General features: G+C 45.8%; 4 protein-coding genes across 7 annotated transcripts; 3 read left to right on the top strand and 1 right to left on the bottom strand.

The window, feature by feature from the left end:
• The first annotated feature begins 33,547 nt into the window (after positions 1–33,547).
• LOC111153940 lies at positions 33,548–59,018 on the top strand. 4 transcript variants are annotated; one of them, XM_022513277.1, is made up of 17 exons: positions 33,548–34,222; positions 34,895–35,130; positions 35,427–35,762; positions 37,344–37,514; positions 37,919–38,076; positions 39,382–39,522; positions 39,785–39,902; positions 40,114–40,298; positions 40,491–40,616; positions 40,746–40,938; positions 41,671–41,793; positions 44,518–44,670; positions 52,121–52,207; positions 53,783–53,929; positions 54,341–54,538; positions 57,300–57,422; positions 58,086–59,018. In XM_022513277.1, exons 1-13 carry the CDS (start codon positions 34,044–34,046, stop codon positions 52,126–52,128), a joined length of 2,127 nt encoding a protein of 708 aa, XP_022368985.1. In that variant the 5' UTR covers positions 33,548–34,043; the 3' UTR covers positions 52,129–52,207; positions 53,783–53,929; positions 54,341–54,538; positions 57,300–57,422; positions 58,086–59,018. The 4 variants fall into 4 exon arrangements, with proteins under 4 accessions (XP_022368985.1, XP_022368989.1, XP_022368986.1 ...); XM_022513281.1 differs by lacking the exon at positions 44,518–44,670; XM_022513278.1 differs by lacking the exons at positions 53,783–53,929; positions 54,341–54,538; positions 57,300–57,422; positions 58,086–59,018 and having other exon boundaries at positions 52,121–52,258.
• A 7,923-nt stretch (positions 59,019–66,941) lies between these two features.
• On the bottom strand, positions 66,942–70,954 carry LOC111153668 (BTG anti-proliferation factor 4). The gene is made up of 4 exons (XM_022512816.1): positions 70,615–70,954; positions 69,979–70,116; positions 68,962–69,160; positions 66,942–67,124 (listed from the first exon to the last, which is right to left on the bottom strand). Exons 1-4 carry the CDS (start codon positions 70,785–70,787, stop codon positions 66,942–66,944), a joined length of 693 nt encoding a protein of 230 aa, XP_022368524.1. The 5' UTR covers positions 70,788–70,954.
• Positions 70,955–88,653: 17,699 nt separating this feature from the next.
• On the top strand, positions 88,654–109,901 carry LOC111153677 (chromosome unknown C11orf88 homolog). The gene is made up of 5 exons (XM_022512831.1): positions 88,654–88,879; positions 89,968–90,038; positions 106,844–106,906; positions 107,529–107,581; positions 109,844–109,901. The coding sequence occupies exons 1-5, from the start codon at positions 88,654–88,656 to the stop codon at positions 109,899–109,901; spliced, it is 471 nt and encodes a 156-aa protein (XP_022368539.1).
• A 3,144-nt stretch (positions 109,902–113,045) lies between these two features.
• Positions 113,046–132,536, top strand: LOC111153840 (layilin). The gene is given in 9 exon segments (XM_022513105.1): positions 113,046–113,267; positions 113,270–113,585; positions 114,217–114,240; positions 116,536–116,833; positions 122,159–122,316; positions 125,859–125,891; positions 126,505–126,588; positions 128,770–128,866; positions 131,112–132,536. Coding segments are annotated over 9 exon segments (1,596 nt in total). The 3' UTR covers positions 131,476–132,536.
• Positions 132,537–142,901: the final 10,365 nt, after the last annotated feature.

The raw sequence follows: 142,901 nt of genomic DNA, 5'->3' as shown, positions 1-142,901 counted from the left end.
ACTTTAGGTCCCAGAGATCAGGCCAGGGAGGGTACAAAGAGATGGGGGCGTGGAGGGAGGAAGGGAGAGGAAGACAGAGAAGGAAAGAAAGGAGGGAGAGTGGGAGATTGGAAGAGAGAGAGAAGTGGGGGGGGGGATCAGGGTTCTCATGTGTCTCCTGGTGTTCAAAATAGAAGGTGTTCAAAAAGGAAGCAAGTATGGCTTGAGGTCCCATGTGATTTAGAAATGGCCTGAGTGGCCAGCCCAAGACGCATTCACATTAAACAAGGAAGACGATCTGGCCTCCAGCATGAGGTCCACCTGGTGGCAGAGCTGGAAGGGGTGCATGTGACAATCCTGGGGGCTGAGGGTAGGGGTGGGGGTAGAAGACATAGAGATGAGCCAGAGGCCCAAAGGTTCAACATGCAGTGGCATATAGCAGCTCCTAGTCGCTAAGTTTCAGGATATTTTTCATTCTGGGCAACCTAGAATGTCCAGCTGTTAAGAGGGCTTGGAGCATGTGGGGAAGGGTTAGCTGGGGCGTTACCGATCGTGTAGCCTCGTTGCGGGAATGGGCTTGTATAGTCTGGGCCTACAGAGTCTTCATCGGTTCCTTTCTTGGAACCTGGAGGGAAAGACCTGTGCACTCTTCTTGGATATATTATTACATTTAATCCCAGATAACATGTGCCCCTCACTTGCGGATTCCATGCAAACACACCCCAGGCCTCAGAGGACTCTGCCTTCCCAAGGTCAGGTCAGAAGAACAGATTTGAGAAGCCATCAACCACGCCAATGGGATGGAATAAGTTGGGACCCTTGAGGTCCTCAGGTAAATCCAGAGCATGCCCTAGTTCTAACTGAATATTCACGCCCCCTTCCAAGACAGCCTGGAACCCCCAGAAGGCATAGAAGGTACCTGCCCAGGGCAGGACAGGATGGCCCTTAAGAGCACAGGCTTTGGGCTCAGAGCTCCTGGATTTGCATTCTGGCCCCACCATGAACTTTGTGACTTTGAGAAAGCCATTGACTTCTCTGGGTCTCATTTTCTCAAATGTGGGAAGGGATTAATAATGATCCTTGATAGGACTAAAGGAAACATCGTCTATGCCTAGCACAACATCTATCTGAGCTGCTTAAAGGCTCAATAAATAATAGTCATTCTTATTATTTTTATCATCCTTACGATTATTTTTTCCCCAGATCAGTAGCCTCACTGGGCCTCTCAGAGTAGGCTTTTGGGGAAGCCAGTGCCAGTGCCCCAACCCTTCCCAAGCCCCCTTGAGGGGACCCAAGCCCAGTGCAGCTGGAGTGTGGGCCTACGTTTTGGACAGAGTTTGGTAACCCCAACTCTGCCTTATGTCCTTGAGTGCGAACCAGTTTTTTGGTTTTGGGAGGGGTGTTATTTTGTTTTGTTTTGGCTTTTTTACAGATGGAGAGATTAACGACAAGGACTGGCCCTTGTCAGAGCTTTCCTGACTCTGACTGAGGGTTAAAAATGATGCTCACCAGCCGTTCTGCCTCAGTTTCGGCCAGTCACCGCTTCGCATGGCTGCCTCTGCTTCTCTTCCTCTTCCTCTTCCTGTCCTCTCTTTGCTGATCTGGACTCAGCCTGGTATTCTTGTCACAAGGTCATCTCCCAGGTGAGCTCAGCTCTGCGTGAAACAAAACAGCTCATCGGAAGGCACCACACTGCAGAGGGTGGGAGGACGGTCCTCCATGCTCTCCGGTCCCCTTACCCACGGGGTCTTCCGGTTCCATATTGCAAAGCGAGGTAGGAAGGGTTTTAATCTAAGCTCTTGGAACCCTTGGGCCGGGAGCAGGAGCAGCCCCAGATCTGGGTGGCTGGGTGGTCTGAGCTGGCTAGGGGTCAACCACTCAGCCTTAAAAGATGTCTGGGCACAATTTGTTTTCAAAGGGCTTGTATGTTTGTTATTTTCCCAGCTTCGGTTTTAGATCCGTTTGGGTGTTCTCCAAAGGAGAGAGCCACGCGGACCTGGCGTGGGAGCCGCCTCTTTCCCACGCTCTCCTCCCTGTGCGCCAGCATCAGGGCTCCCAGCCGCACCAGCTGCCGCTCCGTGCGTGCGTCTGGGGCGTTTTCGTGTTCTTGGGCCACGGCACGTATTTTATAAACACACGGTCAGTTTACACTGCCTGGGAACTTAGGGGCTTTCCTCTCTCTGGGAAACAGCTGTGAGGAGCTTGACCAACCTTGGCTTTGTGCAGAGTGAGACGTCACCTCTGATCATGCACGTGGGGCAGGTGTACTGGCTGGGTTCCTGTTGTTATGCCTGAGGATGCGCCTAGAAATGCTAAGGAGGGAAGCTCATTACGCTCTCCTCCCCCACTTGCAGTTTAATTGCTCATAAATGACTTTGCATACTACAAAACCCCGTATCTGCTCATCTGCCTGTTGTACCTTCTCCTCCCTAACGGCCGTGGGCCTCTGAGGTCACAGAATCATGGAGTCAGAAAGCTGGAGGGAACTTGGAGAGTGTCATTCACCCAACTAACTAGATAAGCACTTACTATGTGCAAAGCATGGGCTGACTCCATGAATGAAGGAAGGTGAACAAGACCTAGTCTCTGCCTTTCTAGAGCAACAGACTTTCTGCTCTGCCATCACCTCCATGAAGCCTTCTGTGACCTCCTGAGGCAACCTCAGGTTGTCTTCCTTGGTGGCCCCGTGTCCCTCTGCTGACCACTATCATGGCACCGGCCAGGCTGCAGTGAAATGGTCGTCATGACTTTCTTCCCCAGGGAACGTGAGCTTCCACAGGGCAGGACCAGCCATGCTAGGTGACACTCAGATTCTGCAGTTCGTCTCACAAGGTGAAACAACAGAAGAAGAGAAATGCTTTATGTATTAGCCGCCACTGACGATAGTTATTTGGTTAACCCCCCAAACAAGATGAGGTTGGCGGCTGCCTAAGGAAGAAAGAACTGGAGAAGGCAGAGGGATACCAGCCCTCCTGAGAGCCCAAGGAAAAATGGTCAAAATGGGATCGTCTAATCAATCTACTCTCCCTTGGCCCTTCTGGAAACCTCTGTTGTTGCTGGAGGAGGTCCAATTAATAGGAGTTTGCTTGGGCTGCCATAACAAAGTACCACAGACTGGATGGTTTAGACAACAGAAGCTCGTCTTCCCACAATGGTGGATGCTAGAGTCTCAGACCAAGATGTTGGTAAGATTGGTTTCTTCTGAGGGCTACTCTCTTGGCCTGTAGATGACCGCCTTCTCCTCTTTGTCTTCACACGGCCTTTTCTCCACGGCTATCTGTGTCCTATTATCCTCTTCTGTTATGGACACCAGTCATAATGGATTAGGACTCACCTAGATGACCTCATTTTACCTTAATTACCTTTTTAAAGTTTCTATTTCCAAATACATATTCTGAGGTGACTGTGACCTCACTGTATGAACTGGTATTGGTAGGGGGGAACAATTCAGCCCATAACAGACAGCAACACTGATGCTCAAAGATGTCCCAGAGAGTTCCTAACAAAGGCCACAGCCAGTTGATCTAGGGGCCAAGAAATGGGCCTGTGACTACCTCTCTCCTTGGATGCCCTACAACCCTGGACATTCAAGGCTTCATCTATCACTGATAAGCTAACGTAAACAATTGGCTACCCCCCCCATATGTGCCCCCTCGGCCCTTCCCCTCCTCATTGGTGCTACCCACATTTCTGTATTTGAGCCAAGGGCAAGAGCAGTGTCAATGTGGAGGAAATAGAGAGACGGACTCCCCTTGGGACTAGGATGGGAAATGACAGCGACAGAGACAATTTGCAAGGAAGCCGACTGGATCGCTTTCCGAGCTCATAAGCAGACCTGGAAAAAAGGTCCAGACACCCCGGCTAGATGGAGGAGAGCCAAGCCAGGAAAAAGCAGCAGCGGCGGCTTGCTGACTGCCGGCCAGAGCCGTGCGCTTCTGCACAGGAACCAAGACGGAGCAGAGAGAAAGTCCTGGTGGCAGGTCGACCGTCCGCTCCTCAACACGGCCCTCGCTGTTGGCTTGTGCAAGGTCCTAAGTCCTCAGCAGCCTCGGTTCCCAGGGCTGTTCCTTACTACTGGTTGCCGTTGCCTAAACATCGTGCTGGAGAGGAGTGAGTACAGGATACGAGCCTCCTGGTGAACGGACGCATTGTAACCAGATTTGGCCTAGCGGGGCTGCGTAATGCCAAGACAGCGGGGTTGGGGAGGGTGGATGCTGATTCAGCACGGGCAAGTGAGGGCGGGCCGGGGCTGGAGCATGCCCCTACACACAGTGAGTGTGGTCTCGAGGCTCTCAGAGCTCCGCAGAGCCACAGTCCAGTTCTCTGGAGGAAGGGAAGTCCACAGGCAGGCTTCCCAGCCACCCCTGGGCCAGGTCTCAAGGTGCAGAGTTCTGGAGGACTTGCAGACGTGGAGTTCTTCAGGAGACATTAAACTTCTTCCAAAACCATCCCACTGCTCCAGACGACCTGCTCCTGTCTCATCCCGAAATTGCATCGAGCACAGGGTCGACCAAGCTACAAAGCCCCAGCTCGGACGCTGTCAGGAGATAGCGGCCAGCAATCTTCCCAGGGCCGTGTAGCATTCTGGGGATCGGCTGGAGAAAGCCACATTTTTCACGCCAAAGCTAAGAATCAGGAGAAAGAAGGCAGTGGGCGTGGCAGGGAGTGGACACTAACTTAGCAGAGACTTTAGGGGAGATGCAACAGGAGGGGACGTGACCAGTGACCATCTCACAAGAACCAAGCCTCAAAGCTCACAGGAGCTTCAGGTAGAACTACTTAGCCCCTCTTGGGCTCTCCCCTTCAGCAGACTAGAACAGGAAACAGCAGCCACCCAACCTGAGACCGGAGTCTGTCTGCCAGGAGGTGGGAGACATTGCACTGGTGACCTGTGAGCCCATTTATTCACTCATTCAGCCCTTCTTTGTTGCGTATCCGACTTCTGCCAGCCGCTCTGATGGGTGGTAAACCCCCAGGCACTGCCCTCCTGAAGCTCACATCCTACAAGAGGGAAAAGAAGAGACTCAGTCGCACAACTCAAAGTACTGTGGCAAATTGTGACAAATGTGACCAAGAGCTTTGAGGATGATGCCAGAGCCCAGACCGGGCAGTCCGGGAAGGCTTCCTTGGAAGTGACAGCTTGTCTGAGCTCTGAAGGGCGTGTGGGGATTGCCTAGATAAAAGGATGGGGTCTAGGTAGGGCAGAGTAGGCCGGGAGAATAAGGAGCAGCATATGTGAAGGCCTTGAGGTTGGAAAGAGCACTCAGGCCTGCTCTCTCATAATGACTTGACCTTGTGGTGGGTCCCTCACGATCTGAAAACTCTAATCTGGACCATTCAGGTATTACTCTGCTTCCAGTGAGCAGAACCAGCCAAGTGATTCTGCAAAGCTGAAGTTTAGGTTCACACTTGTGTGTGCAGAAAGCCAGGACGTCCTCCCACGGTGGCCGTGCATTAAATGGCTCCAGAACACTCGGCTTGCAGGACAGAGAAAGTGCGCTGCCTTCTCCACAGTGCTACACACTAAGGCTTGCCGAGGTGGGCAGGTGTGGCAGGTCATAGCTGCTTTTCTATTATGGCACCACGGAGGCTAAGCTCACAGGACTGACAGAGTGTAGAAGCTGCTGGGGGTCAGCCTCTTTCCGTCTCTGTAACTTGGTGGTTCACTGTAAATTTCATCACAAATAGGAAGATGCCCCTCTTCCACTCACCCAAAGGGAATCTCTAATCCCTCCATCCGGTAGGATTCCCCCTAAACTGTCCCAAGCTAGCCTTGTCTCTGACCCCAAGGAGGAGGGATACAGAGACAATACTTCCAAGCCCAGAGACCGTCAGAGAAAAAGTCCAACAAAACTCTTCCCTACCTCTGAGCCCACTATCGTCCCTGGCACCCCTGTCTCAGTCTCGATCAATGTCCAAGGCTCCGAGACTGTCTCAGAGTCACCTGGAAGTGCAGAGCGATTCTGGGTGAGTCCACACTGCCTCACTTCTGAGTGGCTTCCTCCCCATTTGCCCAGGAGGAATGGTTCCCGGGGACAGCCCCTCGCATCTCCCAGCCCCCCTCCCCCGCTCCAAAGCCTGGATTCACACCACACAGTCTCCGCTCACACACATGCAGGACGGATGGCAAACCCAACCTCCCACCCTCGGGCTTCCCAGGACCCCCTCTAGCGTGGAACAGAGATGGAGAAATGGCTGCGGCCTCCTGCAAGAGGGAAAAGGCAAGTCCCAACCGAGGTTCAGACCTGCAGGAGGTGGACGTCCACGCTGCCCACCCCCACCGCTTGGAGCCCCTCAGGCACACACGTGCACACAAGCATCTGTCCCTCTAAATGCTCGTGACCACCGGGGGCGGGGGGAGGCACTGGAAGGAAGGACACCTACCTTCTCTACTCTTCTTCCTAGTCTGAGGCTGGGGCCCAGGAAGACAGCCAGCCTGAGTCAAGGGCTTGTTACCACTTGGAAAGATTCTCATTTGGAGCCTTCCTGCCTTTGGGCGCAGTGATCACCCAGGACCAGCTCTGCGAGGGCCACTCAGGGAGCACCAACACAGGCACCCACACAGGGTGTGCTCAGGAACTCCAGACCCTGCGTTGGGTCCCCCGCAGCCGGTCCCCACAGGCGGCCCTGCGCGAGGGAGCGAGGGCAGTGCTAGCAGGTAGGTGCAGGGTAGCGTCTGTCATGGGGAAGCCACAACCTCCGTCTCTTCCTCACTGACTAAGACACTGTAAGTTGGGATATTTGTGCATTTTCTTTGTGTGTTTAACCCAAAGCACGTTTCCAACCCCTGGGCACTAGGCACAGCGGATTTCCGTTTCTTTCCCAGCTGAGGATCCTGCAGCCCACAGTTCTTGACCTCACTCCTCCTCAGCAGGTGTCTACAGAAGAGAGCGCCCCCCTCAGACCCCTGGACAGACCCTCACCCCGGGTGCCACAAGTGGAGGCAGCACAGTGACAGAGCTCCCCCTACTGACAGCTGGCCACGCTGACCCACCCAGGAAGGCCTGTGCGATGTCTCTCCCCCAGTCACCATTTTGTGAATTAGGCTCCAGGAATATCTTCCAGCGCCCCCTCAATCCTCCGCCCCCAAATTACGGGGGCTTTATCCGACAGATCCACAGGGGCAGGCCCTTGTGTCACCACCCAGGTCCCGCAGACAACACGGAGCTTCGAGAGGAACCTGAAATGACACCCAGGACAGGCCCTTAACCCAGCACAGGGCCAGACTGGTGGGATGTATTCCAGAGACCTCAACGGTGCCAACCTCAAAGAGTCACTTGTGCCAGGCGACTCCATTCAGTGCCCACACTGACTGTGCCCCGGGGGGCTGGTCAAGCCCTTCCCAAAGGAATTCTTAGACTCTGCTCACGTCTCCCAGCACCGGCAGCTAAACGGAAGCCCTACCCCTTCTAAGGGACTGTGGATGTCCACGGAGTGAGTGAGAGTATAACACACTTGGTTCTCGGAGAGCCTGGACGTTCATTCTGTCATTTAACCCTCACAGTGTCTCCGCCACCTTCCCAGCATAGAGTGGATGCCGGCTGGACACTGAGGCCTAGAGAGATGAGGTGACCCGCCAGGATAAAAGCTCAGCTCCTCCCCTAGGCTGTCACTTTCATGAGGGGCTAAGGGCTGAGAACCCTGAGGAGGAGGGACACCGGAACCACAAACCTCGGAGGCAGGGGCTCCTCTCCCGCCCCTCACCGGACACTGAGGTCACCAGAGTGACCCTCCCCAGATCTTCACAATCTAGAACCACAATCTAGAGACGGAGGCTTACTGGAGAAGCAAAGCAGGTGAAGGGAATGAGCCCAGGCTCAGGGACTAGATGGGTGTCTGCTGCCTGACCGCCACTACGAAGTGCCTCTTGGAAGGGATCAGGAGCCCAGCCAGCGGAGGGAAGGCGGAGGTCCCCATGGGTGCAGCTTCGAAAATCGCCCTTCCATGGCCCCAGTTTCCGTAGCCCAGTGCCTCACAACTTGGCGTGGGATTCACCTTGATGTACTTGTTGCTGTAAGACAACAAATGCTAATTTGTTTGCATTTATTAGAGTTAATCAACACCCAGCGGTGGTTGCATAAATGAATGCTAACTGGCTCCAGAGTCATTCATCATCATTAAAGCTGTAAGACTGGGTGGTTATTAATCAAATAGGCTTGCAGATAAGATATACGTATTCACGTATTAATTCAGTTCATTTCACTTCATACGTCCAGAGGAAGACACTGTATAAGGGGCCTGAAAAGATGAATAAGAAAGATCCTTGCCCTCAAGTAGCTCAAACCTTAGTAAAGAAAGACACAAGAAGACCTCAAATAAAGGCATTTCAGAGAGGGGTTGATTGTGTCTCTCTGGGGAATCACAGAGGGCTTCATAAGGAGGTGAGTTTTGAGCTGGACCTTGGAAAGTGTATAGGAGTAGAACAAACAGAGACTGTACGGCATTCTTTCCAGGGAGCATACGAGCCATGGCAAAGGTGGGGAAAGTGAAGGGTATTCTTGAAAGCAGTGAGGGTTCCTGGTGGGCAGCAGCCTTTGTGTGCAGGGAAGAAGTTTACAAGCATTGCTGAGGTCTTGCTGCATGCCAGGGCCTACGTGCTACCTGGAGGCTCTGTGCCGAGCACACGGAACCACCAGTAGACAAAGCACATCTCGTTCCTGACCTCACCGCTTACAGTCTCTCCAAGAATAAGGCCCAGAAGGAGACTAGAGAACCCCCAGTGTTGCCCTTCTAAATCGTTGGGGGATTTTCAGGTTGCAACTGGGGAGTTAGTGACAGTTTGTAATGCTGCAAGTTTATGATCAGAGCCTTTGGGAAGATGAATCTAGCCCCAGAGTTTAAAGCAAATTTAAGAAGAAAGAGAAAAAAAATTGAAAGTCCAGCCTAGATAAGAAATGATCAACACCAGGGCAACAGGTAGGAAGGAGAATAAGGGCATGAGTGGAAAAGATACTATCCAGGTAGACCACACTCAATTTGGGAACTGAGTGGCTATACAATTGGGGCAAGAAAAGCCCCGAATTCACCTGGGATGGGCAAGCCCGGGTGACATAGAGAATGGTGGGGCCATCATCCAATACCAGGGAGTCAACAGAGGAATGTTGGGATGGGAAAGAAATGACGAGTGGGTGTGAGTTATGCCCCAAATACTGCCCACCGAAGAGGCAAAGAGTGTTCCGTGCAAAAAGAGATGAGAGGAGCCAAGAAACCATGAAGGAAGGGCCCATGGGAAGGACAGGTAAATGAAAAATAGTGGTGGTGGGGGGAGTCTAGCTCATGAGCAGTCATGTCTCCTCAAGTCTTAGCACCTCCTCTTCTCCCTTGAGGTCACCAAAGCTCTTTGGAAAAACACTTTCTCCTCTAAAAGCTATAGTCTCTCTCCCAGGAGATCGTGTATTAGAGAATGCACCAGAAATACGGGTGACATATGTGGTGGGACCATCAAAGGGGGCTTGAATTCTAGTGGTGATGGGTGAACAGTGTCTCCATCTTCAGTGTCCCTTGTGGGCTCTAATATGTTATCGTGGTTTCTCCTCTGACAGGGACTCTCCTCCATGCTCAAGAGACCCCAGTTCCTGGTCTAGAGATCCTGATTCATTAATTTTCCCACAACCCTAAGAGCCTGGGCTGGCCTGAATTCCAGATGATGACCACCACCGACATCAGAAGGACCAGGTCAGAAGTCACCTCGCTGGCCAGCACCCAGGGCTTCTTACCTGCCTCCCCTGTATCACACTATGGCAGAGGCAGGCAGGCCCAGGCAGGTCTGGCACAGGAGCTCCCAGGTTGGGGTAAGAAAGCTGACCTCTTCTCCGAGTTTGCTCAGAGTGCACGTGCTCTAACGGAGCATGTCCTCTGGGACCTCACAAGGACTCTGAGTGGCACGATCAGGACATTTCTTGGGCTTGCAGCAGTCAAAGGAAAACATCTTCAATTTGCAATCCTACCACCAAAGTCTCAAAAGCAGAATGAAAATCAATTTCCTGCAAAGGAGTTGATTTCCTTGGCAACCTAGAATTTCCTCAGTGGTGGAGTTTCTCCATCAATGCCTAAGGAAAGCCACTGCTGCTTCGATTTTTTCCACTGGAACATCCCTTTTCTCTCGTAATGCCATTAGATAAACCCCAGCAAGTGGAGGTATAAAATTGGAAAAGAATTATCAAATGATCAGTTCTCTACTCCTCTCTAGCCCTGGAGTTTAGAAGAAAAGTGAGATCCAAGCACAGAAAGGTGATCCTCTTTCTGGAGAAAGCCAGACACATCGTAGAGCTCTACAAGCTATGAAACTCAGCAGAATCCTCCAAGAGAGGCCAAGAGAGAGATGGTCCACGGCGGACAAGAAGGATCATCACCGCTCACCTTGGCATTGCCAATGCCGCAGATGCCGGACCTCTGCTCCTAGCTCACAAAGGGCTGCTCTTATCTCACCCAGGCAATATATGGCTAATTCCACAAAAAGGACAGAAGAATAAAAAGGATTTTTTTTCTAATAAATATTCTCTTCGGCTAATCCACCCTTTGTAACTGTCAGGCTCCACGGGGCTGGCAGCCAGCCCATCAGACAAGAAATGCAGCTGTGCCCTGGGAAACATGAGAAGAGGAGCAGATTAATAAAGAGGAAAAACATGTTTGGTAACTGTGTCTGAGGGAGTCCTCAGAGGGAGACCCTGGCAGCTCGGGGACCCCAAAACCAATGCCACCCAGAAGCCATGGCTATGCTACGGGGATGGAGCCAGATATGTGAGCCCTGAGAGCAGCCTGCGGAGCCTGCTTTCCTGAGCCTCCCTGAGTCAGCTCAATGGGAAATGACAACAGAGTGACAGAGGTGTCACGTCAGGAGGCACGTGCTTTTTGTGTCCCCCACCACCCAGCATGAGGCTGAGGACACACGAGCTCGGCAGGGAGGCAGCCCCATAGCTGCAGCGGGCTTCCCTCCTGCTCTGTGACAGTTCCCTGGCAGGCAGCCCTGTGTGATGATGACTCTGTAGGGGGAGGGGTTTCACAGCACCTGTGGCCCCACAAGTGTGTGGGTAAGATGGGGATATCAGGACAGAAGACATCCTGGTTAGGCTGTCCTGGAAACCGTGGGTTTGGATAAATGACACAGTACATAATGGAAACACCAGTGTTCCGGGCTCAGCCATCCAGCGAGGACTGTTACACAGACAGAAGAGGAAGGAGGTGAAGGACACTTCCCCACCTTTCTCCAGTTTCCCTGCATCATCACCTACAATTATATTCTACAGAGAGATCGCCCCCAAACCAGCCCCCAGGATTTTTTTCAAACCTTCCCACGTGCTTCCTGCTGCTTCTCTCTGCACGCCTGTCCTATGAGCCTCAGCTTTCCAGAGCCCCCAACCAGAGGAGAAGGGGCTGGGGACTGCATGCTCAGGCTCCACTGTCACCACACAGGGGACAGCAGACCAGAGTGGGGGCCTGGGGGGGATAGTCAGGCAAGATTAATCTTTGGCTCCAGGGCCCAGAGCCCTGGGACACAAAGTCTAACATTACATCCTTCCTTTTGACCCCCCTCAGCGATCTGGCCACTCTGGCCTATGGGGCTACACCTGGCCCCCAGCCATCAGCTGTCTGGAGAGATTCAGGAGAAGGGGGAGTGCAGGCATACACCCTGCTCCCGAGCCAGTGTGAGGGACACCAGCCTGAGAGACAGCATCAGCTCTGTGACAGACCCCTACATCACTAAGCAAAATCAGAGTCACTGAATCAGACCACTCGCTGTGTTCCAAGGACCATTCTCAACTCTGCCCATCACAAATAATCCCATCTTCACGTCAACCTCCTTTTTATTGAGGTACAAGTCACGTCACGTGAAAGTCACCATTTTAACCACATTAAAGTGTACCATTATGTGACTTCACATTCCTAGTGTTGTGTCATCATCACCCCATTTGATCCAGAAAACTTTTATCACCCAGAAAGAAACCCTATACCCTTGAAGCCATTACAAGAGCAGACTTCTGAGGGAGCCGCCCTCCACTGACGACGTCTGACATCATGCTTTTGAGGGAGACATGCCTACAGTCTAGCCAGTGTTGGAGAGCAGGTCCCAGGAGATGCACTTGTTGCAAACAGGTACATTCCTGAAAGTTTGTACATGAGGAAACAGAGCACGGAGACTGGGGAACGTGCTCCAGCTCCGGCGGTAACTGGTGAAGTCCAGCTCTCTGGCTCCAAAAGAAAGCAGACACCTCTGTCTGGAACATAGAGCCTGAGAAGAAAGACACTCATGGATTTTTTTTAAAGATTTTATTTATCTATTTGACAAACAGAGATCACAAGTAGGCAGAGAAGCAGGCGGGGGTGGGGTGGAGGCAGGCTCCCCGCTGAGCAGAGAGCCCGATGTGGGGCTCAATCCCAGGACCCCAGGACCATGACCTGAGCCGAAGGCAGAGGCTTCAACCCACTGAGCCACCCAGGTGCCCCAACTTCGTGGATTTTTGATGATAATAGTACAGATAAGGTTCCCCTGAAATTGCTGACCAAATGTGAAGATATTAGGAAAAAGGTACATTGATGCAGCTTTGACCCAGGAAATTCAGCGGAAGCGCTCCAGGAGGCTGTAAGCCCATGAAGTGGGTTTACTGGGAGAGACACAAGCCCACCTGCTTAGAGCAAGGATTTCAGTAGCAAACAATAAGCATTTGCTGAACCAAGTGCCATGAGAGGCACAGTGGAGGATACAAAGAAGCGACTGTCCAACTTCAAGTGTCCTTCAGCTGGTCCCACTTACTGTCTCAGCTCTTCCCTGATTACTCTCTCGGTTCCAGTCCTGACGGACATCCCATAGTCCTTACACATGAGTCTTTCCTGGCTCTGGGCCATTGTTGTTTTGCGAGTTTTTGTTAATGTGTTGTTTGTCACTGTGCATTGTTGTTTGTTTTCTGTCTACAGAGTACTCTCCCCTCCCCCTAACCGTCTAAATTTTGACGCTTCAGATTAGCAGAGGCCTCGATGTGCTCTCTTCTTCCCCAGATGCAGAATACATCGTTACAACAGTCCCACTTAGGGAGCCGTGCTGTGCCGTGCTGAGCACGGGTCAATGCACGCCTTCATTCCGTCCTTCCCAGAAAACCCAGAGGAGGAGGAGGTCCAGAAAGGTCACGTAACTCACTCCAGGCCCCACAGAACCGAGATTAGAGTCCTGGTCCTTGTGATTCCAGAACCTAATCTCTTAACTGCCATATTTACTAATGGACCTCTCAGGTGAGTCTGCCCCTCACAAAGTAGCCCTTCATCCTATGAAGCGGGTGTTGTTCCTACTTATTCCACACGTACTGGCCTTTCCTTCCCACCAGATTACAAGCACCCTGAAGGCAGACACCTTGAGGTAAGAAGCCGCTCTCCCCGGGGCCTCTCACCTACAGACCAGCTTCCTTCTTCTCCTCCGTGCTCCCACAGCATCCGCGTCAGCCATGAAATCGTTCCATCTCCAGAAGCAGAAATTAATGGACTTATCTGGAAGGAGAACTGATCCTGGTGCCTTCACCGGGGAGCAGAGGACTGCGGTTTCAGTATAGTCTTCAGAGGTGAGCCAGGGATGGAAAAGTACAGGGCAAGAACCGCATATGTCTTGGTGGCCAGGTTTGGCGTCCCAAGTTCAGTATTAATGTCAGCCTGCTCATGATGACAAAGAAAAACCATTTTTAGAGCCCCTGAAACATGTCAGTCCCTGCACTGAACACTGAATTTATAGTATCTCACGAGTCCTGAGCCTATAAGGTAAGGACTGGTATTATCACGGCTTTATCGAGGGAATCAAGACTCGGAGTGGTAACTTTCCTAAAGGTTCCTAGACGCTAAATGATAGAGTTGGAATCTGAACCCACAGCTTTCTGATTCCAAAACCAGTGGGGAGGGGAGAACCCCCAAAGTCTATTTAGGGAAGAACACCTCTCACCTAAGTGACCTATTCAAACCTTTCATATTATCCAATATACATGATTTATAAACACATGTTAATTGATTTGCAAAAGATATGGCCCCTGCTATCCAGAGGCTAACAATTTATACAGGGTGACAGATGAAAGGAAAGAAGTGGGATGAAGGACAGCCACCAGGGCTGGCCAACAATGAAACGGGCTGTCTCTTGACGGGAGTAGAGAAGAATCATTGGGGAGCTGGGTGAAGGTGACTGCCAAGGTTAGGTTAGGGGACTGCCAAGTTTCCTTCTAACATGATACTCTGTGATTCCATTCATTAGCCCACAGTCACCTGGAGGGGGAAGCGTCTGAAACTTAGCGAAGTTCAGAGCTGAGGACACATCGTTGGTGCATCAGCACGAGGGGCCGGGATTCCCAGTGGAAGACACACAGAGGGAACAGAGCACAAGCCGGAGGACAGAGCAAAAAGGAACACAGAGCTAGAAGGAGACTGTGTCAGAGAGGTTAAGAAGGAACATGTTTCATCACGTCAGTTAGAGGGTTGCCGCAAGACAGAGCGGCTCAGAGTAAACCACTTACGAGTCCCTACTCTTCATCCCTCTGATGTTCTGTTCATTCAACAAATATTCATTGAGTATTACTGGAGCCAAGCACCGGTCCTGCAGGGAGAGGGAGGATAGTGAACACCCAGCTAAATCCTGGCGCCCCACGTGCTGAGGGTCTTGGAGAATGCTTGAGTAAGACATTTCCTTGTGGGGTGATGTGAAAGGATGTATAGATCGTGCCTCCTCTGTCCGGATCACTTGAAGCTGGGCTACGGATGCTGAGCAAACACACGGCAGTCTGCACTGCAGTCCAGTACTTAAGTAAGATACAAGGAGAATAACAGACAGGAGAGAAACTGGCAAGTCAAATTCAGTTTTGTTCCACCAGGCATTAGAGATGCAACCATGCTTGGAGGCAGGGAGATGTCTTAGCCAAATTTAATGATATTTAAGGATCACACTATTTAAAAACTTAAACTTTCATAATCTTCAGAAATGGAATCTGATTGCCACTGCTTCTCAAGCAAGATATCTGTCCCTCTGAGAAGTAGTTCTAGAAGCCCTTGTCATCACAGCTGGACCAGGCCAGGCAGACTCTGCCCAGGACGGGAGACAGGAAGGAGAGGATGCCTCAAATGCGTTCATAAATGAGCCCTTATTATTGGCAGTGGGCCACAGATATAAAATGATCCTAAAATGTACATCCCACTGTTCCAGAGAATCCCCTGGAAGGCATTCCATCAGCCATTCCAACTCTGGGGGCAGAAGAAGAGGACCTCACCTGGCAGATCTCTCAAGTTCAGACCTCACTGGTCCTGGGACTCTCCAGCGAGATGCCATTCAGAAGGTCTGGTGCGGTTCCCCCAGGCCTGCCTGGTTCTGACCAGAACTCTGAAGTAGAGCAGCACAAGCCTTGGAGTTTCCAAAACCCCTCTCAGGTTCTCAAAGCACAGACAAGGGCAGCCAGCCACAAGCGATAGCAAAAGACCTCTTTGGTTGTTCTCTGCTGGAACATTCCAGCGCCGGCACCAGCACCACCCAGTGCTGCGCTAGAAAGCCAGCCACCCAGCCCCAGCCTCCAGTGGGTACAAGAAAACTCCAAGCCCTACTCTGCTCCTAAGAGCTCCAGACCTAGAATGAGAAAAACATTCAAGGGTCATGTTGGAGAACACAGGGCCTCCTCAGGGGTGGTGGGGAAGGCCCACTACCACCCCGGTGTGAATGGGAAGAAGGACTCGTATTTCCCTGGAGGCTGCACCCTGCCCTGGGGAGAGCAGCTCCCCAGAAATGACACTTGAGGACCTGGCTTGGGGCCACAAGAGCAGACAGCTCGGGGTTTATTTCCCCTTTATAATGGAGGCAGGCGAGGAAAGGAATTCTTTGACTAAGTAACATAATACTTCTGGGTCCAGCCCACCAGGCTGAGCCCTGGGAAGAGCAAACAAGCCGCCTGCCCTGTCCCAACAGGTTTGTGGACACTGGCCGCAGCTGCCATTCACTGTGCTCAGGCATGGATGCTGGGGGAAGGGGAGGGACGCTGATGCCCAGGACAGCAAGGATGTTGGGAAAGATCTCTAATCCAGTCTCAACCCTGCCAAGGCCCGAGTCCAACACTTAGTGCCCCCAAGCCATCAGATTTAACTCTGTACCCCAGCCCCCACCTCATGCCACCTTGGTTCCCACTTCCCCACCTGCCCAAGCCCCTGAACCCAGATGAAAGTCCAGGCTTCGTCCCCGTAAGCTGAGGGACATCCTAGATGCCATCTGCCTAGGCTGGAGGTCTACCCTCTTGATGCATACGTGCTCCACATGACACAAGGGCAAGCACTCGTGATCTGGTGGGTCAACCACACAAGTAACACATCAGTAACAATCAGCATCTGTGCAGTATTCTGCAGGTCACAAAGTTTCAACCTCGAAACAACTCTTCTCAGTTAGGCTTTACCATCTACCCATTTTACAGATAGGAAAGCAGGAGGCTCAGAGAGGTATTCCGCAGAGGGGCAAAGCCAGGCCCTGAACCCAAACTGTTTAACTCTGTATCTCCTGCTGTAAACCCCAGGGCGGGACCACGGGTACTGGCGATCTGCAGAATGGGTTCTATCTAACACCCTGCTTTGCAACCCCCAGCTCTTCGAACCTGACTGCTGCATGACGGAGACACCGTCACCCGATTGCCCAACCCCTGCCCTGCTGGGCAGCCGGCCCAGGACGCAGAGCGCGGCAGAGTCCCCGGGGCCACCCTGCCCCTGGCAGGTGCCCTCTCACCTCGCCCGCCCGCCCGCCCTCCCCACCGCACTCCAGGCCGGGGCCCTCCTCGAGCTGTTTGTTTTGCTGCGGGTTTCCGTTGGCTGGCATGTGGGTGTTTGTTGTATTCCTCCTGCAGATGGCAGACAGCGTGCCCTCCCCACCATCACCCCACCCCACGGACAGTGGGGAGAGCCGTCGCAGCAGAGCAGAACAAAAGCCTAGCAGGTGAACAGCCCCGTCTGCCGGTGTCTTTTATCCAACCCAGGTCCAGACAATATCTTCACAAAATTCTTTTCAACTCCCCTATCATCTGGGGCTCTTCCTGCCTGGCTTCCTGCCTGGACCCCCCCAGTGCCTCCCCCCCCTCCCAGAAACATCTGCTCCTCTGATGGGGCAAAGGACCCACAGTTCCGAAGAGCAGTTTGGTTTGAGTTTGGGTTTCTTTTTCGAGGGTGAGGTGGAGGGATTCTTCCATCCTTTACACCCGCTCAGAACCCAGGGACCCCACGGTCCCAGAAACTTCTGGCAAAAGGAAAGGACCATATGTTGTGGATGGTAGATGGAAACTCCCATCCTCCAAGCTTAGATCTCCCCTCAGCAGGGGGGGCCCAGTGACCCTCAGCTTCTTACTGGCCCTGAGAGGCCTCTCAGGAGGCATCTGCTCTGATGGGGATGGAGTGGAGGGTTCTGAAAAGGAATGGTTATCTGTTTTCAAAGCTAATGTTGCTCGTTCCCAAATCTCAATGCTTCCATCTGGCCCCAGGAGCTGTGCTCGACCAAGGACTGGTGCCTTTCCCTCTGGAAATACCACTAGAGGCTGGCTAAAATGCACATCAAGCCTCCGAGTGTCTTCGCTGCCCGTGATGAGGTTGGAGTTCTGATGGTGTGTGCCTGCCACCATGCCTTGCTCCCCTTACCACCGTCCAGCAACTCGGGAAGGTAGGCTGGGCATCCCAGTTCTCACCCTGTGGTCTCCTACTGCTTCTACCATGCTGTCCAGGTTTTCGATTGGTGGCTTGGCCACCCACCCTTCTTGGGTTTTCTTTTCAGCCTTGTTCATGTTCTCAGGAGATCTTCATTGGCAACACCTCTATGAGGAGCCCAGGGCTTATCTCAGTCTATCCTCATGCTCGGCTCAGACCTGCAGGACCCCAGCCAGGCCCATAGCCTCGCAGAGGGTGGGAACTAATGACTCTAACCCCTGACCCTAGCTGGGAAGCATTTTATGACCACCTGGAAGACAGCCCCAGAGATGTCCAAGCTCACTGTGCTATTGAGGACCTAGAAGCAGCTGAAGATGCCGCTTAGGGGGAAAGTCAAAAGAGGAGGATGCTGGGGCACCCACAGAACCGTCAACAGGTAGAACACAGAAGTCTCTGGGACATCTGTTCCAAAGATGCTGACACAGAGTCCTGACTCCCTGCACAGGTTTGTGGGTTTGACTGCTGGCTCCAATTTGTTTAGGCCAAATTCTAGCACAAAAAGCTGGGGCCCAGTATGCAGAAGCTGCTTGGGCCAGTTCTAGGAACACAGTGTAACTCCATGTACGCTGGCAGTGTGCACCCCATGCTTTCCAACACGAGTTGGCTTGTGCGGCCCCTCGCCCCTTACCCGCCCTGGCCTCCAGACCTCCAAGGGCTTGGCTCTTGGAAGCCTTCCCTGATTACTTCCTAACTGAAGTCAAGCACTCTCTCAGGGCCTTTTTTCCAGCACTTACCTTTCCAGCATTTACCAAATTCCTCCAGGTATTTTAGTTATCTGGGTACACATCTTATCTGTAAACTCCTGAACAACAGAGCTATCTTATTCATCTCTGTTCTTACCAACCGCTCACCACCCCCCCACCCTCTACACCTCACCATGTAGCTTGCACAGAGCAAACACTACACATTTTCTGCATCAATAAATCCAGGATAATCCCAAGTCCTTCTGTTTGGCCACTAGGGATTCTGGGTAGGGACGGACAGAGAAAAGAAGGAAAGAAAGAAAACCAAAATATGTCCCCATCTTCTCGGCAACCATATATATGACTCTAAGTTTCAAAAGAGAGAATGCTAGAGGATGCCCCCAGGTATGATGGTCAGCGACCCTGACAACAAGAACATCCCCCAACCTCACGGGACGGTGCCCTGAATTTCCGGTGATACCTCCCCAGTCGCACTTCTGTCCCTACACATCTATCCAACCATCAGAAACCTCTGTATGACACATGAAACAAAACCCCAATTTCCTGAACTTGAGGGAAAACAGGCTTCCCTGTACGGAGTGCTGGGTGCGCCCACCAGAGCACGTGACCACCCCCTCTCCTGCCCACTCCTGCCCTGGGAGGGCAGCTAAGCCTCTGTGGTCGGGACCCCAGGGAGGCCTCCCGGTGATTTGCATGTAATCACACACAATACCAGGCACAACAAAGCCACTCCGCACAGCAGAGCCCGCTCAGCTGAGTTTAAGGCTTAATCTCCTTAATACAAAAGGTTCTGCTTTGCTTCGGACAAGTTCTGGGACTCTTGCTAATGATGCTAAACAAATAATCAGCCTTTATCCTCCTCTGGACACTTGGCCCCCTGTGCATTGTGGCAGCACGGGCCCCTGTTGTGGTTTACGGACCGGGCGCGCACCTGCAGCGTCCGCGTGAGATCACCAGCGCCCAGCAGTGCTCTTTGCTGGGACCGGAACACCGCCGCGGGCAGAGCCGGGGGAAGGCGCCGGCCCTGGAGCTGCCTAAACGCCCCGGGCCAGACACCAGCTCAGGGCTTCCCAGACTCCCAGAGGCCCTGCTCTCCACCTCAGCGAGCACTCAGCCCCACAGCCCCCTACCAAAACCCAGTCCCTTCTTTGCCAGTCCTCCGAGTCGGTCCTCCCCCAGCAATGCTCAGCCCTCTCGTGCTTCCCCTCCCGGGCTCACCCAGCCTCTCCGGTTAGGCACCCTTTGCCCCCACCACCAGGTCCTTCTAGATCCGTCTTCCTATTTACTTCAACGCTTGTCCCCTAGGCCTCACAGGGCTAGCCCAAGCGAAGTGCCTCCGGGACGCCATTTCGCAGAGAGGCTCAGTACCTGTAGCTCTGCCTTTAGCCCCTGCCATTCTGAGAATGAACGGTGAGCTCTCGTCTCTTAGAGTAATGCGGGATTTGGAAGTTGATAAGAAGACAGGTGGCCTTGATGCAGGCACCCTGGCTGTCTCGGTCATCTGTGGCTGTGTAACAAACACTGCAAAGCCGAGAAGCACAAAACAGACATCGTTTTTATTCCATCTCACCATGCTGTAGTGTAGAAGTGCGTGGAGGCTCAGCCGGGCAACTCTTCTGTTCTGTGCGTGTCCGTGGGGGTTACTCTCTGGTATTCAGCTGACGGATAGGCGGGTCTGCGAGAATAATGAGACTTCACTCTCAGGTCTTAGCCGAAGTAGGTGTGGCTGGAAGCCATGGCTGGGCTGGGACTATTGACCACAGGGCCTCCACGTGGCCTCTCCGGATGGCAGTCTCAGGGCAGTGGGACTCTTTACAGAGAAGATCGAGGCTCCCAGATAGAATATTCCCAAAAAACTGCACTGAAGCCGCAAGGCTCAGAAATCCCAGAACCTCACTTCCGCCACGTTTCGTGGGTCACGCAAATTCAAGAGGAGGACATCTGCAGACACCTCTAATGCCTCCGCCAGGAGCCTCCAGCCCCACCAGGAACAGTGTCCTAGGCCCGAAGGCTGCGCTAGGTGCTGGCATCATTCTCGTTCTTTCCCCCAGAGACTCAGACACACTTCCTACTCCGGGCCCAGGGCAGCGTCCCCAGCTGACCCCCTGCTTAGTCCGCCTTCCACCTGTTTCGGCCGCTGGCAGGACCTTTGGTTTTTCTTGGCTGCTGCCGGATCTAGAGCTGCTCTTTTCAGGTTTTTGTTCACAGATGGCTTAGATGGGAGATAAGGAAGTGTGAGTCCATTTTTGCAGAGGCGAAGATGCTGCCGTCTGGTGCCGGGGGAAGGGGCAATAATTCTCCAGACCTCAAGTCCTCCCTGGTTCTTTTAGACTGGCTCCGGCAACAGGTCCCTGCTGCGGGAAGGGGTTGTCTCTATGCCATGGCTCTAAGGCTCTTGGGGAGTCCGAGGTGGGCCTCAGCCACGAGATGGACAAGGGCGATGGGAGGAAGAGTCCGTTCTCTATCTGCCGCACCACCTAGATGCTGAGTCACATCAACACCAAGCAACACCTGGTCAGACAGGCTCCCACACTCCCATCTGGCCCAAACCAGATGCTCCTTCCATGGCTCTGGGCTGGGAGTGGCAGGTGTTTGGCGGGCCAGTCTCTGCTCTAGGAGCCAGGGTGCAAGGTCACATAGATGAAGGCCATGTGCACGTCTTTCCCCTTTTCTTCAGTAATGGGTTTCAAATGGGATTATGAAATGTTTAAGCCGCACAAAAAGGAATGAGGAATACAAAAACAACCCCCCCACACACAAGCAAGCAAGTTTGGTTCTCATTCCAAACTATTTGTATTTTTGTTAAGAAAAAAAATGTGACCAATATTGCTGAAGTTCTCTGTGCCACATATATTCTCAGGACTCTGGAGAGTTGGGCAGAGCAGAGGGTCTGCTCGTTCTCTCTGTGGGCTTTGGGAAGCAGCCATGCAGACCCTCCCGCTCCTGACAAAGCCTACTAAGGCATCTGGATGGGTTTTAAACAGAATGAGTGTGTAACAGTTGACAGACATACTCTTCCTTCTTTTTAAACTGGCATTAAATGAGAAAGCAAAAATCACACGCACACACACACACACACACACACACACACATCAAACAAGCAAGGGGAGAAGCATTGATGAAGAAGAGGGAAGTTCAGTATCAGAAATTGCTGCTCCGTCCAGAGAAGGACCACTTCCTGGGGCCCCAGTCAGGGTAGGTTGGGTCAGAGTCTTCAAATAGGCCATAGAGAACGTTGACCCTTCTTTCTTCTTTCCACTCTGAGCTCAGAGACTTCCCAGATCCCATAGTCTGCACGGGTCACTAGGCCCTTAGAAATTGGCTTCATATCTCTATGGGCATCTATCTCCCACACTTGACTGTAAACCCCACGACTGTACATTATTCCTTGTCGATCTCCCACGAAGTTCTCGTGCAGAGACAGGATTCTATTAACGCCTAGAATGTATGATTCATTTTTAGGAAAGCCCCATGATCACTGAGCAGGAAACAGGAGACCTGACAGAAAGGGAAAGGGAGAGTGGCTGAAACGTAAGAGACCAGAGCACGCGGAGCTCCCAGACATTGGTTCCTAATTCCACTCTTTCCCAACAGGATCCAGAGCTCCTGGGAGAGATGGCTGATGCTGAGACTGGGGCAGGAGATGTACAAGATGAGCCCAGGGCATCCGCTCGTGCCAGAGAGTAAGGAAATGCTTTTTAAAGAATAAAACCCACAATGATCAGTTATGTCAAAGGACTCGGGAGCCAACTGAAACAGCTCCCTATGACTAACATTGGGTCATTTGAAGGAAAAAAAAAAAAACTTTCGATATCCATGAGTCTATTCTGATAAGTAAGTAATTGAATAAATAAATGGGGGAGAAAAGACAAATCTCTCGTGCAGAAGAATCTCATATACTTTCTGTAGATGCTCCACCATTAGGGGGTTGGAGCATAGGACTTTCTTTCCCCACAAGAAGCACACTAGGGAAAGGAGAAAAATAGGAACAACTTTTCCATGGAGAAAACCTGACAAACATGACCTCAGCCAGGTGGCTAAGGTCAACAATGAAACATCATGGTGATAGTACACACTCTTGATGTGAGGTGGCATACACAATGCTTTATCTCTGTGGTCTTCCTCCTCCAAACCCATGGTTCCAGTCTAACTATTAGAAAAACATCAGACAAATCCCAGTGGAGGGACACACTATGATAGACCTGACACGTCCTCCTCGAAACTGCCAGGATCATCAGAAAGCAGGGAAAGTTTGAGAAACCATCACAACAGAGAGGAGTTTAAGGAGATGTGACAATTAAATGTACTATGGGATGCTGGAACAGAAAAGGGCATCTGGTAAAAACTAAAGACATACACACAAAGTATGGACTTTAGTTAATAATGGTACATTGGTATCTTAATTCTGACAAATACATCAACTTAATGTAGGATGTTAATAATAGCGGAAACCGGGTGTGAGGTGTATGAGAATTCTTTGTAGTGTCTTTGCAATTTTTCTGTAAGTCTAAAACCATTCTTAAAAAATTATCAAGAAAAAAATCAACCATGTTCGGGGCGGTGGCGGGGGGGACTTATGTAGAATTAGAAAAATAAAGGAAAAAAAAATAAGAGACTGAAAGGGATTCAGAATCATGGAAGTTAAGAAGTCCCTAACCTGTCAGAAGCAGTGAAGAATCAGGGAAGATCAGAAGTAAAATCTAGGAAGATCTAGACCAGCCCAGGGGACACTGCCCTTGGAGAGGACAGTTTTTAAGAGACAGTGAATAGGGAAGTCAGAGTTCAGGGACATAGTATAAGAACCTGGAAGCAACAAATGTAGACAAACTATCAGGGAGTGTGGTCTTTAGGGGTACGCAAAACCCCTAAGATGGGTCATGAGCCTCAAGGATTGTGCTCATCAGAGCTCCTCACAAAACTTGGCTACTTAAAGCATGGTAACCACAGACTTACTTTAGCTGGTTAGAAATGCAGAATCCCAGGCCACACACCAGATCACCTATAGTACTGAATGATAATCTCCCTTTCAGGAGCACAAATGTTCAATACCAAGACAATAAATCACCTAATTTTAAAATGGGCAAAGAACCTGAATGATCATTTCCCAAAAAGAAAACAGATTAGTAAAAAGATGCTCCACATCACCCATCATCAGGGAAATGCAAATCAAAACCACAATGAGATATCCCCTCACACCTGTTACAATGGCCATCATCAAAAAGACAAAAGATAAGTGTTATCAAGGATGTGGAGAAAAGAGAACCTTTGTGCACGGTTGGTGGGAATGTAAATTGATCAGGCATTATGGAAAACAGAATGGCATTTTCTCAAAGAACTAAGGATAGAACTACCATAGGAGTAGTCCTGGGTCCTGCTCCTGGGTATCTATCCAAAGAAAATGTAATCAGTATGTTGAAGGGACATCCACAGTCCTGTGTTCGCTGTAGCATTGGTCATAGTAGCCAAGACGTGGAAACAACCCAAGTGTCCCTCAATGGATGAATGGATAAAGAAGACATGGTAAGTACATATAATGGAAGATTACTCAGTCATGAATAAGAAGGGAAATCCTGATGTTTGTGACAACACAGATGAATCTGGAGGACATTTAGCTAAGTGAAAGGAGCTAGACAGAGAAAGACAAATACCATTATTATCTAATTTATATGTGGGATCTAAAAAACAGTTGAACTCAGAAGCAGAGAACAGAAGTGTGGTGATGGGGCAGGAAGGTGGGGGAGAATGGTAGGTTTGGGCAACAGGGGTACAAAGTTGCAGTTACATAAGATGAAGAAGCATAGGGATCTATCTTACAGCCTAGTGACTACATCAGGAACACTGTATTCCATATTGGAAACAGAGGCTAACAGAGCTGATTTCAGGTGCTCTCATCACACACAAAGAAACAGTAACGATGTGAGGAAATGATATGCTAACTAGCCTGACAATAGTAATCATGTCACAAGTCACACGTATCAAATCATCACATTGTACACATCAAATACATACAATTTAGATATATATATATGCAAAAAATGAATTGAATTAAAATTTAAAGACCCCCGAGCAATTGGCAAAAATACTAAAATGTTTGGAGAATTATAACATGACCAAGATGTTCATCTTCATCTCCACCAAAATAATTAAGGTACTGATACTGCTTTGCACGCACGCACGCACACACACACACACACACACATTCTCCTTTACAACTGCCATTTCCTCTTAACACCAACGGCCACCACCAGCACCATTTCCTGCAAGATCACAGTGCCATCTTCTGGAAAGCCGAGGGCAGGATGACTGAGCCCCTCAGGAGAACAAAGCAGGTGACAGAGGTGAGAAGTGGCTTCACCAGGTGACGGCACCCTGTGCTATCCAGCCCAGCAATCGGCAGCCACGTAGGGCCACTGAGCACCTGACCTGTGGCCAGTCCTCCCTGAGATCTGCCGTAAGTATAAAATGGATTTCAAAGACAGTATTAAAAAAACAATGTAAAATACCATGTTACTAATTTTTATATCGACCAGGTGTCGAGGTACTACATTAGGTTAAATAAAATATGTAATTAAGACTAATTTCTTTTCAGTTTTATAACACCTAGAAAATTTGACGTTCCATCTGTGATCGCATCATGTTTTTATTAGACAGCTCGGATGTAAGCTATGTTTCACAGAATATAGATTCCCAGGGATCTGAATGTTTTCCCCTCAAGTATGTCTCGGCAAGGCGTCTCTAATTCTGCAGCTCAGCGATTCCCCTCCCGACCTCAGCAACACAATCCGCCTCCAGTTCTGCAGGCACCAGCAGCTCCAGCTGGTACGTCGTAAGCACACTGTGAGTCCCTGTGGAACGGGCCACTAACTGAATGAGCAAGTGAAGTCCCGTCAGGTAGAGGGGACACCTTGTCCTGAACAGGGGGATCTCTTTTTAGAAGCAACCCGGTCACCAGTCATTCGGGGAGAGATGCGGTGAATTAGATACAACAAACCAAGTCAGAGCTACATTCACTGTTCTCAAAAAAAAGCCTGATTACAACATCATGAAACAGACTTTCTTAAGGCCCTCCTGACCCAGGACTATTCAAACTGGGAGGCAGAGATCTTATTTACAGGTCGTAAGTGGGGCTTGTAAGCCGGGTGGCCTTGAAAGTCCCCGAGTCCCACTTCCGCGTCTTGGGCAGCCACACCTCCCCCGTGAGACCTTGCCTCTGCGGGCACCTGATGGCCCCGCAGGCACTTCCTCACCTGTTAGCTGGATCGATTTTCACATCTGCTCTTGAGGAAAGCCAAGCAGTATTATTTATTATCACCTCTTTATGAGTGATAAATTAACTGATTATCTAATCTCGCAGGATAGTCACCAGCGAGGCCAGGTCTCCGCCCTTGCTCTCCACCACCTGCCTCGAGCTCCTGCGTTGCCACACATGGGCATTTCAAGCGCTCCCTGGCGGCTGGATGGTTTCCGGATCTCGTGGATGCATGTTCTTGAAGAGCGTTTGACCCGTTGTGTGACTCTGTTAAAAATCTCTGTCTTATTGGCCTCGGTCTTCTCATCTGTAAATTGGGAGGAGAGAATGAAATCATCTCTGAAGTCCTTCCTGATGCTAAAATCGTGCGCATCTCTGAAACTTGGCTGATCGTGCACCAAGGATGGAAGCCTGTGTCTCATTCCCCTCATTCCCCTCGTGTCTCTGCTGCAGGATTTTGGACACAGAGATAGGCTTTGCCTGGCACAAGGCAGAAGCTAGAATGTCCCATGGTCTCACTGAGCCCAGTTCTACACACACACGCGCGCGTGCACCCCGCCAGCTGCTCTAGGAAGGAAACGGTGTAGGGCCCTATCCGAGTTGTCTGGGCCAAGGTCGCCTGGAGGATACGTCTCTCGGATGTCACCTTCATGAAGTATTCAGCGCATGCTCCCGGGAGCTTCTGTGAGTGACAGTTTCTCTCTGCGTGCAGATCCCCGTGCCCAGATCTCTCTGTACCTCTCCCATCCCCATCTCGTCCTCTCCAGGGGCTGCTGTCACTGGGTCTCTGCCTTTTGCTCTTCCCTCTCCATCGACGACCCCAGAGGTCTTGTCCATCCTCTTCCAACTTGCATGTGGACCCCTCTCCCTGCCGCTGTCGCCCCCGCCCAGGAAGCGAGGGCTCTACCCTTCGGAGGCATCCCCGGAACATGGGCCTGTCTAGCCCTCTTCTGCTCTACCTTGCAGAGAGCTGTGTGCCTGGGCAGAGACACTCCTCAGGACTGCGGGAGCCAGACACCTTGTGCGGAAGAGCTGCACCTACCAGGGTGCCCAGAGGGTAGGACCTGGGGCTGAATTTGCACAGAGGAGTTGGGGATAAAACGAAGGGGTGGGCAAGACAAACAGCTCAGGGGACAAACACCTGGGCTGGAGGGGTCAGAAGCCCCTGAGCTGGTGGAGGGAATAGTCTGGGGTGTACTAGGGCCTCGTGGGGGAATCACCTGGGGACCGGCAGCTCCCGGAAGCTAAGTCTCAGTCCTAACTGCTGTGCACCCGTCATTCTACAGGTAGGCTCTGCTCTCGCTCACCACCTCCTCCCTGTCCTCCCGGAACCTTCCTCACCAGAGCGGGTCCCCATGACACCCCCCTCTGCCTCCTCTGCCCTCGAGGATTCTTCAACCACTGGCCTGGCCAGGATGCCTGTTTTCCCTGTGGTTCCAGGGCCACCCAGCCAGAGGAGGGCAAGGACACTTGTGTCTGCCTGGGGCCTGGCCGAGTGTTCCAGGTATGTCCTCTGGCAGTGGGACCCAAGGACAAGCTGCCTTTCCAGGACTGTTTTTGGTCAAGTTCGGCTCAGGTGTAACCTGACCGGGCTTAGCTCAGGTTTCCAAGTGACACAGGGATAGGATTGCCAGATAAAATACAGGGTGCCCAGTTAAACCTGAACTTCAGATCAGTTACAGATCATTGTTTAGCATAAGTATGTCTCAAGTACTGAATGAGACAGACTTATGCTGAAAACATTCCTTGTTTATCTGACATTCAAATTTAACATTTTTACTTGCTAAATCAAGCAACCCTACTCAGAAGAAAAGGCAGTCTGCTGTTCTCCACCATGACCACTCCCAAAATAGACCCTGCCCCAAACCCTTCCAATTCGAACTTTCTCTGTAAGCCAACAATTAGGCATGTGAACCCTTCCTTTCCTGAAATTCCCGGGTCTTGTTGGCTAAAAGGCTAGCACCGCCTCGACCCTAACCAGCATGTACTGGTTGCCTTCCCCTCTCTTCGGACCCCTCTCCAGACCTGTTGAACCTTGACCTCCCCTACCCCACCTCTCTCTTCTGGCCCATCTCGGGCAGGGTCACAGCCAAAGCTGTGGTTCCTCATCAACCAGCGAATCTTCAACTGAGCTTCTTCCCTCCCCACCCCGCAGCCCAGTGATGGGCAGTGCCCCTGCCTCCCAGGCTACCAAGATGTTGGAGAGCCATGGGGCTGTGGCCAGCGGGAACACAGGAGCTGCAAGGATGGGGCCACCTGGAACCAGGAGGGGCTGTGTTTGACCAAGGATCAGTGGAGTGACCACTGTGCCCGGGAGGTAGGAGGCGTCTCCATAGTGCATCCCTGGCCCTCTGCCCAATACCCACCCCCTCGCCCTTGTTGGAAACAAGGAGACCTGTGCTCTATACTCTGAAGCTGGAGAGAGTCAGGGGCAGCCTCCCCCGGAGAGGTGTCCCTAAGACGTTTGAGTCTCCATGCAGGTGTGTGCCACCCCGGGGGATGCCCATGGCTATGACCCAGGCCTGGGGCTCTGTCTGTGCTGGGGACAAGGCTCAAGTGGAACGTGTGGTCCCCTGTGCCCCGAGGGACAGAGACACTTCCTGCAGCTCAGCTGCTCTGAGGGCATCCCACAGATCTCCGTCCCTGAAGGCAATGGGAGCCAGGTACAGTGTCCGAGCTTCAACCCCTGGCTGGGCTGGGGCCCCCTGCACCTGGGGACTCTGCCTCCTGAGAAGGAGAAGGCATGACATGCCTGTGCGTGGGGTTTGGGCCCCAACTCGCCGACCCACATCAGAGGCACAAGCTCTAGGACCAGAGGAAAGGCCCGCCTGTTGATTTAAATTCATCCTGTAAAACTCCTTGAAGAAGTGATTTGCTCATTAAAGAGGCAGAAATTGTCTTGGAAAACTTTCCACATGAGCAAAGCATGGCGCCCGGAGTTATGACTCCTGGTTACCCCTCCCTGTGAAGTTCTTAGACGACAGGTACCACCACTCCCCTGAATCCTTACCAGGACACTCAGACAGGGCTCAAGGGAAGCCCCATGCTCTCTCCACCTCCCTGCGGGGCAGATGTGTTACTCACCATGTCTTAAGGGAAAGAGCTGACCCTGGACCTCTTCTTTCCCAGGAATTCTACCTTCTGGACAGGCCTTCCTCACCACGTGCCGTAGGCCATCCCTGCAACTCAGACCAAGGGCATAAGCCTGTCCCTCTGTATGTGGTCAGGATGGATGGTAAGACAGCGGGACAGAGGGAAGCCACAGGTGGACCCACCGCTCAGGACCACACATGGGAAAGCCTGGACCTTTCCGTGGCATGAGCGTGGCCTCTTCAGGCAGAAGCTAGATGGTGATGGGCGGAGCCCCATGAAGGGACCCGTCGATTTTTAGAAAGTTGAATCCCATCATGTGCAAATCAGAAACGGACAGCTTCTGCTGCGTCCATGCACTAGGGAAATCTCTCTCCCAGGCCCCTGCCGGTTGAGGGAGATCCCTGTCTTGTTCCAGGCTTTGGGTTCCTGGGCCTGATCAGACCAGGTCACAAGCTGCTGCACGCCCTTGGCCTGCTCTTCAGGGACCCCAGGGCCCCAGGCCACGACGCCGGTGAGCATGGGGGACAGCTGTTGTCTCTCCTCTCCCACCGCCACCAGCAAGAATCTGTCTAAAGGTCTCTGTTCCTCATGTTCTGTATCTCGCTTGCCCAGGAAAGTCGAGCGAAGGACATCTGACCTCCCCTTGGTCAGTGAGCCCCAACTCCACGCGCCGTGGGCATCTGTTGCCCCCAGAGCCTGGCATCCGCAACCCCACAGTCTGCCTCCAAGTCAATGATACGCTTGCCTTCCTGGTGACCCATGAGCATTACCCAGAGTATGACCTGTGAGTGGCCAGAGGACATGGCCTGCCACCATCGAGACACTGGACAAAAGACACCCCGGTGCCTGTGGGCACCCACAGGAGACAACACACCCCTCCTTTCTCTGTCCCCAGGGGCCACTTCTATAACACACTGCCGGGATTTGACTGGGGACGCTTCCGGGCCCTCCCTGAGGAGTCCCAGCTCCACGATCGAGAGCCCTACCTTTTCCTGCAGCAGTTTCAGCAGCCTGGGGTGTATGTCTTCCGTCTGAGCAGCAACAAGCATCGGAAGATGGTTTGTCTGTGACGGTTGGCCTCATTCAACACACCCGCCCATCATGTCCCCTCGCCTTAGACAACACTGCCTCATAACCATCCCAGACAGAACCCCAGGGAGGGAGACACTCAGGGCATCCCTATCAAAGTTTCGGGCTCCCACACTCCTAACAGATAGTTCTGGGGGTTTCTAGGGTTCCCTCCAACATGTGGTGTATAGAGAAGGGAAGATCGTGGGGGTAAAAATAGCAGGTGTGTCTAAGGACCTCATGGTGTCTGGACATCGCTCATGGTCCTCTGCTTCATTACCCGCTTTTGCCCCACCCCCTCTCTCACCTTGAAGGCTCACACCCGAAGGTCATCTGCACAGGCTTGTATCCATTCGACCTGCTTGTGATGCCTCCACTGACCCAGGTGCAGTGTCTGGGTCACACACAGAATTTAGCTCCTCACCCCACCTGCACAGCTTCGAGGATGCTGTGCCGACCTCGCCCCAGAACAGGCATACAGCTGCTCTGTTACTCGATGTGAATTTGTTTCCCTGGGGAAAACCCAGATTCTGCTCCCCCAAGGTGTGCACAAAGGTCTGGGCTATTTGGTTCGTGCCGACAGGCCTAGGGTCCCACTCTGTCCCTTTGCCAGTCTGTGGCGGACCGTGGGAGAAAGGCTGAACAGATTTCTTTCCCCCCAGTACCTCCGCACCCTGCCGCCCGGGGGCCGGTGCTTTGGAGAAGGGCCCTTTGCCTCCACGACTCCCAGGTATCTCATCCAAACTGGCATCGCCAAGATCCCCAGGCCCCCGAAGAGGTCTGACTGGCCAGAAGTCCTGGGGGAGATGGTCCTGCTGCTGGGGTTCTGCCTGCTTCTGTTGGTGAGTAAAGCCAGATAAGGGACATCTTAACCTCCATGCAAGACCGCCTCTCCAAACCCGTGTGAATGGGCTGTCCCGTACCCGTCTGCAGCAGGTATTACAATAGTTGCTAAGATGCGAAAGTGACAAAGGTACAGCCTCAGGCCTCCAGTGATCAAAGCTCAGCAGGCAGAATATAGACAAGGAAACAAACAAACATCCGGCAACATTAGGGAACTCTGGCAAAAGCTTGTCCAGGGTGTCCGGCTGCACCAGGAAGGAGCTGACTGCCCCTCCTGGGTGAGTCAGGACAGACTTCTGTGAAGAGGTGATCCCGAAAGAGGTCTGAGATATGAGCCGTGGGGGCATGTGTCCCCTGTACTAACGAAGGGGTTGGCGAGTTGGGGGCTGGGAGGTACTGGGCTTGGGAGGAGGGTGCGGATGAGATGGGGGTACTATGTGTAAGGGTACGGAGGCATGAAACAGCATTCACCTGCTCAGGGAACCAAATATGGGGGTGCAGACACAGAGCTGAGAGACAAAATCACTATGATCCCATGGGCCCCGCTTTATCCTCTATGCAGTGAGGGATCCATTAAAACCTTTGAGCAAGGGCACCTGGGTGGCACAGTCGTTAAGCGTCTGCCTTCAGCTCAGGTCATGATCCCAGAGTTCTGGGATCGAGCCACACAAGGGGCTCCCTGCTCAGCAAGGAGCCTGATTCTCCCTCTCCCACTCCCCCTGCTTGTGTTCCCTCTCTCACTGTCTCTCTGCCAAATAAATAAACAAAATCTTAAAAAACAAATAAATAAAACCTTTGAGCAAAACAAAACAAAAAACTTTCAAGCAAGAGAGAGAAACCCTGGTAAGAATTTTATTTTTACTCTAGAAATAGGGTAGAAGAAATGATGGATGGAGGGTGGGGGCACAAATAGATAGGCAGTGGGAATGGTCCAAACAAGAAGACAAGGTTCTCCCTCTCTTCAGCTGAGCAGGGCTCTTCCTCCGGTTGGTCTTCAGAGAAGATGCTTCCCCCTGTCCCTCACATCGCCACATTATGTACTGTGTAGATTCAGTGTCACAGCCTGAGCTGGGCCCGGAAGGCCACTCCCAACCCAACCTTCCGGAAGCATCAGCAAGGATACAACCTGGATGCCTACACCTCCCCAAGACCTGGGATGACGTCAGTGAGGAGAGGTCAATCACACCAAGATTCTGATACCCCCAGGGTTGAGGGAGATCACGGTGAGTGACAGACTCAGGTTAGAATCCCAGAGGGGTCCCCAAATCCAACTGGCCACCCCCCGCTTCCCTTTCTCATGTTCCCAGATTACTCATGGTTCTATTCTCCCACATTCATTTATTCATTTGTTCAGTAAATATTTATTGGACGGCCACTGTATGCCAGACACTGCCTGGTTCTAGAAGTACATGCTGAGGGGGATAGAGACATCTAAATAAAAACTTTTCAAGGGGCACCTGGGTGGTTCAGTCAGTTAAGCTCAGGTTTGGCTCAGGTCGTGATCCCAGGGTCTTAAGATCAAGCCCCGAATCGGGCTCCCTACTCAGTGGGGAAGTCTGCCTCTCCCTCTCCATCTACCTCTCCCCCTGCTCATGCTCTCTTTCAAATAAATAAGTAAAATCTTAAAAAAAAAAAAAAAAAAAGAACTTTCCAAAAGAAAAGTAATATAACCATGTACAAAGTGCCCGAGTCAGGAGATGTCCAGCACTAGCTAGAGGAGCAGCTCCCAGAAGGCACTCCTGTGTCACACCAAGTATTTCAGCTTCTACCCTTGCCACTCAAAGTACACTCCTCAGATAAGAGCACCCCAACTTAAATGTGATGGTGAATTACGTGGGGACCTTCTGCAATGGGTCAGAGGTAGAATCTAGAATTCTGTGTTTCTAATGAGGTCCTCATCAGGGCTGTTACAAGCAAGACTGTGTCTTGACCATTGATCCGCAGGAAGAAGGATCAGGGAAGATCAGCAGGGAGGCTTATCTTTGCATTTCGGGAGGCTAATCCTGCTTCCCTCCCCTTTACAGGTGGGCACTGGGAGGCGGAGGAGCAGGTAGACCTGGAGTGGTTTGACCCAGAATGCTTCTTTGCAGCCCTGCTCAGACAGTCTCTGTCAGTGACAACAAAACTCAGCCAGACTAAGGAAGAGGTAAGTGGAGAAGCTGGAGAAGTGAACGGGGTTGGAAACGGGTTCATCGCAAAACGCAGCTGGTTACAGGATAGAGAACCTAAAGAAATCCTTCATCTATTCATGAGAATCAGGGGGAAAGGAAAGTATATGGGAGGGGGGATAGAAGATTTCAGATTAAATTTAGGGCTAATTTTCAGAACTTTGGACCTCACATCGGTGATAGGAAATCTGGAGTCTTCAGATCCCCATTCCTGCTCCTCAGTAGCCCCACTGGAATGTATAAATTCAGGCCAGTAGGTGACAGGCGTTGGGGGCGGGGGGCGGGGGGCGGGGGGCGGGGGGGGGGGAACCACACACACACACTAGAAGTCCAAGTACGGAAGCTGGGTCAGGGGGCTGGGGCGCTGGGGCGTCCCTCCACCGACGGGCAGCAGAGGGCGCTGTGATCAAAGCAACGAGTGGGGCCGCGAGGCCGCGGCGCGCGGTCACAGGTGCACGCCGCGCTCTCCCGCAGCTCAAACTCCTCTGGCTCAGACTCGTGAGTGAAGCCCGTTCTCTGCGGCAGCTGTGGGGGGCTGAGCGTCGCACCCCGGCCTCTGCGGGCCAGCGTCTGGGGAGTCCCCCGAGGGAGCTGCAACAGGTCGGGCTGAGTTCACACCTTCCGACCTGGTCCCTGTGCCTAAATGGGGCTCCCGGGGGCCCCCGAGCCCGGCACCCCCACCCCGCCCCCCGTGGCCCCTCTCCCACCGTCCCATCTCCCAGGCCCCAGGGCTCCTGGGCACTGCCCCCACCCCCGGGGATTTCTCATCCCCTTGCCGCTGCTGCCGGGCCTGCGCAGAATGTTCTGGAGCTCCCTGCCGGGGCTCGCGGGGTGCCCGGCCCCTGGGCTGCTGCTGGCGGTCGGGCGTCTGCAGCCCCGCGGGCGGGCGGGCAGGCAGCGCTGTCTCTGACCCCAGGCTGCTGAGGCCGCTGCCAGCGCCGCGGAGGAGGAGGCCGGGCGCAGGGGGCGTCTGGCGGGCCAGTACGCGGCCAGCCTCAGTCACCAGCTGAGGCTCCTCCGCCAAGACCTCGGGGCCCGGCAGGAGCAGTGGGCGTCTTTCTGCTCCGAGCTGATGGCGGCGCGGCGGCTGCTGAAGGTCCAGGAGGGCTCCGGGCCCGCGAAGTCCTCCCGGACCCGGCCGAACCCAGAAGGGTGTGTAGCCGGTGCCTCTGAGTCAGGCTTGCTGACCTGTGGCCTAGGGGAGGAGCGAGTGTGGCTTCCCCAGGTCCAGAACGGGCCACAGCAGAGGGTCCTTTCCCCATGCCTCACCGCATGGCCCTGATCCCGCCTCCTCCGTGCCCCCCCGGCCCCGCGCAGGGAAGCGCCCCCGCTGGATGCGGCGCTGAGCCGCCTGTCCCAGGCTGTGCTGCAGGAGAGCCACCGCCTGAAGGCCTGGGGGGTCCTGGGTTCCGGCACTGGGGCGGAGCTGCTGCGGCCAGGTGGGTTCTGCTCCCCCTCGCCGCCCCCCCCAAACCTGGCCCTGCAGAGTTCAGGTCCACTGGGGCCCGCAGAAACTTGGCCCCTCCCCTAGGACACCCTGCAGGGGAGGAGAAGGACAGAGCAAAGTGGAAACCCCCAAAGCTGGGAGGGCCTTCCTGGGCAGTGTGTGGGCCAACAGCTGTGTTGCTGAAGAGGGAGCCTGCGAAATGGAAAGAACGGGGGAGGACCCAAGCCAAACTGCCCCGAAGCATGGCTTTATACCTAAGGGAACATTTTCTGAGAGTAAAAGCCCAACGGATGAGTGCAAAATTTGGAGAATGCTGGACTTGCCTGGAAATGAAGAGTGAGAGAAGGATCCCCTTGGGTTCTCTGTGGGAATTCTGAGTACACGGAGCCCCCAGCCCCATCAGGTGACTGATAGGCTGTCACCACTTTTTCCCAAAGTCTTTCCAGTCCCTCCCAGCCTGTAGTATCATGATATCACAATGTCATGTCTTGCAGGGGGATCAAGCCCTTCGCTCAGCAAAAGACAAGATGCTCTGCCCTCAGGGAGCACTTGCTACTGGGGTTGGGCTGGGGTTCTTCCAGCTCCTTCCAGGCACCAGCCCAGGGAGCCCCTAACCTGGCCCGTCCACCTCACATGCAGAACTGAGCCATCATTTGCTTTCCAGCAGCCTCAGCAGACTCTCGGGGGGGGGGGGCACCCCGGACATCAGCGTGAATCCCTTCACCAAGCTGATGGTCCCCGGCCCCAACTGTGCAATGCTTCCAGCCAGTGGCCATGCAGGATCTGTACCCCCTGGCTACTTCATCCACCCCGACACTGGGAAGGTGCTGCCTGAGGCTGGAAATCTGGGGTACGATCTGCAGGGAGCTACCCTGGTGCCCACCACTGACTTCAGTTCCGGTGAGACCCTGACCACGAAGGAGCTCCCGCCCTGCCCGGGTCTGCTGGGATCCTCTGGGAGGATCTCCCCGGGAGCACAAGGCAGGGAGCAGGGCTCTGTCCTTGCACTGTGGGGTATGATGACGAGCAGAGCAGCAAACACCTCCTCCCCCTCCTCACTTTAACATTCTTGCTGCAGAGGGTGAGGCCTGGGAGAGCCGCTGGGTACAAGAAGGCTCTGCGGGGCCAGGTGGGAGGCTGACGGACCAACAGTGCTAACACTCCCTGTCCCCGTCTCCTTGTCTCTCCCCATCCAGGCGGCATCCGAACGTCAGAAGCTGCCGTCCTCCCCTATGTGCCCTACCCAACCTGCCCCGCCACAGGCTCCCCTCCCGCCACCCACCTGCCCATCCTGCAGCCCAGACGGACGTCACAGCTAGGGGCACTCATGACAGACCCCACAACCGGCATCGAGGTGCCCGTGCTGGCTGTGACTCTTCATCCTCAAACCAGGCAGTGGCTCACTCTTGGGGGCACATACTGCAATCCTCTCACCAAGACCCTGGCCCCCCTCGAGTTGGGGGGCCCCATGGAGGACCCAGTCACGGGAAGCATCTCGCCAATCCTGGGAGTCGGGTTGGATGAAAACACAGGTATCCACCGTCCCAGTGCTGGGCTCCCCCGCCCTCCTCTCTGCCCAGCCTGGCTTTTCCATCCCCCCAGTCCCTTACACCCCCCATATTTTGGTCCAGGCTGCAAATCACCCCAAAGCCACCTTTCCATTCTTTATCCCCACTCTGCTCTTACCCCACCTGCGTCCTCGGTCCTGGCTTCCCTGTCCCCTTCCCCTCACTTCCGGTCCCCCACCCCTGCGCTCACCCGGTCCGCAGGCCCTCCTCCTCCTTTATGCGTCATCTCCCTGCATCTCTGTTCAGCCCCTTCCTACCTCACCCTCTTGGGTTCCGCTGCCAGGTCAGGTGCTTGCCCTGGGGGGGCTGCAAGACGCCTCGGGGAGCCTTATGCTGCCTGGTGACTGCTTCGAGGAGCCTCTGAGCAGGAAGACGGTCCGGCTGCAGGGAGCTTCTGGGCGGGAGGGCCAGACAGTGCCCCACATGGGAGGATCACAGGCCCTGCTGGACGCCAACGTGTTGGTGGCCCAGAGATGAGTGGTTGCCATGCTCCAGAGCTTCCGGGAGAGGCCGGGGTCAAGGACACAGGGGCTTCTGGAGGCTGCCATCAAGGACATGAGACAGGCACTGGGCTTGAGTCTGCACCATGCCCTGCAGCAGGCTCGGAGACTGGAGCGGCAGCTGGGGACAGCAGAGGCCATCATGGCCAGCGGCGGGAGGATAGGTACCTACTGACTGAGACCTGGGCTCTTGGGCCCCTGGCATCCCAAGCCCTGAATGACCTGGTGCCTCTGTACCCTCAGCTCATAAGCTCAGGGACAGGACTGCAGCCCCACTGGTCACACACACGCGCGCACACACACGGAACAGAGGGAAGAGAGGAGGAGTGTGGTGGCTTCATGCCCAACCCCGTGAATGCTCGGCTTGAACTCTGTTCTCTTGCCAATCCTGCTGGGTCTTACACGTCACGATCGTGAAGTATATGTTCTCCTGTTATTTCAGAGCGTCCCCAACATCGTAACGTGTTATGAAACCCGTTTTACACCTCCACTAATACAAGGACGGGCGAGGAGAGGAAGTAGGAGGGGCACCTTCCTGGAGCTTACCTCAGTCATTCTCTCTAGAAGCTTCTGCCCATAATGTGACAAAAAAGAACCAGGGTTTGGGGTCAGAACTGATTCGAGTTTGAAGCCCTGTCCCACTATTTAATGACTCTTAGACGTTGGGCAAGTTACTAGACTTCATTCTGTTTTAACATCTTTAAAATGAGGATAAAAACAGTATATACTTTAGGTTCCATTGTAGGGCCAAATAAAATGTAATTTGTAAGGAGTTCCCAAGCTCGGACTTTTGGTACATGGTGGGTGCTCGAATATTTGATACTTTTCTTTTTACCTTTTTAGTGTGGCCTAGAAATTGTTCTCAGTCTCCCAGAGGTCCCAAGGCCACTCAGTACCTTCCTCCTGAATTCAAAAGGCCAAGCGAGGCCCCAGAGGAAACAAATGCAGTCTTTGCAGGGAAGCCTCTCAGGTCAGGGATTAGCCCTTTGAGCCTGGCACTTAGCCTTCAACCACCCTTCTCTCTGCTAACTCCCCCTTGTATTAGGGATGATGTGCTACCCTGGGACAGAGCTGTGGGTTCCGGTCCTATACGGGATGGAGATCCCAGACCCTGAGGGCTCAGGGCTCATGGTGCCCATCCTGGGCATGGAGACTGATGGGAATTCAGGTGATGCCACACCCCTGGCAGGTTCAATGGAAGATGCTGATGGTAAAGGTAGGAGGGAACTGGGGACCTGTGAAAGCCCCAGGGGGATCAGGGATGTGACTTACCCCTGGGTGAGAAAGCCCTGGAAAGTGCTTTCCAGGAGGGTTATCCCCAGTCCATTTACTCATGAGCCATAGGATGGGGTCCTTCTGACACCTCCACTAGGGCTGCTGAGATTCCAGAATCCGAGGACCACAGGTCATTTATCCCCCATTGAGAAAAGTGGGTCCTTTCAAAAACCAGCACTTCAGAACCTCACCCTCAGGGTCAGTGGCCTCCGAGAAGCCCTCCAATCCAGCTCAGAACCCCTCAAAGAGCAAAAGGGGTTCTCAGGGGTCCTTTGGCTCCCTTCCTACCATGTTTACATCTTTCCATGACCACCCCTTTCTTCTTTCCCTCTTGCTTTCCCACAGGTCTTATCCCAATCTCAATTGGGGCTCAGGCCACAGACCCCTTCACCGGGGAACCTGGTCCTGTCATTGGTGCTCAGACAGACCCTTCTACAGGACTGGTGGTGCCCATCGTCCAAGGGCTGGAGGCCCTGCCTCGGGGAGTGAGAGACCCTGGTCTGGTTCGTAGAAGCCATTCATTCTGTTCCTTTTCCCAATTCATCCAGCAGCTGTGCACTGAGTACCCTCTAGGTTCCGGGCACTGTGTTAGGTGTTGAGATGCAGAAGAACTAGACGGGGCTCCTGTCGGCCATGGATTCCAACCGGGATCATGGTTTATAAGGGTGTTAAGGGAGCACAGGGGAGGGACGTCCAAATCACATGCAGGAGAGCTCAAGGAAGGCTTCCCTAAAGAGGTAACACCTGGGCTGAGTCAGAAGACGCCTCGGGGGGCCAGCAAGCCCAAAGGTGGGGAGCGTGAGACCACGGCGTTCTGGAAGGGTGAAGGGTGGCCAACAAGGAAGGCAGGAAACCAGTCACGAACAGCTTCGGGTGCCTGGCTGAGGCCCGGAAATGTGGCTTACCATGAAAGCCATGGGGAGCCACTGAAGGATTCTAAGTAGACATGTGATATGATCAGATACGAATATTTTAAAGACTCTTAAATTTGGAAAACTTGGCACAATACAAAAAGAAAATAAGTTACTTATAATCCTACATGTTTTAACGTATGTAAATGAAGAAGCACAAGGTCCCTCCTTCCCATCGCTCTCACCCATCTGCCGTCAGCAGCCCCCCATCCAGACACCACTCACCTCGCCCCCAGTCTCCCACCAAATGCAGCCACTATTAACAGGTTGGCACATCTCCTTCCAGACATTTTTGTGTGTGCGCATGTGAATATGTCGTCAGCATTCTAGAAAGTTCTCTCTGGCAGCCGTGCAGAGGATGGATGGGAGCAGGGCCAGCCTGGAGAAGGAAGGCCTGTCAGAAGGTTATTGCAATAATTCAGCCCTTGGCAGGTCTCCATGGAAATGGAAATGACTTCGGGTCCTCCCATACATTCTCGGCCGGGTTCATTTCAGGAACAAAGATGGATGTGTTGTAAGAGATTCTCGTTAGGAGCCAAGACACTTTAATTCTAGCCCTGACTCACAGTTTCACAGAGGCGTCTGAAGGGGTGAGATGAGGGGATGAGAACAGCTTCCCGCTGCCGCACGCCCCCCTGCCCTGGCCTCCCAAGAGGAAGGTGGGGGCAGGGGGCCAGGTGGCTCCACAGAGGCCGGGCTTTAGAGGGAGGGAGAAGGGGGCTGCGGTCTGGAGGCTGGGGTACGGTTATTACGATCAAGCCAACAGTCTCACCAGCGTAGTCCCGGACGCCCAAGGGTGAGGGAGGCCCCTGTCTAGAGGAGAGGCCCTGGGGACCTTTGATGAGTCCCCAGGCTGTGAGAGAAGTGTAGGAGCCGCAAACCAGCTGGCCGTTGCAGCTGGACACCCTGGAGAAGGAGCTGAGAGCCCGGGAGCAGTACTGGCGGCGCCAGGAGCAGGAAGAGCTGCGTCTAGCCGAACGCCTGGGGCAGCTGAGTGTCGAGCTGCTCTCCGCTCCAGGCAAAGACGCCCAGCGGCAGGTGAGGCCCAGAGGCCCCACCTCACCGCCCCCCCCACTCCCCCCACCACCCCCCCCGCCAGGCCGCACAGGCGTCTCCTGTAAGTGCAGACCCTTGGTCTCCCCCGCTGACTGCAGAAGTGGGACCTGTCTCAGGGCAGACACCTGGCTCCAGGCCCTAGACTCTGGTCATCCCAGAGTGTCTCAGGGTGGAGGAGGAAGGATTGCCCTGAGGCGGCCCAGCCCAAGGCTCCTGCCTTCCTTTGTGTTTTCGTCCTGTGCAGCTGGGGGCTGCTGAGGAGGCTCTGGCAGCGCTGGAGGCCAGGCGCCTGCAGGAGACTGAGAGGCGAGCCAGGGCCCTGAGCACCCCGCGCGGCCCGGAGCGGGGCCTGCTCTCTCAAGGTGGGGCCCAGATCCCCAGAGCAGAAATCTCCCGGGAGTGGGGACGCCTCCCACAGCTGCCTGGTGGGGAGTCCATCCGTCCCTCTGAACGCTCCCCAGCCAGGCTCGCCCGCCCCACCGGGCTCCGTCCCCAATAAACCGTGTCTTTTCTTCTTCTCCCTCTCCCCCAGGGTGGCTGCTCTCACATGGCCCTTTTCTCTGCCCCTTGCAGCAGACAGAGAGGAGTGGGAGCAGGAGGCACAGATGATGCTAGGCGTGCAGAAAGTCCTGCAGACTTTAGCACAGACAGCAGAGAAGCTCAGGCAGGCAGGCGGCCGGCTGCGGGGCCGGGAGCAGGAGATGTGGCTGCAGCAGCATCGGAGTCCGAGCCCGCACGTCTGGAACCGTCCCTGGAAGGTGAGGTGTGGAGGCTGATAAGCAGACCCACGCGGGAGGAGCATGTGCTCCCATGTTGTCAGTGTGGTTCTTCAGGGCAGCGTGACAGTAGGGAATAAATGGGCCCAAGGGGCAGCGCATAGGCTGGGAGGGGAGCAGGAAGAGAGACAGAAGCTCCCTTTTCATATGGGCCTTTCACTTCCTGTGCTCTAGGTGGCTGAGCATCTCTCTGAGGAGTGTCAGGAGGTGGTAAGGCACAGACAGAACTTTCTGGATAGGGCCCTCGGCCTCCTGCAGTACCAGCGGGAGCTGAGCCGCCTCCACCTCTTTCACACCCAGGTACGGCCTTGGACGTGGCCACGGAGATCTGCATGTCCAGTTCAGTGGGGGCTTCGGAGGGAAGCTCCCAAAGCAGCCATGTGGGAGAGATGGGAGCCACATGTGGAACCAAGTTCTATTTTGTCCTAGATCGTTGCCTCAGGCTCCCCTGCATGTTTGGAGAATTACCCTGGAGACAGATTCTATGGAATGATCACCCCTTCTCTCAGGGACCCGGCTGCTGCTTGCCCGCTCCTGATCCCCTTCCTGAAGAGCGTCACTGCAGTGCTAGAGGGAGCTCAAGGCCGTGGCCCAGGCCTGGAGGATCAGGGACCAGCAACAGGTAAGGCTGGTCACCAGCCCGGCATTCTCTGATGCCGCCAATGCTGATCATGTTTGATAAGTTCTAAGACTATGATCAGGGCTGCCAGCTCTATAGAGTGTGGCCATGGAAGCTTCTTCAGGTAGAACATAGAGAAACTCATCGTACTCATTTTCTATTGCTATGTAACAAACTACCTGAAAATTCTGTGGCTTAAACCAACAAACTGATTATCTCAGTTTGTGCAGGTCAGGAATGTGGTACTGCTTGGTGGAGCGGGGTGCCTGTGGCTCAGGGTGCCTGTGGCTCAGGGTCTCCTACAGGCTCCACCGAGGTATTGGGCTAAGGCTGCTGTCACTTCAAGGTTTGCCTGGGGAATCAAAGTCCTGTCCTGTGGTTGTTGGCCAGAGACCTCAGTTCTTGCTGACTGTGGACTTCACGGAGGAGCTCAAAACATGGCAGCCGGTTCCTTCAGAGCAAGTGAGAAGGGACGAAGAAAAATGGAAGGAACAGTCTTGTTGTATCCTTATCTCATTACCTGTACCATATGCTGTTCATTAGAAATCAGTTACTAGATGCAACCCACTCTCAAGGAGAGGGGACGATACAGGGCGTGGATACACATCAGAGGACCCTGGGGCTGTCTTACCAGCCCCTTGTGACATCTGACAGTACCTCTGGCTCTTCTTACTTTAGCCACAGCCCTGGGCCCAAGGGGCCCTTACTCCAACAACTATCTTCTTCTCTGTTCAGATGCAGATAAAGCTGACATCATGTGGACCTCACCACTCCTTTCTACCCTGAAGAAAGTAGACATCTGGTCCCAAGCCCGCAAGGAGGAAGCTGAACTACAGGGACAGATGCATCACCAGCTAGGTAACCTCCTTTCCCTGCAGCCCCTTTTGGAGCTATCATGGCGCACTGAAGGCATTTGATGGTGTGACCGATGGGCACTGGGAATGTCAGAATCTGGATCTACCAGTCATTCCTTTCTGCCCACCCCCAGCCTAAGATTCCCAAGGGCCCTTTCCATTAAGGAATAAGAAATAGGAATCAAAGTCTCACTGCAAAAATAACTTAGCCAATTTCAAAGGGGAAGTCCTAAAGACCTCCGTCTTCTCACTGAACACTGAATCTAAATCTCGGGATTTTACTCCGTACTGGCCAGCCACGTGTTACAAGGACTTAATAGAAGAGGGTGAGACAGAAGGAGATAGGCTGAGGAGATAAAGAATAGGAAGCCCGCGCCCCAAAAAGGGACTCCAGATCACTTTCCCAATACCACCCCTTGACAGTAGAACTCAAGCAAGGATGTGGCTGGCCTTGCCCTGAAGATTCACATCTGTTTCAACCCACTTACCTGCCAAGTGGAAGAGGATGAAAAGGAAACAATGTGTGCCTTTCAGTTGACCGCAGTGCAGGCCACTAGCAGTACAATTCCATAATCATCCTTGAATTTGACCAAAGGTCAGCCAACTGTGGCCCACAGTCCACCTCCAGTGAGCTGTTTCTATGTGGCCCACAAGCTAAGCAGAGTTTTCCATTTGTAAGTTATTGGTTGGGGGGAGGGGATTCAAAAGAAGAGTGACATTCTTGCAGAGCGCTTTGCACTCTGCCGTGTGCTATTCTCAGACGTTGGACACATCAGCTCTTCAATCTTTATAACAACACAGTAAAGTAGGTACTTTTACTCATAGAGAAACTGAAGCATCTGACTAGGTCAAACAAGTAGTCAGAAATCATGCTGATAGCAAGGAGTTCAGCTGGAATCCAGTCCCAGAGTCTGTGCCCTTAACCTGCTCACCCATATGAAAAATGACCCAGCACCGTAAGGGCAGTCCCTAAAGGGGGATGCAGGCTCTTGTGGTGAGTTCCCAGGAGGAACCCAGATCACTGTGTTTCAGAGAAGCAAGAAGGGAAGGCCCTGAGGGGGAGTGAGACCACGCTTCTACTGTGAAGGTGGGACAGCTGAATTTGAACCCCAATTTTGCCTCTCAGCTGGCAAAGCCTCAAATATTTACTTTCTGATCCTTTACAGACAAAGTTTTGCTGACCCCAGAACTTAACCAATTGTAGTATTAATTGGGCGTCCCTTTGGGGGAAACTAGGAAGAGTATGGGCAGAAAGTGGGTTCTCACCACCACTTCAACCTCCATCGTCTTACAACGGTATTGACTTTATAATGTTGAAAGTAATTTTGGGGCACCTGGGTGGATTAGTCGGTTAAGCATCTGCCTTTGACTCATGTCATGATCCGGTGGTCCTGGGATCAAGCCCCACATCAGGCTCCCTGCTTCGCAGGGAGTCTGTTTCTCTCTCCCTCTGTCCCTCCCCTTGCTTGTGCACACGTGCTCGCTCTCAAATAAATAAATAAAAATCTTTAAAACAGAAAAAGAAAGCAATTTTATATACACTGCCATGTTTATGCCTGGTCACCCAAACTCTAACTCTGTAAGATTGCAAAAGATTATTCACTTCCTTTTTTTTTTTTAAAGATTTTATTTGTTTATTTGACGGAGAGAGAGAGATCACAAGTAGGCAGAGAGGTAGGCAGAGAGAGAGGGGGAAGTAGGCTCCCCGCAGAGCAGAGAACCCAAGGTGGGGCTCGATCCCAAGACCCCGAGGTCACGACCTGAGCTGAAGGCAGAGGCCCAACCCACCGAGCCACCCAGGCGCCCCTCACTTACTTTTTTATAGGTGAGAGAGCTGATGCTCAAAGAAGTTTAGTATCTTTCCTGGAGTGTCCCAGGACCTGGACCAGAACCCAGGTCTCTGGCTGCAAGTTCAGCATTGTTTCCCACACCATGCTACCCAAGCTTTTCTCATTGTCTTCTCAAGAATAAAAAGACAAATACAGTATGTTTAAAGACCTAAGGCCCATTAGAGAGAATTCTGTGAGGAAGGAAGATTGTGATGTTAATCCAGATAATGTTTACTGAGTGCTTACCCTGGGCCAGACACAGTTCTGAGGACATTACATTTAGTGCTCCAAACAACCCTATGAAATAGTAGAAGAAAATTGTTGCCATCTTTTCCAGATCCTTGGTGGTTTTTTTGTTTTGTTTTGTTTTGTTTTTGGTTCAGGCACTTTTGTTCCTATTTACTGAGTTGCTTTTTCATGAAAATGGATGGGAGGATCTGAGGCACAGTGCATATAGATAGCATGGATGGATGGGTGGATGGATGGGTGGATGGGTGGGTGGATGAGTGCGTGGATGGTTGGGTGGATGGAGGTGGGTGGATGGTTGGGTGGATGGATGGATGGGTGGGTGGGTGGATGGGTGGGTGGATGGTTGGGTGGATGGTTGGGTGGACAGATGGATGGATGGGTGGATGGGTGGGTGGTTGGGTGGGTGGACGGGTGGATGGGTGGGTGGGTGGATGGAGATGGGTGGATGGGTGGGTGGTTGGGTGGGTGGGTGGATGGGTGGGTGGGTGGGTGGGTGGATGTTTGTTTGGATGGGTGGGTGGATGAATGGATGATCAAAGCAATTACACCTTTTCTAAGTTGAATAGTGTTGTTCTTGTTGCTTTTATTAAGAATCGTTACTGGACAGAAAAGTCAGTGAAATCGTTGCTGTTTTCTCTTGATTTCTATAGCCCCCAAAAGCCCCCAAAAAGGATGTCCCAAAACCTCAGATAATGCAGAAGGAAGAGCTTATCACTGTGCAACCCACAGACCTTTCTGCCAGAGAGTTTGTGGTTTACCAGTATGGCCTCTCTGTCCTGCACCTCCTCATCCCCCAGCTGCATGTAAGTCTGGGTTCTGGCCTCTCTGTGGAGCAGTCGTCTTGCAGCCAAGAAGGTTAAGGTGACCAGGAGGGAGGCTTTCAGGTGGTGATATGTGTTGGGATTAAGCAGCTGGAATTGGGAATTTACTAGTCTCTCTTATAAAGGGACTGACAGAAATCACTTTACCAGGGGCACCTGGGTGGCTCAGTGGGTTAAGCCTCTGCCTTCAGCTCAGGTCATGATCCCAGGGTCCTGGGATCGAGCTCCACATCGTGCTCTCTGCTCAGCAGGGAGGCTGCTTCCCCCGCTCTCTCTGCCTGCCTCTCTGCCTACTTGTGATCTCTCTCTCTCTGTCAAATAAATAAATAAAATCTTAAAAAAAAAAAGAAGTCACTTTACCAATCTACAGTCTAATCTCTCAACTGACAGTAAGTAGAATCAATTTAGTACTTTATACATGCCATAAAATGTTCTAAACAACTTGCATGAATTAATTCATTTAATCTTCACAAAAACCCTATGCCATAGATACTATTATTTTTCTCATTTTTTATTCAAGTATAATCAACACAGCATTCTATTAGTTTCAGGTGTACAATCTGATTCAACAATTCTATACATTACTCAGTGCTCATCATGACAAGTGTACTGTCAGTCCCCTTCACCTGTTTCTCCCTCTCTCCTTCCCTCTGACAATTGTGTTTGTTCTTTGTTTTGTTTGTCTCTCCTTTGTTCATTTTGTTTCTTAAATTCCACATATGAGTGAAATCATGGTATTTGTCCTTCTTTGCCTGAGTTATTTCACTTAGCCTAATACCCTCTAGGTCCTTTCATGTTATCACAGATGGCAAGATTTCATTCTTCTTTTTATGACTGATTAATATTCCATTGTGTATATCTATGTATATATGTATGCCATGTCTCTTTCATCCAGTCGTCTGTCTCTCCCTCTGACTTCTCCCCTCTCACGCTCTCTCTCTTTCTCATTCTCTCTCTCTCAAGTAAATAAATAATCTTTAAAAAAAAATACTATTGGTATTCTCACAGGGATTACACTAAATCTGTATATTGCTTTGGGAAATATGAACATTTTAACAATATTGGTTCTTCCAGTCCATGAGCATGGAATATCCTTCCATTTGTTTGTCATCTTCAATTTCATTCATCAGTGTAGTGAAGACTTTATTTATTTATTTTTCAGGGTGAGAGAGAGAGAGAGAGCACAAGCAGTGGGAGTGGCAGGCTGAGGGAGAAGCAGGCTCCTGGATGAGCAGGGAGCCTGATGCGGGACTCAATCCCAGGATCCTGGAATCATGACCCGAGCCAAAGGCAGATGCTTAACCAACTGAGCCACCCAGGCATCCCTTCTTTCATCAGTGTTTTATAGTTTTAAGAGTTCAGGTCTTTCACCTCCACAGTTAAATTTATTCCTGGGCATTTTACTATTTTTGGTGCAATTATAAATGGGACTGTTTCCTTAATTTCTCTTTCTGCTACTTCATTATTCATTATAGAAGTGCAACACTGTATGTTAACTTTGCATCCTGTGACTTTACTGAATTCATTTATCAGTTCTAGTAGTTTTTTGGTGGAGTCTTTAGGGTTTTCCATATATAGCATCTTGGCATCTACAAATAGTGAAAGTTTTACAAAATTCTTCTCTACAAAATGGGATTATACATCTTTTTCTTGTCTGATTGCTGTGGCTAGTGTTTCCAGTGCTATGTTGAATAAAAGCGGTGAGAGTGGACATCCGTGTCTAATTCCCTATCTTACAGGAAAAGCTCCCAGTTTTAACACCATATAACAGTGTTAGCTGTGGGTTTTTCATGTATGGTCTCTACTATTTTGTTAAAGATTTTTATCATGAATGGATGTTGTATTTTGCCAAGTGCTTTTTCTGCATCTGTTGAGATGATCGTATGGTTTTATTCTTTCCCTTGTTAATATGAGGTATCATGTTGATTGATTTGTGAATATTGAACGACATTTGCACCCCTGGAATAAATCCCACTTGATCATGATGAGTGATTTTTTTTTAATGTATTGTTGGATTCAGTTTGCTAATATTTTGTTGAGGATTTTTGCATCTATGTTCATCAGAGATATTGGCATAGAGTTAAATGGGGGGTTGGTTGTTGTAGTGTCTTTATCTGGTATAAGAATCAGGATAATGCTGGCCTCATAGAATGAATGTGGAAGCTTTCCTTCCTCTTCTGTCTTTTGGGGTAGCTTGAGAATAGGTATTAACAGTTCTTTAAATGTTTGTTAGAATTCACCTGGGAAGCCATCTGGTCCTGGATTTTTGTTTTTTGGGAGATTTGTTGTTGTTTTTTTTTTCAATTACTGATTCAGTTTTATTGCTAGTAATTTGTCTGTCAAAATTTTCTAATTCTTCCTAATTGCAGTTTTAGAAGGTTATATGTTTCTAGGAATTTACCCATTTCTTTTAGGTTGTCCAATTTGTGGGCATATAATTTTTCATAATATTCTCTTATAATGTTTTATATTTCTATGGTGTTAGTTGTTATTTCTTCTCATTTATTTCTGATTTTATTTATTCGAGTCCTCTCCCTCTCTCTCTGTCTTTATGAGTGTGGCTGAAGGTTTATCAATTTTGAAAATTTTCTAATTTGTTCTAATTTTAAGTCCTTATTTTATTTACTTCTACTCTAATATTATTTCTTTACTTTTACTGGCTTTGGGCTTTGTATGTTCTTCTTTTTCAGGCTCCTTTTGTTGTAAGGTTAGGTTGTTTATTTGAGATTCTTCTTGCTTCTTGGATTAGGCCTATATTGCTGTAATTCTCCATCTTACAACTACTATTGCAGCATCCCAAAGATTTGGGCCTATTGTGTTTTCATTTTCATTTGTCTCCATATGTATTTTTTTATTTCTTTTTTGATGTGTTGGTTGACCCATTTATTGTTTAGCAACATGTTATTTAACCTTCATGTATTTGTGTTCTTTCTGGATTTTTTCTTGAGATTGATTTCTAGTTTCATACCCTTGTAGTTAGAAAATATTCATGATATGATTTCTGTCTTTTTTAATTTGTTGAGACTTGTTTTGTGTCTTAACATGTGATCTGTTCTGGAGAATGTTCCATTTGCATGTGAAAAGAATGGGTACTCTGTTTGTGGATAAAATGTTCTGAATGTATCTGTTCGATCTATCTGGTCCAATGTGTCGTTCAAAGCTACCGTTTCCTTATTGATATTTTGGCTAGATGATCTACTCACTGATGTAAGTGGGGTGGTAAAGTCCCTACTATTATTGATTTCTTCCTTTATGTCTGTTAATTGTTGCTTTATATATGTGGGTCCTCCCATGTTGGGTGCATAAATATTTACAATTGTTACATCTCCTTGTTGAATTGTTCCTTCTATCATTAGGTAGTACTCTTCTTCGTCTCTTGTTACAGTTTTTGTTTTAAAGTCTATTTTGCCAATGATTGATACTTCAGTTTTCTTTTCACTTCCATTTGCATGAAAAATGTTTTTCCATACCTTCACTTTCAATCTGTATTTTTAGGTCAAAATGAATCTCTCATAGGCAGCATATAGCTGGGTCTCGCTTTTTTATCCATTCAGTCAGCCCATGTCTTGACTGGTGCAGTTAGTCCATTTATATTCAAAGTAATTATTGTGGGTGTACAAGTAGCTGCATTCCCCTGCTAGGACCTCTAAACAAAGTGATTATTGATAAGTATGTACTTTTGCCATTTTGTTATGTGTCTTTATGATTGTTTTGTAGTTCTCCATTCCTTTCTTCTTTTACTCTCTTCCCTTTGGTTTGATGGTTTTCCTTAGTGATATGCTTGGATTTCTTTCTCTTTGTTTTTTGCCTATTATAGGTTTGTGATTTGTGGTTACCATTAGGTTGATATATAATGTCCTATCTGTATAGCAATCTATGTTAAGTTGATGGTCACTTAAGTTTGAACCCATTCAAAAAGACCTAAAATTGGGGGTGCTTGGGTGGCTCCATCAGTTAAGCATCTGCCTTCAGCTCAGGTCATGATCTCAGGGTCCTGGATCCAGCTGCATCAGGCTCCCTGCTCAGTGGGACCCTGCTTCTCCATCTCCCTCTGCCTGCTGATCTACTTACTTTTGATCTCTCTCTTTCTCTGTGTCAAATATATAAATAAAATCCTTAAAAATTAAAATAAAAGCACTAAAATTTTAATCCCCTCCACAACATTTTATTTATATTATGCCATACTTTACATCCTTTTATTTTGTGAATTCCTTGACTGGTTTTTATAGATATAATTGATTTTAGTCCCTTTGTGATTTAACTTCTGTACCTGGTTTATAAATGATTAATCTACTTTTATTATGTTTCTATTTACCTGTGAAATTTTTTCCTTTCCTAATTCTATTACACCTAAATACAGCCTTTTCTTTACACTTAAAGGATTACCTTTAATGTTTCCCATAAGGCTGGTTTAGTGGTGATGAACTCCTTTTACTTTTTTCTGGGAAACTCTTTATCTCTCCTATTCTGAATTATAGCCTTGCTGGATAAAGTATTCTTGGTTGCAGTTTTTTTCTTTCCTTTCAGCACTTTGAATATATCATGCCACTGTCTTCTGGCCTGCAAAGTTGTGCTGAAAAATAAGTTGGTAGCTTTATGAGGTTTCCCTTGTGCATAACTATTTTCTTTTCTCTTGCTGCTTTTATTTTTATTTTTTTAAGATTTTATTTATTTATTGGACAGAGAGATCACAAGTAGGCAAAGAGGCAGGCAGAGAGAGAGGAGGAAGCAGGCTCCCCACTGAGCAGAGAGCCTGACGCGGGGCTCGATCCCAGGACCCTGAGATCATGACCCGAGCCAAAGGGAGAGGCTTAATCCACTGAGCCACCCAGGCACCCCTCTCTTGCTGCTTTTAAAATTCCCTTTATCACTACTTCCTACCACTTCAATTATTATATGTCTTAGTGTGGACCTCCCTAGATTGATTTTGTTGGGGCTTTCTGTACCTCCTGAATCTGGACATCTGTTTCCTTCCCCAGATTAGGGAAGTTTTCAGCTGTTATTTCTTCTAATAAGTTTTCTGCTCCCTGCTTTCTCTTTTCCTTCTGGGATCCAGGTAATAGGAATGTTACTACACTTGATAGTGTTGCTGAGTTCCTTTAACCTACTCTCATTTATTATTATTCTTTTTTGTCCTATTCAGCTTGGTTATTTTCCATTATTCTCTCTCTTCAAGCTCACTGCTCTGTTCGCCTGTATCCTCTAATCTGCTGTTAATTCCCTCCAGTGTGTTTTTAATTTTAGCTATTGAGCTCTTCATCTCTGATTAGTTCTTTTTTTATATATTTTCTATCTCTTTGTTGAAGATCTTGCTGAGATCATCCCCTTCTTTCTCAAGACCAGTAAGTATCTTTATGATCATTACTTTAAATTCTTTATCAGGGATATTGCTTATCTTCATTTCACTGAGCTCTTTGCTGTGACTTTGTCCTATTCTTTCATTTGGGACATATTCCTCTGTCTCCTCATTTTGTCCAACTCTTTGTTTCTATGTATTAAGAAAGTCAGCTAAGTCTCCTGTTCTTGAAAGTAGTGGCCATCAATTAAAGCGATCCCTATCATAATACCACCAGCATTTTTCACAGAGCTAGAACAAGCAATCCTAAAATTTGTATGGGACCAAAAAAGCCAAAGCAACCTTGAAAAAGAAAAGCAAAGCTGGAGATATCACAATTCCAGACTTCAAGTTGTATTACAAAGCTTAGTGATCAAGACAGGATGGTACCAGCACAAAAAAAGATGCATAGATCAATAGAACAGAAAAGAAAACTGAGAAATTAATCCACAACTATATAGCCAATTAACCTTTGACAAACCAGGAAAGAATATCCAGTGAAAAAAGGACAGTCTCTTCAACAAATGGTGTTGGAAAAACTGGGCAGCATTATGCAAAAGAATGAAGCTGGACCACTTTCTTACACCATTCACAGAAACAAATTCAAAATGAATGAAAGACCTAAATATGAGACAGGAAACCATCAAAATCCTAGAGGAGAACACAGGCAGTAACCTCTCTGACATCAGCCATAGCAGCATCTTACTAGATATGTCTTCAGCAGCAAGGGGAACAAAAGCAAAAATAAACTATTGGGATTTCATCAAAATAAAAAGCTTCTTCACAGTGAAGGAACCATCAACAAAGCTAAAAGGCAACCTATGGAATAGGAGAAATTATTTGCAAATGACATATCTGGTAAAGGTTTAGTATCTAAAATATATAGAGAACTTATTTAAAACTCAATACCGAAAAAACAAATAACCCAGTTAAAAATGGGCAGAAGACATGAACAGTCATTTCTCCAAAGATAACATCCAGATGGCCAACAGACACATGAAAAGATGCTCCACATCACTCATCAAATGAAATGCAAATCAAAATCACAATGAGATATGGTCTCATGCCTGAAAGAATGGTTAATATTAACAACACAGGAAACAACAGGTGTTGGTGAGGATGTGGAGAAAGGGGAACCCTTGTGTAGTGTTGGAGGGAACACAAACTGGAGCAGCCATTCTAGAAAACAGTATGGAGGGTCCTTAAAAAGTTAAAAATAGAACTAACCTAGGATCCAGCAATTGCACCACTAGGTATTTACCCAAAGTATGCAAACATACTAATTTGAAGAGATACCAACACACCAGTGTTTATAGCAGCACTATCAACAAGAGCCAAATTATGGAAAGAGCCCATCTGTCCATCAACTGATGAATCAATACATATATAGATATGTGTGTATACATATACACACACACCATATACACATAAACACACACACACACACACACACACACACACACACACACACAATGGAATATTACTAAGCCATGAAAAAGGATGAAATCTTGCCATTTGCAATGATGTGATAGAGCTAGAGAGTATTATGCTGAGCAGAATAAGTTAGAGAAAGACAAATACATAAGATTTCACTCACATGTAGAACTTAAGAAACAAAACAAATGAACATGGGGGAAAAAGAGAGGCAAACCAAGAAACAGAGTCTTAACTATGGAGAACAAACTGACGGTTTTTGGAGGGGAGATGGGCAGGGGACGGGTGAAATAGGTGATGGGCATTAAGGAGGGCACTTATGATGGGCACCGGGTGTTGTATGTAAATGATGAATCACTAAATTATACACCGGAAACTAATATTACACTGTACATTAACTAACTGGAATTTAAATAAACACTTGGGGAAAAAAAAAGAAATTATATCTTAAGATATTACTGGGGAAAAAAAAAAAAGAAGTGGCAGCCATATGAAGAAGAGGCCCAGTAGGGCCCTGCAGTACATTGTCCCTGTTTACCAGACCAGATGTGCCAGTGGTGTCTCCTATGTATGTTGTGTGTATCTACAGCTGAGCCACATGAAAACTGTTGAGCAAGACAATGGGTTTCATTTTGGGTTTTATTTGTTTCTTATTCTTTTCAGGCTCCTGAAATCACCCTGCAGATTGCCTCTCATCTTCCAGCGATGGATGCCTCAGAGAATGCCTTCCAAGGCTCCTTCTTCTATCAGGTGCTGCAAATTTGGTCCCAGAGGAGGGTTTGCAAAATTCTAGGATCTAAAAATAAGCAAAAACACCAAATGTTATAAAACATTTTTCTCTCTCAAGTCCTGACATTCTTTATCCCCCTCGGTAATAATTTAGTAAGACATAATAAATGTCACCATGTAAAAGCTTTCTCCAATTAGTGAAATGAATACGTCCTGGCCCAGAGAATCATGATGGCTTTGTGCCCGTTAATGAATCTCTGTCATCAGAGTCGATGGTTCCAGACTGGTGTTTCCCATAAAAGAGTCTTGGTCCCAGCGTCAGCAAATCCTACACCATCAGCATCTTTCTGCAGAAAGGGATTGGAATTGTTCCTATTCTTGCAGTTCCTCGAATAGGTAGGATTAGCAGGGCCTTGGTGGCAGCCCAAAGCCGGTGGACACAGACCTTAAACTCTGTGAACAGTTCATTGGTAAACTGTGATTTGAGAGGGGCATGGCTAACCAATGCTGGAGGGCTAGGAAACAGTTCACACTTGACGAGTTGGTTATTAAGGGATTTCATAACACCAAAAATTACTCATATGTTCTACCCTCCAGGCATCCTTTCACTTGATCCTCAAAGCAATCTATGAAGTAGGCAGGAATTTACTCCCATTTTACCTACAGGAATACCAACTCAGGATCCATTGAGTACTGTGTGTCAGGCACTTGGCCGTGTGCCACGCCTTATGTCATTCACAGCTTACAGCACCCCAACCCTAGGGGTGGGTGCTCTTAGGAGATGGAGTCCCATTGAGGTCAAGTGACTTTCCCAAGATCACAGCGTTAGCAAGAGTTTAAACTCAAGTTAAGATGTATTTGAACACCAACCTCATTTTTTAACCACTGTCCTGTGTCGCCACCCAGAGTTCATTCCAGGGACAGATCTCAGACGACCTGACTCCAAATTAACTAATATTTTCCATTCCAACCTATTACCTGAACAAGGGAGTTATTTCAAATCCATTAGACAAGACAATATTGGAGAACATGATTCCAATAAAGACATGAAAGACAAAGAAAGTCAGAGAGCCCTATAAGGCACTGATTCTCAAACTGTGGTCCTCGGACCTCATGGGTCAACCACCTGGGAAGATTGGTAAAAGTGGAAATACCAAGGACTCCCCTAAACCAGCCCATAGAACTGGACATTCTGGGATGGCCCCCAGGAACAGAATCACTCCCTTGTGATGTTTATCCACAGATACAGTTTGAGAACCACTAATTAAGGAAAGAGTGATCGGAGGACATCGATTAAAAAACAGTTGCATGAGTAACTTCGCTCTGAATTTCTAGTAGTTTATTTTCTGTACCACGGGGGTAGCAAAAGCTGGAGAGACAGTGGGGAACATGATTTATTCAGGGAGTTGAACTAAAGCAATAGTTTTTCCCTCTACATCTGAATCTTTCCTTCAGTAAATTTCCATTAGCCCCGGGGAGTCTCTGACTTTATGATTCCAAAATTATTTTAGACCACATAAAACTAGGAAGAGAAAGAGGTAGTGGAAACTTTCCCTGAGGTTGCCATCTCTGTGTTTGGGTACCTCCTCTACCTAGAGCACTGGAAACACACTGTTTGTTGGGAGAGAGTCTCTGGCGTCTGTGGGAAGTTTCATTCTGCTGCTGATCCATTGCTTGGCCCACGTCGCCACTGAGGACTTCCGCCAGGACACAAACCCTGCCTTTCTGAGGTCATTTTACAAGGTATTTATAAAATGCACAGGGCTCTTAGCTTCTTTCCCAGAATAACCAATTCTTTAAGCCGTGCAACATTTCAAACCTCCTTAGGTCCCATTGTTGGCCTCTGGTTCCTACTCCCTGGCCAGGAAGAAGGTTTTCCTGATCGAATTTCCTGTGGCAGCATATAACAAAATGCACGCAGCACTCTGTAGGAATTCAGAGAGAAGTGGTCTTCCTAGGAGAATGGCATCCCAATACTTCCTTGTCGTTGCATAAGGCTCACCAGAATTGGGAATGACTGTCCTAACCCGTGCTAAGGGCAAGGAAAGAGGATCCATACCGAGCCCCATTTTTCTTTCAACTGTAATTTTGAAGCTTTAATAGCAGTTACCTAGAACGGAACTGATGTGGCCCCCTCACCGTTTCTTTGACCAGGGCCTACGGGCTTATTTCAGGGAAGCATTCTCTACCACACTGCGAATGTCCGCTGTCTCCTGGGACAGTAAGCTTGGCCAAAGCATGAGCGCTGCTCTGTTAGACGAGCAGCCCATCTCTGAAAGAGGAAGAGATCTGCTCTCTACGCTCCTTGAAAGGAAGTGTGAGTCTCACTTGGAGCCAGAGTCATCAGAAGAGGTAACTAATCTTAACGGTGTAGCGTGTGTCAGTTAAAAATTGACGTCTTCACAGATATTCCTGGCCTCCCCAGGAGGTACGCTGCCCTGACACTCAGCCTGCTTCTCAAACTGCACATGACAATATGTTCTTCAATCCTGTATTCTACAAGGCAGACAGTGGGGACCCAGCTCTCTGAGTTATGGGGATTACAAATGGGGCTCCCTAGTTTTTTTAACTCATGCCCCACTAACATATTATCAACATGCAGAATGCCATCTATAAAATTCACGGTGACTCAGTAATTAAATTTAGATGCCCTGGTAGCAGCCTGTTTACTGAACTGCAGTGTGTTGTTTCCTGTGCAAGCCTGACAAGGATATTCTTAATATTGTGTTATTTAAAGCGCCTTTATGAGAATACTATCATCCAGCTTTTTAACTATTAAAAGTGTCTGTGATCTTAAAATTGTCCTCGTCCATTAAAGATCAATTCATTCCTGAGTTACAAACAAGAACACCTTCTCTCCCATGAGTTATATAAGACTTTATACATTTCAAAGCACTTTTATGTTTATATGGTCTCATTCGTTCCAACCAGGGATCCTGGAGAATGGGGAGGATGCATCTTTTTTTTGGTAGCGTACATATTTTTTGTCACATTTTGTATTTAAGGAGAAAATAAGCTATCTGCCCCAAATCATGAAGCTATTTGTCATGGCAGATCTGAGATCAGATTCTAGATCTCCCAAGGAAATGTCTGTAAACACCTGTCTGTGACCACATCTCCGCTAGTTACCGAGTGGGAAGTTTATTTCACAGTCGCTGACAGTGATGGCTATGGTGGTCATCCAGATTCCAGAATCAGTCGTACCCCAGCTCCCATGGACCCCAGAGGACGCACAGTCCCTTCTTCTCCTCTGACAGCAGCATTGGACACATCCGCTCACTTCCTCCTGCTCGGTTCAGTCTTTACTTGGCTCCCAGGACACCAGCGTCCTCGGGTTCCCTCCTACCTGTGTGGCTGTTCCTTCTCAGTTTCCTGTGCTGATCTGTCTTTTCTCCCGGGCCTCTTCATGTAGGAGGGCCAGGGTTCAGTCTTGTCCTCGTCTCTTCTCTGGCTATATCTGCTCCCCTTGGGCATCTCGTCCCATCTTCTAGCTTAAACCCTATCCGTACGTCAGGGACCCTCAAATTTTTATCTCCAGCCCCACCCAGCCCTCTAACTGAACCCATGTCCTCACGTGCTTACCAGCCACCTCCACTCGTAGGTATAAGAAGCATCACAAACTCAACACACCCCAAACCCATCTGTCCAAACCTCCTCTGCTCGAAAACTTTCCCATTTCAATGGATGGCAACTGTACTCTTCTGGTCTTTTAAGCCAAAGTCATCTTTGAAGCCTGTTGCAAACACCCCATAACCAGCCCATCGGGAAGCCCTGCTGCTCTCCTTTCAGAGAAGTTCCATAATACAACCACGTCTCATGGCTGACCGTGCCAGCAGCCTGGTGCGAGCACACATCGCCTCGCCTGGTTCCTGCAACACTTACTAACTGGCTCCCGATTCCGACCTTGCCTCTCCTCGGTCTGTTCTCTGCACGCTGGTCACAGTGATCCTCTTCCAGTGAAAAACTCAAAATCATGCTGTGGCTCCTCATGTCCCTTAGGGTCAAAGCCAAGGAAGCCAAGGCCCCTTGTCTCCTACCCCCTCACGAGCCACTCTTCCCCTCGGTCACTCGCCCCCAACCACGTTTTCCTCCTTGCTGGTCTTCAGACACACTCGGAGCTCTCCCCTCTGCCTGCAATGGCAATGGTTCTCAACCAGGAGCAATTTTCACTCCCACAGGACACGAGGCAATGTCTGCAGACATTTTTGACCGTCCTGCTCCAAGGAGGGGGCTGCTGCTGTTAACCAATGGTTAGAAGCCAGATGGCACTGCACAGCCTACAATGCCTGGGCGGCCCCCACAACAAAATACTCTCCACCCCAGAATGTCAGTGGTGCTGAGGTTGAGAAACCCTAGTCTAACAAGTTTAGAGTATGTCCAGCTCCCTTACCTCCTCCATGTCTTTGTCCAAGTGTCACCTCCTCCCTGAGGCCTGCCCGGACTAGGCCATCTCATTCGCAACCCTCTTTTCTCCTGTTCATCAGCTTTTCCTTACTCTGCATTACTTTTCTGTCTCCCGTAGGACTTTCTAACCTACTGTGTAACTCACTCACGCTTGTGTGTTACTTTCCCTCCCCTAATAGAACATCAGCTCCATGAGGACAGAGATGTTTGTCTGTTCTGTTTCCTCTGGTAGCCCCCAGGCCAGGCTCATCAGTAGGCTCTCAGTGCATTTACCACATTAATGAACCGGTGTGTGTGGACCCAGACGTTATTATATACTGAAATATTCCAGTCTCCCAGAGGGAACTACAAAGCAGGTCAGAGCAAACGTTTATCACGTGCTTGCCATGTGCCAGCCATCCTGCTGAGACTTTTACATGCATCATCTCATTTAATCTTCTCTAGGCACTTATAAGCTAGATGCTACTTTTATTCCTAACTTACAGATGAAAAAACTGACGCTTGGAAGTTTTAAAAGCTTGTGTAAGACAGAGGCAACTGTGGAGCTGGAATGCTGGTCCTCTGTCAGCCACCATCTGTGGAGAGGTCTTGCTTTGATTTTAAAGACAGAATTCTATGTACTATGCTCAGGTCCAGTCTAGGAAGATCCAGGAATACTTAAAAGAAATGGGAGCAAAGGTATTAACTGTTTCCTCCATGCTCTCCACAGTATATTAAGAGAAACACGGATCTTCTCCTCTTCACCAATATGGAACATTTTCTAAAATCCCTCCTCACTGCAGAACAACCGATCCCAAGAAAACCAAGAGAACAGCGTAGAGACGAAGAGAAGGTGAGATGCTTTTATGATCTAGGGCATGAAGACTGTACTGTGCCATACACCTTGAAACACTCATGAGTTTGGAGCCCCGTTGGCAATTGAACATGCCAGCAGAACAAACACTGGAAATCAATGGTAGCAAGGATAGCTACGTCATCTGTCACTTTAAGAGTTCTTCCTGGAGGGGAGATAGCAGATCTTGAATCTCAGAGTTAGAGAGGAAGAGATCACAGAGTTTACCTCTCTGCCTTCAGGCAGGTAAAGCATTAACCCAAAGAATAGGAACTGAGACTCCAACAAGCCCCCAGTCACCCAACTGGGAGAGGGCAAGTAGTAACTAGAACTGGGTCCCTTGCCTTCTCCTTCAGGGTTTCTTTCATTATGATACCTCCTGCTGTTGTATAAAACGTTGTTTGTTTTTTATCATAGCATATAAAATGTTATATCTTTAGGGACGCCTGGCTGACTCTGTCGGTAGAACATGTAACTCTTGATCTCAGGGTAGGGAGTTCAAGCCCCACATTGGTCATGTAGCCTACTAAAAAAAACCAAACAAATTGTATCTTTAAAAGCCAACAAATAGTTTGGCTCCAAATGACCAACACTGATATTTTGTAAAGTATATGGATAATTAGCAAAGAGAAAAACCCAAATACCTTCATTTTTCTCATGCAGAGTGGTGACCTTGCATGCCAAGATCAAGATTAACAACTAGCACCCGGGAGAAACAACTGAACACTGACTTCAGCCTGGGCCCCAGTCCACTTTATGTAATGTTATCACCCAGGTCCGGGCCTGAAACTACCTTTAAAACTTTATTAAAATACAACACAGCTTTTAAAAGCGCACATATCATAAATGCACTCTCCATGAATCGTCCAAAGTGAACGTTTCCATGTAAGCAACATCAAGAAAGACAACGTTACCAGCTTCCCAGACGCCCCCCATGGCCCGTCCCTCCAGTCGTCAGCCTCCCGAGAATAACCACTGACCTGACTTCAGACATCATGAGCTGTTTCTGTGTATTCACAAACTCCACATGAATAGAATCACACATTTTTAATTTCTTTTTTTTTTTGCTTTTGCTCAGCATCCTTTGTGACGTATGCCCATATTGTCACATGTAGTTGTGATTTGCTGATGGTCTTTGCTATAAAACATTCCATCGTGTGGAAATACCCACATGCATTCTTTCACTACTGATGTGCCAGTGGGTATTTTCCAGTTTGGGGTTCTTACGAGTAGCCTTGTGCACCTTTTGGTCACTGTATGTGACTGCACCCGACAGGCATTACCTAGAACTGGAAATTCTGGGTCTTAAGGGCTGGACATTTCCCTCCTTAGCAGATAGTACCAACGGGACTTCCAAAGTGGCTTATGCATATGGACTGCCGCCGGAAGTGGGTAAGCGTTCTCTGGTCACTCTCTGCTTTTATCAGCACTTAGTATGTTCCCTCTTTTTTATTTTGTGCACTCTTCTGGGTACGTGGTTTTAACTTGCACTTTCCTGATGGCCCTGAAACTGGGCACCATCCATACATTTGTACACCGTTTCAGTGTCTTCTCTTGAGAAGTGCCCGTCAAGTGTTTTGCCCATTTTCCACTGGATTCCCTATTTAATTGCTTTGTAGGAATTCTTTATTCTGTAACTATTTTTCCTCATTTGTGGATTGTTTTTTCATGAAAATAACTACACGTAATATTTCTTTTTCTGCTTTATTTTTTGATCTAGAAAAAATATGGTGATCGTATTTCAGTCTGTATGTTTAAAAGATGTTAAATGTGGAAATATGATACCTAATAAGTCTAATAAGAGAATTTTTAAAATTCTGTAACATTGATGTGCCCATCACATAAATGTATACTCTCACTTCGGGTGCGTATGTAACATAACAGGCGTTAATATTTGGCACAGAGGATAACATGCATGCAATGGGACTAAAAAATGATTAGACCACTCATTTTATTAAAACATTCATTATTTAGAGATATTGACTGAACCTCTTTCTAGAAATGTAAATCTGTATACAATGTCCTTCATCAGGCTGATTAACTTATCTGAAATTGTCTGCCACTGACTCACACAAAGTAGTTAGATGTTTTTGCACAATATTTGGTGATCTGGAATGAGACTTTAGAGATGTGGCAATAAGACACGGGCCATGGGCCTACACAGAATTCACTGTGGAAGCTCTGGTTGGAACACCTCCGACAGATACACAGCCATCTGAAACAAGTTTGAGTGCTGGTCAGGAGAGACCCATGAATTCAGTGGAAGCCAAAACATTTTTCTTCAAATACAAACTTCAAATCAGAAGCCGGCTCAAGTGACAAACCCAATGCCAGCAAGTCAGGCTGCTTCTTATATGGATAATTTTCTGTATTATACTCCAAAATGAGTAACAGAAGGGATTTTTCTTTGTTACATAACGATTTTTATTGAGTCTTTCAAGCAAACAAAGACAGGCGAGGCAAGGAAACCTGACAAACCCTACGTGTATGGGTGATGAATGACAACTAGTTCGTGAATTCTGTATCCCCCTCATATGCAAAAGTTTCAGCTCCAGGCGTATTTGGTCATAATGATGAAGTGTCCATACTCAACTGAGGATTCCATTTGAAATCTAACCAAAATACTGATGCTCAATTACATTAGGGAAGTTAAATTATAACTAAAAACACTGGATGACTGTGAAGATCAAAAGATTTACAATTCAGATTTAAAAACGAGCTTTAAACCCAGCCATGAGGAGATCTTCTCAGATTCGGTTCACTACACCTGGCATCTTACACGGGCACTCGGTCCTCATTTCTTTGCTGTTAGAAGTGGATCTTCCCGTTGTCTTAATCACTCAGTTTATTTTTTTAAAGATTTTATTTATTTATTTGACAGAGAGAGAGCACAAGTAGGCAGAGAGACAGGCAGCGAAGGGGGGGAAGCAGGCTCCCCACCTAGCAGAGAACCGGGTATGGGGCTCCATCACAGGACCCTGAGATCATGACCTGAGCCAAAGGCAGAGGCTTAACCCACTGAGTCACCTAAGCATCCCTTAATCACTCCGTTTAAGATACTAGCCATCAGGCAAAATAAATACCAAATTTGTCAGCTTTAAAACTGTTTCATTAGTTACTAGTTCAATTAAATTAAATTAAAACTCTCTGCTCCCTTCCTAGCACATGTAGTTGCCCTAAGAATGGACTGTGAGATACCCGTTCTCTTGTCTCTTCCATGAACTGGGAACTCATAAACGAAAAACACCCCCCAGATCAAAGCAGAGTAACTTCATAAGATCAAAGACTTCTCCAGTGCTTTGAGAAGAAGGTAAATCTTAGTTAGGTACGATGTATGCCGAGTGTGTATCCTCAAGAACTTAAGCTATTCACATAGATTATGAGACGAGTTTCCCAAAGAGCAGAGTGAAATTAATTAAGCCAGACACACAAGACTATTTAGAGTCATTAGATCAAGAATCCACCTCTGAGAGAGGTGGCAAAGAAAAAGTCATGCAGAAATGAAACATCTTTCTTCTGTATCCCTCATTCTGAGTGAGGCACCTGCCAAAACATGATCCTATTAGCTTCCTGGCTGACTTCTTGAGCCTTCCTCCTGACCTTATTATTAATATACTAACAGCTGAAGGCTTTTGGTAATGGCAATGCCACAGAATACAAGGCAGAGATCATGATCTCTTTTTTGTTGCATTTTGTGCTGTTATAGCTGTTTCTGTTTAAAAGTATTCAGATTCTAGTTTTCCCCCAGGAATTAACTTGTGTGCACACACTATACATGCACAGCCCATGGGTCAGAAAAAGAATAAGAAAACTTCAGTAGACATAGAAACCATATTTCACCAACAATTCACAAAAGAGCCCTTTCCAAAAAATGCAATACTTAATTGTTTTAAAATTATTCTTTTATTTCAAAAGTGGTACACAGATTTCTGTTTCCAGGAAAACGGAGTAGGCATACACTTCCCTACTTCTTCCACCAAGTAGAACTAAAATTCTTGGACATTATGTGCAAAGACAAGGAGATTCTGAAAGGAATAGAGAAGAGAAAAGACCAGCCAAGGACCTCAAAACCCGAGGCAGGACAAGGTGGTAACTCCACAGATCACCTCTCATGCCCTCTTCATGTATTCCAGACCTGGAAGCGAAAAACCAACAATCCATAAACACCGATGGGCACAGAACCAAAAAGCTCCCCCAAAGCAGTCTCTCTAACTAAAGGACTGAGAGAAGGGCAGCTTGGGGGCACTTGGGGGGCTCAGTCGGTTCAGCAACCAGCTCTTGATTTCAGCCCAGGTCATGACCTCAGGGTCATGAGATTGAGCCCAGCATAGGGCTCTGTGCTCAGCAGGGAGATATGTCCATGCAGAGAGCTGGGAATCTTCCTCTTTTCATCCCTGCAAGGCAGTTACCAATCCCCCTCCTCTCCACAGTGTTAGGGAAGACCACACAGGGAATCCGGACATCTACCAATAGACAGTGGTCCCCACAATACCACCTCCCTGCTCGAGAGGTATCAGCGAAGGCCAACTGGAGAGTCAGGACTTCTACAGCCCATCGGTAAGGAGGCCACCCTCAGCAAAGTGTTCCAGCAAGCCAATGAGGGCTTGAACTCCCATACCCGCCCAGCAAGTGCGAGCAACCCCTTCCTTAGGTAGCGGTGGGGAGCACATGGGGAATGTGGACTTTTAGGTCCCACCAGGCAGAAACAAAGCAGTGCCCCTCCCCACTTTCTCCCCCACCACCACTGGAATGGTGTCAAAGGAAATCAGCTAAAACAAAATTTAAATAGGATCCCAAGTCTTAGAGTGTCACAAAATGTACAGGTTTCAGGCAAAAATCATTTCTTATTTTAAGAACCAGAATTAAAAAAAAAAAAAACTGAATGAAAAAAGACAATAAACAGATGCCAATACCAAGATGACAAAGATATTAGAATTATAGGAAAAATTAAAAGAAGCCATCACAAAAATGCTTCAAAAATTATGAACATTCTTGAAATAAATGAAAAAAATGGGAAATCTCAACAAAAAAAAACAAAAAAAATTTATAAAGTCACACAAGAAGAATAAACAGAAGACAAAAAAATCTAATGAAAATTTTAGAACTGAAAAAATATAAAAGCCAAAATAAAAAGCTCCCTTGATGAGCTCAGCAGTAAAATAGAAGGGCCAGAGATAGGGAGAGTCAGAGGATTTTTAGATAGAATGATAGGATTTACCAAATCTGAATAGCAGAGTGGGAAAAGATGGAAGAAATGAACGTGTTGAGCCATAGGAGCCTATGACACTCTAACAAATGACACAGCATTCAAGTCATCAAACTCTCAGGAGAAGACAAAGAGGGAAGGCTATAAAAGTAGTCAAAGAAGGAATGGCTGAAAACTCTCCAAATTTGTAAAGAAGCAAACTGACAGATGCAAGGAGCTGAATGAATCCCAAGCAATATAAATAAATTTAAAAGAAAAAAAAATCTACAGCAAGACACATCATAATTAAACTACCAAAAACTAAAAGCAAAGAAAAAAATACTTGAAAGCAGCCAACAACAACAACAAAAAAAAGACAGCTATAGAGTTAAAAAATGAATCACAATAGATTTCTCATTAGAAGCCATAAAAACTAGGAGAAGGGGCAATACATTTTTCTAGTGTGAGAGAAAAAACAAACGATAAATCCAGAACCCCCAAATCTGGCACACACATGGGGAAAGGAGATCACCTGTGCATTGCTTGTGATAATATAAAACGGTACAGCCACTCTGTAAAACAGTTTGGAAGTTTTTTTTTTTTTTTAAGATTTTATTTATTCATTGGACAGACAGAGATCACAAGCAGGCAGAGAGGCAGGCAGAGAGAGAGGAGGAAGCAGGCTCCCCGCTGACCAGAAAGCCCGATACAGGGCTCCATCCCAGGACCCTGGGATCATGACCCGAGCTCAAGGCAGAGGCTTTAACCCTCTGAGCCACCCAGGCGCCCCTGGCAGTTTCTTAAAAGACGAAACATGCAACTACCATACTACCTAGCAATTACTCTCTTAGGCATTTATCCCAGAGAAATACAAATTTATTCTCACACATTACGTACATGCATGTCTGTAGCAGTTTTATTCATAATCCAACTAGAAACAACCCCGCTGTCCTTCTTCAACACATAAAGGGTTAAACAAACTGTGGTATGTCCTGTCACGGATTACTACTACTCAGCAGTGATAAGGAACAAACTACTGCTTCTTGTAACAATCGGGGCGAATCTCCGGAGAACTAGGCTTTAGGGAAGAAAGCCAATCCCTAAAGGTGGCCCTCAGTAGGATTCCATTTATAACGTTCTGGAGATGGCAAAATTACAGAAATGGGGGGGTAATAGTTCAGTGGTTGCCAGGGGATTGAGGAAGGGCTGGAAGTGGTGGGAAGTGGGTGTGGCCATGAAAGGGAACAATGGAAATGTTCTGTATCCAACTGTGTCGTGTCAATATCTGCTTGTAATATTATAGTGTCGTTTTGCAAAATGTTACCAGTGGTAAAAACAAGGTAAAGGGCACACAGGGCCTCTCTACCTCTTAAAAGCATGTGAATCCATAGCTCTCTCAAAAAGTTTGATTTTTTGAGAAAGGAAAAAAGTGGTACATACTCATGGGAAATTTCAAAATGCAGATTAGGAAGATCTAAGTTGGTTATTATACTTATATTCTAGTATACACGGTATTCATTTATTTGGGGGTTTTTCAACTGTATTGATCACTTTTAATCACAGCAAAAAAAATATATAGTTCATTAAATTTTCCCCTATACCCTTGTCTGAGTGCGTGGGAAGCTTTAAGGAATGACACAGGCCTCTAGAGCTCATGGATGGCTCCCTCTGGGCCAGTCCTTGATCATGGTGGAATTGATTTCTTATTGAGTACAAACTTGGAAAAACTCATTTTAATGGCTATCTCTGGTACTGTGTGCACAGAATTTTGAGGTCATCCGTGCAACCAAATAAGAATATGGTGATTCATTAGCGATGTCCATCATGGCGTGGGTCTCAGGAGTGGTATTATACCGGCCACAGATTTATCCTCTCTGCTGGCCAGAAGTTTTTTTGTTTGTTTGGTTGGTTTTTTTAAAAACAACCTTACACACTTCATGAGACAATTGTTAATAAAATCCTCTGTGCAAAGGTTCTTAGAAAACCATTCTGTGACATCTAAGTATTTTGTTTTCACATATAGTAACGATTTTATACAGTTTTCATTTTCTAGTCACTCTGTACATGGGAATAACTCCTACAGAAATCCACTGATCCAATATAACACCATTTTGGCACTAAAAAACAGGTAAGAAACAAAGAGTAAACAGGACTGAGAAACTGGCAGAAAACTTAAGATGATGGTTTAAAAAAATGAAAGATATGAAAGCAATCAGATGAACAGTAATGACAGAAAAAAAGAAATGATCCAGCATCAGGAGAGTTGGTATCCCTAAAATGGATGGACAGATAAAAATATTAAAGTAGTGTAGAAGATTGTTCTAGAAAAATCAAATCTGCAGATCAGAAAGGAACACAGTCTTTTGGGGAAAACTGTGGTGGAATGACTGACATATGGACATAGACTTCCAGTATGAAGGAAAAGCTTTTCAGACTGGCCAGCAAAGGAAGTCACCTAAGAAAGTAAAAACTTGGGGCGCCTGGGTGGCTCAGTGGGTTAAGCCTCTGCCTTCAGCTCAGGTCATGATTTCAGGGTCCTGGGATTGAGCCCCGCATCGGGCTCTCTGCTCAGCGGGGAGCCTGCTTCCCTGTCTCTCTCTCTCTGCCTGCCTCTCTGCCTACTTGTGATCTCTGTCTGTCAAATAAATAAATAAAATCTTTAAAAATATATATTAAAAAAAGAAAGTAAAAGCTCATGTTGGTATGAGTGACAGGGGTTTGGGGAAATCAAACTGGTTTCCAGTTTCTCCAGAGCATTGTGCCAAAAACTTTAAGTTTCATGTGAGGTCTGTGAAATTGTAAGAGAAAGAAACCACGACCTAAGATTTTAATACTCACTTAACCTGTCCTTGGGGGAAAAAAACTTAAGAACGCTTTTTTCTGCAGCTTGCATAGCAATGAATACTACTGTACAAAATTCAAAAACAAAGTTTTAAAGGTAAAAGTTTCCAGCTTCCTGGTGTCTAACTCCAGGAAAGTCTTTCAGGGAATCAAATACTTTGTGGTAGAAAAGTTTATGAATATTTCACCTTTAGGTATCTTTGTTTTGCTACGATACTTTAATTTTTAATTTTAGTTGCTTCTTAAATAGCTCTTATCATATGTTTTTTCTTTTTCTTTTTTTTTTCGTATGTTTTTTCTTAAGTTGTGTATCCGTTCTTACATCTGTATACAGATATAGCAGGACTCTAAAGATGGTCACCATTTATTGTTCATAATGGTAGTTTTTTTTTTCTTTCAACAAATATTTATTGAATGCCTACCATGTGCACAGCAGTAATCAAAACCCTTAACAGCCCTTGATCTCAGATATTCCATTCTAGCGGATTGGATCTAAATACAAGGATCAAAATATCTCAATCTCAGGCAATTATATGTAATGAATGAATGAAGGTATTTTTAAATTTTTTTTTATTTTTTCAGTGTTCCAAGATTCATTGTTTATGCACCACACCTAGGGCTCCATGCAATACATACCCTCTGTAATACCCGCCACCAGGCTCACCCAGCCCCCCACCCCACTCCCCTGTACCCCAATGTTCACAGCAACAATGGCCACAATCACCAAACTGTGGAAAGAGCCAAGATGCCCTTTAATAGTGGTAGTTTCTGGCTGAATGGTAGGGATTTTTTTTTTCTTGGTGGTATACTTTTTTGCCTAGCTAAATTTTTTTATTAAGTTTTTTATTTTAACTCCATTAGCTTGAGTCCTTATAATGAACAGGTGTCACAGATATAAAACAAGTCATAATTAAGTCTATTAAGAGGTAGAGAAATAGATCAAAAATTTTAAAAGACATACCAACAAGGGAATTTTGTATCTGAAAGAGTAATTTTAAAACAAGCTCCCAGTGGCCTTGTAAAATAGAGCAGCAATGATGGGTAACAAGTGTGGCCAGGAGACCATATCACACGGATCACACTCTCCTAAGTGAAGATCTGCCTGCTTTAATGGCTAATGAAGAAACACAAGCTTTCAAAGCTTTCTTGCAAAAACACTGAACTAGAAAGATATTAAAAACATAGTACGTTTATTTCAACTGTTCCTTTTCATAATTCATTGAATCTTATCACAAGTCAATATCTTCATTCTATTACCTTACTGAATACATTCATTAGTGTTACATAAAACTTCACATAGAATTAAGGAAGAATTAAAAGTACAGCTAAGAACATAACCATGATCTGTGTGAGATCATTCGCAGGTACAACACCCTGTCCCTGATGGGATTACTTTTTCTGTTTCTTGGGCCTCAAACTCAGATGCCCTTTTGTTTTAGAGAAAATAAAGCAGCTCCTCTGAGCTCTGTCCCACCAAGTGCCCAGCCACCACGTTATCGGTTCATGTTGACCCAGTGGTACCTGTCCACCCGGGGGAGAGCAGCGGGCCTCTGACTCTTGGGATTTTTATGCAATGCAGGATAAGTGTTCCCCAGGAGGCCCAGGCGGCCATCCGCCACATTCTTTTTGCGGGAGACATGGAACCAAGATTGAAAGGGTTGTTTCAAGTTTTCAACCTGGAAAAAAAAAAAAAAAAAAAGGTGAAAAAGAAGGTATGAAGGTCATCTCTGAAGTAATAGGCTAGACCGAAGTACTAAACACAAACCCGTAACTCAGAAGCTGAGCCTTTAGAAAGTACAGTGAGTACAAATGAATAGAAATCAAGGCTGCTGATGATCGTTGGAAAATGGTCTAGCATGAGGGGTGGTAATAAAGTCATGTCATACCTTTTAACAAAATTAAGTCTTTAATCCCACTAAAACACTTAAAAACAGATCTTCAAGTTTCTGTATATTCTTGGGATCTCTTCTACCCCACCCGTCCCCTCACCGACTTAACCCAAAACTGTCTAATCGTAACCTCTAGGGCTGAGGTCTAGAAATATCCATTTTCAACATCCCAAATGACCAATACAGATGTTTTGCAGAGCACACTCTGAAAAGACGTTCTCCAAGTGTATAGCTGGCTGTAGATCTGATCCCTAGATGAAAGGAAATCTTTCCAAGCATAAGAACAAAATTAAGGGTATATATGTCATTACATGATTTTAACTTTTATATGTGCAGAAATCTATAATAAACCGTAGAGTTTGGAAGCAAACTACAGAAAAAATACTTGCCAATAATATGAAAAGGAGTTAAAATATTTCTAACCTTTGAAGAACCTATAATAACATATTAAGGCCTTAAATGGTAAATGGGTGAAGAACAAATTCATAAGACAGTAAGTACCCAAAACATTTGGGCACGTGGCGATTGGTTTTTTTAAGTTAATACTTAATAGTCTACAACTGATAGTGTCTTTAGCAAATTATGTCTTTTTTTTTTTTTGAAAGAGAGATCACAAGTAGGCAGAGAGGCAGGCAGAGAGAGAGGGAAGCAGACAAATTATGTCTTTTTAAATGAGAAAAACCAATTTTAGGGAAAATGATAAAACAGACCCTTTCACAAGGAGCTGCTCAGAGCACAAGTAAACAAAACCTCCTCGAGGGTATTTTGGCCATATTCAGAACAGTGGAAGGTCCATATCCTATCACCCCATAATTCCATGTCTGAGAATCAAGTCTCCAGAAATAAATTAAAATTCTGTCATCTCTACAAGTTATCACAACAAAGAAATAATCTAGACGTCCGCCAATAGTAGATTAAGTACATTACAAGAGAAAAAATAAGTATTAAAATGTTAAGTATTTAAATTGTCTTAACATGCATAAGGGGTTAATTTCAGAAAACATACAAACAAGTATATACATACAATGTCAATAGAGGGTCTGTCTAGATCATGGTTTTTCAAATTGAGGGTTGCCACGATTTCTGGGTCACGAAATTCATTTAGGTGGTTGAAATCGATTTAATTGAATAGCAAATATGGAGGGCATTATGCCAAGTAAGGATAAGTATTGTTTCATGAAACAAATATGCAGATCTTTCTAGGAGTTGTGGTTAACACATATTTTATTTTATATTTTTTTTTAGAAAAACTGTTCTTGTGGTGGGATTACAGACCTTTGACCATTTCTCAATATTTCAAGTTTTCTACAAATGGTATGTAATTTTCTGCTACTGAGAAAGCCCACTAATTTTCAGATTTAATCGTGAAGGAATTTGGATTAAAGGAAACTTGTGTCCATATACTACACGGAAAAACAGTATTACATGAGATCGTGTAGCTCCTGAGCACTCAATCAAGTAGTGGAACTACATATAGAAGAAAAAATTTTTCCAGAATGTTACTGTTGTGATTTTAATCTTTACGGGTTTTTTTCTGTTTTCCACTTTTACAGAGAACAAATTCTTTTCAGAATTAGAACAGAAAAAAAGACAAAGCATGGAGAAGAACTGAAACTCACTTTACCTGGTAAATGCTCTTTGGATTGCTCACTTTAGGAATGATCTGCGGTTTTTTGTTACAACTCTCTTCATCCGAGGAAAGGCCAGAGTTGTAGTCCAAAGTGGCCCTGTTAACAGCGCAGCTGATCTGTTGGGAAAGCTCCCATTCCTCCCACCTGCCTTTAAAAGAAGCAATTGTAAATGGATGATTTTTCTCACCATACCTAAGCAGGAAAAGAAAATGAAGTATTCATTAGGGATTCACAATTTTACAAGGTTTTGTTTTTTTTTTTTTTAATCTCTACTCTCTTGTATAGACCACTCACTAATCTGCAAAAAGTCATTTAAAAAAAAAAAACAAATAGAAATGGTTTGACAGCAAAGCAAATTAAGAGACCTTGTGACCTTCAGCTACCACAGGGTTATAAATTTTTTTTTAAGATTTTATTTATTTATTTATTTATTTATTTATTTGAAAGCGCGAGAGACATAAGTAGGAAGAGCAGCAGAGGGAGGGGGAGAAGCAGGCTCCCCACTGAGCAGGGAGCCCGATGCGGGGCTTGATCCCAGGACCTGGGATCATGACCTGAGCCAAAGGCAGTCACTTAGCCAACTTGGCCACCCAGGCGCCCCACACAGGGTTATAATTAATGGGGGTTATTCTGCAAGGGCTCTCTTGGTGAATTTTTCAGAAAAAGACAAGAACTAGTTTCTGTCATTTCAGCTAAAGGACGGCATTGCAACTTCTCGCCCCCTTGATACTGCCTATAATACTTCTTCGTTATAATCTACGGTTGGCAATGAAGTGCAGGGGTTCCAGTCTGATTTCAAATACTGGGTCAAGTCTTTGTGCTTCTAGGCCATCCACTCCTAGCAGAAGTTCGTGTGAATCAAGTTTGCGTTGGAAACCTTAACCAGCCAGTGCCCTCGGCCGCTGCCGCAGGGCTGTGAGGGGTCATCTCTCACAAAGGTATACAGAGCTGACTATGCAACCCACGGTTTCTGGGGTCACAGGCACAACCCCTCCCAGGAGATTACTCACCTACAGCACACTTCAAAGGGATCCACCCATAGGGTCATCTCCTTTGGAAGTCCCAGGTGAGAAAAATCCACTTTACTTTCAGCACAAGCTCTTTCTAGAATGGGATCTTTATTCTGAGTATTATTTATCCTGATACACCTTTTAAAAGCAGAGAAAGCAAAACAAAGATGTGGCGACAGGCGCCTTAATAGAAGAATCATGTGATGGGCAAACAGCTTTAGTACTCACAGCTCCCCCGCAACCTGTGACCCCCACCCCATCCCCACCCTCTCCAGCTGGGTGAGTAGAACCATCGATTTTTTGACACAGCTACTCAGACTGTGAGTTACATCACTAAGTCACTCAATTAATGGGATGAACGTTCTCTGCGTATCTTTCCTGGTGAACACAAGTTAGAGACTGTGTGATCCACCTCACATAAGGGGGTTTGCCCTGTAAGTCTTCAACTGTATTTAAACTACATAGTTTTCGAGGACAAACTGCCAGCCGCTGCATCTCTTTCTTTCAAGCCCACATTCAAGTCAGTCTGAGCCCATAACACTTCTGTTGCTCAGACTCTGCCACCAGAATCCTTATCAATGGTGATCACTTGCTTGTGACGGACTTCCCTTTGCCATTGTCCACAGTGGCTCTCACCTGAAGGCTTGCCCTTTGGAAGGGAAGTCAGAGTGCCAGTGACTTCTGTAGGTTTCAAACAAGATCCTCATCAGCTTTTCTGCGAAGTCTCTTATTTGCTGTTTACTCAGCTTGTCATGTTTTTTCACTAGTCTTGTGACAAAGAAAACAGCTGTTGCAATTTCATCCTTCATGGTTCAAGAGAAAGGAGGAGGTCTGCAACCATCAAAAGGAAGCCAGGATAACGAAACAGCGCGTCACACTGGTTATCAGCATGGAATTGCCGTTTGGAAGTTTATAGACCTTATGTTTAAAATAGAAATCGTTTGCTAGTCCTTCATGAGCGAAATAAGCACATCAAAAGTAACAATTAACAAAACAGCCAGGAACACCAGTTCCTCAACTAGTCAGTTTTTAGTGTTTTCAAGGAAAAAAGACTTTTTTAGAACTTTAATACACGTAAGCAAAAAATGAAACATTATACAACTTAAGTTTAAAAAAAAAAAATCCTGATAAGGGACAGTAAGGTATACCCAAGTACTGCTTTTTAAAAACATGTTTACAGAGAGTAAAACATTTCAGGATACAGTAGTTCTAAATGTGACTCTCAGGTCACATGCTTTAAGTAAAAGTTTAACTTAGTCAAACATACATTATACTTGCCAGAAAAAGTGCTTTAGCCCCAACTGAAAATGAGCCAGTGTTGGAAGACACTCTCCCCTACACGTGTCCTGTTAGATTTAGGCTGAAGTTTATATAAGTCAGGGTCCCGGAGCCTGTCAGGTGCTTAACCTTACACAGGTGTAGCCTGTTAGGGTACTTAAATAGCTTCGTCCAGGTCCCCATCAGATTGCTCCCTGGTATAAGTAGAGTGAGTCCTTTAAAATCTGAAAATCTAAAAAAAAAATTTCCACTTGGATTTGTCTCTTCTATTTTGCCATTAAAGTCTTGTCTCCTATGATGTAGATTGAGAATCAATCAAGCCTTCTCCTCACACCATATCCTAACAGCCTATATTCCAGGAGTTTTGTCTCTAATGTTAACTGTCAACATATTAAAGAATTTGTCTTGGATCATGTATAAAACTTATGGCAACTTTCTTTGAATAATCGTTGTGTTGACTACACATATTTTTTGCTAGAATGTTTATTTGCAAAATAAGTAGAAGAGAACTTGGAGTTTATCTATTCTCATTGGTTCTCAAAGTGTGGGTCACTGACCACCTCGTTAGGACCCACTGGGCTGCTTGTTAAAAATGAAGATTGGTGGACCTTATCCCAGATCAACTGAATCAAGGCTTCTAATGGTGAAGCCTGCGAACTGGTAGTTCATGAGCTCTTCCAGGTGATTCTTATACCCACTAAAATTTAAGAACCACTGCACCTGGCATATAAGTCTTTAAACCCACCGTAAGCAGTCACTCAGGCTCTTCATCAGTGAGAAAGAATTCATCCTCTTAAAAGAAAGCCCATTTCATTTCTGAAGAGCTCCCAGTCCCAAGCAGGGTTTCCTCGCCCTGAGGCATCAATCCCTCCTAATGGAAGACTTGGTTCTTCCCTCTGGGACTGTAGACCAGACTGCATCTAAGGGCCCCCTGCATGAAGACACTTCAGATACCAGCGCGTCAGCCTCTCCTGAGTCTTCTCTTTTGGAGGCCGAACCTCCGCTTTTCGCTTTTAACAGTTCTTCCCCTAGACGCGTTAATCCCGCTTCACCATGCTCGGCGCTCACCCGGGGAGGAGTTTCAGGTATATCGGTAACGTTTGCTTACAGTGCGGAGCCCAGCGCCCCAGGTATGCTCTGCCATGGCAGGTCAGAGTGGGACTGTCGCCTCCCTTGCCTGACAAATACTGTATTTCTAGAACGCAGCCTCGGGTGGCACCCACCTTGCTGGCAGTGCGTCCAACCACTGCCTCGCACTCAACTTGCAAGTCGTCTTTTTAACTAATGCTATTGGTTTTCTATCTCTTTCTCTTCCTGCGCATCTTAAGGTTTAAGAATATGGGCTTTAGGGGGTGCCTGGGTGGCTCAGTTGTTAAGGGTCTGCCTTTTGCTTGGGGGCATGGTCCCAGGTCCTGGGATAGAGCCCCAGTCCAGCTTCTGGCTCAGCGGGAAGCCTGCTTCTCCCTCTCCCACTTACCCTGCTGGTGTTCCCTCTCTCACCGGTGTTCTCTCACCGTGTCTCTGTCAAATAAATTTTAAAATCTTTAAAAAAAGAGGGGCGCCTGGGTGGCTCAGTGGGTTAAAGCCTCTGCCTTCGGCTCAGGTCATGGTCTCAGGGTCCTGGGATCGAGCCCCGCGTCAGGCTCTCTGCTCGGCGGGGAGCCTGCTTCCTCCTCTCTCTGCCTGCCTCTCTGCCTACTTGTGATCTCTGTCTGTCAAATAAATAAATAAAATCTTTAAAAAAAAAAAAAAATAGGGGCTTTGGAGTTAGACCCGGGTGTGAATTGCAACTTTACGACTCACTTTCTGTGTAGCCTGGAGCAACCTGCTTACCTCCTGAACTTTCCGTTTCTGATCTGTGAAATGGGAAGGACAAGAGTGACCACCTCTCCTGCCGCACCTTCCCCCTCCTGCCAGGTTGTTCACAAGATTACAATCAATAACGCATGAACACATCCTGTCCAGAGAAAAGGGAATACAGCAAAACTGATTTAAAAGAAAAAAAAAATCAGCTTAGAATCAAGTGTCATGGGACTTGAATCCCAGTCCTCCGTTTACCAGAATTTAGGGAAGTTTCTCAGTCTCTCTCATCTTCAAAATCTCATCTGTAAAAATGGGGGTAAAAAGTGTGCCTCTAGCCTTGGAATCAGAGTTCCAGAGCTGCAATGCTTTGGAGGATTATGGGAATTAAATACAAAATGCCTAGAATAGTACCAAGTACTCTGTAAATTCTCTGTAAATGATACATATTACTACTACTACTATTATGAGGCTCTTGTCCAGATTGAATTATAAAATTGTATGACGTATTTAGCAGTGCCTGGCATATTGTAAGTCCTCAAAAAATGGTAACCTTTCTTATAATAAAAAGTTTATATTTACCATCTTATTTTAAGTCTTTTCTAATGCTTTGTGGATTAAATGGGGTATAAAACAATTACATACTGCAGTTTTACCTATCCTATTCCATTGTGTTAAGTTTAGACCATCACTATAAGGAATCAACATTTATTTGTGACCCAATTCTGTCATTCAATACATTCTCATATCGTTTTGACCACCTGTTACCTGTAAATTTGGCAAGAATGTATCCTGCTCGAGTAATAAACAAGTTGAATAGAACAAAGATCAAGCAGGGGCACCTGGTGGCTCAGTCAGTTAAGTGCCTGTTTTCGATTCAGGTCATGATCCCGGGGTCCTGGAATTGAGCTCTGCATCGAGCTCCCTGCTCAGTAAGGAGCCCGCTACTCCTTCATCTCTGCCCCTCTCCCCGTTCATGCTTTCTTTCTCCCTGGAATAAATAAATAAAATCTTTAAAATAAAAATCAAGCAAAGGGCTTTGACAAAATCCACATGACTCTAGAACACATTCCAATCTATTCTAGAGACACCATCCTATCAGTATTACTCTTCTGAAATTTTACATATATAGAGAGAGAATGGACTAGAACAGAGAAATAAAAATATTTACTTTAATGTTGTTACGAACTAAGATTTTCAATGTAAGGAAATAAGGATAAAAGTGTAAAATCAAGGAAATTAGGTAAAAAATCCTATAATGTTAAATCTGAAATGGTAGTATTAATAGGAACTTGAGTTTTTTTCCCAAAAATCTGTATTTTGGTTCTGTCCACTGAAAGGTCTAGAATCAATAAGCAATCGAAACACTCATTTTGTGGTCTCTAAATACCATTTCTCACTTTAAAAAATTCCTTGGAGAAATGGCTCATTCCAGTTCTAATTCAGGTAATACATTAGATGAGCCTGGAATGTATTTTACCAGAAAGCAACAAAGCTATGCAAAACAAGTGGGTCATGTCAAAAGATGTGAGCCTCCATGAAGAGCTCCCATTGGCCAAAGATAAGTCATTCTGAACAGTATAATAGGTACTGAGGTCCTTCAACCAGTTCCCCTCTTCAGGGTCAACACCATCATCCCCCAGCTGCAGGGACCACCAGATGCTAATGGCCCAAAGCTGCATTTCTCATTGGGGCTCACTCTCGGGAACCACCTCACAGTAAAGATATCCTCCCATCGACTGCGAGGGGTGGCCTGCAGTGCAGCCTTTGACTGGCTAATGTGGGGATACAAAAACCTGGCCCCCTCACAATTCCGAAGAGCCCTCCCATCCCCGGAGCTCCCCATAAAATAGACTGAGTCCTCAATTGCAAAGGTATCATTGGTCCACCTGTCCCTCCGCCTGGTCCTGTCTTTCTTACTCCCTTTTGGGTATATCTCTCAAGAGGATTCCCTAGTGAACTTTCTGCATGACGTTCCCGATCTCAAAGTTCGTTTCTGAGGAACCCAGTCTAAGACCGTTTGAACCAGGGATGTTTTTTGTTTTTTATTTTTTTAAATTTATTTTTTTGACAGATCGCAAGTCGATGGGGGGCTGGATCCTAGGACCCTGGGATCATGAGCCGCAGGCAGAGGCCTTAACCCACTGAGCCACCCAGGTGCCCCCTAGACCAGGGATGTTTTAAGGAAACAGTCTCTAAAATGGAATTTTGGAAGTGGATTACTCACTTGCTGGCTGGAATAAAAGCTTCATTGCTAGTGGTAGTAGAATATGGGTAAGCATGGCTCCTGGCAACCTGGGCTGGTATAACTTGAAACTTTCACCAGTTGATGGACAGAGATGAAATAGAGATACTGTTATTGGAAATACAGATAGGATTGTGCTGGCTACTGTCGTATCTTTGATGGTCAGGAGGTATGAGAAACGATCCCCTAAGGACTATGGAAATGGTGGCTGAGCACCTGGGTGTCAAGTAATGGCATGACTTAATGAGGCTAGCTCAGTCCAGTGTATTAAGTATTGAAGTCTCTACTAGATGCCCAAAACCTGTAAAAATGAAATTAAGTTGTGACTAGGACCTTAATGACCTTCCACTTTCACAGTATCTTACTGATTTCAACTTTCCACGATACATTTCTTACTTCCTTTACTCCATTACAAGGGTCTCCAAACTGCTGTACTTTGGGGTCACCTGAATATCTTTTTTTTTTAAGATTTTATTTATTTATTTGACAGAAAGAGACACAGCAAAAGAGGGAACAAGCAAAAGGAGAGGGAGAAGCAGGCTTCCCACAGGGAGCCCAATGCAGGGCTCGATCCCAGGACCCTAGCCTAGAATCATGACCTGAGCCAAAGGCAGACACTTAACAACTGAGCCAACCAGGCACCCCTAAATATCTTTTAAAGATACTGATGCTGGACATGGGTCTACCAACAGACATTCTGACTGAAGGGGGATGGAGGGCATTCAGAGCATCGGGACTTTTAAAAGCTTCTTCGAGTGATTTTAATGGGCAGCAAAGATGGAAGAGTATGAAGAACGAGAGCTCCTAGCCATTAAGGGGATTTCACATTTATCTTACGCGTCTGATTGTTTCGTAATGCCTTGAGCTTAGCAAAGGTCGTTATCACAGATTTCATCATTTATCCTCATCTTTTCTAGCCTTTGCTGAGATAACTTTCGCGAAGGTTGTTTTGTTGTTCTTATTTATGTTAGAAGTAAAAAATAATTGGAAAGGAGGACAACTTATCATACATTGCTGAAATAAAATTTGTTTGGGAGCTAAAGGCAACATATGCACTAGCATATCCTCAAATTTTTCCTTTTCGAATGGTTAGTGTTTGCATCTATGATACTATAGTGGTGTCAGGTGTTGAATAATTCTTTCATTCATTCACTTTCCCGGATGACCTACTGTTACAGTGCATTTTGAGTTGGTGCAACACATTAGCTGATGAGGCTTTGAACCCTCCCTGGCAATATTTTTTGCAACAGGCCCAGACAGGCCTTGGATGTTATGAATAGAACAGTAGACCTCCTTAGAGGTCAGAAAAAAACAAATAGAAACTAAACTTCATGCAAGACTTCCTTCAGTTACTTGTTTGGGTGGTTTCAAACACCTATCTTAAATCACCTCCTACGCATAATGACAACTGGAACTTCTATTATAATTGAGTTCATTCCCGACTATTTCCTGACCATCTACTGCATGTGAGATGCTTGTAAATGCCATGGGATTAAAACATTTTGTTTCAACTTTCCTTTCAAGGGGTTTATAATCTAGAGAAGGAAACCAAATATGTATCCAAGTGACTATTTGGATTCAGAGTTTCAAGATATGGGATACTCAAAAATCACTCCAAGTTTCCAGCCTCAGTAACAAAGACAATAATGTTTCATTGTAATAACTGCGTTCTGCAGAAGAGCTGGGAGAAAAAGAATAGTGGCTGGTTCAGATCCCATGTGCGGAGTTTTAGATGGCAATTAAACACTCAGGTAGTAATGCTCATTGACAGGACATGAGAATTCAGCAGAAGGTCTAGCTGAGGCCAGCCTAAAACAACCTCATGTTTAAGTAGAATAGGAAGGGGATGCTGAGGGGCGCCTGGGTGGCTCAGTGGGATAAAGCCTCTGAGGGTTTTGGCCATTTGGAATGAGGATGAACAGAATGGTGAGGAAGCACATCAAAGATCTATTCTGAGGGAGGCAAACCATAAGAGACTTTTAACTCTAGGAAACAAACTGAGGGCTGCTGGCACAGAGCTGGGGGGGATGGAATAACTGGGTGATGGGCATGAAGGGGGGCACATGATGTAAGGAGCACTGGGTGTTACATGTCACTGATGAATCACTGAACTCTACCTCTGAAACTAGTAATACACTCTGTTAACTAAATTGAATTTAAAAAATTCAAAGTCAATAAATAAGTAAATAAAATCTCTTTTAAAAAGACATATTTTACCTTCTTATTAAACCTGTAACAGAGAATCAAATGGTAGAAAACACAAAAAGGACCAAAATGATCTTGCACAAGTTAACAGTTTCCCAAATTACATTTCTTCCTTTAACATGAGGGACTTCAGCTCCATCACTAAGGCACCTTCAAGCCCCAGGGCTCGTCAGTAATGGAATAATGGTAAACCTTGAAAATCTGCTTCTACATTTGTCTCCTTGATCTTAGCTAAACTTCAGCATAAGATTGAAAATACTTATTCATTTAATAATCTTTAAAAATTTTAAAATATACATTGAACATTACATTCACGAGATTTTTTTACATACATTAGAGATTATTATTTTTTTTTAGAAGATGACCCTCTCAAGCAGGATCCAACACAAACAGTGCATCTTGGAGTAATGTATTTTATAACCCTCCCTCTGAGTTAAACTTCCCAGGACAGCTTTTTGCTCAATTGTCTTTTTTTTTTTTTTAAATGATTCTTCCCACTATAACATCTGATGCTCAGTAAACATTCACTGAATAAATCAATTCAGTGGTGGCTACTATTTCTTTTGATGCTCCATTTTTTGTCTTTTGTCTCAGAGGTAGAGCTCACTGGTTCATCAGTGTCCTGTAACATCCAATGCTCATTACATCATGCGCCCTCCTTGGCACACTTCACCCAGTAACTGCATCCCCCCAGGAACCCTCAGTGTATTTCCTATGATTAAGAACCTCTTATGGTTTGTCTCCCTCTCTGATTTCATCTGGTTTTATTTTTCCTTCCCTTCCCCTATGTTTATCTGTTTTGTTTCTTAAATTCCACATATGAGTGAGATCGTATGATAATTGACTGTCTTATTTCATTTAGCAAAATACCCTCTAGTTCCCTCCACATCATGGCAAATGGTAAGATTTCATTTTTTTTTTTTAAAGATTTTATTTCTTTGACAGAGAGAGACACAGCAAGAGAGGGAACACAAGCAGGGGGAGTGGGAGAGAGAGAGAGAGAAGCAGGCTTCCCGCTGAGCAGGAAGCCAATGGGGGACTTGATCCCAGGACCCTGGGATCATGACATGGCCCAGAGGCAGATGCTTAACTACTGAGCTACCCAGGTGCCCCAGTAAGATTTCATTCTTGATGGCTGAGTAATATTCCACAATTATATACAACACATCTTCTTTATCCATTCGCCTATTGATGGACATCTGGGCCCTTTCCACAGTTTGGCTATTGTGGACATTGCTGCTATAAACATTGGGGTGTAGGTGTCCCTTTGAATCACTGTTTATATCCTTTGGATAAATACCTTGTAGTGCAAATGCTGGGTCATAGGGTACCTCTATTTTTAACTTTTTGAGGAGTCTCCATACTGTTTTCCAGAGTGGCTGTACCAGCTTGCATTCCCACCAACAGTGTAAGACTCTCCCCTGCATATACCTTCACTGGATTTTTGATGTGATAGCTGGTCTTACCATCAGACCTATTTGATTTCCTTAGCATCCCTTCCTTAAGTTGCAAATTACATCCATTTGCAAAAGCATATAGTTGTTAATGAGGAAAAAAAATACAGATGTTGTAGCAAAAATCCCACTTCTGACAGTGCATTTTTTTAATAACTGCAAGAAATCACCATTTTATAAAGCGATGAATTATTCTACAAAGAACTCTTGAGTCCCGTTATGTTCAAATCACATATTAAGGAAGTTACACTCATTGTTGAAACAAAATCGCATATGCTAAAATGTTACCTGATAAAATTCTACAGTTATGCAATGTTAATTTGAACTCAAAGAAATTAAGTTTTGAGCTGCCTAATCTATTAAGCAAAACATTTACTGATAAGCTAAATGAATCAAACTATATGACGCTTCTTTTTCATAAAATTACCATGCAAGTGTATTTACCACAAGCCTTTTTCCTACTTCATGTGTATTTTCTATGTGCATTATTGAGCAATCATAATGTAAGTGGCATCGTGCTACAAGGACCAAAAATACATAATATAGTCAGTGTAGTCATACATATATGAAACACATCAAGTTGGAAACCAAGAGAGTCCACTGCAAACAACTCAGGATGTAAGACAATGTATACACAGGGCTCTGTACTAGTATAATAAATGTGTGTTACATACACCAGTACTCTCTACTATTACAAAATGCTAATTCCAAAAATGCAGTTAGAGCACTGGAGAATACTATTCTCTTACTAATGGAAGGTGCTAATTGCAGAGTGCTATACTAAGTGCAGAAGGAGTTAGAGAAGGAAAAGCTCACGATGAGGCTCCAGGCTCCAAGGAAGATTGTACCCAGGAAGTAGGAATGAAGCTAGAGATTTAAACAAGCTACAGGTGAGCTAAGAGGGAAAGACAGTATGAACTTGATAAAATGTTTGAACTTGATGACATCCTTGCTATGTGCTCTATGGATATAGAGGAAATAAAGACAACAAATCAGAATTATGTGATTCTTTTTAGAGTTATATAATTCTTTAAAACTAAAGAATATAAACCCCACTTAGAAAAAAGGCTTAAGTGCCAAATGGGGAGAATAGAAATAGAAACAAGAATAAGTAGACTTAAAGGAATGGCATAAAGTATTTTCATGCTGATGAATGTATTAACAAGATAATCGGTCAATTTCCTGCTTTTGGCTTCATATAGTTACAGAACACATTCTATATCTTTTTTTTTTTAAGATTTTATTTATTTATTTGAGAGAGAATGAGTGAGAGAGAGCATGAGAGAGGAGAAAGTCAGAGGGAGAAGCAGACTCCCCGTGGAGCTGGGAGCCCAATGCGGAAGTCCGGGATCATGACCTGAGCGGAAGGCAGTCGCTCAACCAACTGAGCCTCCCAGGCGCCCTCTAGAGCTCTTAAAAACAGACTTTCTTCAACTGCATACTCAGATGACCTGAAATTACCTCTATAAACATGAAAAATCTACAAGAGGCTTTTTGGAGAGGGGACAGGGGCTAACCAGTGGTGGGAAGCAGCCAGGAAAGTTCATCTGTTTCCTAATAGTCCAGAGAAGTGCATGGACCCCTCACTGCCTCCATAGATAAAGCCCTGAGATGAACATTCTGGAAGAGTGGGTACAGTCATCTGCTGTCCACTGATCAAACCTCATGATGCGGTGGTGGCCAGGCAGCTGTTTCCCTTGAATTCACATGCGTATACAACCCCGTTTATAACAGCTTGGCTTCCCTGGGAGTCTTCTCTCCTGCTTCTAGTGGGCTCAAGACCTACTTCGTATCCCACCCCTTACAGAGCACACGGATACAAGCAAAGCTGGTCCCGAGCCTTCTGCTTTCCTCACTCTGTTTTCTATTCAAGAACCTCACCCCCACCCCTCTCCTGGTCCCCTGCTCTGTCCTGGGTGGACCAAGCAGATGTCAGATGTTCATTCATCCTCAGACTTCAACGGTTGCCACTTAGGAAATGACTAAATCTCTCCTTTCAAGGGTTGCAGCCCCCAACATCCAACTCCACCAATGTCCTTTGATCACCTAAACTAAACATGCCATGATTAGCCTCTGACTAGGTTTGCTCCCAGGGTCTTGGTTTGTCATTGGAACCTGGAGGTTCATCTTGTTGTCTCTTTGCTTCAATCAGTCACCAGGTCCTACGCCATTTCCTTCCCAAAGTCTCTCCTGTTCATACCATTTCTCTACATCACGTCATACCTAGGTCCTTAAAATAATTGCTCAAATGGACACTAAGGCTTCCCGCTCTCCCTCTTCTAACCCACGCCTCTTTATTAATCTCCACAGAACAACATATCGTGTAAGTCATGGGCCCCCGCAGTCAAGAGAATGAGATTCAAATTCCGTGGCCTGACACCCATGTTCCTCCATGATCTATCTCCTCTGTAACTACCTCTCTAATCTTATTTCCCTAAGCGGAGACACACTCATAGCTCTCCCAACTGACCAGGTATTATGGTCTCCATGAACTGACTGGTATCTTTCCTTCACAACTTGCTCGTTCTACCAAGAACACCCCCCTTTGTCTTCTTTTATCTGTGTCCTACTTTTCCTTCTGGACCCAGCTTGACCCCACATTTTCCATATAGATTTTTCTGTGTCCCTACCTTCAGTGATTTGCTTTGTCTTTTTTCCTAAATAGTGGCAATAATGAAGCTTACATAAACTGTGCAGCCACTATAAAAAACAGTATGAAGATTCCTCCAAAACATAAAAATTAAAGTACCATATGATGCAATCATTCTAATTCTGGGTATTTGTCTGAAGAAAACAAAAACACTAATTTGAAGACATACATGCACCACTATATTTATTGCAGCATTATTTACAATAGCCAAGATATGGAAGCGACCCAAGTGTCCATCAACAGAAGGATAAATAAAAAAGATGTGTATATATAGATACATAATAGAATATTACTCAGCCATAAAAAAGAAGGAAATCTTGTAATTCATCTCAATAGGGATGGACCTAGAGGGATTATGCTAAGTGTAGTAAGTCCAACAAAGGAAATACCATACGATTTCAGTTATATATGGAATCTAAAAAATGAAACAAAAAACAAAGAGATTCATAAATACAGAGAACAAGCTGGTGGTTGCCAGAAGGGAGAAGAGTGGGGAAATGGGCAAAATAGGTAAAGGGGATTAAAAGGTACAGATTTCCAATTATAAAGTAAGTCATAGGGATGAAAAATACAATATGTTGTATTCCCTAAATATAGGGAAACTATTCAATAATACTGTGCTAACTCGGTATGGTGGTGCATGATAGCTACACTTGAAGTATTTCATAATGTATGTAATTGTCAAATCACTATATTGTACACCTGAAACTAATACTATATGTCAATGATCTTTTAAGATTTTATTTACTTATTTACTTATTTATTTGAGAGAGAGACCAAGCATGAGAAGGGGGAAGGGGCAGATTCCTTGCTGAGTAGGGAGCCACATGGGGCTCAATCCCAAGACCCTGAGATCATGATCTGAGCCAAAGGCAGACACTTAATGACTAAGCCACCCAGGCGCCCTGTATATGTCAATTATCTTTAATTAAAAATTTAAAAAGTAAAATTAAAAACTAATTTTAAAACAATGAAGCTTAAATTAGTATTTAGAAGTCTTAAAGTATCTATTAATCTAACAATCTTGCTATTTAATATAATTATATAATATAAATATATAAATAACATTAGTTATATATTAATATTGATGTAATTACTAAACTATAGCTATTTTAATTACCTGTGTACGCAAATTGTCTCTCTCTCCAATTAGACCATAAATCCCTAGACTGTGTTCTCTCAAGATGGTAAGTAAGCAACAGGTTTGCTCCTACTGTTGAAGCCTTAAGAGCTCAAGCAACTTTAATTATAAAGCCTATTTTTTAGATTGTTTCTGATTTACTAAAAGATAATTAACATTTTCATACTGAAAGCAACAGTATTGATTAATCAATAACTACAAGAAACTAATGAAGAATCTGGTATACTCGTACTAATAAGAGCACAATGAAATGGAAACAGAAGAAAGAAATTATAAAAATTCCTGACAGTTCATTTTAGCTAGAAAGTCTCCTCTCACAATTGAACAGATTCATTGATTTTTAACTCTTAAAAAGGCATTAAGTTGATGTCAACCTCATCTTGAATCAACATATAAACTAGTTCCTAAATATGGTATCATGAATGTTAATAAGGTAGTCTGACATTTATTGATCTATATAAAAATCAAGACATGGTTTTCTAATTCCTAAGAGAAAATATGTATATAGAAAATACATTTTAAAAGAAGCTTCTAGGGGTTCCTGGGTGTCTCAGTCATTAAGGATCTGCCTTGGGCTTGGGTTGTGATCTCTGGGTCCTGGGATCGAGCCCTGCATCGGGCTCCCTGCTCAGCGGGAAGCTTGCTTCTCCCTCTCCCACTCCCCCTGCTTGTGTTCCCTCTTTTGCCATGTCTCTCTCTGTCAAAGAAATAAATAAAATCTTTTAAAATATATATTTAAAAAGAAGCTGCTAAAGTCCAGTAATTTCTAATCAGTCTGATTCTTCACTTCTTCCTCTGGAACAACATCCTCCAAAAGCTACAGAAAATAGAAAATGTTCAGATGGTGTGTCCATGTGTGTTAAGAGAGTAAGTTTGTCTCCGTCTTTTGTAATTCCCAATCCCCATCACTCTAGTGTTTTTTCAAGGAGTGATAACTTTAACCAATACAAATTCTCCAAAGCTAAAGCAGAAGGTATGTGTGTTCTCTACTCTTCTGTTCCTAATCATCAACCTCATCTCCCCTCCTTGGCACTCCTTTCCCAACACCCGAATCACCAAAAGCCCAGAAATTCAATAAAACAATAAACAGTCTCTCTGAAAGTTACCTTCCTGGTTTTGTCTAAAACAAATGCAATCTTCTGTTTGGTCATTTAAAACACCACAAGCATTCTTACTTAGATTAAATCATGGGTCTCCCTGGTCTCCAGGCATGCCTAGACATGAACCATAAAGGGAATGAGATCCTTGGAGTTTCTGTAGTAACTACAGGCCAAATCAACAGCAACCCTAAGAACAAGCATTCTTTTAAAACACATGCACACACATACACACACACACACAGGACAAGGCCACACACAAATTTTTTTCTCATTATTTTACTTCTTTTAGTTGCACGACCTGCAAAATAGGCTGCATTTTTAAAAAATTGATTTCTGGATGCAATGCATCTTGATGACTTTTACACACATTGTCTTTATTTTTTAAATTATCTTGGAAGAAAATCTTTAAAAATATAAATTTCAAGGCATCTACTGCAACCACGACCTTGGAAGGCAGCATTCCAGCCCGGGTAAGAAACGCTAAGATGCAACTAATAATCATAAAACGTCCATCAGAAGAGGTATTTAATATCGTATTGGGTAAAGTGACTAACAATTTGAAAAAAACAGGATTGTTTTTGTAATTATGTCCTGACCAAAACTTGTAAGTCTGCCTATGGCTAATGGAATGGAAGCTATTTCACTCCTGCATTTATGTATGTATGTCTGTGTAGCTGTAAGATACAAACTGGTTCCACAGTTACCTCTAGAGAGCTCTCTGGTTACTTAGCTCTGATTCCAGCATATTGCCTGGTACGGCTTGGTATCCTGTACGTGTTAAAGAAGTGTGAGGGACCTTCTGTGGTGTGTTTCTCCAACACCGCGCTTCTCCCAAAGATAAGATGAATACGAAAAAATAGTTAGAAATGACCCGGCTTTTGTAACTTAACTTTGTAAGTTCATCTCGAGAATTAATGTTTTCTGTACTGTACATTTTATACTTCAATGTCTTACTCTTCACTTTGGTGTTCTCAGAATACATGCAAGTGGCAAAAAAAAAAAAAAAAAAAAAAAAAAAGTGCTGTCTTTCATCGTGAAAGAGGATGCCGTAACTCGAACTCCTCCTTGAGAAGTTCTGGTGGTTTGATAATGTGAGTTTGGAATTTGTTTTGAATGATCTAGATTACCGGCCCCTAATTCATGCTACCAGTGGCATCTATGAAACCATTTCCTGGGTTTAGGGAATCCGTCTCTAACTGGGAAATTTTCCTCTGGGGAAAATAATTTAGAACAAAGTTCTTGGGGTCAGTAGTGAGCGCTCTATACCAGATGCATGAAGACAAGAGTGGAGGGTTTCTTCCAACTGAGTTCCACAAAGCGTGGAATTAGAATATTCTTTATCCTACCCTGACACATTCTCTGAAGGAAAAGAGGGGAAGGAGTAACTCAAGGAAAGAAGTATTAGTAGAGGTCTCCCAGAAATTCTTTGGAACTGTCCTCTTTTGTCCAGTCTAGTCCAAATACACCTAAATATATCTACACCATCAGATGTGGAATTGTGAGAAGAAAATGTAACTGGTCACAAGACCTTGTTTCTCTGGTCTCCCCAACCCTCACCCTGAATTTAGTCTTGCTTGGAGGACCTACTGGAGCTCCTGGTCCTCGGTGGACCTTCCCTAACAATTACAGTCCTCACTGACGCCCCACCCCCACTTCTATTTCTCCCCAGTTTAACGGTTTATTATATACCGTCGTGAGTGGTAAGAAATGTGTGTTCCCATTGTGTTACCACCTAGATTATACATATGGAGGGTAGAATGAATGACCTTAGGTGCTGAACATATAGCAGGTATTTAAAAGGCGAAAGATTTATGCGATCTGAAGAGAAACCGGAGTATATATAGCAGGTATTTAAATAAGTGCGTGAGGACCAAGCTTTGATCTAACTCAGGAGCTGGTCCACTCACTATTTGATGAGAAGCGCCAACCCTCCACTCACCGCAAGACCCTCCAAGAGTCTAAGAGAAACCCAAGGGGAAGGTGAGAGTGCAGATGGGACTCTCCAACACAGTCGTCCCACATGCCAGAGGCCACCCAGGCCTATCTCCGTTTGGAAAATGAGAGCCTACAATTTGGTATCAGACCAAGCTGTTTCCCCTGACCAAGATGGGCATGAAAACTGGGTGGGCGTGTGGGGCTTCTTGGGGAGGGGTGGGGGTAAGGAGTGCTTTGTCCCTCCTGCCCTAGAAGGAAGAGAAACTTCTCAGGAATCTGTGCCTTGGGTCTCCAGGGCCTCTTCCCCGCAGAGACCCGCCTTTGGCCCCAGCTTGTGGCTTCCTCCCCTCCCCCATCCCGCCCCTCCTCCACTCCACCCCACCTCGCGCGCGCCCCGCCCCCTCCGCCACGGGGTTCCAAGGGCGGTTGGCCAGCCACCGCCAGGGTCACTCGGCCACACCGAGCTGCGGGGCGCACGGGGTGGAGAAAGCCGACTTTAGGGTTTGGGCTGGGGACTGAAGAGAAGTTTTCTGGGGCGGAAAGGACGTGGGAGTGAGAAGGTGGGAGCCCGACCCAAGAAAGCATAGAGGGAAGGACCCGAGAAGGGAACCTGCGGGGGCGGGCCCTGGAAGGCAGGGGGGACCGGCGCGGGGACGGCGGCGGCTGGGATGAACCCGGGAACACCTGGAGTTGGGGGGACGCGGCCCGGGGGTGCAGGTCCCCTCGGAGCGCCGCCGGCTGGCCTTGCCACGCCAAGTGTGCGCGGGGGTCCGGCAGGGGCCAGCTCAGCCCGCGGGCCCGGCGAGGATGCCGGCTGGGCCCGGGGCGTCCCCGGGGGCCCCGCGCCCACGTCCTCGCGCCCAGGCATCGTCGGGCATCGCCCGGGGGGAGACGGGGCCCGGAGCCCGCGGTCCCCCGGCTGGGGGCCACGGCTTGGCGCCGCCGACCGTCCGGGAGCTGCAGCCCGCGGGCGCCCGGTGCTCGGTTTGTAGGCAGTGTAATTAGCTGATTGTACTCTGCTGCTTACAATCACTAACGCCACTGCCATCAAAACAAGGCACAGCATCACCCGCCGCCCCGCGGGCAGGAGGACGCCACGCTCGGCAGCAAACGGCCAAGCCCAGCGGGCGTTGGGAGGAAGCCGCGCTTGGAGATGTGATGCGTCAGCGCTTGCTGCCGCCGGGCTGCGCGCCGGGCACGTTGTCAACCTGCGAGGACGCTCGGGCGCAGCAGCCCGACGGCTGCCGCTAGATGCAGTTAAACGGTCAGCTGCGCGGGGAGCCGGGGCAGGACGGGCAACCCGCCTGCAAGGAGAGCGACAAGTGTAAAGTTTAATGGCTTTAATTGTGCGCTGTAATGACAATTCAGACTTCGGGGAGGAGTCCCCTAGGTAACGTTTAATGCTGTACGGTGTGATTCATTGTCCCTTTTTCATTATTTAGTAAGGTATTCGCCAACCCACCAACTAAAGGGAGCTCCCGTTGAACCATGAACCAGTAAGGTTTGTCTATCACAGCGTATGGGGCACCAACTTGGGACTGCAGTGCGTGACGGAAGTAAACTTTTTTCTGTGAGTCTAGTTACTAGGCAGTGTAGTTAGCTGATTGCTAATAGTACCAATCACTAACCACACGGCCAAGTAAAAAGATTTGGGAATCATCCAAATGAGTTGTCTGTGTACATCATTGTGTTGGGGGAGCGTGGGGTTTGGAAATGCTCCAATATTACCCATTGCCCATTAACAGGAAAAAATCAGCATTTTAGCAGCTAAATACACAATGTATAATTTGTATGTCTTTATAATTTACCAATTTCCTTCAGGCTCTTAACCAAAAAAAATTTTTTAGATATATTGGGAAATAGGATTTTTTCCTTCACTGATCTATGTCATTGTATAGACTTGTGATTATCCACGTTTCAACTATGAGACTGTATTAGTATTTTGAAAGAATAAAGTGCCATGAGGTCATAAATTGTGGTTACTAACCTTTCCTGAGTTGGCTTTCTGATGTCCGTCTCCATTCTTGCCACAGTAATTACAACTTTGCTATGGCTGGAATGGTTAGAGTGTTCCTAGATTAATGAGATTAACTTTCCTGGGAGCAGCAAAGTTATTCACTCACACTTATTAATATTTTTATAAGAATACATGAACATTTCTCATAATTTATTTTTCAGGAAGGGACTGAGTCCACACATCAGATACAGTCCTTTTAAGTGCCCATTTAGGACAGTTGCAGAGCAAGCAGCTTTTAGTGGGACAGGTTAGTAAATGCACTTACAATCTAAATCCAGCATCTTACATGAGATTGCTCTTAAAGGATGGGGCAGGGGGGAATACACAACAAAAAGTTTATCCACAGGTACTTCTCGGCCAGTTCAGTGCCCTGACTCCCATAGGCTAGGATGTTAGCTGCCCTATTGAATTCTCCAACCGCTGCCCACATAGGGCGTGCTGAGCTGTGGCAGTCTGGTGTGGAAGGAGAGGTGGGTTGGGGTGGTAGGACTAAGGGTTGAAAAGCTTTATTTAGATATATTTGGGGGTAAGGAAGCCGGGTTGGGGGAGAGGATGAAGGCTGACTGAGATGCTGTGAGCTCAAGTGCCCCCTACTAACTCCCAACAGGACAAGAACCACCCCAAACCTGATGTTTTGACAGTTCCTATCTCGTCTCCGAGGCTTGGATGGGTCCCGAAGCCTGTGAGACCGCAGAAGGGGGCTTCAGATAGCCCGCAGGCACGCGCTGGACCCCAGCATCTCTCCTGGAATCGAAGGGCTTCTGGCGGTGGTGGTTGCCAACGGGACGGTTCTTTGCAGGGCGGGGCTGGGAGAAGAGCGAGGGAACGCAGAGAAGCGTCCCCAGTTGCCATGGAAACGAGGGCCTGCGGAAGGCTTCCCAGCCACCGGGAGTCCGTTGAAATTTGCCCCCAGGGACTACTGGTGTTCACCGGATCTTCAGAACAGGACTCCACCTTGGCCAAGCAGTTCTGGATCGCCGCGTCCCTGTACCCTCCTAACGAATCGCAGCTCGTGCTGCCCCGAGGTAGCAGTCAGCGCCTGCCAGTGGCCCGGCCCTCTAGGCGCCGTCCACAGGGTGAGTAGCTGCCTTCGGCCGCTGGTTCCTGCCTCCATCAGCAATAACCAACCTCTGGAAGATACCAGAGCCGCTCCCACAAGTAACCGCTAAACCTGCTTCTAAAATAGAAATCTTTCATTCCAAATACTTTAAAAACCTATACAAGCAGTTTTTTTTAAAATTTTCAGCAGTTCTTCCACCCGGAAAGCATCAGTGGTATACTTGTTACATCTAAAACCACATCTGAAAGTAACCCCTAGGTTATGGCATCCATTTGGCTAAACACTTAGAGAAGCATCTAGGGGAAATGTTATATGTTGACTGAAAGGATGTTAAGGGTGGTTGTTTACATAATCAAGTTCAAGCATGAAAGCCTCAGAGAAAGTTGAAAGCAGAATCAATATTAGGAACCAAGTTCCCAAACCTGTAAAACCTCAGTAACCCAAAGATACAGAAACTGTTATTATGCAATTTTTATAGGTATAGGAGGCTCAGATAACTCTCTCTTTTTTAGAAAGCTTAAATATCTTTAATTCTATGGTCTTTCCAATAATTTCTTCACTTCCCTTTTGTATTTTTTTTTTAAAGAAAATTTACTTCCAGCCTTTTAGTCTTGAGAAAAACAGTAAGTACCAAGTCTCATGCATTTCAACATCTTGATTCCTAGATCCTCCAGAAAATAGGTAATAAGTATAAGGAGTCCTCTTTACACATTGGTATAACTTTCTGAATTGCATACCAAAACCCTATCTCAGAGACCATCCTACTTATCCAGAGGTGAATGTCGAAATCCCCCTAACATGTTGAATAGAACTGTAGAAATTGGAAACTCTTTTACTGCAAATATGTTCTCTCCAGAGACCTCTTCTTGTCTCTGGACTCAGCCTTACTCCTCTCCTAAGGAGATTAGAGGTTCCCTTTGGCCACAGCTAATTACTTTAGTCTCCAATTATTTAAGAATCTGGTTTGTAAAATTTCAGGACAGTACATATTTGTGTTTCCCTTGCTACTCTGTTACCTTTTAACATTTATCCAAGTTTATATCAACATTATTATAACATCATGACAACATTATTTCAGATTGAATTCCATTTTATTTCTTTTAGAGACTATAGATGTCACTGCTGAAACCAGAAAGATTGAGGAATCTGAGGAGAAAAAAAAGTATCTCCAAAAGGTAGGCTAATATTTCAGAAGGTAATCTGATTTTCATTAGAAATTCATCATTATTTTCTAAATAATCCCAGTTATTATTTTTAAACACATATATGTAAAATATTTCTACTTCTGGTACATCAGCTTGAGCTGTTAGAGAACTTTTATTTGAATTTTAATTGAGGGTTAAAAAATTGTATTAAATTTTGGCTATTCTCACCCCAAGGATATACAGGAATAAGAGAATCAGAGGAAAATGGGGGGAAATGAATTCACACACCTTCCATCCAGTAAAGCCCCAAACCATATACAGTGTTCTAAGAACATTGTAATAACTGGAAAAATCAAAAGGACTGACCATCTTACTAGGTCAATATTAAAAGATCGGAGGAATGAGCCTGTCACCTAGGACCATTTTGACTAAAGGCTGAAATTCAACAAATTAGTATCATCAAATCAACTGAACACATCTCTTTTTGGCAACAGCCCTTGTTTGCTTTTCATGACATAGACACAGACTTAACTCTGCAGTTCATTCAGTGATTTATAGGAACACTTTGTTTGGTTAATGGGTAAGTTCCATCCCTATAACTGTTCTTATACTATAAAAGCAAAGATAGAAGATTCAGTTAGGCCTAATGTCTTTAATCATTGGATATTCTGGCAAACTCAGAAAGACTTGTCGGGAATTCTACATAGATTACGGAACAATGCATTTGTGTTTGCCGATCACATTAATTCACTTTACAGACTATTGGTGATTCCTCCAAACAAATGAAGTAATTTTAAATAGCATTTGCTTCATTCTTGAGGATATTGGGAACTATGTATTTATACTGGGACTTAATGGGTAGGATGGAAACGAATTTTTAGTGATGTAAAAATCATTCCATTTTTGGAAGAGATTAGAAATAAAAAACTAAAGACACTATTGTCAATTCTTATCATGTTTTGTCAAACAATTAAAATGATGTGAGTTACAAGTGGCTGTTCTGCTAATGGCCTATTAGAACTGGCTTCCTTGCCCCGGGTTCTTCTATATTAATTACTTAATTCTATAGATATTGATTGAGAAGTACCAAGTGCCAAGTACCATACTAGATGCTGGGAATGCAAAGATAACATGCGGTCCTTGATCTCAAAGAGTTTATAGTCTGGTGGGAGAGACAGTCAATTGAAGTCAAGAATTATGATACTTTATTACGACAGATGTATATGGTCACACTACTATGGAAACACATTGAAGAACATCAAAATGAAACTTAAGGAATCAAGAAATCTTCCCAAAGGAGCTGAATTTCAAAGAATATATTGAGTTGAACAAAGATTATGCACAGCAGTGCCCACAGTGCACAAGTTAGCTTCCTAACACCCAAGTCCAGTCATTTCTGACTCCTTCTGCATTAGGGTGCTCGGGCCGCAGTCGTGAAATACCACAGCCTGGTTAGCATGAACAACAGAATTTTATGTTCTTCCGGTTCTGAGTGCTGAGAGTCCGCGATCACGATGCCATCATAGCTGGTTTCTGATCCTCTCTTCCTAGCCTGTTGATGGCCGGCTTCTCGCTGGGTCTTCACATGGCGCAGGGAGAAAACTCTAGTGTCTCTTCCTCCTCTTATAAGGACACTAGTCCTATTATATTAGAGCCCCACCTTTGTGACCTCATTTAACCTTAATTACCCCCCTAAAGGCCCTATCTCAGAATACAGTTACACATGGGATTTAGGGCTTTAACATAGGAATGGCAGGGTGGGGTGTGGGGACCATTCCGTCTGTCCATCCACTTTCATTTTTCCCCTGGCTCTCCAGTTCTACAGGATCAAGACCAAATCCCCCAGCATGGTATTTAGGTTCCTTTCCATTCTGACCGTAACCTGGCTGACTTCTCCTGCCACCCTTCCCCCAACCCCAGTGTAGCCCACTCTGTACCACTGGTTCTCAACCACTAGGCGAGGGCACACTGGATCCTCCCTCTATGTGCAGTCGAAGTGATGAGTGGGTAAAATAGTCTTTGCTGAACCTCAGTGTACACGTTATTCTGTGATATCTGCCAAATTGTACATTAGGTCAAGTGGGTCCTGCAATGCGGTAAAGAAGATTCTGTCTGTTGAGAGTAGAGGAAACCCAAAAAGCAGCAAGCCGGCAGGAAAGAGAGAGAATATTGCCAAAGGTGTGCCTTGTGAGTACCGAGGAGAGCTCAGTCAGTACTACATAGCAGAGTGCTGTTCAGACGCACCGTGGTACAAAACGCAAGAGAATCCGCAGTAACTGAACGCTGCTAGAGATACTCTCGTATCACTGTGATGTAGAATTCGCAACAGCCCATTTAGTGAGTGTAAACCTTGTGCTATAAACTCACCTAAGCACTTTACGTATATATCAATTCATTTTCTCCTTAGAATAGCCTCCTGCTGATTCTCCCCATTTAATCAAACCAGGCTTACATGATTTTCCAGTTCCCCCAAGTGGCAGGTGGCAGAGCCGAGATTCAAAGCCTCTATTCTAACTCCAAAGCCTGTGAGACTCATTGTATTACAATGATTGCTGGCCGCGGCACTGTCCGGGTCTGCTGCCAAATAACCTAAAATTCAAAACTGTAGTACAAATAAAGCAAGTGAAACACGGTTTCCAGCCACGTGAGACCGTAGCTGTTTCCTCAACCTGCAATGCACTTGCGTGTCTGTACCTAAAACTCTCCTCCGCATTTGTCTCCAAGGCCCAGCTCCAGTGCCAGCTTCTCTGGACCAGGAGTGGCAAGTTGGAGGCCAGCAGGATGAACAGCTTCCTCCTGCGCGCTCCTCCAGTGGTCCCCTCCGTCTCCCTCGTTGGGGTCGTCCCCGTCTCTGGCCTGTGTTATGGGCCACTATGCGTGTTTCTGGCTTTCCTGCCAGATGACGGACACTGTGGGGTAGTGGGCTACGGAGACAAAGCGAGTCTGGAGGTCTCAACTCTGCCACTTGCTATCTGCATGACCTCGAACAACCTCTCTAACTCTGTGAGGTTCAGCTTCCCCAGACATGAAAGGAGGAATGTAAAAAAAACTTTGACAGAGTTGACTAAGTTACACACAGCCCCTGGCCACAGTTTGCCTTCAACAAATGTAAATTCTCTTCCCCTCTAGGAGGCTGGAGATCATTTTTTATTGCTTAAGCCCAGTGCCTTTCTGGTTATTGGAATTTTGTACGTATTTGTGGACTGAATAAATAAATGCATAATTGAATGAATCAACGAGCAAACATATGCTCTATACAATGATATTTTCATTTTGCTTTGCCTTTCCTACATGTATCCATCTGGCACATTTTTCTAGGTTGATAATTTTTGCAAGAATTCTCCTCGGAGCTAATCTGTTTGCAAGTCTGCTTGAGGAGCACGTTAGCCCATCACCTCTCTTCTCAGTTTTGCTTTTGTCTCATGGGTCTCTATGTGCAGAGAGGAACTCTGTGACTTTGTTATGAAAACATAGAGTCTGTATTTGGATACCACTGTTTTTCTAGGTGTGTAGCACTCTACCTGCCCTGCTGCCCTCACCATTCTAGAATTTTTAGCTTGATGGCAGAAAATAAGTGGCGGTGGTAGGTTCTTTTTAGCTAATAAAAAATTTACAATGCTCTATTCAATTTCAGAGAATCTTCTACATATTTTGAACATAGACATTGATAAGTAAATACCTAGAATGCTGTTCATCTTAAAATGGGGGAAAAAAACCTTCTCCTGAAGGTTTTTCTTCTACTTTTTCTTAAAACTAACAAAAAATCTAAAAATTTATTTTCCATGTGTCTTAGAAGTATCTTCATAAAAGCTTTTTCTTCCAACTGATATTGATTTTTTTTGGGTTGTTGAACTTTTTAAAGCTGTAATGTTATCCTCCGTTTTGGAATATATTCCAGGTATACACTGTAAATGCTTTTGGTTAGTGGACAAAATGCTATTAATCACAACTACTATTTCTTTGATGGATATCCATGGCAGAAAATCAAAAACAGTTGAGTCTGTCAAGATTAAATGGCTTACTCTGTCCATAAAGGAAACCTTATAGCACTATCCTGGACTATTATTCTTCCTTTGAGAGTCTAAAGTAGTCTGAAAACATTATAATAAATGAATAGTCAGCTGATTTTTTGAAATCATAAAACTAATTTACTTTTTAGTTTTGCCACCTTTGAGAAAGCTCTTTAGATGATTATCTCTTTATGAAAAGAATTATAAATAATTCATTGGCTGGGAGAAGGAAGAAGAGATCAGAGTAGTATTTTAAGGCATATATATAGATGGCATATTGGAAATAGCCATCTGGAATCAAAGTTCTGACATGAGTGCATACAAGCTAAGGATTTTTACAAGAAATTATGCAATCTACAGAAAAACAGCACTGATATACTCCTTGTTGGGAATGGGGTTTTAGTCCATCCTATCACACAACCTGGGCAACCTAGATTGACCACAGTGTAAGTCTTCCTCAAAAGTGAGCTTGCTATATGGAACTTCCATGAACCAGAAGCAAATCGTGCTATGAGAAGATTCTCTAAGGAGAATCTAAGAAGCTTCACAAGATTTTTTTTTTTTTAATTTATTTAGCAGACAGAAATCACAAGTAGGCAGAGAGGCAGGCAGAGAGAGAGGAGGAAGCAGGCTCCCCGCTGAGCAGAGAGCCTGATGTGGGTTTGATCCCAGGACCCTGGGATCATGACTCTAGCCGAAGGCAGAGGCTTTAACCCACTGAGCCACCCAGGCGCCCCCTTCACAATAATTTTAGTTACTGATTTATGAAACAAAAGGAAACTGGAAAACTTTAATGTTATTCTCCATTATCCTACACTTTCAAAGTAATAAGAGGGATACCCAGACTCATTGTAAGTCAGTTTCATAGAGCCAAACCAAAGGTATAGGAAATTTCCTTAGTGTCATTGCCGGGATGCTCAGATAAAATAAAATCCTCTTTGGTGTCAAATTGATCAGAATTAGCTTCCCAGACAAACCTAGATTTTCTCAGTAACACTGTTATCTAGCATTTTTTTTTTAAGCTTTGCTATGTTCTAATGCAGTATAAGCAAAGTTCCTTTTCCTCCATAAAGTAAATACCATTAGGAAACAGTAGGTTTCTCCTTCACCAACAAAAGATAGTCATTTAAATTCCTGTTGTTCCTAATTTGTCAAAGAATTCAAGTGGAAGAATATAAAAATAGAGTGTGGAATTCACAGTAACAAGCAAATATTTTGGTAGCAAATGATAATTAGATTACATAAATATGAATTACTCTTTTATGTTATCAATAGTACTCCTTGTTTTCAAACATAATTCCAACTCAGGAAACATTTTCAGTTGGCAGATGAGGTTCCCCTCAATCTTCTCTGTAACTTCTAAGTGCATGAAAACGTTCTTGGGGAAAGGGATCAAGTAGATGAGACTTGGGATCATAGAGGTGAATTCATTGCCCAAGACAGACCCAGCCCCAGAGTTGGACAGGACCAAGTCCCCAAAGCATCTTTTCCTCTTTTTTTTACAGAGATCTATGTACTTTATCTTCTATATACATTCACCTTAAGAACAGAATAAAAACATTTTAAACTCTAAGATACAACTGGTCAAGAACCCATACTAATAATCTCCTTGTAAAACATGATTAAATGAAACCATTGAATGCAGAATGAAGTCCAAAAGGATGACATATATTTCAAAATAAATGACAAGACCATAGTGGAAATACGGTCTACGGGTCACAGAAAAAAGTCATAGTCAGTGAGCATTGTATGTTCTCTGAAGGAACTGATACCAGGGAAAGGCAACAAAGAGAAATGTAAAGTCAGGGTGTGAAGGTTCAACAGACCTTGTCATGGGAATTAGAATACAGGGTCGGGGTGGAAAACAAGGCAGGACCACTATCCCAGAATATCTAGGATACCAGATAAAACAAGAAAGATACTGAACACAGGGGATAAGACAATTTTTCATATACTAGAATTTTGTCCAGAGAGAGGCTTGGCTATAAAAAAGAAAGCAAAGTCCTGGAAACATAAACCTTTCTCCCCAACAATCACATTGCTAAACAGTTGTGTTATTCCCCTACTGCTATACCCAGGAAACTATTTTAAAACCATTAATATATAAGATAAAAATTGACCTATGGTAATCTTTCTTGGCCAAGCCAAAAAAATGCTCAAAAATCAACTTGGCTCAGTTGATTAAGTGTCTGACTCTTGATTTCGGCTCAGGTCAGGATCTCAGGGTCATGAGATCGAGCCCCACCTCAGGCTCCATGCTGAGCATGGAGCCTGCTTGGTATTCTCTCTCTCCCTCTGTCCCTCCCACTCACATGAGCCCTCTCCTCTCTCTCCAAAAAAAAAAAAAAAAAATCAATTTACAAACAGTTGATTCTATTAGATAAACAAATAAAGGTATATTTTCCTTGTTACAGTAATTCAGTAATTTATTAGAAAAAAATTTACCTGTTATTTAGGATAGTATATCTAAACCTTGAAACTTTTGTTATAAAGGACAAGAAAGAATTAAGACAACATTTAATAGGGCAACATTGGTCCAATCAAGGGAACAGGAAGGATTTCTGCAAAGACAAACTGAGATCTGAAGGGGCAGCGGGCATTAGTGAGGCCAGGAGAAGGAGTGGAGGGGGCAATGGGCGAGCATTCCGGACAGCAGAGGCAACTTTGTGAAGATCCTAAGCTTCAAAAGCCAAAGGGCATTTCAGCAGCCGAATGGCCAGTGACATAATGCAAAGCTTAGACCATGGTAAGAACAATAAGAAGCCACTGAAGGGTTTTACATTGGGGGTTCACCATATCAGATTTACTTGGGAAGGTCAGGAGACTATAATATGGAGAATAGTTCCCACTAAAATATGTATGATGGAGCGGAGAATGGATTGGAAGTGGCCAGAGCAGAAGGGGGCAAACGAGAGTGGAGGCCACTGCTGTCATCCAGCTAGGGTGGTGATGGCGAGCTTGGATTAGGAGAAGGTGGGTTAGAGAGAGAATTAGGAAGTAAAACAACTAAGACTTGAACTATATCTTGGATATGAAAGATGAGGCCGAGCGATCTGTCAAAGGTGACTCCCAGAACTCTGGATCGTACAACAGGTGCCAGTGTCTGACACAGGGACGCCGGGTAGATCAAGGTCGGGATTGCATTGGTGTCTTGTTTTGGTTTGTTGGAGAGCAGAGGGTTAAAAACTCAGCTGAGACTTAAGGAGTTTGAGGTGCCTCAGAGATGAATAGAGCCATAAGGCCTGAAATTCGGGGAAGTAGGGCTGGAGAGGAGATTTGGGCATTTTCTGATGGGGAGTCCCCCACCCCCACCTTCTTACAGCCTAATGGGCAGGACAGGAAAGACACACCTGAAAGGAGCAGGTCAGTGCTATTAACCCCTTCATCTTATCTACATGCATCAATATGATGAAAACCTTGAAAATTCAGTAGTTATTTGTTTGTGTGGAAGACAAGCCTTGGTAATTAGACCAAATCATAATAATATATCTTTCAATCGTATATACTCTATTGAACTGTAAAGTATAACGTTCATTTTGTGCTCCCATTTTTCTCAATCTTAAAATTCAAATCTCATTTACTGCTTTTTAAAAAATAAGTGCCTTTTAAAGCCACAGTCGTCCATTTAAAAATCACTTTTACTTTCATGCATTTATTTTGTGTGAATGTTTCAAAACAAGAGCAGCACTCTTCAGGTAATTATTATTGGTTTCCATTAAAAGATGTGTACAGAACTGAGAAAAAATATTTTTTATTCTTCACAACAGATGAGTTAACATTTTATTGAAACCTACGTTTAAGGAAAATTGTATTGGCTCCCTCTTATGTAATGACTGATATGTTTTTCTCATTTTAGTAAGCTGTCATTTTTAAATGAAAATTATAAATGTCAGAGCTGGGACTTGAGCCAGGATCAAGCAATTTCCAGGAGGTATGGAAAGGTGCTTAAATACGCATCTTTTTCCTGCCAGTCAGCATTCTCGCTCTAATCAATAATGCTCCGACGTCCGCCATCCACTCTCGCAGATTGCTGCTCTTAGGTTTGCCTCAGAAAACTCATGCTGGAGAAAGCCTTTTCACGGATTACTCAGGCTATCTTTTAAGGTGGATAGTAGATCATTCGAGGTCCAACCGTTCTGTATCTTACTATATCGTAGGTATAAATTTACTCTATGGAAACTGTAGCATCTGTGTAGCAGAATTCAATTAATAGGCACAGGGAATGGGAGTAAAGTTATGGAGGAAATTCATCGTCGAAGCATTATCAAAACCGGCGCTAGCAGGTCCATTCTGCCGTTTGGAATCAAGCCCAGATGTGAGACTTTTTATTGATGATACAGAGTTTTACCTAAAACCTATGAGAATTCTCACCTTCCTCGAGTTGGCACTTGTAACGAGGAAGAGGAACAGAACCTGCTGGGGAGTACATCTGTGGGACTAAGAACTGAAAGTCCCTCGTGCTCCCATCAGACTCCCAATCATAGGCATAGAATTAAAAATTAAATTTAAGAGCCTCGAGAAAAAAGAAATCAGATAATGTTCTTAACCGCTGTTAAACCATAGAGCCTTGGCTCTGCCTAGATGATAGTCTGAATCTGGAATGTAATTCCTATTTAATAGTTAACTTTTAGTCAAAAAATCCTATCCTATTTAGTTTATATTAAATAAGACCTTAGAAAACTCATCAGTTTAAAGGTACTACTACTGGGAACACCCAACTGGCTCAGTCAGTTAACCATCTGGCTCTTGGTCTCAGCTGAGGCCTTGATCTCAGCGTTGTGAGCTCAGGCCCCACATTGGGCTCCATGAACATGGAACCTACTTGAAAAAAAAAAAAAGTACTACTATAATTCAACTATTTTTTACCCTTCAACATACTTTTCGCAAAGTGCTACTTGATACCGTAAAATAAACTTTGGTCAAAGCTGACCTCAAGCTCTCCGCTCTGTGTATTCCCATAATTTCTAGGATGTGTTTGAAGGAGTATAGCCAAAGCAGCATGGGATACGGAGTCAAACAGTACTGAGAATGAGTCTGAATATTTGGTCCTGCCACTTACTAGTTAGTTAAGTGACCCTGAGAGAAATGGTTGCTTTAATGTGGTTGGGTTCTTTCCATATGTAAGGTGGTGATAATAATAATAATACCCATTTCCCTGTGTCATGAGGACTCAGTGAGTGATTCCCCACATAAGGCCTGTTATCCAGCAGTTACTCAGTGAAAGTCTATCTTCTCTGCTCTCTTTCTGTTTTCTTTTAACCCATAATTGAAAGATAAAATGGCTGCAGGTATAAAGTAAGCTTCAGTATTAAACAAAATGCTTTGATAAAGAGGTAAAAGGATAATGAAATAGATTTTGGAATGTTGTAGACTATCATTAAAAGATGATGAATGGATCACAAAAGGCACGGTCCCCCAGATTTCCACATCCTGAATGAAAGACACAATCAAGACTGGCTTGCCCATAGTGTTAAGGAAGGAGACTTTCCTAATATTTCCCTGTAATCCTATATTTATTTATCACCTGGAAAAATAAAAAATTTAAATTTAAATTAAAATATATATATATATATATATATATCACTGAAAATATATTTTGAAATTTCAACTATGGAGCCAAAATGTGTGGGCAGAATTGGTGAACCCTTGCAGGTAAATAAATTTAAATTTATCGTAACTCCTCACTCTATGCAAATCATGATGAAGGTCTGGATGAGTGATTCCCAACCAGAACCCTATCAAAAATCCACTGGAAAAGGACTGTTTTCACCTATACAGACCCTTTGCAAGAGTTCCTAGAAATCTAGAAAAGAAGTCTCGTATGGAAGCTGATTTACTGAAGCTACGGCACTAGCAGACGTGGCGAAGAGCAGCGTAGTTCAGACCCGATTCAGTCCAAGGCAAACCCCACTGACGAGCTACGTGGCGGCTAAAACTAGAGTCACCATTAAAATTAAAGTGACGAATAGGACCCTAACCTGAATAGGTAGTTCCTAACCTGAATAAGGGTTTGGTTTGCTTGTTTGTTTTGCTTTTGTGTTTTAGGTGGATGAGCCTGTTTGTTATTTCTTAAATCAGTTTGCTATTTTTCCCCAGCAAATTGTCCATTTCATCTATATTTCCAAATGTATTGGCATAAAGGATTCAGTGGTTTTTTTTTTTTTAAAAGATTTTATTTATTTGAGAGAGAGAAAGAGAGGATGAGAAAGAGAGAGAGCATGAGAGGAAAGAGGTCAGAGGGAGAAGCAGACTCCTTGCCGAGCAGGGAGCCCGATGTGGGACTAGATCCTGGCACTCCAGGATCATGACCTGAGTCGAAGGCAGTTGCTTAACCAACTGAGCCACCTAGATGCCCTGGATTCAGTGTTTTTAATCATCTTTTTAATCCTGCCACAGCTGTAGTTATTACTCCTTTTCATTTCTAATCATTTGTATTTTTTCTTAATAATTATGCCAAAGCATTATCTATTTTAATAGTCTTCAAAAAACCAATGTTTGGCTTTGTTATTCTCCATCATATTTTTGGCCTCTGTGGCACTAGTTATTGATTTTTTATTACTTTTTCCTTCAATATTGAATTAGTTCTTATCTTCCTTCTACCTCCCTTGACTTTTCAGTTTGTTTCTCAATTTTCCATTCTCCTTCTTTTCTACTATATTCTACTATAAGTATTTACAGCTATAAATATCCCTCAAAATACTATTTTAGGTGCATCTCACAAACTATATAGTATTTTCATTATTATTTCATTTCTAAGTATTTCTAAACTGCTACTTTGATTTCTAATTTGTCCCAAGAATTATTCAGAAGTATGCTTTTTAATTTCCAAGTGTATGCGGTCTTCTTAAGACATTTGGTTTTTTAATTTCTAAAGCATATTGTGGCCAGAAACATAGTTCCTGTTTTCTACTAAATCAGGTTTAAGCAGAGTCATCTTTATGTCAAACTCTTCAATATGATGCTACCCAACTATCTCACCCTTTATATTCCTTTTCCCCAAAACACACATCTTGTCCCAGGCAAGCGAGGCTTATCATCATCATTAAGCATCTTTCAGCTCATTCCTATTTCCGTGACTCTATTTTTAATTGGACTGTTATCTTCTTTCCAGCACTCAGCACGCTTTTTGTGTTATGATCATTAAGTTAGCCTGCTGCTTATCTAGCTGCCTTTCTCCCTTTGGTGCATGAATTTAAATTCTTAGGTTGCTTATTTTGGAGCTCCTTTAATGTTCTTCTGAACTTTCTATAGGTTTTAAAATTATAAACTTGTATTAAGATTTAGATTTAAAAAAAGATTTAGATTCAGAATGGATGTGTTTAAATATTATTATTTTTTAAAGATCTTATTTATTTATTTATTTGACAGAGAAAGAGAGATCACAAGGCAGGCAGAGAAGCAGGCAGAGAGATAGGAGGAAGCAGGCTCCCCGCTAAGCAGAGAGCCCGATGCGGGGCTCGATCCCAGGACCCTGAGACCATGACCTGAGCCAAAGGCAGAGACCCAACCCACTGAGCCACTCAGGTGCCCCTAAATATTTATTTTTATGTGGTTTTTTTTTCATTTTCTGGTGTTTGTGCCATGACCATATATTGCATTTATATTCAATGGAAAGAAAAAAGAATTTCTTTAAATTTCCATGTGAACTAATGTATTTCCTCTAGTATTTTTTAGTCTATTTTCTTCATGGTTTTTTTCTTTTAGATTATCTGCTCCTCTTGTTATATAATAATAATATTTTGAGAACTAACTACATAGCCCATACACTGTAAGTCCTTTACTCCCATTCTTTTTTTTTTTTTAAAGATTTTATTTATTTATTTGACAGAGAGAGATCACAAGCAGGCAGAGAGGCAGGCAGAGAGGCAGGCAGAGAGAGAGGAGGAAGCAGGCTCCCTGCTGAGCAGAGAGCCCAACGCGGGGCTCAATCCCAGGACCCTGAGATCATGACCTGAGCCGAAGGCAGCGGCCTAACCCACTGAGCCACCCAGGCGCCCCCTTTACTCCCATTCTTATTTAATCGTCAGAACAACTCTGAGGAGGACCGTAACTACCCCTGTTAAAACCTGAGGAAGCTGAGGTTGAAACATAGAAGTGGCTTTTTCAAAGGCACGTAGCTAAAATATAGTAAAGACTGAGTCTGGGTGTATCTGACAATGGACCAAGGTGCTTAACTACTATACCAAATTAGTTCCAAGAATTTCTAGATTCTCTGAGTTTTGGGATGGTTGCCAGGTGTCTAGGCAAAGAATTGGTTTTGAAATCACTCCAATACTCTTCTAAGATAGTTTTAGGATTAAATTTGATAGTTCTGCTTGTGCTGTGGTAGTCCAGAGAAAATTTCTTTTGGTAATGTAGATAAGTAATCAGAGGAATAGACACATATGCTATTTCTGGTTAATGTTTTACTCAAAATATTACAGTAATAAGCCAAAGAAAAAAATAGATTTTTCATAGGAGAACTAGGTCTTGTGAAGAAAGGACCTTTCTTTTAAAGTCTAGTGTTTTTTAATTATTTAAGTGTCTCTTTAATAACTGAAGATTACCTAGGGAGAATGTCTATAATGCGCTGGGGAATTTGTGGGCAGAGGCATTTGCATTGCATAATCAAGGGCAGATAATCTCTTGGGCATCCCCCCTCGTCTCCCCTCCTCGTCTCCCCTCTTATTCCACCCAGATCTCTTCAGCAGCTCACCTGTAGGCCAGAGGTGGAGTCATCAGTATCCTCCGCACCTGTCCGCAGAAGGCAGGCAACCTATCCTTCTCTTTTTCCCTCTCTCCCACATTTTGAAAGCGTTGGAAGAAAAATTTTCTCTGATAACAATAATAGTTACCATTATTAAATATTTAACATTAAGCTGTGTTGGCACGATCTCCAGTTTTCACAACAACCTTCCTTAAAAATGAGAAATCCAGGGGCGCCTGGGTGGCTCAGTGGGTTAAAGTCTCTGCCTTCGGCTCAGGTCATGATCCCAGGGTCCTGGGATTGAGCCCCACATCGGGCTCTCTGCTCAGCAGGGAGCCTGCTTCCTCCTATCTCTCTGCCTGCTTCTCTGCCTGCTTGTGATCTCTGTCTGTCGAATAAATAAATAAAATATTTTTAAAAAATAAAAATAAAATTTTTTTTTTAAAAATGAGAAATCCAGGGCTCAGAGAGTAGCTTTTTGATTGACTCTGGATCATAAGCCTCTAACCTGTGGGTGAGTGATGACAGTTAGAGGGAAGAAAGGAGGAGCCAGTGGGGATAGGGAAGGTATTACTTGCCATTAAGCATACAGCAGAACTGAGATTCAAACCCAAATGCTTGGCTCTATAATATATGTTGTGACCCCAAGTCGTTTGGCTCTGAAAAGCCGAAGAGCGAGAACTAAGCAATTTAATTCTTGATGTGACACTACAATTCATTAACCACCTATGAGATAGTAAATCTACATATTGTATCTTAATTTCTTGGAATCAATTTTTATTTCATAACATATTTTTCAAGAATAGTATATAATATAAATTAAATTTATAAATATATAAGGAAATATTATGTTAAAATATTATAAATTCTGATTTCCCTATATCATTTGAAGAATTAATAAATTTTATGACCAAAATGCCTTATAAATACAATATTCCATTATTGAACACAACCAAAATACTGTGATTAGAAGTGATTATTCTGTTGTTGTTATAAAATTAACAAGTACATTATTTATCCCTACTGCTAAGGTAAATTGTAAGGATTTTCCCTCACCACTGAATCTATTTAACTATCAAGGCAGAGATCTATTAGACTACTTGGCCGTGTTTTTGTTCTCATGACACTGTTGCCTACAGTAATTTTCTTAGTCATTCCCAGGAAACATGTCCAAGAAGCAGAAATCAAATCATATTTGAAAGCTTTGTTTCTGGTGCATTTTATTATAAAACTGATTTGATACTGAAGTCCATTAAAATAAAAAAGGACCTGAAAAAAAAGAAAAAAATGCATCTATTTTGAGTTATTTTTCACCAAGAAAGGAAGGACCAGGGGATGATGGGAGCAGGAGTTTGGGAGCAAGAGACTGAGGCAGGTAGAGGCTCCACAGCCAATGGCTCCTTCCCCCACTTGTAAAATAAAATTCTGCAATTGGAGCCCTTGGCCAGGTTACACAAGCCATGAGAACTCAGGCTACACCGTGATGCTGGTAGCTCGGTGCTGGCTGGCGGCACTCTCCTACCGTGAACATGCACTTGGTCGGGACCAATCCTAGAATAAATTCTCTCTCTCTTTAAGACAAATGAATTTTTAATTTTACAATTTCTTTTAGATCTTGTAACTAAATACGTGTCTATGTGTATATGAGAAGTGTTATGAGTGTCTAATTTGCCTATGGCTATATATATATATATATAGTCACGGAGTTTTGTTCATAAGGGATTTTAAGAACTATCGATGGATCGATTGTTTAATTTCACTTACTAAAACATGTTTCTTCTTTTTGTTTTTGCTTAGGCTAATAATTGTGTATTAGTGCAATGATTCCATTCAGACATAATGACTCAATCAATTCAGTTCAACAAAAATTCATTGACTGTCATCCGCAAGGCACTGCTTAGCTCTAAGGAAGGTTAAAAAGACGAACAGACTCGGAAACAGTCATGGTCGCAACTATGAGATAAAAGAAGGAAAGTAAGATCAGTACCTTAGTGAAGGTATAAAGGCCTCTGTAATCACAGTATGGGGACAGCTAATTGCAGCTGAGTAGCACGTGCCTAATGGAAAAGCTGGAAAAGAAACCAGCTCTGAATACCTACATTGAAAACACGCTAAGTCCTTACCTACAGACATTATTTAATTCGGTCCCCAGCAAGTAGATGGGTATTATGAAACTTAGTGTTTACAAGTACCCTGGATTATTTTTCTTTCAATGACTGTGGTATATGAGGCCCAAAACTCAAGTAAAAAAGTAGAAATCCTGTCCCAACGTTAAAAATGTCACAGGTTTTAAAGGCAAGATTCACGTGACATGAACAAAAGGAGGCAAAGCCCAGGAACAGGTGCCCCGGCCCCAGCTGCTGATTGCTCGTGCCCTGCATGGGCTCCTCCTCCCAAGTGTCTCTGTGGAGCACTCGCGGGGCTGGTAGCTTCTCCTGGAGGTGTCTGGGCAGAGGACTCCTCCCGAGGAACAACTTGGCCATGCAGCAGCCTCTGGGGCTTTGCACAACCTGCTTCCGCTGCCTCAAAACTCTCATCCCCATGCTGTGTCTGTTGCGATCTGCTGACTCCCACTAGCAGGCACCAGCTTGTCTCCTCTGGGACGTCTTTGAGGCTCCCCGTACATACGTCCCCACCCTAGTCTGAATTAAGGGTCTCTTTTGAGGTCTCTGATCGCACCCTAGACGACCCGCATCGTAGCACATTTGAAACTATTCTCTGCAGTGCCCTTGCAGGCAGGAAATGCCTTGTTCAACCCCTAGCACAGCCACGGTACATCCCGGGGGCTCTTTATGGATTGAAATGTGTCTCCGCTTAAAAAGGATACATCGAAGTCCAAAACATTGTACCTCTGGTTGTGACCTTATTTGGAAATAGAACTGCTATAGATGGAATTAGTTAAATTAGTTAATTCTTACTGGATTAGGGTGGGGTGTCCTTTTGAGACAGCCAGGGGAAGACAGCCTCACAGGGAGAAAGCAAGTGCCTGTGCAGGCCGAGTTCGGAGTGACACAAATTGCCAGCGACCACCAGAGGCTAGGCGAAGGCAAGGGAGGGGTCCCCTCCGGGTCTCAGGGGGAGCGTGGCCCTGCCTACTCCTTGATTTTGGACTCCTAGCATCCGGAATTGTGAGACGATAAATACCTGTTGTTTTAAGCCAGCCGGTTTACGGTTGCCCTAGGAGAGCAGTGCAGTGCTCAGTACATTTGAATGGATGGCTGACTGATTTTGTACCTGCCTATGACAAATCTGTGTCTCTTCTGTTATTTCTCGCTTCTAGCCTTGATCTAAACAGAGCTGCTTTCATTTTATGTGGCCACTTGAAGTTGCAAATTTTATTTATCTGATTTTCAGGTTTTTCTTTTGTTCTCAAATAGTTGCAACGGCGATTTTCTGCCTCGATGTCTCCAAAACTGAACATAACTGGATTTTCTGAAAAAATTTTTGTACCTGTATTTGCCTCTCGTTTGTAGTCTATATAATTGATAAATCTTACACTAAATTAGTTTTTTACACTTAGGAAAATTTCCCTGAGAGCGTGTGTGTCTCAAAATCGAAGGCAGAGGAGAGATGAATGAGATTCTACATGTGACCTACTAAGGGCCTTCTTGTCACGGGCTTGGGTTGTGGGCTGCTGCTTGAGTTTGCTGACCTCGCTATTTAATGGCGGTTTATGGGGTGGACAGTGGCTGGGGTTTGTTGTCAAACAGAGCTGGGATCAACCACAGTTCGCCACTGTGGGCAAGTTTTTTAACCTTAGTGTCCTCCTTTGTAAAATGGGGTCATAGTAGTGTCAAACTTCTGAGTTATTACAAGAAAATAATGGCATAATGTACATACAGTTCTTAGCATAGTTTAAGTAGTAAAATCTTCATAAACGTTTTTAGATTATCAGATGGGCACCAAAAAATACACTTCCAATGAGTATCAAAGTCACATTATTTTATAAAGCAGTGTCCTCTGGAAGCAACTGTGTTACAAATGGAAAGTATAAATCTATCATGGAAAACAAATATTTTGAAATTCTACCAAAGATGCCAGAAAGGAAATGTAAAAACAAAAACAAAACTATCCTTTGCAGACAAAAGCTTGATTATTGAGTCAAAAAACTCACCCACTTTTTTTTTTTTTCCTTTAAGCAGGCTAAAAGGAGAGATGAGATTCTCCAACTCCTAAGAAAACAAAGAGAAGAAAGGATCTCGGTGAGACTGAGAGGCCTTCAGATGAATCTGTGTGGGGTTGCGGGGGGACTACGGCAAATTCTCAGAGGTTTTATGGATTGTCCCCATAAACCTAAATGCTCATAATCCAGAGCCTTCTATCTACTGGTGTGGGGGCAGGGGATAGACATCAGGCAGTCTCGTCATCCTTGAGAAATCAGAGTTCTCCAGAGTGTGCAGTTCTGCTAGGAGAGAAATGAGGTGGCCGTGACAGCAGGTTTGTCGTCCCATATGTTAAAGCTGTAGGACAGTCACATGGGCCTCCGTCACATGGGCTACTGCTCATCTTTGTTTTACAATGACTGATCTTGCTTAGATCATACAAAAACAAATGCTTAATGAAGAGAAACACAGAAAAATAGTAAAACAAATAACAGCACCCTATAAACTTATAGATGTACCAACACCTGCTCTACTGACTAACCCCTAAATACCCTTCATCTGGAACGTTTCTAATCCCAGTGTCTCCAGGTTTAAGAAGCTAGTCTGTACCAACTCTGATAATTAGACCTTAAGTTTGTTTTTTTTCCCCCAGCAAGGAAATGTCAGTCAGTGCAAGAAGTAAAAATTATGCTTTTTGAGTTCTGTCTTGTTTTGTTTTTAGAAAGAACTGGTTTCCCTTCCTTATAAGCCAAAGGCCAAAGTACACAAAGCAAAGTAAGTTTACGTCTGTCAAAAATGTTCTTAGCTTTCTAGTTCCCCCTTTAGAGAAGCACTTTTTTTGATACTCCCTTTGCCTCTTACCCTCTAGCCTTCTAAAAACCCTCCTGCTGTATTCACAGATTTCTTCCCTTGAATAAACCTTCTCCTCATCCACATTCAAGTGTGTGTGCCCATTTGCATCTCTGTGCGGTAGGCCTGGGTACAACGGTCAGACAGGACAGACGATCAAGCCAGAATCCCTGCACACATTCCCTACCCTGCCCTTCCCATTCTGGCCCCCCAGCTCCCCTCCCCACTCCCCACACTTAGCCCCCTCATCTGTAGCAACTCAGCAGGTCTCTTAGATTACCAGCTCCCATACCACCAAAGGCATCCCTAAGCTTGTTAAACCTTGGTTCAGGTAGCAAGGGCTGGAGCCCCACAGGGAGGGGTTCATAGCCTTATTATCCCCAGAATAATGTTAGAGCAGGAGGAGGCCCACGGTCCAGAAGAGCTGAAACCACCTATCACCAGTTAATCATTAAAGAAGCTCTAAGAAAACAATCTTCCCACCTTTTGTTTTATGACTGAAAGTCCATGTGGCTAATTCAACATTAATTTGGCAAATACATATTTGCATGCTATATTCAGGGAAGAACAGTTAGAGAGTAAGAGAATGTAGATTCTTATCTCATTGAGGCTGACTCCCTTTAATGTTATCAAAGTAATACTCTTAAAAAATGAAGAAGCCCATAGCAATTTTAAAAAGTTTTGAACGAAATGAAAAGATCATTTAATCTCCTGGCTGTGTTGTCTACGTAATACTCAGCAGTATAACTTCTTCCTTCTTAGATTATTTGAACCAGCTTCTAAGAGTAGAGCAAAACTCGCCAATGGAAAGATGCATTTATCTGATTCAAATAATGGGTGAAACTGGTACTTACACAGTATCAGCAGTAAGTCTGGGCCCTTAGGTTTCTGGGCATATTTTTATAGGAATCCTCAGGACATTCCTGGTACCACCTCTATTGATTCGCCTAAGAGTAAAACATGATTTCCCAGCTTGAATGGACGATTCCATATGTGTTTGCCTAATTCCTTTTGTATTCAACTTGCCCATTTTCCCTCCTCTGCCCTGAAGCCTTAGATCTCACTCCATTTCACTGGGACATCTTCCTCCTCTGAGCGTCTTATAAAGTTACCATCTGTACCATTCTTTCTGCAAATAACTATACACTACGAGTAGCCATATTTTATAATCACTCAACTCATTAACTTAGATTATTTAACTCTTTATGTTTTTTTGTTTTTTTTTTTGAGAGAGAGAGAGAAAGCACACTAGTGAGGGGGGCGGGGTAATGGTAGAGAAGGACAGAGAGAATCTTAAGCAGGCTCCATGTTCATCACGGAGCCTGGCGTGGGGCTCAGTCTCACCACCCTGAGATTGTGACCTGAGCCAAAATCAGGAGTCAGACACTTAACCAACTGAGCCACTCAGATGCCCCTCATGTATTTTTCACTTGTCTATCAACTATATTGCAAGCTCATTGAGAAACTGAGTCACCCAAAGTGCCTAGCACACATGTAGGAATTCAGAAAATATTGGTAACCAAAAAATTTAGTTCCAAAAGATCATGTAGTTCAGTATTAGCTAATCTAGAAGGTGATGCTTTTATACTGTACATGATAAACCTTTTTAAGTTTTTGAAACATTTTAAACACTATTGTAAAATACTTAACTTTTGCCCTCTTTTCTCCCTCCAACCTTTCCTATTTGCCCAACACCCCCTGCACACAGAGATACACACCATCCTCCTCCAACGATCTTCTTAGGATAATCCAGATCCCCTTTTGTCAGAAAGAACTAGAAATAGAAAGTGTGTTCATAGTAAGGTTTTGGTATCAAAATGTTTATTGATGTATTATTCATGTCTACCACGAATACTTACATTTTAAAAGAGGTCTGACTAGAAGGAAAGAAGGACCAGTGGGTAATCCAAAGAAATCAATCACCCATGATAATCACAAGCGTGACTTGTGAGCAAAATACATTGCGTGTAGGCAGTCTTCTCCCGAACGCTTTACATCACACTTCACAGCATAACGACCATTCTTCCCACCTGCACGTTTATACTTGGCTGCAAAATCTGATGCATGGTCAGGATCCAAGACAGTAAATCTTCACTGGGGAGACTTTCAGAAGTTGTTTCCCTGCTGCGTGGCCTTCACAACTACAGAGCTCTGTGTCTTAAAACAGATTCATGTTACTGCCAACAGGAAAGTGATGTCAGAGTCAGATAAGGAAGACCAAGAGGAGGTCAAAGCCTTGGACTAATGTGATCAACGCAAGGGTGAGGATGGCTCACTTAGATCCTGACTTTTGAAACAACCTTCTCTAATATTCAGGACCATTGGGATCACTTTGTTAAAACAGACAAAGAAATAAAAGTTAAATATGCAGACTTCTAGGAATTTTACCAGTTACTGAACACTTGCATCTACTTTACTTGGTGGGTACACAATCCTCTCTCTCATCTCCCCATCCTGAAACTCCCATTTATCTTATTTTCATGGAAAGGGTATGTCCAGAACTACTGTATTTGATCTATATTACGAGTATCAGATCAAACGGGGGTTTTATATGCCCCAACAGAGGTTTTATATGCCCCAACTTGAGACAGTTAGTAAAAAATCCTGAAAACACACACACACAAAAAAAAAATCTATATAAAATCCATTTTCCAAAATTTGGTTTATTCAGTTTCTGCAACACGTCTGAAGTTAGAAATTAATTACTTCTAGTTCTGCAAGTAGCTGGCTTACTGTTCCTATATCTTAGACCCATGTGCACAATCCCATTGCCAACCTCCCTCACTTTCAAAGGTCATTCCCTTTGGTATATATCGGGAAGGAGAAGGTTAAGTGTTTGTCCGTTCTGCGCTGTGGAACCGGCAGTCTTACTCAGGGTTGTCTGCTCTGCTCCAGGGCTCCACTGACGCACCCAGCTCCAATGAGGACCACCGTTCACTGCGCTCTTGGCCCCCATGTTGCTGGACTAACCCCCACCGGATGCAGCTCCCACCCACAGCGCCCACAGAGCCGTGGGTGACCCACCGGTCAGAACTGCATCACAGGGATAAACCAAATTACAAGGGAGGGGGGAACAGTCTTTAAATGGAAGAGCATCTGCCTCGGTAACACTCGACTCTCGCTAAAAGAAATGGACAGCAGGTATCAGTGGACGACTCGTAGTTTTGCCCACAACACTATTTGGAGAAAAATGTTTGAACAGAGGGAAGTAGTCAGGCCTAGAAAAGGGAAATTTTTTGGAAAATTATAAATTGGCAGTCTCCCATCAGCACTATGAAGAGTAAAAGACACCCTGATATTGTTATCGGCCAGACGGATAAATGTCTTTTGTAAAGATGGATAGAGCAGACTGTCAAAGCCTAACCTTTCAAATCCGATAACTAACTCCCTTTGTTCTGATTCCATGCTCAGTGGGAAATCTCTTGCCCAGAAGCAGAGCGTGTGCTCAGCAGACTAATACAAACATCAGTTTGGTTGATGATAATATTTCTCAATGTATAAATATATTAGTCTCTTAATTGGGTTTAGGCTTGTCAAATTAAGGATGGGACCCTGGACCAAGATAATTTTACCAGGAAAACTGGACTGTGTAAGCTACCCAGCCTTCCCCAGTGCACACCTGTCCACACCTGGACACCTGCTTTACCAGGTATAATGGTTGCTTCGCTGCCACAGCTAACAAGGTGATCTAAAACATTTATTACTGCTCACACACCTGGGGGTGTGGCTGGGGGCTTGGCTGACCTAGGCTGGGCCAGGCAGCTCTGCTTCAAGCTACGGCACCTTGGGCAAGTGTCTGGTGGTTGAGGCAGCTCTGTTCCAAGTGTCCTCCTCTTTGGGATGTATATGGTCCAGTGGGGTATGAGTTATGTTCCTCTCAGACAGTGACAGAGAAGCAAAAGAACGGGTGAGGACATGTGAGGCCTTTTCCACTGTAGGCTCAGATACCTCTGACTTACCCCGTTGGCCAAACAAGTGAAATAATCAAATACAGAAAAAAGGGGTGGGGATATACACTTAGCCCCTTTAGTAAGAAGAATTGCAAAGTCACACGGAACAGGGTGTGGACCCAGAACCTGTGCAGGATTGGAGCTGCTGTTATAATTAGCACATGAGGTTGACCATATGCCTTAACAAAGGCAATGAATGTGCTTCAACAGCCAGAGTATCAAAGGGAGAATTCAGGACACGATTTGGTTCTTTGGCCCAAGGTGACAGCTTCCCTAAGTTGTAATAGGTGTTGTAATATTGGAAATACATCCTTTTCAATTGTCATTTAGTAGCCAGCTCTCGGCACCCTTACATGTCTGTCTGCTCCCATCAGACCTTCACAAAACTCTTAAGGTAACACCAAGAGTTAATTGAAACTTAGATGAAGGAATTGCCGGAATTCTACATAGACTTTAAGCGAAGAAAAGCAGAATATCACATGCCAACTCAAGTGCTTCCCTCCACATGGCAGTCCTTGCTTTGTCTTGAGAACCAGGAGTTTCTAGAAGGAGTGCATGTTGGATGTGAGATATTCTAATTTAGACATAAAGACGTCCTGTAAAGCAGCTTGCCGTAAAGGTCTCCTCACCCGGCCGAGGCTGCTTCATTCTGGGGTAGCTGTTCTTCCCTCTATCATCAGCTGATAAGGAAACAGATTTCCCAGCCCCAAACTACATTCATTCATTCAGTCCTCCCCCTCGAGAACTGCAGTGGCTCAAGCTGAGCCCCAAACCCAGGAAGTCAGACAGGGCTTCTGCGGGGATTCATAGCAACGGGGTATGGGGGAGGGGCGGGGAGGGAGGTGGGCAAGGAAATCAGACCCACCTTCTGCCACTTAGTACTTCAGCTTTTGGACAGGAGGCTCACTTTATTATTTGCGGTTATTTGAAAACATTGAGCTTACTGTAAGAAGCAGATGGAAATAGTATTGTGGCCATTTCAAAGAGGGAGCCCACACTGAGGGCTGAGCTGGTGAGGAAGGCTTTTTCACAGAGAGGGAGCATTCTTTCCCAGGGAGACCCTTCTTTCTACCACCAGCCCAAACCTGAACAATTACCCCTACCCCCCAACAGGTGCCCTGCAAAGGGGGAGGATTATTTCCCTGCTGAGTTCAAAGACACCCTTTGGCTTCGAGTGGACCTACTCTCTTCTCAGCCAGAACTCCAACTCAGCCACCTGGGCTGGACACTCTCCACACTGTCCCATAGCTTGCCGGCCAAGGGCACACTGCCCACTTGAGCATCTCTTCTCTGTATCCGCCATTCCTTTCTCAGGGGAGGCCCTGAGCACCCAGACTGCAGCCTATGGAGCCCCAGGGAGGTCTCAGCGCCCCGACTCTCCCACTGGCCCCCAATGCAGAGCCAGGGGCTCTGGGTGAACTTGGCCATGTCTGCGAGGCATGGGGTGGAGATGTGGCTCTCTTTTGAGCCACAGCGCTCTCTGCAACAGATTCCAGAGAAGCCAGACTGGGATATCACTCGGGCCCGCGCCCTGGGCAAACGCAGGGTCTCCGTGGGAAGCTCGGAGGTGGCGGGGACGCGAGGGCGGCGGGCGGGGAGCTGGCTCCCCTCCTCTGCTCGCTCCCCTCGCGAGGGCCAGGTCTCTAGCGCCGAGCACGCCGGAGGAGGCCATCAGGGGCGGGCCCGCGGCGGGGCTGCCCTCCCCTCGGTGACGTCCCAGAGGGCGGAGGACCGCGCGCTGGCTCCGCGCCCTCCCCGCCTCCTCCGGGTGCCGGGTCCGACGGTCCTCGGGAGATGCTGCTGCCGCCTTCGCATTTGCTGTGCACGCTGCTACGGGTCAGTCCGCTCCACCGCCGTGGCGCCGCGGGGTGCGAGGTCGCACCCGAGCCGGGCCATGCAGCCGGGAGCCGCGCTGCAGGCCATGCTGTTGGCCGCGCTGCTGGCGGGGCCCCAGGGCGCCACCGGCCGCCTGCTGAGCGGTGAGTGAGCGCGCTGGGGCGGGGGCGGGTTCCCGGTCGGGCTCCGCACGTGCACCCACTGCACCCCAGCTGCTGCCGGCCGTCCTCAAGGCCTCCGCGACTCTCTGGCCCACTGCAGAGGCGAGGGGCGTCCCCGCCTCTGCTGGTGGACCCAGCCCTCCTGCGCCCCCTGCTTGCAGGGGAGCCGTCGCCCCGCGGCTCTCGGCAGCGCGGGTCTTTGAGATTCCTGGAATCTCAAAGTCCGTTCCCCGCCCAGAGTTCTGGGCGTTGGGGCACATTGGCTTGGTGGGTCAGAGGGCAAATCTGCCCCAGGAGGCGCCCCCTCGGCCCGCCCCACTCCCCCCGCGCAGGGGCAGGCTCTCCAGCTCTCCTCCAGCCAGTGGGGTTGGGGTTGGGCGGGGTGGGGGCTCTCCCGTTCCCTGAGACGGCGTCTACAGTGGGGATTCTGGATCCCCTACGCGGTGGAACCCAGCCTGTTACTTCTGGTCTCCTCTGGGGGGAGGATGGCGGGATCCAGCTCTGTTACCAAAGCGCTTGGAGAGGAAGAAAGAAGCCTAGTTAGCGCGGGACAAGCCCCGCCTGACTCAGGGGAATGACTCTCTGCTTCCTTCCTCCTGTCGTGTCACTGCAGCCTCGGACTTGGACCTCGGAGGAGGTACAGTGCTCTGGCTTCTTGCCTCTTCTGTTTGTTCTGCATGTCAAGAGGAGGATGTCCATGTCTCTTTCTCAGGTTTTCCGGGCGCGGAGAGACAGGCCATGGGGGTGGCGGAGAATGACAACCTCTACTCCGTTATCCCGGCTTGCAGAGCCGATGGAAAGGATCTGAAGTGTGTCTCAGGATGGGAGTGGGCTGCGAGGAGGAGGTGGTGTGTGCATCTGAATTAAGCTGCCTGGGTTAGGGCTGCATGGGCTTTGTCCTAGGTCGTGGGGAACAGAAGACCCGCCCTTCCCCTTCCTGCAAATGAGAAGAGAAAGACACTTCCTGAAGGCAGGGGAACCAGATGCGCCTCAGGCATCCTTCCAGCTCTGGCTCTCTCTCGCACTCACCCGCAGACTTGCGATGTGTGGCCAGGCTGGACCATACAGGAAACCCGTTTAAGGTGTGATGTTTTCCCTTGATAAACAAATGGTAGAAAAAGGAGGTCTACCAGGAAATTTAACTCCACCTCACGTTATGCCCGTGGCCCCGCGGGAGGTACCTGGAGCTCATTTTCCCTCTGCCGCCTCATTTGGAGCCACCTTGAAGGAATCACAAGAGCTGGGCTGGCCCGGTCTTCTCCCCAGGCAGCACGCCAGCCACAGCCTCTCTGGCCAGTGGACCCCATTCTCTCTGGAACAACGTCATCTTGAAAATGTCCTGCTTTTGAGGCCTCCTAATTTGCCGATGGGCCAATCCTGTTAGAGTTCTAGCAATAGCAGAATAGCAGAGGAAGGGAGAAGATGCAAAACTCTTCGAACCTGTTGCTTATTGAGACTTTCCTTATAAAAGCAGTAAAAGAAGCAGTAGAAACAAGACTTCCCAGGAGTCTCCCGGATTAGCTGCATGTGCTCTGGTCCCGTTTAGCCCTGAAAATGCAGTCCACGGTCAGTAGCTTTTGCCCCGGATTCTGGTCAGTGTTGGGAACGATGAATGCTCTCTGGTTCCCTGCATGGCTGCAAAACAAATTAGGAAAATGAGAACATCCCTTGGGGGCTGGGAAGAGGTTCCCAAACCAAAATCCTTCATCCTTTCTCGGTGGTAGCAGTTCACAGCCACAGCCCACAATCTGGCTCTCGCCTTGCGAGGGACTTCCCTTGTTGAGATTTGGTTTTCACTTGTGCATTTGGGTCCAGAAGCATATGCTGCGTGCTTCTGCAGGCTAGGAATTGGCGTTTGTTTCTGTATTCCCGGCACCTAGCACAGTGCCAGGCACAGAGCGTCTACGCAGTGCGTGTTGATGGAAGGAAGTTCACACACAGTAAGGCTTCCCGAAGATGCCAGCTGGGGGGGGGGTGGGGTATGTACTGGTGAACAGTTTGTCCCTTCTTAATAGAATCCCATCCATTTGTCTAAGATGGCATTCAGCCCTTCGAGTGCCAGTTCCATAAGACGTGTTACACAGGCTCCCCGTGCAGCCTGAAACTGAGTGGGAACTGGGCAGCATAGTTCAATGGTTATGGGCTTGGTTTTGTAATCAGAATCGTGTTCTGACTCAGATGATGCTACTGATAGCTGTGTGACCTTAGCCAAATTACTTAATTTCTCTGAGCCTTAGTTTCCACCTCTGTAAAATGAGGCATACACAAGAGCTACATCAAGGGATTACTGTGAGAGTTCAGAGAGAGAAAGAATAGATAAAAATGTAAATGCAATTAGCATAGTTTATTAATTAATTAATAGTAAGAATTGAGTAAACCTTAGCTGTGTCTTTAGACAAGATCCATCACAGCAGAAAACCCCATCGACCTGATGCTCTTAGCTTCTGCTTATACCACAGCCTGGGCAAAATCTCAGCCTACTCTACAGGCAAAGGGTTCCAGGATAGAGTAGCCCACCCCCAAGTTCAGGGCATATCTCTTACCTGAAGGAAACACCAAACAGAGAAACCTCCCTCTCAACCACACCGCCCCCTGAGACGTCCCGATGAGATGAAAGAGTTCTATGTGGGTAGCTTTAAGTGGAACCATAAATCTTCACCTACCTTTCTTTTAAAGGATTGTCAAAAACCTTTGATTTTCAAGACCCGCAATGGAACAAACAAAACATGGAGCCCCCACACAATGCAGGCATCGGAGTTTAAATCACCACATCTCCATGCCGAGCGGGTATTCATGTGCTCTGAGAAGCTAAACGACATTATAGAGTCCACAGATGAGTCACTGGCTTCATGCCCATGCCACCGAGCATCCCTGTCCTGCGATACTTTGGGGAGTACTGAAATAGGTTGCCTTTTTTTTTTTTTTCCTCCAGGACAACCAGTCTGCCGAGGAGGGACACAGAGGCCTTGTTATAAAGTCATTTACTTCCACGATGCTTCTCGAAGACTGAACTTTGAGGAAGCCAACACAGCCTGCAGGAGGGATGGGGCCCAGCTAGTCAGCATTGAGTCTGAGGACGAACAGAGACTGATAGAAAAGTTCATTGAAAACCTCCTGGCGTCTGATGGTGATTTCTGGATTGGGCTCAGGAGGCATGAAGAGAAGCAAAGCAATAGCACAGCCTGCCAGGACCTTTATGCGTGGACGGATGGCAGCACGGCAACATTCAGGTAAGTGTGGAGAACCCGCAGCAGCTCACCCACTTGCCGTAACTCAAAAAGGAGGTAGGCTGAACCCACGGTGCCCGGTGCAGAGGAAGAGGAGAAGGCCCAGCCAGGCAAAGCCCGGAGAGGATAGCACTGGCCAAAGCTGGGAGGTGAAGGGGGTCAGTCAGTCAGCCTGGTTCTGTGTCCAACTCCTGTCCCAAGAGCTCTGTCCAGGTAGATGTGGCCCAGGAGCATTGTTTGAACAGCACGTGGTGCTTGAAGTCAGAGCTTCTGGCTACCAGCCTTTTGAATTAGAACCCCAACCAGAGATTGAGGGTCTGTGGAGCTAGGACTCTATTAGGGCTCCAGGTCACAGGGAGTGGACCTAGATGGGCCGAAGGGGGACTTAAGGAAGCCTGCATTTTGGAGGATCCTCCTAAACCCACGGCATCAGGACTCATTCATTTCACACCTTACCCTGGCACCACAGTGGCCTTGCCATCGTCCCTCCCAAAGAAACCCAGTGACAGGGACAAACATCAAAAGATAGCAAAGTTAAAAGGCAGACATAAGTTAAAACAGAAGTTAGTTAAAACAAAGTTAAAAGGCAGACATAAGACCAGAAAAATGTAATGAATTAGGGAGTAATTATCTTTTTACAATAGAGTTGATGTAAGTCATTAAGACACTAAAAGTTTATGTAAGTCAATAAACCCCAAAAGATAAAGAGGCGAAAGACCTGAGCAGTTGAAAAATAGAAAATCTAACGGTAAATGATCCCATGGGGGGAAAAAAAGTTTAAACTCATTATCAACCAAAAGAATGCTGATGAAAATATGTTTTTTACCCGTGTCTACCAATTATGCCAATCAGATCCACATCTTCCTTCTAGGTGCCAGGGGCGGCCCCTCCAGGGTTCTCGTGGGCTTCTCTTCCTGGAAAAAAACCTTAAAAAGGAAAGGGAGGGGGGCACCCAAGTGGCTCAATCGGTTAATTTTATCTCAGGTCTTGATTTCCAGATTGTGAGATCGAGCACTGTGTCAGGCTCCATTTGGGCGTGGAACCCATTTAGGGGTTCTCCCTCTCTGTCTCTCTCCCTCTCCGTCTGTGGGCCCCCTCTCTAATTAAAAAAAAAAAAAAACCAGAAGGTTAGTAGGATGAACTACAATGCCCACCACTCTAGCTAGTCCCCGGACCCCAGCTAATACTCACTGACCTCCCTCCTCTACTATCCAGTCTAGATTCCCCTCACTCTCTGCTCAGGGAGCCTCAGTGTCTGACCTTGTGGCAGGACTCAGACCCTCCGCCCTGAGGTATGCGAGGACCCAGTCAATGTGCACTTCTCGGGCTAGAGTGATAGCACTTTCCCATTTACCATTGAAATTGGGTATGTGAAGACCCACAGGAACCCTAGTAGATAACTGGATGCCAAACATATTTCTTCCTGCCCCAAATGGGGGACTGCATAGCTTCTTCCTCCTGTGATTAGGGCTGGTTACTTCCTACAAAGATAATCACTGCTCTTCTTGCCTGCTGGTCTCTGGACACAAGGGTCCCAGAGCGCCCAAGTGGCAGCCATCACTCATAGTATAAGTCTTTTCCTATATCTTCTGGTGGAAGTATTTCGCCTTTGGGTAGCGAGACATCTAAAACTTATAGAGCCTAGCATTGCAGAGACAAGAAGCACAAATTCCCCAAGTGGGTCACTACTAGTGATGGTGAGCAATGCTACTCCTGTTTCCACCCATTGGCTCCCAGACCCACGTGTTCTTACTTTTGAGGACACAGAATAATACAAAGGTCATTGATTCAAAGTGTGCACTGAGTCTTGAAGGACAATACCTCCTCCTAGCAAGTATTCCCTCTCAGCTAGGGCTTCAGCTATGTTGTCAACAAATTCTTCCATCATTCTGTCAGGCTAGCAACTTCCAGATGGTGCAACACGTGACATGCCTAGTAAACCCAGCTAGATGACCAGCCTACTTCCACACCTCCTTTGCTATAAAGTAGGTCCCTTGGTCTGATGAGGTGTTATTTGGCATTCTGTGCCAGTAGATCAAATAATGGGTAGTGACTAATGACTGAGGCCCTGAGGCAGGAAAGGCAAACCCACACCCAGGCTGTAGGTCTATTCCCGTCAAAGGGAATCATTGCCCTTTTCAGAATGGAAAGAGTCCAGTGTAGTCAACTTGCTCCCCAGTGCCAGGTTGGTGTCCTAAGGCTGGTGTTCCTTCAGGGACTTAGCTTTGGTCTCTGCTGCTGGCAGGTTAGATGTTTGACAGGAGCTTGATGAGCCTCAGTGAGAGGAGATGAACACTGTTGAGCCCACGCAGACCCTCCATCCTTGCCACCATGGCTACTCCAGTCCGTAGCTGTTGTGTGAGCACTGGGGCGGCCAGTCCCAGGCTAACTGACATCAACTAGCCGAGTCACTTGTCTCCTTGCCTGTTTAGTGCCTCTTCCATGTTAGATGCTTTCCGGTGGGTTTTACCTTGTGATAGAGCCTCACACTTCCTGCCTATTCCCATATGTCTGTTTGCATCACATCACTCTGTCCAAGAGCTCTGCTCCCCATCCCCAGTCTTCACCTCTTTCTCCGCTTAGACTCCTGATCAGCTGGCCAAGCTCTTGCTTTACCCCTGAGTCCGTATAGAGTCTAACCTCCAGGAACTTCTCTTGCCATGCAAGCTGGTTCACTGGGCGCACCATCTGAGCTGCATCCATGGGGAGGAGGTCCCCTCACCCCTTGATCTTTCAAGGCCAACTCTGAGTGGGGTCGGCGTGCAGCTGCTGTCCTGTGGAGCCGTACTCCCATACTTGGCTGTCCTATCCATGAAGAGAACTTGGGCAGCCTTTGTCAAGTGTCATAAGGGATTCCCTTGTGCAGGGATAGGTGGACACTGAGGGAGAGGCCGTGGAGCGACAGTGGGAGATGCCTTACAGTGCTCTGCCTGCTCGTACAGTGCTCTCTGGTCCTGGATAGACCCCTTCCACCTTAGAATGGATCGCTCCTGGGCCTGCCCAGCCCGGGACTAGGTGTGTCTGACAGCATCTCACTCACGATGGGCAACTTGGGTTGCACGGTTTTTTGATGCTCCTCACCTAGTAGCAAGCCAGGATTGTTTTACAAAAGGTGATTATTTCTCACCTACAGATAACATGACCTTGCTATAGAATCCTAGGGGTCTACATTGTGATTCTCTCTTTGGGGCTTGCCACAAATTCTCTGTGGTGTTTCTTCCCATCCCTGATACCTCTACTAATGGGATCTCCTCGATCATAGGCCCAGCTGGCAACTCTGCTTACGCCACAGTCCAGAACCTGCTTCAGGGTCTTTTGTAGCTCTGGACCTCACTCAAAACTGGCTGTCCTTCATGCCAGCTGAAATAGGGGCCAGAACAGTATACCCAAGTGTGAAATATGCTGCCTCTAGAACCCAGAGAGGCCTACGAGGTGCTATGCCCCCTCCTTCACATTATTGTGAGATGTTTCAAAGATGCAACATTTGTCCTTTAATGTGAAAGGGAAGCTCCGGCATTCCCTAGATCACTAGAAACCTACCATTTTTGGATGGGTTTCTAGTGATCTAGAAACTATGATCTAGATCTAGTGATCTAGAAACTAGTGACCTAGCCTGAAGTGGCAGGCTCTTGAATCTTCACGGAGTTTATCTCTAACCCCCTGGACACGTGAGTGTCTTCCTAAGCTTACCCTATTCAATAGCATGTCAGAAATATGGTAGACCTGTGTGATTTTCCACGAGATGTCTAGGGAGTCCAGGTCTCCTCACACCACACTATGACAGAGGGTTCGAAAATTAGTATAGGCCCGAGGCAAAACCACAAATGTATACCGTTGTCTATTCCAAATGAACGCAAACTATTTCTGACTCTCCTTCTGATGGAAAATATTATGTTCCCTGGACCTGCATATTAAGTAGCCAAGAGCATGTTAACCTGCTCAAGCAAAGACACCACATATGGCACAGCAGCTGTAATTAAGGCTTCTACCTAGTTGTGTTTCAACTACTCTGGTGTCCTCCTTCAGGGTCTGCGTGGTGTTTGCAGGGGCCAGTCCGGTGAACTAACTAGACATATGCTGGAGACTCCCCCACCCTTGCATTCTCCGATCTTCAAGGGTGGTACTACTTTCTGTCATCTTCCCCTGGATAAGATATTGGTTTTTATTTATTACTTGGGAAAGGGGTGGCGGGGAGTGCAGTTTCAGAATCTTGCACTTGATCTCGTCCACTATTACGGCTCTTACTCGTAGGCTAAGGAACCAATGTGGGACTATACCAGATACCAAATACGGCTGTTCAAGTCATGTATTTGGGGACTGGGGAAATGACCACTGGATGGGCCCCACCATCAGCTGGTCCTGGGCCAGAATTCCATTGACTCCCTGGCCTCCATAGGCTCCCACTCAAATGGGTAGCCCCAAGGACACTCCAAGTCTTCAAATTTCAGTGTCACCTTGCATCCTATGCCCAACAGAAGGAAGCGACTCAGGTAACCACGCAGTGGTCTCTGAAGCCCAGGCTGGAGTCAGTGCGTGCAGTGACCGTTCACAGCATCGGGCTCTCTATGGAATCCAAGGCCTTGCCCTGGCATCCTTCTAGCCAACTGGGTGGTAGCACCATTTATTCCAAGTGTCACTGGATAGTGGAGCTTGGGCTGCACCCCATCCAGGAGCAAGAATGACAAAAGACGAGGAATCTGGTAGCAGAGGCAGAAGGAGGGACCCACCTGCCTGATGAAGTGGAAACAACTTAAAACCGGACAAAGACTATGTGGGCCTTCTGCTCCAGTCCCCCCCGCCCCCCGCCACCTGCTTTCAAGGCCTCTGCATTTTGGAAAGCCTTGCTCAGATTGCTGGCATTTTCCATTTACTTCCCCCGGGCTAGAAAGGCAGTCTTGACGCTTGAAAAGCACAAAGAGTCGTGAGCCAGGCAAGCTCTGGCTGAGATAAGCCAGGCCTCTTCTTAGTGCATCTGATTTCTGAAACAAAGGGAAACAAAAGCCAGTTAGGAAAAGGCAAGGAATACGCTCTCCCAGACGGGCCCTGCTAGCTGCTTTTTCTCATAATTACTCCGCAGATATCATACGGTAATATATTCCTCCCTACAAAGAGGTTGTGGTGAATGTCAGATGATTGATTGTGATGTCCATGTTAGAAAGCACGTGATTCTACTTATTGGCAGGACTTCAATTCCTGCCCCCCTCTGTGTTGTCTTCTGAAGCAGAGCCCTAAGTTCAGGGCTCAGCAGAACTTGAAAGGAAAATAAAGGTTTTGAAGTCTTGGGGTTTCCTCCCCCAGTGGTCTCCATTGTTGACCCCTTTCCTCCAGGAACTGGTATGTGGATGAACCTTCGTGCGGCAGCGAGGTCTGCGTGGTCATGTACCATCAGCCGTCGGCACCTGCTGGCATCGGGGGCCCCTACATGTTCCAGTGGAATGACGACCGGTGCAACATGAAGAACAATTTTGTTTGCAAATATTCCGATGGTAACAAATCCCTCCCCAAGTCATATGGCTGAATTCTCAGCTTCCTCTCTTACTTCACGCACAACTACTAGTTCCCAGAATTTGTTACGTGGTCTCTGAGAAAGGTTGTTGCAAATGCACGGCTGGGGAATGCAGTCACAATTCCTTACTGAGGCATACTCCTAGCAAGGGAGAGGGGGGTCTGATGCCAAGAGAAGGGATAAAGAAAGGAAAGGGCCTAATTTATGTATGACAAAGTGGAGAATTATGAGAAGCGCAGGGAACAGAAAGCCCTCTAAGTGGACGATCACAGATTCTTGTTCTTACCACATGTGAGGTTGACTGTAGGAACTTGGGAAAAAGAAGGAATGTGAAAGGAAGCTGGCCATCGTTCTTGGGTTTTCTAGCAGCCACGTGACATGATTTTCTGAGGCTTAAAGGAAATGATGGAGTCCCTCAGTTTCACTGGTAGTGGACAGATAGCAGTCACCTTAAGGAACAGGCTTGAACCACCCTCTAGCTATGCCTTGCCGGTTCAGCTGGCATTTGCTTCTAGATCTGTTCAGTGCTCTGAATTGGCTATAAGCCCGCAGTCTCACTCCGCTGAGGTTCCCCAAATGCCTCCTCATAACTGAATTAGATCTACCCTTGAAGTGAGTTTTGATCTGTCCCTGAAGTTTCTCCGATCCCCAAGCCAACTGCTGGGTCCCAGATCTGCACCATTTCCTGGCCAGAATAAAATGACTTGTTAGTTATATCTAGCTAAAGACTAAGTAGTCCTAAAATTGTTTAAATTTAACTGCTTTTACTATGATTTTTGCTGCTACAAGGTGCCCCCCCCTTCATCCTTCCCTTGTGTGCATTGTGAGTTGCCCAACTGCTGTTCCCTGTGCTTGGAACTGTCCTACCCTTTCCCAGACAACTCATTCTTACCTTTGGGGTTCGCTCTGAACATCATCTCCTCTCATAATGCAGCTAAGTGCAACAGGGATTGTGGATTGGAACCTGGACGATGATGATGGTTTCCGATAAAGGGCAGTATTGGGACGATTGGTAGAGTTTGAATAAGGTCTGTAGATTAGGTAACATACTATCAATGTTGATTTCTTGGTCCTGATCACTCTACTGTGGTTGCATAAGAACTTGACCCCCACATCTTTTGAAAAACATATTGAAGTAATTAGAAGTAAAAGTAACCATATCTGCAAATTTTTCTCAGAAAAAAAGTTACACATGTGTCTGTATGTGTTTTTCATACATATGTGGGTGTATACATAGATATAAATAAAAATATAGATCCAGAGATATAAATAAAAATATAGATACATAGACATAAATATAGAGAGATACAGAGAGAGAATAAATAAATGAAATATAAAATCATAACATTTGGGTGAAATATATGGGCACCTGTGTACTATTTTAGCAAATTTTCATAAATCTGAAATTTTTCAAAATAAGAAGTTAAGAAAATTTCCTTTGGGAAACCTCCCAGGGGCCCCTAAAAAACAAGTTAGGTTTTCCTTCTAGGAGGATTTTAGCACTGAGCACACACAGTACCTTAACTCCCTGTTTATAAGTTTGTCCCTTTCACTACGTGGTTGGCCTGAGGTCTGGAGACATACATGTTTGGCCAGTTCATGCCTGCACTTGCTGGGCGAGGAGAGGGACATCCAGTACCGTTCCAACAAGGTGGCACGCCATCTGTAATGCCAGATACGCTGTTTCTATGATAGCACGCATAATAGAGGGCAGGTCTATCCGGGCCAGGAACTGGTTGAATAACATCTAAAATTGGACTTGGGAACATGACTGCGTGGAGTGGGCACATGCTGGCCAGATCTGAGCCCCTGCTTGCTTCTGGGCTCTGCTGGGGGCGTAGGTGTCTTCAGTGAAAATCAGAAGCAAATCTGCTGAGGGGGCACAATGCAGGGCATCGCAGGGGCTGCTGGTGATGCCGCATTAATGTGCCGTGTTCAGTGCAGTATTCACGGTGGACTGAACCGTGGAGGGACAAGCAAATGAATAGGTCATGTCATGTTGTTGAATATACTACATGTTATAATGTCCTATGGCAAAATTACTCTCTGGGATTCTTAGCCTGTATTTCGTATGTTCTGGCCTTCCTGCAGAGCCTGAGAGCCAGAGGGGGCCAGGGATGTTCTCATTTGCTATTATATCACCACGACCTAGCACAATCTCTCTCCTTACAATGTTAGTTTTCACTTGAATTGATTGGGTTCCAATTCCAGCTCAGCTATTCACTAGCTGTGAGGTTTGGACAAGTTATTTAATCTCCTGGTACCTCGGATACATGGCATACAAAACCACCAGAATGATTGACGCTGGCTCATCAGGCTGTTAGCAGGGCAAATCGTGTTCATTTTTAGGAAACACTTAGAACATGATGATGTTTCTGTCATATAGAAGGCACTATATAGGTGGAGCTTTTAAAAAAAAATAAATAGGGACGCCTGGGTGGCTCAGTAGGTTAAGCCTCTGCCTTCGGCTCAGGTCAGGATCCCAGGGTCCTGGGATCGAGCCCCACATCGGGCTCCTTGCTCAGCAGGGAGCCTACTTCTCCCTCTCCCTCTGCCTGCCTCTCTGCCTACTTGCGATCTCTATCCCTCTGTCAAATAAATAAATAATCTTTTTAAAAAATAATAAAAATGAAAATAAATAAATAGATTTGCATTACCTTTGCACATGCGCGCACACACACACACGCATGCACGCACACTCTTATGGGAAGAGGATTGAAAGTTTCCTTCAGAAGCTTCAGAATAGCCTTAGCATCCTGGCCTAAGGACTGTGAATTCCAAAACCATGCCCTTTAAGGACCCCATTCCTATGAAGACCAGAGCATCCGATGAGCACGAGAGATTTGCTACCAGTGCCTTAGGGGGACACACTCCCACCCCTTGAGCTGGGAGTACGTCCCCCCAGCCCAAGGGGAAGATATTCTGTGTAGATTATCTGTGCAGCCTGAAGGTCTTCAGGCTCTCAAGACATTTGAAATGACTCAGGTTCTAGAACTCCAGTGTCCACCGCGGGCAGGTGGCGGTCTGTCTCCCCACCCCCCACCACAACCATGTCCACTTCCGGGAGATCAGTGTTTGTTACTCTCTGAAACATCCCCAGTGGGAATTGTTGACACGTCTTTGATTGCTTTAAGATAATCCAGGCCTGAGTGTAGCTGGGAAGGGGTAGGGGTTGCTTTGGACCTAGATTAGCCCTATGTTGATAAGGGTTAAAGCTGAGTGAGGGCACACGGGGGTTCATACCACTCTTTCTATTTTTGTGTATATTTTGAAATTCCCGTATTTAAAATTTTAAAATGCTTTTTAAAAAAAAAATACCCAAATGAAGCTGGGGGAAGGCTAGTCTTGCTGCAGAAATGATTCTTTTGACTTACTAACCCAAATCTTGGCATCTAGCAACACTAAATAAAGTTTATCAGATGACTGAGTGAGTAAATAAGGGGAGGCCATCATCTGGTCAATTTCATCCAGATGGCATGGAAATTTAGTTACTATTTTCGTGTTTGTTTCTTTCTACCACAGAGAAACCAACAGCTCCTTCTACAAAGCCTGGAGGTAAGCCTATCATTTGAGATTTGGGCTAATTTGGGCTGTTTCTCAGGCCCCTTTTATGGGTTTAGAACTGTATGTTCTTCAGATTTTCCAGCAGGAAGAGCGCTGGTGGGAAGTCAGACCATTTGGAGGGGTGTATGCCACACTCAGCCCCGCCAAGTAGTTCATTAATATCTCTGGAGTTGCCCACTTCTCCCAAAGCTGAAAAGCAACAACCACAAATTCAGTTTGGGATGAAACTTGTCATTATTGACAGTATGAAAGGTATAACTCGATCTAATGAGAAAAGAAGTGAGCCACGTGGATGATTTATGGGCCTGGAAGTGAGTCATAGGCCCTGCCCTTTGGCATCTCTGCGTTCTGTGTGCCTTGATGCCAGGCGCCTGCTGTCTGTTTCAGGACAGGATTCTTGGCAGTGAAAATCTCACCAGGAAGATGAAGACGGTTAAACCTGGAGGCCAGCAAATTCAACCCTTTACTTTTCTATCTTTATAAATGGCCTTGGTCAAATTGCTACTGCTTTCTCACACCCCCCCTACAACTTGGTGGGACCTCAGAGACCATCTGGATCGTGAGGTCTTCTACCGTCTTCTCAAGTCCATGTGTCTGTTTCCAGATGAAAGAACAGAGCCAGCAACACCCACGCTTCCGGAAGATACGGGGAAAGAAGATGCCAGAGAGACATTTAAAGGAAATGACGGTATGGACAGAACCCTCCCGGGGAAAGTAGATGGTGGGACCCTCTTGATCACAAATTACAGAGGGTTACGTTCCCTACTTTGTTCTTTCCTGCAGTTATTTAAAAAATGAACTAAACGGGGCATCTGAGGCTTTGCAGAAATTGCATGCAGAGTTGGGGACCATCTGGGAAGCCTGGGGAGAGTAGACCGGCCAGTAGGTGAAATGGCTGCATGAGGATGGGGGGTGGGGGTCGGGCACCCAGCAGTCCTGGGTGGGGGCAGGGAGAGCAGCAGGGGCAGGGAGAGAGTCCTGGGAGAGCAGCTATAGAGAAACAGGCACAGAAAACGCCAGGTGGGATGCGAGACACAGGACGTCCCAGCTTGATATCACGTGAAAAAGAAGAGGCGGGCAAAAACATTTTACAACTCAAATCATAAAGGATCAAAGAAAATGGGTGATAAACCGGAGTGCTAATGGAATTTCGACCTCCAGCCTCCCACCTGGAGCATTAAGAGGGAGATCTGGGATTGTGCCCCTGGACAACATTTAAAAAAACACGTCATTTCTCCGTGCTGTAGTGTCCCCTTTTGCATAACAGAAGTAATGGGGCGTTCCTCACCTGTCTGAGAGCATCACCGTGGCCCTGAAATGAAATAGGATATTGTAAAGCTGTGTTTCTGACACCAGCTACCCCAACTTAGGGCAGACCCCACAGGGGAAGAACTCCGTCCAGATGAGACTGTCCTCCCTACAGACATCAGTCACAAGTTCAGGGGTCCCCAGGCCATTCCCACTTCTGATCAGCTGGTTGTAAATCCAGAGCGTGCCCACAACCCCCTCAGTTTTGATAACTCACTAGAACAACTCACAGAATTCAGGAAAACGCTCTATTTCGGACTACATTTCATTGTAAAGCAGCCGCCTGACGAAACAGATTGGGTAATGTCCGGGAAGGTCCCATATGGGGAGGTTCTGCATCCTCTCCCTATGGACTCAAGCAGCAGCATCACCCTCCTGGCACATGACTGTGTCCACCACCCAGAAAGTCCTATTGAGCTTGGTGTGCAAAGACTTGGTGTAAGGATACAGCGTATAGTAAATATAACATTGAGGTGTTCTTACACAGGCATCATTGATACGGTCATTGACCATGTAATTGAACTCAATCCCTAGCGCCCCCCCACCCCCCTCCTGGGACATCTCCTCAGCATAGACTCTGATGTGGTCTGATGGGGCTCGTGAATAACAGTTACTCCTATTACCTTAGAAATTCCAAAGATTTAGAGCCTCTTTTCCAGGAACCAAGGACAAAGGCCAGTCAAATATTTTTTTTATTATACAACAGATAAAATGTATTGAAAATGCTTTGGAAAAAGTACAAAAATGCTGTGCAGAGATGGGTGGTGTTTTCATTTTTCGTTATTATCATGGCGGCATTTAAAGTGGGTTTTGTTTTGGGCCCTTATTGTGTGGGGGTGGTTGTCAGGTTTGCAGCCTCACAGGAAAACAAAACAACAACTTCTAGAAGGTTGGGAACCTTGGACCAGGGGAGTAAGGAAGGGGTCAGTCGTAAGTCCTTTGTTCTTCCTAAAGGCAACCATGACAGAAAATTCTTTGGTTCTAAGTCTTGAAGGACAGGAAAGGTCAGGCCTCTGAATGCCCTCCACAGTCACCGCTCTTGGCCCCAACTGGATCCAATTAGCCTTAGTCAGATTTGTTGGGAAGGTTACAGTCTGATTCATGTGTTTCATGTGACCTTCTCTTTCCTGGTAATGGCACTGAGACTAGCTTCTCTCTCCCTCCCTCCCTCTTCCCCACCCCACCCCACCTTGGGAGCTACCATTTCTGTCCTTAGAGCCAAAGACATCAACACTGCCCAAACAGCCCCTGCTTTTTTTAAGGGAGAACAAGGACAAGAAACGAGAGAGTCTCTTTCTTCTGGGAAAAAAAAAATATATATATATGACTAAATCAGTGCCCTTCTGGTATTTTGTAAGAAACTCCAACATGTAAACTTCTTTTCTCTATTACTTAGGGTCATAGGACAGTCACAGCTCAGTCACGGACTGGCTGATGTACACATATCTCCTTCCAGGAGCACGCTCTTTGCAATACTCTGTGTTGGCTCTGCTTTTTTAAGCCTGTTTTGATGTTCATAAAAACATCACTAATACTGATATTAATATGGTTTTCTTTTCAGAAGCCGCCTTGAATCTTGCTTATATTCTAATCCCCAGCACCATCTTTCTCCTCGTGGTCATCACGGTTGTCTTTTGGGTTTGGATCTCTAGAAGGAGGCAAGTAAAACCTTCATGTGTCAACCTGTGTGTCTTCTGGACTCTTTGAGATTTGGACATTGGTCTTTTTGCTTCATGAAAGGCCACAGCAGCTCCAAGAGAATTACCATTGCAGATTGGAGAGTAAATTCTCTGGTGGCCTGCTGGCATTTGTGCTTAGTTGTGATTAGGAGAGTGATCTTACAGCCTTTAATTTTTGTGGGTGAAAGCTTTCAAATGACCTGAGGGGTGAAACGGTTATTCACCTCCTTTGTAGCCACACGTCAGTCAGCAGGGTGCTTTTGTGACTGTAGGCTCTTACTCCAAAGATGTTTGTTAGCTGGTTGAAGGAATAGGGAGCCATTGAAAAATGACTGTGAGCCTTCTGGCAAAGATCTGAAACTGAATCCCTTTGTTCAAAACGAAATAGCTAAAGCCTTTTAGTTGACTTTGCTTTTCATTAAATATACAAATTCAGATTGCTACAAAATAGCCACACTAAGTGGCCTAGATCATCTCTGTTTATGGATCGTGTGCCACCATTTTTGAGTTCCCACTGCTCTTCTCAGTTGCCTTTTTACTCCCCAGCATCATACAGACATGGAAACATGTATGTGCCATACACAGAAAGAAGCTGGTCTGCCCATTGTACAACAGAAAAACTGAGTTCCAGTTGAAGATTCGATTCCCTTTGATGACCATTTTATGATGAATTTGTAAGATTTCAACACACAGTTGACCCTGGAACAACACGGGTTTGAACTGTGTGGGTCCACTTATACATGTTTTGGGTATTTTTAATAAATACAGTATAAGTCTGTAAATGTCCTTTTTCTCCTTTATGACTTTCTTAATAACGTTTTCTTTTCCCTCACTTACTTTATTGTAAGGACACAGCATATAATACATATAACATATGAAACATGTGTTAGGCGTCTCATCAGAAGTAGGCTGTTAATGGTTCCGTTTGGGGTCAAAGTTACAGATTTTCAACTGCACGGGGTGCGGGGGGAGAGTGTTGTTACCTGTAATCTCACTGTTCAAGGGTCAATAGCAGAACGTGCTTCATTTAATTATATCTTCCTTATAGGATTATCAAAAGAATTAAAACAGTTAATTCATGCAGAATGGGCATATAGGAAGCACTCAAAAATGTTAGTTCTTACTATGATCCTTTTTATCAGTTAATTCATGTTGATCTAAAAATAGAATTCAGTTTAAAAAATAGGAATATATTTCCCAGCTACTCACTCTGCAGTTGTTTTCAGTATTTTTGTTTTTTGTTTTTCCCTTTCTTAGTCTATGTAGCACCTCACCAGGATTTGGGAATTTAGACTCTGTAGCTGGGATTTCTATCTCAGGGATTTTTTCAGGGGTTTTTAACTTTTTTGCGTCACAGACCTCTGTAGCAGTTGGGTAAATCCTATGGACCCCTTCCCAGAACAGAATCTCTAAATATATAAAATGAAATAATTCTGGACTGCAAGGGAAGCAATTGTACTGATAAAACAATTTAGCAAAATATTTCCAAAAAATAAATGTGATTCGGTAATAGACATGTTTCTTTACTAATGTTTCTTTATTTAGTGGTGGGTATAGTTAGCATAATTTTGCAGTAGAGATGAGTATATCTATGATAACTGTGATGTGATGTGAAAAATCAGTGATTCTGTTGGTGATCAAGTCAAAGATATTGCTAATTCTACTCCAATTTATTATCTATATTTAGAATTGAAGGCAGGCTAACTTTGACTTGGAGATGAGTTTTTAAAAATGTGATATTGTTGGGGCACCTGGGTGGCTCAGTGGTTAAAGCTTCTGCCTTCGGCTCAGGTCATGATCCCAGGGTCCTAGGGTCAAGCCCCACATCGGGCTCTCTGCTCGGCGGGGAGCCTGCCTCCTCCTCCTCTCTCTCTCTGCTTGCCTCTCTGCCTACTTGTGATCTGTCAAATAAATAAATAAAAATCTTTTTTAAAAAATGTGATATTGTTCCCCAGCCAATTCGATCCATGGATGCCATGGGAGCTCTGGGGATCCCAGGGCAATCCCCTCTGTTCTATGCTGTGGCAGAAGCGAATGATAGACAGGCAGTCTTTTTCCTGTTTTGGCACCCCACCCCACCCCAGAGCCCTGACCCATAAGTTCCTGCAGGTGAGAAGGGCAGAGTCATGACTCCCCCGATGACTTCCTCGTCCCGAGCAGGAGACACGGGGATTTTCTCAATCCCCTCGTCTAAACTACTCAACGCGCTTTTCTTTCCTCCTAGGAAACGGGAGCAGCCAGGCCCCAGCACGAAGGAGCAGCACACCATCTGGCCCTCTCCTCACCACGGGGACAGCCCAGACCTCGAGGTTTACAATGTCATACGAAAACAAAGTGAAGCCGATTTAGCTGAGACCCGGCCAGACCTGAAGAACATCTCATTTCGAGTGTGTTCGGGCGAAGCCACTCCCGATGACGTGTCTTGTGACTATGACAACATAGCTGTGGACCCCTCCGAAAGTGGATTTGTGACTCTGGCAAGCTTGGAGAGTGGCTTTGTGACCAATGACATTTACGAGTTCTCCCCAGACCGAACAGGGAGGAGCAAGGAGTCTGGATGGGTGGAAAATGAAATATATGGTTATTAGGACACATGAGAAACACTTGAACGAACGGGAATGGGAAAGAAAAGGGGAGCAAACTTCTCCTGTTTTCTATGAGGAGAAGACTCAGAAAGTCTATGAAAATCTCTGATCAGGTCGTGGGGATGAGCATGTGATCTCCATTAGCCCCTGTTGGATCCCCAAGTTTGGCCAGATCCCCTATCCCCGATTCTCCCCCAGATCAACCTTAGAAAGCCTTGCCCGTGGTCAGGCACGTAGTAGAAGATACCAGTTGATGGGTTACTTCTGACTTTGAAGGGACCATGCTTTCCTTGGCAGGGAGAAGGTTGTGGCTGTGGGACTCAGGAGTCCCACCTCTGGGTTCTCTGTTTCTTACTCTGTACAGCAGCACGTATAATCACAGCAAGACAGAAATTACTAACTCTTTGCAAAGCCCATGTCCTCTGTCATCGGGCTGGCCTGTGCGTGGGTAATTCTAAGGTCCATTTTTTTCAAAGAATCAAATCAAATCAAAAGCAGGAAGCAGAATGTTAGTCTGTCTGTGTCTACAGCCCTTCCTCTGCCTGTGGCCTCAGGGGACCTCTTTTTCTTTCTCCTCACATCCAAACTTGGAAATAGCCAACTTGGAAATATTTGACAAACTGGGACTGAAATCCCCAGTCTCGGCTTCCAGGCGCCGCTGCGTGCCCAGCCCCGGCAGTGCTCGTTACAGTGCTGGTGTGTGCGTTCGACCCAAGCACCAGCACAGTGTTGCCGGTGACGGTCCCCACTCCTCCTGTTTGTCGTAGGGACCGGCTTGAATACTCTGGGACTCAGGTCTGCAGCAGAGTTTCTTGGCCCAACACCAGTTGTTTACATGTTGAAGGTCTGAGGGCTTCTATCTTGCTTTTTAGGCTTTCATCTCTGTCTTATTTTCTCACAGTTTGTCCTTTTGCCTCATGTGTGGAGCCCGGAACCAGAGAGAGTTCGCTGGTCTGGGTCCCAGCAGTATCACTGCCCAATTACCCGCCACAGTGGGGCGGAGAGCGGGGTGGACGACAAACACGTCACTTATGCCTGCTTCCAGGAAGTGCATTTTGTGGACTTACAACATTTTTTAAAGATTTTATTTATTTATTTGACATGGAGAGAGAGAAAGCACAAGCAGAGGGAGCAGCAGAAGGAAAGGGAGAAGCAGGCTCCCCGATGAGTGGGGAGCCTGATGTGGGACTCGATCTCAGGACCCTGAGATCATGACCTGAGCTGAAGGCAGACCCTTAACCAACTGAGCCACCCAGGTGCCCCGACTTACAACACTTAAAGCAAAAAGAGTGACCCCATGGTCTGAAGGACTGATTTGTTTGTTGCTCCAAAACATCGAAGTTCCATAATTGGGCTTCAGATATCCCGACTCTATAATCTGTCCGTTTATCTCCCCCACCACCACCCCGTGTCACCCTCCTCAGGCCCCTATGAGGCTGCACCTCCCCCAGGCTAGGGATTCTGTCTGTCCCATCAACATCGTACCACCTACACCCAAGACCGCATTTGGCACAGAATAGACAATGTGGAATGCATGAACAATTCATTTTCAGATCAATGTGAATTAGCCTAGATATGTCAGCCTAAAAGTTTGTAGGACCCATTGTTCACACTCTGCCTGAGTCGGGGAGGTCAGGGAGTTATCTTAGTTTAAAAGGCTTTCCTTTCGCCTAGGAAGAGGGAAGCATGGTAACAAACAGAAGCTGGTAAATTGCGTTAACAACATCCTTTATGTCACTGAAGCTGGTAACCAAAGGGTTAATGTGGCGAACAAGCCCAGCTGCAACTTTTTACCCAGGCCCCCCCCCCTTTTTTTTTTTAAGATTTTACTTATTTATTTATTTGACAGAAGGAGAGAGAAAGAGATCAAAGTAGGCAGAGAGGCAGGCAGAGAGAGAGGCAGAGAGGAGGAGACAGGCCCCCGCCGAGCAGAGAGCCCAATGCGGGGCTTGATCCCAGGATCCTAAGATCACGACCTGAGCTGAAGGCAGAGGCCCAACCCACTGAGCCACCCAGTCCCCTTTTATTTGCCTTTAAATTTCCTGGCTCTGAGCCTCCTTTGGGGGAAGGTAGAGCTGAGGCTGGTCCGTTGGGCTCCTCATCTGGTCGCTTCTCAGATAAGCTGTTTCCTTGTTGCCAGCTCGATGGCTCAGTGATTATCTTAGCGGTGCCTCAGGCGGACAGACGTGGGTTTGGGTACAAAGTTGGTGAAGCCACCTGGAGCTCCCCGCTCATGGTTCCTCGGGCCCCAGCCGTGAAGGCGAGTCCAGCGACCGTCCAAGCGCCTGCCAAGGCTCTTGGTCCTTGGGCGTCGCAGGGGCCGCTCCCCAACTGGGTACCTTTCGGCACCAAATGTAACTCCTGTGGCAGGCGGCTAGTCTGGGGCTTGGTTTGGATGGACGTCCCTGGGTGAGTACTTCATATGCGGTGGCACGTGACCCTGTTTCTTCCGTTTGGTTCATCCGGTGAAGCTCTGACTTAGGGGCTGGCACCCTTGGGGCTTCCTTCGGTTGGTTTGTTGCTGCAGCTTTTGGCATCTTTGAGTAAGAGTAGCCGTGCTGACTGGGATGTGCGGAACGATCATTTGATCCCCATACGCAGCCCTTGGAGTTGTATCCTCTTAAACTGGGTTATTATTATTATTATTTTTTTTGCAACACCGCTTGGCCACAATATTTATTAGACTCCTAAGAAAAATGACCAATAAAAGGATCCATAAATCCTAACCCCTCTTGCAATGGATTTGTTTTGTACAAAGGTGATACGTGGAGATTGGGGCTTGAAGATTTTGTTTGCCTCTTGTTTGTATTTGTGTGCGTGTCCGTGGACGTTGTGGATGTGCGAGGTTTTCCTCTGTCTCTGGACGGTCTTGCTAAAACTCATTTGTAAAAGCACTCCATTTAGTTGGCTTAAAGGCTAACACTTGTTTGTAATAATTGGGCATTCTAAAACTCAGAAAGATGGAAACTAAACCAAACCTTTCTCAAGTTTATGTGCCCTAGGAAAATGTTTGATATTAAAGCTAATTTCAGCTTGCTGGTTTCATTAAAACGGAGCTGTCTTCAGAGCTGTCAGCAGTAGACGTAGAGTTTCTGCTCTACCTGTGTTCACTGAAAGTCAGGCGGGTTTGTGTTCTCTCTGTTGCAAAATTTATCAGATAAGAAAAAGCGTATGGTATTTTTCTTCCCACCAGTTCCTTGTATTAGAGTTTGTTTCTGTTTAGTTTGTTCGTTTTTGTTTCAGAGAAAAAGTACTTTGATGCCTCATGAAGTTTTATGGGTGCTCTAAGGACCAAAGAACAAATGTAAATGATAATAAATGTAATTAAGACTACTGGAAATAATAAGGGAAACAACTCTTTGCAGGGAAAGCAAGACTGGTAGTTCAAAGAGGGAACACTTAGGACAAACTAGGATGTAAAAAGGAAACTTGTAGAAGGTTGGAAGCGGGGATCTTTGGAAAGGAATTCTGGGCGTGGTCAGGACTGAAGAAGAGTATGGAATATATATGGGAAAGCCTGTCTGGGAGTGATCAACACTTGGGGAAGAGAAAGGAAAGTCAGAGCAGATCAGGCAGTTGTTGGGGCAGTTGATACCATATCAACCGAAGCCTTAACTGGCTCTCTGAGGAGTTCCAGAGTGGGATCACTCTTCAAACCATCCCCAATGAGGCCAAAAGGCCCAGGCTTCTATAATAGTCATTGGATGTGACCAGCTGGAAAGAGGGCATGACCTTGGCAAGGCAGCTGTATTCAGTTAAGGCAGTTCCGAATGGCCTCAGAGTTGAGGGCTGTTGGCCACATTCCCACAGCTGAGAGCTCTTCATTCCTGATGGCAATTCTGATCAGAACCGCATATATCAACATGGGAGATGACGGAGGGGGAGAGAGACTGCATAAGCTGTTTTCCATTCCTCTTGTTGGAATGCATGAGTTTTAATATCAGAAGTACACTGCTATAAATTGGAGCTTGGTTTTTCTCCCTGTGGAAATGACCGTTTTCTTAGATTATTGGCCTAAGTTGTAAACAATTTTTTCTTTATTTTTAATCGTCCTAGAAAAACTAAGTTTCTATTAAAGTTGAATCTTCTCAATAGTAAAAGAGCTAAGTCTCGTTAACCATATAACCCTCTGCCGTTGCATTTAGAACCTTACTGCCAGCTTGGCAAATAGATAACTAAGTTTTGCAATGATCTATAATCTTATTTAGGCCTGTGCTTTAAAACCTTCTGATAGTATAGTTCAGAAGTACTTTCCAAAATTCAACTTTGTGACTGCTCTAGTTACTTCCAAGCAAAGATCAGGGTTGGAGGAATGGAACATTTCTGCGCCCATTCAGAAATATGCCTTCATTCCTGGTTGAAACCTCACATTCTGCAGTATCCGTATTTGTGAGTTCTTGTATTCGACTTTATCTAGGGCCTTTAGGGGAGGTTGGTTGTAAAATTTCTTCAGACAAGCTCTCCCTTAAGTAGTGGTTTCAGGTCCATCAGAAGCTTGCTGGCCCAAGCAGCGTTCTTTTCAGTGTTCTCCTTGCTAACGGAGTGTAGGGAACCTGTGGATTCTTGTGGGACCACCGAACAGCAGCATCTCCCCTGTAATGGGTGCATTGGTGAATATGGAATCATTTCTTCCATAAATTGTTCTTGGATAAGGATTTGTTGTATTTCCAGTTGCCTTTAGGGGCAGCATGTGTTTAAATCCCCATTCCTTCGCTCTTCTAAGGTCCTCCCATCCTTCCAGCAATATTGGGGTTGATATTTCGTTCATCTTTCTATGGGCTGTCAACTTGATGGCTTGATCTGCCCAGCTGTTCCCTTGGGCAGTCAACCAGCAGCAGCTGGTAGCGGAGGGGTCGCCACTGCATCAAGCTCTTCCTTGTCCTTGATCCGTAGAACTCCCATCTGTGGACTTCTCAAGGTTGGATTCATTTATTGCATCTACTGGTTGTTACTTCCTTTTCATTTTTTATTTATTTGGGTCCTTTCTCTTTTTCTTGAGTCTGAATAAGCATGTGTCAGATTTGTTTGTCTTTTCAAAGAACCAGTTCTTGGTTTCATTGTTCTTTCCCCCCCCCCACTACCTTTTTTTGTCTCTTTTTCACTTATTTATGTTCTGATCTTTATTTCCTTTCCTGTACTCACCTTGGGCTTTCTTTGTTCTTCTTTTTCTAGTTCCTTTAGGTATAAGATTAGATTGGTTTGCTTTTTTTGGTTTTGGTTTTGGTTTTTTTCCCTGTTTCTTGAGGTAAGTCTGTATTGGCATGGACTTCACTCTGAGAACTGTTTTCTCTGTGTGTCCAGAGATTGTGGACCATTGTTTTCCTCTTCATCTGGCCCCATGTATTTTTTTATTACTTCAAAGACCCATTGGCTGGTTGTTTAGTCTCCACATGTTCGTATTTTTTCCCAATTTTTTTCCTGTGCCTGATTTCTAATTTTGTATTATTGAGGTTGGAAAAGCTATATGGTTTGATTTCAATCTAAAATTTATCGAGCCTTGTTTTATGGCCTAATATGTGATCTACTCTGGAGAATGTTCCTTTTGCATTTGCAAAGAATATGTATTCTCTTGGTTTTGGATGGAATGTTCCATATATATGTCATGTCCATCTGGTCCAATGTGTCATTCAAAAGCATTGTTTCCATATCGGTTATCTGTCTGGATGGTCTATCCATTGATGTAAGTGGATGTGAAAGTCCCCTGTTATTGTTGTATTACCATCAATGTCTCCTTTTCTGTCTGTTACGTTTGCTTCATGTGCTCAGGTGTTCCAGTGTTAGGTATGTAGATGTTTATAATTGTGATGTCCTGTTGTTGGACTTATCCCTTCAGCATTATGTAACGCCCTTCTATGTCTTCTATTACAGTTTTGTTAAAGTCTAATCTGTCTCCTGAAAGAATTGCTACACCAGCTTTTTGTTGTTTGCTTCCATCTGTGTGGTGAATGTTTTTCTATGCCATCACTTTCAGTCTGTCTGTTTTTAGGTCTGAGGTGAGTCTTGTGTAGTGACATATAGATGGGTCTGGCTTTTTTTTATCCATTCTGCCACTCTGGTTTTTGTTTGTTTGTTTGTTTGTTTGGCGCATTTAGGCCATTTATATTTAAAGTAATTCCTGATAATTGTGTACTTACTGCCATTTTAAAAATTTGTTTTCTGGTGGTTTTTGTAGTTCTTGTTTGTTCCTCTCTTGTTCTTTTTCTTTGTGTTTGAGTATCTAAAGTGTTTTGTTAGGCTTTGTTTTTATTTTTTGTGTATCATGAGTTTTGAGTCTGTGGTCACCATGAGTCTCCTATGTAACATCCCAGGTGATAGCAGTTCATATTGATTTGGTCATTTAAATGAAAATGTATTCTAAATAAATAAAAAGTCCTTTTTCCCCTTCTTGTCCCTTTTTACTCCCTTCTCTACATTTTCTGTATGTGATATCATATTTTACATCTTTTTATTCATAGTTTTCTTACGTCTAATTATGGCCATTTCTTTTCCACTTAAAGAAGTCCCTTTAACATTTCTTATAAGGCTGGTTTTGTGGTGATAAACTCCTTTATCATTTTGTATGTGTGTGTATCAGAAACTCATTATCTCTCAAATCTCAGTGATAGGGATGCCTGGGTGGCTCAGTCAGTTAAGCATCTGACTCTTGATTTTTAGCTCAGGTCATGATCTTAGGGTTGTAAGATCAAGTCCCACATCAGGCTCCATGCCGGGTGTGGAACCTGCTTGAGATTCTCTCTCTCCACCCCCACTCCTCTTCCTCCTCCTCCCCACCCCTATATTTAAATAAATAAAATAATAATAATAAAATTAATTAAATAATTATTTTATAATCAGAATAATAAATAAAATAGAATAATAATAAAAATTAATAAAATAATTATTTTATTATCAGAAAATAAATAAATAGGGGTGCCTGGATGCTCAGTCAACTAAGTGTCTAACTCTTGGTTTCACCTCAGGTCATGATCTCAGGATCATGAAGTCAAGCCCCACTGAGCACAGAGCCTGTTTGAAATTCTCTCTCTCCCTCTCCCCCTTTCCCTGCTCTCTTTCTCTCAAAAAATAAAATCTTTAAAAATAAATAATTATTTTTAAAAATCTGATAACCTTGCCAGGTAGAATGTTCTGGGTTGAACATTTTTTCCTTTCAGCATTTTGACTGTATCATGTCACTCCCTCCCAAAAGTCAGCAGATAGCCTTACAGGTTTTCCCTTGTAGGTAGCTTTTTGTTTCTCTCTTGCTGCTTTTAAGACTCTCTTTATCTTTAATCCTTGACATTTTTATGATATGCCGTGGTGGGGACCTCCTCGGGCTTATCTTGTTGGGAACTCTCTGTGCTTCTTGGAGGTCTGTTTCCCTCCCTAGGTTAGGGAAATTTTCAGTTGCTTATTTCTTCAAATGAGTTTCTACACCTTTCTCTTTTCTTCTCAGACCCCTAGAATGCAAATGTTTGCTTGCTTGATATTGTCCAAGAGATCTCTTAATCTCTCCTCATTTTAAAAAAGATTCTTCTCTTCTTGCTGTTCAGCCACGTGCTTTCCATTACCCTCTTTTCCAGATCACTGAAACCTTCTCCTGCACCTGCTCGTCTACTGTTGATTCCCTCTACTAGTTTTTAGTTCAGTTACTGTATTCAATTCTGATTGATTCTTTTTAATATTTTCTATTTCTTCATTGAGGCTTTCATTGAGTTCTTCCTTTCTTTTCTCCAGCCCAGTGAGTCTCTTCAGGATCATGACTTGAAATTTTTTTTTTTTTTTTTTTTGGTTAGGGTTTTTTCCTCATTTAATTTTCCTTTTTTTTTTTTTTTTTAAGATTTTATTTATTTATTTGACAGAGAGAGATCACAAGTAGACAGAGAGGCAGGCAGAGAGAGAGAGAGAGAGGGAAGCAGGCTCCCTGCTGAGCAGAGAGCCCGATGCGGGACTCGATCCCAGGACCCTGAGATCATGACCTGAGCCGAAGGCAGAGGCTTAACCCACTGAGCCACCCAGGCGCCCCTCACTTTTTTTTCTGAGATTTCTTTTCTTGTTCTTTCTTCTGAAGCATATTCCTGTCTCCTCATCTTGCTTGATTTTGTTCCTATGGATTAGGCAAACTGGTTACTTCAAAACTTGAAGGGGTGCTCTTGTGTATGATGTCTCTTATACACACTGTTTGTGCTTCATAGCCCAGTACACTTTTCATCTAATTGAACTGAGACAACACGACTGTTTCTACTGTGAATTGAAGTGCATTTTTCAGCTATCATAGATTTTATCTCCCATCCCCCAAATTGTGATATTCTGCGGAGCAGCAGAGCAAACCTCCCAACAGAGGAAGAGGGATTTCATGGAGACACAGGAGGACACCTGCTGACCATGAGAACAATAAGGCCTTCATTCCCTCAAGAGGCTCACATAGAGACCACATGACCCCCTAGACGGGGTAGCATTTGGGGCCCCCAGATGTGGTTTTAAGTCTCTTGACTGCTTACTTGTAAAGGTGTTAGTTCTTATTACCAGAGGCAGCCTCCTTCTGGTTGGAATGTTGGGCTTAATAACCTATAACTTCCCTCTTCATCTCAGCGCATGAATTTTAGCCATTTCCCTTTGGCCCTAAAGAAACTACAAAAGGAAAGGGGTCAAAGAAGCTTGGTGGTAATTTGTCTTTTTCTTCTACAGTCTCTAACAGCTGATTTTATGAGAGACTGAGATCAGTAGGTAAGATTAAGGCTGAGGAACTTCACCTAAACCTATGCTAGAGCTTCCTCAATGTTCTGGCCTTACCTACAAGACAATGAACAAGAGTCTTAAATAAACAGTTGGAACAGACAGCAATGCCCATTATCCTACTTGGTACATAACCCACCTCCAATCACCCCAGGCATAGACTCCAAAGATTCCACCACACTGGGTAGGCTGGAAAGCTACCAGCACTTTGGGGGATCCAGAGCTGTGTCTTTCATGTGGATGATAAAGAGAACATAGGAGGGACTATTACCTGTGAGGGTGGCCCCAAAACGCTAAACACCCAGGTCCTTGCCACAACTTACCTCCAGGGCAGACCCCAGTCTCAGGTGGATTAGAATTAAAAATGAATCACAGATGTGATTGTTCCTTGTTCCTTTGCTGATCTGAACAAACGAACCAGGAAAGACAACTTGAAACAATGGGAAATATTTGAACATGGACTGGACATTCGATAAAGTTAAAGATTTAACTTTTGCTTTATTTGAAGTAGAAATGGCCAATGTGTAACGTCTAGCACGACTTAAGCAGATAGGGCCCTCAGATATCATCATCGTAAGGGTGCCTACAGTGTAGCTCAGTGTGTTAAGCATCTGACTCACTTTGATTTTGGCTCAGGTCATGATCTCAGGGTTGTGAGCTCAAGCCCTGTATGGCTCCACGCTAGGCATGGAGCCTGCTTAAGATTCTCTCTCTCCCTCTCCCCTTCTCCCCCTACTACCCACTCCCAATACACACTCAAGCTCTCTCTCTCAAATAATTTAAAAAAAAAAAAAAAAAAGGAATTGTCAATCTATTCCTGATGGTAGTTGCATCCATTTTGCAGGGATGGATGTATCACCAATCCTAGACTAGAACCACAGAATCACGTCACTAACCCTCCATCCCGATGCCAGGATTACAAAACAATCTTAATAAGCAAAAAGAAGCTTCTCACATAGATCTATTGATGGGAATAGAAATACTCTTGTCCTGGACATTCTGGTCTGCAGGATATTTGTTTCTTTAAGAATATCACAGTATTAGTCTGGTGTACATGTAAGACCACCATGATTTGATTCCTGTGGCTCTGTCTCTGGACTGATTCCAGTCCTCTCTGACACCTAAAGGATCAGGCTTCTAGATCTACAAATGAATGACACCAATTATTTTTTTATTAGTTTAAGGGTAGAATTTAGTGATTTATCAGTTGCATGTAACACTTAGTGCTCAACACATCAAGTCATCACAACACTTCTCCATGTAGTCGTTGTTCCACTCCTTAAAGGACACCTTCTATGCCACTCTACTTTTTCTGGTTAACTCCGTTTTGTCCTTTATAACTACAGTTTCCAGATTATCCTCTCTACAAAGCCTTCTCTAACCTCTATATTTATCAGCACCTACTACAACATTTGTCTTCATTATTGGGCTGCAAGTACCTTGGGATCACAGTATTTATCAGATTCATTTTTACATCTTTCCAGAGTGCCAAGAACAACGGCTTGGACACAGACCAATAAATCCTTGTTAAATACATTAATGACAAAATGCAGCAAGTGTATTCTTTCTTTCTGTACTTCAAGGGAAAATATAATAAATAATCATGATACGAAAGCCAAACAAATCCAAAGGAACCTCCAGGAAACAAAAATGTGCTAATGTGCCAAGAGGTTTTACAAAGTAAGTCCATATGGGATTTTTAAAAACAACACAAGTGTTGTAGGACTTTATTGTGAATTGGATCTGCCAATATCAGTGCCGAAGAAGCCAATCCTGAAGCCAAATACCAGCTTTTGTTTCCCAAACACTGATTAAAACAAATAGTTTTCAGTTGCCATAGCTTTTGGATCAACAGATCTTCCTTGACTTACGATGGGATTACATCCCGATAAACTTATCATAAATGGAAAATATTGTTAAGTGGAAAATGCGTTTAATACACCTAATCTACTGAACGTTCTAGCTTAGCCTAGCTGACCTTAGATGGCTCAGAACATACACATGAGCCTACGGTTGAGCAAAATCCTCTAACACAAAGCCAGTTTTATAATAAAACGTTGACTGTCTCATGTAATTGAATACTGAAAGTGACAAAGAATGGCTATATGGGAGCAGAATGGTTGCCAGTGTCTCGATTGTTTACTGGGAGCCACATGACCTCACGAAGGAGGATTGTATGATATAGGGCTTACCTGGAAAAAGATCACAAATTCAAAATTGGAAGTACAGCTCACTTTCGCATCATTGTGAAGTTGAAAAATGATAAGTTGAGCCATCATGAGTCAAAGACCATATATATTTCTTACACACACACTGAATATAGCAAGTAATTTGGAAATTCTGGCTCCCTTCACTGTTAAACATCAAGGAACCCGACATCCCTAGTGAGACCAGAAAACTGCAACTTCATAACCACAAAAGAACATTCTTTGGTTCTATGTAGCCAACTCCAGTACCATCTTTATGATGGTTTTTCTCCTCTAGTAGCCTAAGCTTTAAAACCGAACACAGCCTCTCAAAGCAGCCTTCCAGCAGGGAAATGAATTAAACCAGGATGAAACCCTGTGTTGTTGCATGAAAGCACTAACAGTATCTTTGACACGATGCATAGACCCGATATAGCCTAACATTTTCTTATGGAAATTTAAAAGTACGTACAAAATTCGGCAAGTAAAAAAGGACCTGAAGTACCTTTCACCCAGCTTCAGCAGCGACCA

The sequence above is a fragment of the Enhydra lutris genome, unplaced genomic scaffold (genome assembly GCF_002288905.1).
Source record: "Enhydra lutris kenyoni isolate GAN:26980312 unplaced genomic scaffold, ASM228890v2 scaffoldscaffold34, whole genome shotgun sequence".
NCBI classification, from domain to species: domain Eukaryota; kingdom Metazoa; phylum Chordata; class Mammalia; order Carnivora; family Mustelidae; genus Enhydra; species Enhydra lutris.
This window is presented reverse-complemented; position numbering and strand designations above follow the sequence as displayed.

What these genes read in the sequence shown, in the direction of transcription:
- LOC111153940 (XM_022513277.1), top strand. Translation starts at nt 34,044, where the DNA reads ATGCCTCACCGCATGGCCCTGATCCCGCCTCCTCCGTGCCCCCCCGGC. An exon ending in GGAAGATGCTGATGGTAAAG is followed by an intron (nt 37,515 to 37,918) that starts GTAGGAGGGAAC and finishes GCTTTCCCACAG; the next exon opens with GTCTTATCCCAATCTCAATT. An exon ending in TCCACCTCTTTCACACCCAG is followed by an intron (nt 40,617 to 40,745) that starts GTACGGCCTTGG and finishes ATTTTGTCCTAG; the next exon opens with ATCGTTGCCTCAGGCTCCCC.
- LOC111153668 (XM_022512816.1), bottom strand. Translation starts at nt 70,787, where the DNA reads ATGAAGGATGAAATTGCAACAGCTGTTTTCTTTGTCACAAGACTAGTG. An exon ending in TCCAAAGGGCAAGCCTTCAG is followed by an intron (nt 70,117 to 70,614) that starts GTGAGAGCCACT and finishes TGCTTTTAAAAG; the next exon opens with GTGTATCAGGATAAATAATA. An exon ending in ATCCAAAGAGCATTTACCAG is followed by an intron (nt 67,125 to 68,961) that starts GTAAAGTGAGTT and finishes TTTTTTTTCCAG; the next exon opens with GTTGAAAACTTGAAACAACC.
- LOC111153677 (XM_022512831.1), top strand. Translation starts at nt 88,654, where the DNA reads ATGGAAACGAGGGCCTGCGGAAGGCTTCCCAGCCACCGGGAGTCCGTT. An exon ending in CTCTAGGCGCCGTCCACAGG is followed by an intron (nt 88,880 to 89,967) that starts GTGAGTAGCTGC and finishes TATTTCTTTTAG; the next exon opens with AGACTATAGATGTCACTGCT. An exon ending in AAAAAAAGTATCTCCAAAAG is followed by an intron (nt 90,039 to 106,843) that starts GTAGGCTAATAT and finishes TTTTCCTTTAAG; the next exon opens with CAGGCTAAAAGGAGAGATGA.